At 39.1% G+C, this 144,179-nt stretch overlaps 2 protein-coding genes and 2 long non-coding RNA genes across 5 annotated transcripts; 2 read left to right on the top strand and 2 right to left on the bottom strand.

Annotated features, from left to right (window-relative positions):
* Window positions 1-46,555: 46,555 nt before the first annotated feature.
* On the bottom strand, window positions 46,556-87,403 carry LOC146505641 (uncharacterized). Its single transcript, XR_014877517.1, has 3 exons — window positions 87,031-87,403; window positions 76,544-76,715; window positions 46,556-49,821 (listed from the first exon to the last, which is right to left on the bottom strand). It is a non-coding gene; the product is annotated as an uncharacterized LOC146505641 (long non-coding RNA).
* Window positions 87,404-88,487: 1,084 nt separating this feature from the next.
* six2a (SIX homeobox 2a) lies at window positions 88,488-91,329 on the top strand. The gene is made up of 2 exons (XM_085182352.1): window positions 88,488-89,047; window positions 90,445-91,329. Exons 1-2 carry the CDS (start codon window positions 88,488-88,490, stop codon window positions 90,755-90,757), a joined length of 873 nt encoding a protein of 290 aa, XP_085038478.1. The 3' UTR covers window positions 90,758-91,329.
* An 18,596-nt stretch (window positions 91,330-109,925) lies between these two features.
* Window positions 109,926-113,511, bottom strand: six3a (SIX homeobox 3a). The gene is made up of 2 exons (XM_085182351.1): window positions 112,677-113,511; window positions 109,926-110,928 (listed from the first exon to the last, which is right to left on the bottom strand). The coding sequence occupies exons 1-2, from the start codon at window positions 113,366-113,368 to the stop codon at window positions 110,736-110,738; spliced, it is 885 nt and encodes a 294-aa protein (XP_085038477.1). The 5' UTR covers window positions 113,369-113,511; the 3' UTR covers window positions 109,926-110,735.
* Window positions 113,512-113,762: 251 nt separating this feature from the next.
* On the top strand, window positions 113,763-129,210 carry LOC146505638 (uncharacterized). 2 transcript variants are annotated; one of them, XR_014877516.1, is made up of 3 exons: window positions 113,763-115,652; window positions 116,288-116,581; window positions 116,808-129,210. It is a non-coding gene; the product is annotated as an uncharacterized LOC146505638 (long non-coding RNA). The 2 variants fall into 2 exon arrangements; XR_014877515.1 differs by having other exon boundaries at window positions 113,763-116,581.
* Window positions 129,211-144,179: the final 14,969 nt, after the last annotated feature.

The raw sequence follows: 144,179 nt of genomic DNA, 5'->3' as shown, positions 1-144,179 counted from the left end.
ACTCTCACCACACACAAACATACACTTTGGTGAATAGTTAGGCAAACACAGATACAGCTCCATATACATGGCTTCCTCCAGAGTAGCACAGTAAGGGATAACAAGGCCTCTTCCTGTTCCCGGGTCATGACCATGGTTAGTGCTTAAAGTGATTGACAGCTGAATGTTTGGGTTAGGCTGCCATCTCTGGGGATTTACTAAAGGCAAAGCCTCAAGTGTAGGACACAGGCAAGACATCACTCATATAGAGACCTATGGTGTCAAAGCATGTGCATTCACACAAACACATACAGACAGACTGTCTAGGCAATCCCTCCTCCACATATGACACACAAACACATCAAACACATATACTGAGAGTGTACAAGTATATCTCACTGACATATCTTATGTTCATCCCACTGGGAACTCAGTCTGAGACCACTGGGAGGAAGGAAGTGGGAACTTAGAGGGAATTCATTCACACTTAAGGTGCAGCATGTAGTGTTACTGACAACTTATGACGATTCTCCTCTTTTTTGTTTTTATCTGAAGTGAGGTGGATAAGTCATTGATTATTTTAATTAGCATCATGTACTGTTGTATCCACCAGTCTCTGTGATTATATGATTTTATACATTGGATTGCCTGCAGTCTCATCTGAAGCACAGCTTTTAAGAACAAAATAATGAGATGTAATGACACCATAGTTTTTTGGGGGTTTTTTCTTGGGGGGTGTGGGGTGTGGGGGGGGTTAAATAGGAACTTTCATGTCCAAGAAAATTAATGGTAAACTAATGGCTACTGATGTCTCATTTTGTTCTGGGCTGTGGGCAACTTTCACTGGAAAATCTGGAAAATCAACAGTTAGTCACAGAAAAAAATAATGTAGATTTTCTACTGGGGCTTTTAATAGTTTGTGAAATTTTACAAAGGTGTTATGGGACTTAATTTATGGAAATCAATCTGTAACACTAAAATTAATCCTTGAAACTGTCTTAAACAAAGAAAGAACAAAACAAAAAAGAACAAAAGCAATGTGGTTGTGTCGTAATCATTATCACTTCCAACCACGCTCCGCTACAGCGCAGCTGCTACTGTATTAAGAACCATCTCCTGTCCTGTGTGAGCCCCTTAAGGCACACACAGGGTTAGCTAGATTTGGCAGTTGTTTGTTTAGCTGTGTGTTACAGCAAGCCATTAATACTGAGACCTAATAGTGCTGTCAGTAGCATTAACACACATGGGAGCAATTTCCTTGACACAGATTACACAAGGACATTGGCTCCCAAACTAGTGCTTCCTGGACATGGATTTAACCTGGAGTTATAATCTTAGGGGTGTGGTGTTTATCCATGTTTCAAAGAACATGGATAAACCTTGCAAAATATTTTAAATTAATTTCTAAAAATGAATTATTTTGCAAATTCACTGAAAGGAGATTTTCACCCTCTCTGTCGTAAATTCTGTAGTTTTATTAAAATCATGTTCCAGTTACATTTGATTCTACAGAAAATCAGCTGCAGCTTACAACTGCAAAAAAGGAAGTAAATAATCACAATAAGCATATTGCAATCAAAGATGACAGTGCTGTCCATATTTCTTTCCATACCAAAGAAACTGAAAGTGGACTTTACTTATTTCACAACTTTCTACTAAATTTGGTCACTGAAAGTGGAAAGTCTCAATACTGTCCCTATACCAAAGCACTTTTATGTAATATTCACACGTACACTTACACTCTGTTGGATGCATCAAGGGCAACTCGGGGTTCTGTATCTTGCCCAAGGATACTTGACATATAGACAGGAGGAGCTGGGCATCAATCCACCGTCCTTCTGATTGGTAGGTAACCTGCTCTAGCACCTGAGCCCACAAAGTGAGATCATGAAGAATGAAAGAAACCAAGTCCTTTCACAGATCTAGTAGTGCAGCAAAATATATTTGTAAGCTCAGTAAGTTACAGGTAGCCTAGCAATTAATCTTCTCTTCATTTTTTTTATTAGCAAATTGTATATCTTGGCACAGTTCTGGATTAAAGGGTCACTCTGCTGTAGCCATGTGTAACTCAAACAGTTTTTCTTTTAGTATGATTATTTTTTGGTTTGATTATTTCATCGTTGATTTCTCTTTTTATCCTTATCTGCACAGGCACTGTGAAATGAGCCCCTTTCGAGAAGTTTACTGCTTAACAGCTGCAGAATCATCCCCTCTGCATCGTTGCACGGTGCAAATCGCTCTTATTTGTGAGGCTTAAAGTACACCAACAGGAGATGTATTGATTTGTATCTGGTGAACAATGGCTGTGCTCACAGCAGCTAGACTTTGAAGCGCATTCTGTGAACCCCCCAGAAATGTGTAGAAAAAAGGAATTCAAAACAGTGGGTGGCACTTTTTAAACTCCAAAAAGCTAATTTTTCACAGATGTGCTGTAAAAGGTAAATAATGGGTTCTTACAGTGCATGTATTGTTGCAACCTGTAGTCGTGTCTCATATACTGTATATGAGACCTTATTTGCATCCATATTTGAGGATATGCAGATATAGTTTTAGTCATTAGCCAGTGACACCATTTCAGCTGTCCACTCATTCAGATACATTCATAAATCCCAACAACTGAGTAATGAAATGAATTGTTTTTAATTTGATCTTCTGCTTTGCATTCATTAAAAACCTTGACATTGTTTCAAAAGTTTTCATTTCAATTAATTTACATATTCATGGTATATCAACATTTAAAAAAAATTGAATTATTTTTTCCCGCCATTTTGTCAGAAAGTGATCCGGCATCCTCTCAGACAGAAAAAAGCACTATCAGCAAAAGCGTGTTCCATGAAAAGTTTTTCTTTTTTTCCAATGTTTGCTTCTGAGGATATTTCCAGTTGTTTTCGTTTATTTTGCCCCATTTTGGTCCGTGTGTAATGGTGGAACAACGCTGAACAATTTATTTTTTCTCAGGGGAAAAAATTGCATTGTTGGATAAACTCAGAGAGAAGGCCTACAAAGATGGATTTTTAAAACAAGTTTTTTTGTCAAATAAAGAATGAAATGTATACCTTTTCAATCACCAAAGAAGAATGACAGAAGATTGTTTTCATCTCAGATTGCTTCTGGCAAACAAAATCAGTTGCCTGTCATTTTATTGAGAAATTACTTGATTTCTAAAACATGATGCGGTTGTAAACAAGGGAAACTTTTTCGGTCTAGCTGCTGCTTGTGATTGACTCAAAATCTATCGCCTCTACAAAAAAACCCACTTCACATAGATATATAACATATGTCTATAGCTATAAAGAGAGAGATGTAGATATAAATTATATATCTATATCTATAGAGATATAGATATAAGCAGACCTAAACATTATTTAAGTTGTTTTTTAAATAAAAGTGAGAGTAGAAATGACTTCGTGAAAAAGGAAGCTTGCACAGAACTCTATGCAGTCGTATGAAAAACTAAGTACATCCTGTGTTTGTGTAGATTGATAACTTGGTTTTCCCCATGACTTTACCAGTCACTCACATTTCTATGGAGGAACTTTGGCCCACTCCTCCTTACAACATCGCTTCAGTTTACTGACGTTTGCAGACAGTCGTTTTTGCGCAGCTCTCTTACGGTTATGCCACAGCATTTCAATAGGTTTGAGGTCTGGATTTTGGCTGAGCCATTGAAACACTTGTACTCTTTTCTTGTTTTAGCCATTCTATTATAGATTTGCTGCTGTATTTGGCATCATTGTCTTGTTTCATGAACCAGTTTCAGTTAAGCTTTAACTTGGCTAGCCTCACACTGAACTCTAGAATACTCTGGTAATCAGAGGAGTTTATGGTCAACTCAACTGCAAGGTGCCCAAGTCCTGTGGCTGCAAAATGACTTATTGATCATCACCCCTCCACCAAAGTGTTTACCAAGTGGTATTAGGTATTTGTACTGATTGACTGATTAGTTTTCACCAAACATCATGCTGTGCGTGAAAATCTCCACTGGACTTTGTTCCAAAAATTGTGTCATAGTTATTTTGGAAACTTTTATAGAGATAGTCACACTTGCTTGTGAAATAAGAGCATCTGGCTGCCTCCTAATTCCTATGTGAGCAGTAACAGTGTGCCTATTTCCACAAGACTGCATGGAGTCCTGTAAAAACTTTCTTTTTTGCATAACGTATTAATAAAAAGCAAACTATTAGTAGATTAACTCCAGTTTAATTAAATGTTTTCACTTTGTTGTTGTTTGCTTGTTGTGGGATTAGACACAATTTGAAAAGAAAAAATGTTCTAGTGCCAACATAGCAGGGTACATAGCTGCAAGAGACACTTCCACACTAGCATCATCTTATTTGACTTTTGTATAAAAATGTTAACTCAATCAGCAATTACCAATCTGCTCATCATGTTAAAAAGGTAATGCAGACAAACAAAAAAAGAAAAACCCCAAACAAATAAACCAGTGCCAGTTTAATGATATGAAAAATCCCCTTTGACTATGGATGTTAAAGTTTCCACTGGCTACTATAAAGTTATATAGATTTATGCTAAGAGATTTTTTCTTTCTTCTTCTTTTTTTTTAAAGTAATTCCTTGTTGGCTGATTTTCAACAATATCACCTGTGTTTGATGTTTTCCATGTTCAGCCAGTAACAACATGAATCGTGTCAGGACACAGTAGATTTGCAGACTGATTTTTCAGTTTTGCTCCAGTATAAATCTTGCCATGGAAAAGTATGTCAATTCAGCTTTTTGTCTTTTGTTAATTTTTTGTACCTTTTGGACAGATTAAAAAAAAAAAGCTTCAGAATTTGGAAAGGAAAAGAAATCTCGCCTCCCAACTCACTCACATGTGGATTCATTCCAGTGAAACATGAGAAGGTAATTAAACATAATGAAGATATATGCAGAACCAAATAGCCTGTGAGGGCTAGAAAGAGAGAGACAGGAAGAGAGAGAACAAGAAAGAGCGGTGCAGGTTTAGAAATTGTCTTGTTATATAGTGTGTGTGTGTGTGTGTGTGTGTGTGTGTATACATATCCTCACCTGCCTGTGGAAAAACCCAGTGGTTTGGTGTGGTTTCCTGGGAATACACTTCCTCTCTGTTCCATCTGTTCCACCACACATCACCCAATCAATCGCTAACCTGATACCCATGCTGTTCATCCTGCCAGCCAATTGGAGGAGCCATTGGTGGTCATGTGATACTCTAGAGACAGTTGGCAGCCCATTTGTAATGTACAGTTAACGGTATAATGGTATTTCTGCTCCACTGGAAACCACTAGAGTTTCTTTGTGTTTCGTGTGTGTGTTTTGTGTGTGTGTGTGTGTGTCTAATGATAAGTCCACTTTTAGACTCTTCAGGATGGCTTTTATATTCTTTGACAGTTAACAGTATGTGTTGCAAATGTCTGTGTGTTTGCACACAGGCTATATCACGTTGCATTTCTGTCTGCATACTGACTATGCATCATAAGTCAGTTGCCTTTTTTACTGATTCTATAGTTGCAGTATACAGTATTACAGTATTTGACACACTTTTGGGGGGAATCAGGTTTACGTATGTGCAAATGCCTCAAAGGTTTACCTGCCAAAGAATCACGCACTGAACGCCTTTGTTGATACTCTGAGACTGGCAACTACAAGATATTTCTCTTTTTCCCTTAATGTCTTTTTTTAATCCCCCCTATTTTTCTATTTAGTGTGCACATGTGCACCTTGGTAGTTCCCTGTTTATTTACATAAACAGTGCCTGAATTTCACATCTGAGTCTTTTTAATCAGAACTTGGGCAGTGTTGCGCTGCTGTAACTGACTGTTGTTTCACCCACCATTTCCAAAGCAAACAGGCTGTGATTACAGTTGAGGAGCGTGATCCGTTGTTAATGGTTTTCTAACGGCCTCGGTGACAGTTCTCAGGCTGCCACTGTGGACGGCTGTGATGTTCTTTAAAGAGCAGTGAAACTGGCGTTGAAGACAGCTTTGGAAGATGTAACGTAGTTAAGAGATATAATACGATTTGTGAGGAAATGGAACTCTCCTCGCTTTCCTCCGCTTATTCTGAAGAGAGACAGCATGCAGGTAATTGTGCTATTTTTAACTGTAAGCAAACTTTAAGGCGCTTTTTAAAAACTGTAGACAGAACAAGGCTTCAGATTCAAAACATATTCTTCACTAATAACTCAACCTATTTGACTTCAAAGACAATCCTGAACATTAACGTCGCTTTGTTCGGCAAAACTGCTTTGCAGTCAAAAAAAAAACAAAACAACATTGCTACTCATAAATGTTTCCACATTTATGCATTTTTTCAGTAAATATTTACATTTTCCCACCTTGACTTATTACCTCACTGTATTTGTAATATACAAATAAATGTAAAATGTTTTAAGAACTGAATAATTCTGCTTCTTTTTATTTGTTTTGTCAAATTAACTTACTGTTAATTTGTCAAACTTCAAAAGCTTCAAATGTAAGTGTGGTCAAAACTCTGGTCAGTAAACACAGCTTTGCACTTGACATGGCGAGTTGTGGTTTCAAAACTTTACAGATATTTTAGTAGCAAAAGGATATCACCATTGTGCCTCAAACCAACCTTCTTCTGCCAGTTAAAAAAAGACTTTCAGTGCAGGCACTTAAGCTCAGAGGCCACTGGCATGCACTGGGCACACTCAGTACATTTAATCTGAAAATGAATTAATTCTTCATAGATGGAAAAAAATTTTAGGTGGCTATTCAAATGAGTATTTTAGTGTACATATGTGAGGACATGTGGGAAGGTTTTCTCACAGTGGTACTTATGATGGGTTAGAGCGATGGCTGAAGAGAATGGAGAATGAGAAGCAGTTATAGTCATCATGCTATATCTGCTCAGCTTCTCTTTGAGTTGCGGTCAGTTCATCAAGAGCCAAGTGGGGATAAGGACAGAGTGTGTGTCCTTGTGCATTTCATGCGTGGTAGTCTTTCTGGTGCTTCTGGTAATATGCTTCTTTCTATATGTGTCTGCATGTGTTTGTGTGGTATTGCTGACGGAGAACAGCTTAGAGGGGGCAATCCAGACATGTAAAAGCTGCCAGAATCCTCCACACACACATTTCAACAGGAGCCATCATTAATACTTTAGTCAGAGGCCATCCTGATGTGGGGCCAATTTAGACCCACCACTACACATAAATCTATCCCAGAAGTCTCTGCTTCTGTCTGGCCAGCTGGCAAGTAGCATTGGAGGCACTGGAAAGAGGAGAGAAATCTATCCAATTACCTCTCCTCGTTTTCCTGCGAAGAGAAAGATCCCAATTTTTCTCCTTGGTTTCATTTTTGCAGCTTTACAGCCTGGTTGCTCAGGGAGGCAGCCTTAGCCTAGAGAAGCGACTTGTGATCACTTCAGTGGACGGGGATGGAAAAATGTGGGCGGTAATGATGAGCAGTTCAGCTCGATTCAACATACAGTATATCCACAGATAATGTGCCTTTTAGCAAGGCATCTAACCCCCCACTCAACTTCTCCCTAGGGAAAGCAGTTGGCTGTATAGTGCCTATGAAGCATGTGTTTACTGCTTGTAGTGTGTGCGCTTATTTGTTCTTCTAGCAGCAAGGCCTCCAACTAAGCGATCGTATCAGTCGTTTGTTTCTTCTGAGTTAAACAAACCGTGTAAGCGTTTCTGAAATTACCCACATTAACGTTTCACAAACTATAAAGACAGAACACGCCTGTGTTCGGACGCAGAAAAGATTGAAGAGATAAAGACACACCCTAACCAGGAGAATGGAGTTTGACTCTTGTCATGGTTTGGGTTAAAACACACCCTTTTATAATGTTAAACACATGTGAGCGAACTCATTTCCCAAGGTGCCAAGCTCACCGTATCTCGAGGTGACAGCACCACCGCACAAGCACAGGAAAACTGCATGTGTGACGATAGCAAATGTGGATACATGAGAACCAAGAAGCCTGTAAACTGGTTAAGAAGAAAACTGTGTAATCAACTCACTTCTTTTGCCACATTCTCCTTTCGCATTATTTGACTTCACCACGTTGTAGATTTATCAACTGGTTCATACTACAAGTATAATTTGTAACAAAATTGCAATGTCATTGAATTGGAGGGGGGTACAGGAAAACTCAAGCTTCCACCAGTGCCTTTCTAGGTTTGTTTTGATTGGTTGAAATATAGAGTTCAGGAAATAAGTAGTCTTACATATACTGTATATGCTGTAGGTACAGCGGAATAGATTTAACAAAATAAACATACGTTTGGTGTAAAAGAGTTCAGAACAAGTTGAAATGTGTTCCTAGTCAGTGGCTCTTTATCATGATTGTAGAGCGTACGACAAAACTGAAGCAAATGTTACTGTGTTGCATGCTTTGGCATTGCAGCACTTGGCGAATAACATCTTGGCAAAACTCAATTTAAAAAAATATTTAAATAATTACAAGTACAAAGCCAAGTTTTTGACTGTTATAGATTTAAGTGATGTAGTAGACCAGAAGAATTTGAGGCTGAGCACTTTACATTGTTATATTGCTGATCAGCTGATGGTAGTTTACATAGTACTGTAATAGAATAAGAAAGCAAAGAGGGCAAAAAAGTTATTTTAAGTAATTTACATGTCACATGGACAGTATCAGTGTTAAGGGTTATAGGTTATGCACAGGACTTCTACAGTCTTGTTGATGCCTGGGCACATATACCTGCAGGTGCAACAGTAGAAAATATGATAATGTTGTTTTATGACCAAATCGCCTCTGCAAAGACAAACTAGGAAAGAGGATAGAGAAATAATTGCATTAATCTGTCAATCTGAAAATGTCATTCACCACCTGCCTTGCACGCGTTTATGCATTCATGTCCATATACATGTACTGCGTATTCATGTATGCATGTATTGTATGTTTCATTCTGGATTTTCAGCCCTGGCTTTTTGCCATCTTGATGTAGATTCAGGAACCCTGTATCCTGGAATGAGGCAATGTGTTTGTCTTCCTTAGAAGTTTGCCAGGGCATGGCTATATCAAACACAAACACACACATGCACACGCAATTGTTGAGACTGTAATTCTCTAACTAATTATGTTGGTAGTAGAGTAAATGTGAGCTCAAACTTGGCTTGTGTGACTTGTGATGGATAGTCTGCTCTGAATTCTGGAGTAGAGTTCATAATATTTACCCGGATACCGCAGGAAATGAATGGCTTGAAGCTGGCCGTTTCGATTTACACATTTTTCAGACCTCATTTTTTGGCACTTTCATATAAATGGCTGAGAACATTATGCCTGTCTCCCTTTGTTTTATTTTCTCATTGCTCATACTATGTGACTCTGGGGCCTCCACTTTATATGCTTTTACCAGAGTACAGTAACTAAGTGATTGACTTCCACACACTCAACACTCACTCCATCTACTGTACAAAAGCATTTGCATTTATTGTATTCAATACAGCAAATACTATCTCTCTGTCAAACATATGCAGCTAGCTGGACTGATCTAAATTCCCACATTAAGGTATTTCATTGAAGAACTCAAAGGGTTACGTCATAGTTTTACAAAATTAATAGTTTTGACAATCTCCTTTTTCACTTAAAGTTTAACTCTTCCAAAAGCCATACCACTCATTTGCTGTGGTGAAAATAGTGTATTTCTATTGAAACTGAAAAATCACTTTTCCAAGAAATCTCTACATTTTTATAATCACAAGGAAAGACCCATGTTGGGTTGAGCCACAAAGATGATGAAGTTGTATGATCTGAACAAGGTTGTGAAGCCCGGTCCAGTCAGGTTTGGTCAATGTTAGAATTTTTACAGCAAGTATTTATAATTTATTCCCTTAAATTTCTCTTCGTTCATGTGTCATTATTTCCCAAGCTGAGGTTAGCATCTGTTTGGTGTCACATTTTGCATCTTTCTTACAGCTGCAATTACTGACTTCTGTTCTCCTCATCCTCGTCTTCCTCCTTTGTCTCTGAGTGAAATTTGGAAATTTTCTAAATGTTATTTGTATCACCCTAGTCAAGCACGATATTGACTAGTGACTGTGTGCATTTTAACCATAGACTTTATGAAGATGGGTGAAGCTACCATAAATTTACCAACTGGTTTGCAGAGTACTATATTTGAAGCTTTAAAACTAGATGTAAAAAGTGCACGAAGTTTTGGACTATCAAATAGAGGAACACTCAGTAAATTTAGTCTTGAAGCTAGCAATTAAGGCCATCAACCCATCAGAAAAGTGTTTTTACAAGGTCACAATTTAAGTGAGCCTTTACAAATAACCTTCTTTTGCAATCACAGGAGCACAGATGGTAAAGAAAACATGTAGCTTTTTTTGGGTTGGAAAAATTAAGACTGTGCCAAAGTACCTCAAACCTGTCATCTAAGAGCTATAGAAGTCCATGGAAAAATATCTTGCTAACTTGACCTCTGTATGTACTTTCTTGCTGGGTTTATTGGCTAAATCATTTCCCTGGGTTCCTGCATTTTAAAAATAAATCTCAGTGATAGCATGTTTTTATGGAAGCATCCATAACTCAAAATTTCGACTTATTAACTCGAAATTTTGACTTATTAACTCGAAATTTGGAGAAACATAACTCGAAATTTCGAGTTACTTTTCTAAAAATCTTGAGTTAATAACTCAAAATTTTGAGTTAGCTCTGCCAATCAGTAATCTGCGTGAATGAGGTCACTTTCTTGTTACCCGGAAGCATATGGCACAGAGTAACGCGCACTCAAGTACGTTTTGCTGATAGTAACGCCATGTGATTCAGCTAATAACACAAGGATTTTATCATTTTTGAAGCCACGCTGAAAATACTCAGCAATCTGTCCATTCATGACTGGATGTAATACCGGTAGCTTAGCGGTAGCATTTGTACCTGAGGGCCTCAGCTTCCGGGTAACAATGAAATTACGTCATTCACTTAGATTACTGATTGGCAGCGCTAACTCGAAATTTCGAGATATTTTTCTCAAAATTTTGAGTTAATAAGTCGAAATTCTGAGTTAATAAATCGAAATTTTGAGAAAATAACTCGAAATTTTGAGAAAATAATTCGAAATGTCAAGTTCTGGATCCTTTTTTTTTCTTCAGTGGCGGAAACAGGCTTCCATATGTTTTAAAATGGATGCATGCTCACTGGCTAATTATTTGTCAGTCACAGTAGCCAATGAATGTGCTGTTTCACTGATAAATCTACCCCTCATTGCCAGAACTCCTTTTTTTCATTCAAGATGGTGAAAGTGAGAGTGGAAATCTTTAGGCTACAAAACGGGACTTTAAAAACCAGAGCTGATGCCCACAGGATTCACCCCCTGCTGGCCTCTACTAGAAGTTCAGTGTAAAGATCTCACAGGCTTAGGCTTAACTATGTTTGTATTGGACATACAGTCTATGATTCTGATCTCTGTGATTGATCTGTTTAGGAATTTCAGCCAGGCGTCTGCTGTGAGGGCAAAAGCCAGCAATACTTTCAACTGTGCATGACCATGTTTTGATTCAGTGTGCACATACATGAGGGGATATACAGAACAGGGTCCATCATCCACGTCTTTGTGTGTGTGAATGAAAGAGAGGCAGTGGGTGACGCGCATGCAGCTCACCCGGCACTACATGTGGCTCTCAATTAACAGTTGACGTGGTTGTCTGGTTGTGTATAGCTGCAGCAGAATATGTGAACCAGTGAGTTGGTTATGGAGACAAGTTCCTCTTTATTTTTTTCTTTGATGTTACAGGATGAACATGCTGTGTAGGAAATATGAATCATGCAATTAAGCTTTAATTGAACTTCGCTTGGTCACGTTTTAATCTTATTACAAGTAACATAACTGGGTTAATGTGTCTACGTGTCAGTAATTTCAGTAGTAACTTACAGTGATTTTGATCAAATTATCAGAGTGAATATAAATGGATTTACCGACAGGTGCGAAAGTACTAGTGGCGGCGTGGCAATGTACGAGTTGTGCTGAAGTCACCTGAGGCTGTGAGATTTTAAGCTGCCTCTCTCTGCTCTGCTTTTCACCTGGGAAAGGAAGCTTACCTGTAATTGAAACCCCATTACCTCGGGCTCTGTACACACACATTAAAATAAAGATGCACATAAAGACATACTCTGACCCCTTCACCTTTGTGACTTGGTGGGGGGAGATGTCTTTGTTTGTGTGTGTGTGTGTGTGTATGTGGGGGTATTTTAGCATATACAGTGGGGCAAAAAAGTATTTAGTCAGCCACCGATTGTGCAAGTTCCCCCAATTAAAATGATGACAGAGGTCAGTAATTTGCACCAGAGGTACACTTCAACTGTGAGAGACAGAATGTGAAAAAAAAATCCATGAATTCACATGGTAGGATTTGTAAAGAATTTATTCGTAAATCAGGGTGGAAAATAAGTATTTGGTCAATAACAAAAATACAACTCAATACTTTGTAACATAACCTTTGTTGGCAAACAGAGGTCAAACATTTACTATAGGTCTTTACCAGGTTTGCACACACAGTAGCTGGTATTTTGGCCCATTCCTCCATGCAGATCTTCTCAAGAGCAGTGATGTTTTGGGGCTGTCGCCGAGCAACACGGACTTTCAACTCCCGCCACAGATTTTCTATGGGGTTGAGGTCTGGAGACTGGCTAGGCCACTCCAGGACTTTCAAATGCTTCTTACGGAGCCACTCCTTTGTTGCCCGGGCGGTGTGTTTTGGATCATTGTCATGTTGGAAGACCCAGCCTCGTTTCATCTTCAAAGTTCTCACTGATGGAAGGAGATTTTGGCTCAAAATCTCACGATACTTGGCCCCATTCATTCTGTCCTTAACACGGATCAGTCGTCCTGTCCCCTTGGCAGAAAAACAGCCCCATAGCATGATGTTTCCACCCCCATGCTTCACAGTAGGTATGGTGTTCTTGGGATGCAACTCAGTATTCTTCTTCCTCCAAACACGACGAGTTGAGTTTATACCAAAAAGTTCTACTTTGGTTTCATCTGACCACATGACATTCTCCCAATCCTCTGCTGTATCATCCATGTGCTCTCTGGCAAACTTCAGACGGGCCTGGACATGCACTGGCTTCAGCAGCGGAACACGTCTGGCACTGCGGGATTTGATTCCCTGCCGTTATAGTGTGTTACTGATGGTGACCTTTGTTACTTTGGTCCCAGCTCTCTGCAGGTCATTCACCAGGTCCCCCCGTGTGGTTCTGGGATCTTTGCTCACCGTTCTTCTTGCGTGGAGCCCCAGATCGAGGGAGATTATCAGTGGTCTTGTATGTCTTCCATTTTCTGATGATTTCTCCCACAGTTGATTTTTTCACACCAAGCTGCTTGCCTATTGTAGATTCACTCTTCCCAGTCTGGTGCAGGTCTACAATTCTTTTCCTGGTGTCCTTCGAAAGCTCTTTGGTCTTGGCCATGGCGGAGTTTGGAGTCTGACTGGTTGAGGCTGTGGACAGGTGTCTTTTATACAGATGATGAGGTCAAACAGGTGCCATTCATACAGGTAACGAGTGGGGGACAGAAAAGCTTCTTACAGAAGACGTTACAGGTCTGTGAGAGCCAGGGATTTTCCTTGTTTGAGGTGACCAAATACTTATTTTCCACCCTGATTTACGACTAAATTCTTTACAAATCCTACCATGTGAATTCATGGATTTTTTTTTCACATTCTGTCTCTCACAGTTGAAGTGTACCTCTGGTGCAAATTACTGACCTCTGTCATCATTTTAAGTGGGGGAACTTGCACAATCGGTGGCTGACTAAATACTTTTTTGCCCCACTGTATGAATACATTAAATATGTGCATTTCTCTCATTTGTCATTCTGTTTTTTAAAAAAAGTTTTATGTCTGTGAGAAATTGAGAGAGAAGAGGCAAAGACAGGAGACGAATGAGGGGGGTTAGGAAGGAAACTTGAGACGGTCGGACCTCACCTGGAGGCGGAGCTGGTTGCCTTGGGGCTATGAGCTGTCACTCACAGCTGTAGTAAGGATGTTGTTCCCAGGCCCTTCTGCTCAGGTGAGACAGAAGACAAGTGTGAGAGGGGAGCATTAAGAAACAGAGTAATGCTTTTTCTTACGTACTTCGCTGATATCCGGTATCACATCCGCTATCGTGTTACAATTTGTGTCACATTTTCACTTTCCGTCTCAGCTGTCTGTATTTCCTTTCATGAAGGAGTGTTCCAGGACATTTTATTTGAACCCAGTGGTAAATGTGGTATGTCAGTGGAAAAGCTGGTGGTCAGTTCAACATGGCCATTTCAGATACTACTTAATGTACTACCATTGCTTGAACTGTATATGGTGCGGTATGTGGTGGATGACAATGCATTCGCCACACACATGTTCTAGGAAGTCTGGAAAGCAATTTTAATGTGGAAATAATCTGGTATACTCATGCATAGATGTGTATTTGCATCAGCATCGGCTTGTTATGTGAGGGGATTCCCAGAACTGTGTTGAGAGCGTCATTTTCCACTCATGTTGGTGGCGATCCAGAGGTTGGGTGTGATCAACTTACTGTGTTGATTTTGTATACATTTGCATGTACTGTTTGTTCACACAGCCTATTCCTTTTCCATGTTACATTATATTTCCATTTCACTCCTTCCATGTTTCATAGAGAAATATTGCATTTTCTCCCCACTAAAATGATCTTGTAACTTTAATCACAAGTTACACTGCAGACCTAGACTAGTGTAAAGCACTTATGCACAACTAATCTTTTTTTTCTTCATTCTAGTTTTTCTACACTGTTGTTAATTTGACTTTAGGGGAACATTTTAATAGTGTTTCCTCCATCTACTTTTGATTTCACTGTTGTTTAAATCTAATTACTGCATTTGAGACATTTTGGAAAATGTCTTTGACAAAGTGTGCGTATTTCAATAGACATCCCCTTACAGTATTTAGGGTTTGATTACGATGACCTCTTGCCCAGTGTCATCACAGCAGCGAAACCTAAACCCCAAGCACTGAGTGCTTGTTTCACATGTTTATTTTCACAGGAGACACGCATCCTCCCCTCTATCCTTCCACCTTCTTCCGTCTTTTATTGTCTGCAGCATCGAGCTGTAAAGACAGGTGGGGACAGCGGGGGATCAAAATATAAATATGAAAATGAAATACATGCACGTGTTCTAGTCTGTTGTGACGACGTTCAAGCTTAAAAAGTGACTTAACTTAAGGGATGAACTGTCTACACATAACAGACATCTTAGCAAAGAAATGTGTACATGAACAGTATCTGATAATCAAGGAAATTCATGAAGGATAGGAAACAAAACAGCAAACCTGACACATGGCATGAGAGCCCTTCAGTAGATCTAGCTACTGTTTGCTGAAGCATCATCAGAAATGGTCTTAGTGGAAGAATCACTGTCAAGAAACCCTTTATAATGAAAGGAAACAGGAAGAAAAAGCTGAGGTATGCCATATTACACAGGAAATTGACTGAAACTCAGTGGGAACTTATGGAGTGATGAACCCAAGTTTGTAATGTTTTGTTTAAAATATTGTCAGTACATATAGATGCGGTCAGGAGAGAAGTACAACAATGAGTATCTACAGCCAAATGTTGAACAATGGTGGAGGCTCTGGTTGCATTACAGCCAGTGGTGTTGGGGATCTTGTGAAAAATTTATGGTATTACGAATGCAAAAAAGTACCATCTGATTATGATCAATCATTCAGTACCATATAAACAGCCTCTGATTGGCAATGTGTTAATTTTTCAACATGATAATCCCATATACACTGTCAATGCACTAAAAGCATACCTGAATAGAAAAACGTGATTAAAGAGACTTTTAAGCTCATTCGAATTGTTTTTGACTTATATACTGTATTTTCATGTATGTTTTCTAGGTTCAAACAGATGCTATTCATGTTTGCTTTTTCCCATTTGCCTAGTGAAATATAAAAAAAAAACAAGCTCAAGACTTATGCACAGTTCTGTACATGGAAAGAGAAAACACACATTTAAAATTTAAATTAAAAGCCAGTGCAATAAATTGAACATTATTTAAACTCTATAGGTAAATGAAAATAGTACAGAGACAATAGTATATCTAATGAAACAGACTGTTTATTGTACTGAAAAAACAAACAAACTTAAGTTTGTTATTGCAAAATATTGTAACAAAATATTGTTATTGTACAGTTTTAGTTAGTTTTTTACTAAAATGATGTCTTAATTATAAGTTTAATAGAAGCAATGCCTTTCAAAATGTTGAGATAACTTTGATTTTCTCAGACTCAGCTCTTTTCTTATTAGCATACAGGTAGATTTCCAGCTTTAAACACTTGTAACACACCTCACATTTGCCAACACCTCCATAAACTGTCCTACAGCACTGCACTGATATTGACTTACACATGTCACTCTTGTTACTATTAAGTCTAATAAATATTTGTTAATTCTTCTCAAGTTGACATTGTGATTCCATTCTTTGTTGTGGCAAGCTGATGGTAACACACCTCATGATGGCTGCTTCTTCATAGTAGCTCCTTTCTTAGAAGTGCCTTTCCTTCAGGAGATGTTTGCCAAATTAGGATAAAGAACAACCGAGATTCCAAGTTCTTGTTATGAGCTTTGAAATCTTATAAAAAATGCAGAAGAATCGATACAGCTTTGCTGCAGAATATTGTAGTTTTCTGTGGCCTTGCTGTTTGTTTTTCTAATATTGGTTAGGCCCGTATCCTGTGTTCAAATTATACGGTGTAACTAGTCCAGAAAAGAAAAAACATTAAACTGCTCAAATTCAAAACTCCAACATACATACATGTTGTGATATGATAATGCTTTTATTGTTTAAAATAAAAATCAAACTCATTTATTTAGACTCTCATGTCATATAGTTTTTATATATGCCATATTTCCATCAGCATCTATATATAGACTTTGTTTTTCCTTCTTAAAGTGTGTGTTTGGTTAGCCAAAGTTAGAAGTGTTTTGAGTGAATACAGTTGTAGTTCGGGTTGTCCCTGTGGGAATTAATCCTGTCACCCGGGCTGTCTGTATCAGTGACACGCTTCATTTATTTCATGTGTTTCTGCTATGTGTTTCTGCTATGTGTGCATGGATCATACAGAGGTGACTGCTTATCTGTGTGTGAGTACACAGATGACAGCTGACTGCTCAGAATAATAAATGAAGTGCTGAATGTATTTCTCTCCAGAGTTTCCCTAATGGGTGCACTGTAGGGAAATACAGTCCACACACACACCCACTCAGCGCCCCCTACAAATAATATACACGCATCCACACATATCTCTTATATTTAGCCCCTTTTTCCTCTCCTTTCTCGCACAAGAAATTCCTCTTCTCCCCAGCGAGAGAACCACTAGTCAGGCAGGCCTGTCTACTCATATCCCGGGCTATCGCTGGGCCCCTGCTTACTTAGCGCCACCCCACTCCAGGCTCTTTACTTCAAGCCACCATAGGGTTTGGTCTTGGGAGGCCCAGAAATTGGACTCTTTTACCCCCAAACAGAAGGCCTTTGATGGGGATGGGCCAAGGGAATGAAGCCCTGACCATAGCAAGAGACCCAGCTGTTCTCAGCTTTCACAGGGGGACTTCCAGAAAGCTCCAAGGACATGAGGAAGAAGTGGGAAATAAGTTCATGTGATAAATATTTAACCTTGTACCTCAATTTTAAGCTCATTTATACACCTTTTTGTAGCCGATACAGGAAGTTGGCAGAATAGTGTTTGGAATAGCATGAGGGCTGTAACATGTGGTTTCTAGACATATTTAAACTTACTCAGAGGTGTTATTTTTTATTACTCAATGGCAAATCTTATTTACTTTCCTGATCCCAACTTCCAACTCCATTTTTAAAATATTATAAATGTCTCTGTTGACATCTAGAGAGAACTTTGTTTCTTGTGTGTTTATGCGAGCTTCGTGTGCGTGAGTGCATGTGCGTGCGTGTGTATGTGTACGTGTGTGCATGCGTGCATGTGCGTCTCAGTTTTCCTCTAAAGTTGTTGGGACATGACAGTCCTGGCACATCCTCCTGATCTTGTTGGATGAACTCTCTTTGACTTTTTGTCGAGTATATCACTACTCAAATAGCAGACACACACCCAGACACACATATACACATTCACACACACAAACACAAGCCCTGCCTGAATAAAAACAGGTAACGATCTCAAAGTAGATCACTGCAGTGACAGAAAACCACACGATTAGGGACATGAGACAATGTGTCTGTGTGGGAAATGTGTGCAAGACTGCTTTGTCAGTGTTTGTGTGTGTCTGTGTGTGTGTAGCTGCAGGTTTTTCCACACATTTAGACATCTTACGCTGTAAGCAACTGAAAGTGACAATTGTTGCCATACCAGTTAGTCTATTTAATTAACTTGCATGAATTAAACTATTGTTACAGTGTGTCAGGTAAAGTAGAAGTTGGTTGTACTAATGTGATTGTGTAAAATGCACAATCATCCATACAGGCACTTACAGGTCACACATACAGTATCCACAGTCTTTCATGGCTGCAATTAGATTCACATAGTAGGTTCCCTGTATAAGAAAGCCATCTTAAAGTGGTTATTAGACAATGAAAATGTGAGAATAGTGATGGTTGATTCAGTGCTTCAGTAACCAACAGCCTTCGTCAAGTTCCAACTGTTTACTTTATAATATGTATTTACAAATCAATCAACTGGAATATTACAGAAAATTGTGTTCACTTGCTATGACTGCTATGACTTCACGCTGATCTTTTTAGTGTTTTTTGCTTTAAAGAGCTGAGAATGACTCTCAAGTATTACAGAGCTAGACACATAGACCTAACAAATCTTAACTGCGTCTTTGATACATCTCAAGATTTAGATAAATATTTGGACCAAGACTGTATTAGACTTGCTAATCTTGCAAGGTGTGCCATGCAATCGGCTTGTCACATTGTTTTTTGTAGTATAAGTGTTTTCCTTATAACTATAAGTGCACAATTCAGCCAGTGAGGCTCTTACGCTCAGCTGTTCATGCATATAATCTCTACTGGCTTAAACCACTTCATCATGCTAAACCCACCTCTTTAACACATATTAGCATAGTTGTGATGGGTTTATTAACCTTAAAGGTTGATCAACACACACACACACACATCTGCAGAAAGGGAGATTAAAATACCCTGCAGTGTTAGGGAGTTGCTTATTATGAAAGTGCATTTTCTACATTCCAAACGTGTCACCTGAAACCCGGTGTTTACCATTTAGTGCTGTGGGAGCTGTCCACCCAGCAACTCACTGTGTGTAAGAGTGTGTGTTAACTGTCGATAGACCCATCTAATCTCACACTTAAGACTTTGAGTGAACTTGTCAAGACCTTGGTTGCATATGTGTGTATATTTCTATTTTGTGCGATTTAGACACAGTGTTACTCTGTCATGCTATCCAGGTGCTTCTGCTAAGCTCATGTTGACATAATCTGGGAACCCTTCGACTAGTCTTCTGACATAGCCTCTGGGGCCAAAGGACCATTCCCAGGGTTTTTGCTACATCCAGGAGATATCTGGGTCAAGTCTTCCTGTTCACCTCCAGGTTTTGCAAATTCAGATACATTTTTTAAAAGGCCTGCTCAAACACAACTGGCTAATAGAACTCAAACTACAAGTGAACCACAAATGGAACAAGAATCACTCAGAGCATGTAAACTTCTGCCAAAGCAGCTCATTCTCTGGGCAGTATTTACTCATAAGGGAGTATTAATGTACTTTGTATATATTCATTTTGGGGTTTTTTGGTCTTTTTAATCACGTTATTTATAGTGCAGTAAAAACAAGTGCAAAGTGCAGGCTTTGTTATTTGCCCTGCTGAAACCCATTTTAATATACTTGCCATAATTTTGAATATAATTATTTTTTTGTATTTTATTCATTCATGTGTATTCATTCTCTTTCTTTTGACAATACATTTTTTGATAAATATATAATTTATTATGGGGTAGACCTGAGAGAAATGCAGACTGAAATTTTACATGATTTTTGGATGCAAACTGTAATATGCTGTCTAAAATCTCCATATAACAGTATAATTGGAGATAAAGTATCTGGTCAGGTATGGGACCACGCCTCCAAACACGCTCCTTCCAGTTCTCATCTATATATGTTCCCCCAGTTCTACAAGCTATTCGTTCTCGTTTACGTGCCCCACCCTCCCTTCCCTTTTAATTCTTTAACTTCTATTTAGTACTTTGGGATCTGCCAGCCACCACCAGTCCCCAGACCACATCTTATTCATGTCCAAGCCATTCACCTTTATCTACTGAAATGCTGTCAAACCTCAAATAAAGATGTGGGCCCAGCGAGTGAATTTCCAATACAAACAAAGTATAATTTTAAAGACAGTTTTACAGATAAATAACAAACTTTGACCCAATGGAAGTTTGACCTTATTTGACCTTGAAGAAGAGGTCAGAGGTCCAAAGTAATGTGATATTTAGAATTCCCATATATCATTCCTTGAATGCATAAATGTTGTCAGTACAAACAATGGCAGTAAGAAACATAGTTTAAATAGCTCTGTATAGCATTATTATCAGTCTCCTTCAGATCAATCTATTGACCTTGAAGGAAAGTTCAAAGGTCAAATGTGACATTATATTTTAATATGTCTTTAAATGGTCCTTTGACAACACACACCACGCTGAATCATAGTTTCTAAGTTATAAGATATTTTAAATTCTAGATATTTTATACAGTGGACAAATACTTAGAGACTGATTAATGGCCAATTAACATTGATCTGACTGGCTATGAAATGTAATCAAGTAACCCACAGCATTGTGTTGCAGAACATTTTCTTGATTCAGTTTTAACTAGAGCTACCTCTGTATGTTAACAGTTGTGTTTATGCTCATGTTTACATATGAATTCTCTTAAACCACAAAGGATGGATATCTTTGGAAGTGTGCTTCTGTTTATTGTGAAAGCAGAGCAGTGTGAGCCTAAAACTGAAGTGATGGTAAAAAAGATGCAGATGGGCAAACTGTATTTTGCAGACGTAAGGGAATCTAAGGTTTCAGAGTCAAATTCGCATGTTCGATGACACTGCATTTCTGGTCATGACCTTTGAACCTGGCCTTAAGGAAGTGAGCCGCACCTGTTTCAGTGCAGGGGGGGAGGGTTGAATCTCCTTACATTTCTGACCTAAAATGCACTCAAACTTCACTTGTTATCACAGAATTAAGTATACCACAAAATAAAACACAGTTTATTTTGTTTGTTTTCTTTAAACCAAGCACTTTACTTTAGCGATTCACTGGAGTTGAAATTCTTAAATGCAACCTTTAAGAAAAGTTCTACGTATAATATTTGTTCCTAACTTTCCCTGCAAAACAGCGACACCATTAAAATGTGTTTTTAAAATTTGCTGTATATATTTTTTCTATATTCCATAATATTTGGGAATTGTCCACTCTTGTCTCCAGCTACTGTTTAAACCAGTGTTTGTCTGGCATCTTGACTATAACATGCATCAGCAAATCAGGATACATTACCCAGCTTAGCAGCATGTTAACACTTCAGAAAAACCACAGTTTACTGCATCACTCCACAGATTATCTTGTTCCAGCTGGTGCACTCTACATGCTTGTTCTTTTCAGGAAGGCTGTTTTGTGTTGCCATTAACAATGTATTTTTCTAAGTGTATGCATCGTTTGATCATTCAAAATGTATTACACACGATACAGTGTATATACCATTTTATGAGGAAGTCTCACACCCGTTTGTGTGTGTCTGCTTTCAGTTGTGAGGTGTGAAAAGGTCACGGTGTGAGCTAGAAGGTGATAGAGAGGTGAAACGCTGCAAAAGGGTGAGAAATTGAGGAACAGTGGAAGCTGACGTCCTTGTGCCCTGGAGCACTGTGCTTGTGTGGGTGTACGTTTGTAGGTGTGCATGCCCAGGGCAGAGTATTAGTAACAGGATATGGCTGCAGTAGAAAGCTGGAAACTTGTACCTCCTTATCTAGAGGGCAAGTGAGTCTGTGTGTGTCGTTTTTCTCATACATACCTGATCACAATGATAACATCCACCCTGTGTTCCTGTGTGTATATGTGAGAAGTCTCAGCTCTGTAAATTCCCCTGATACAGCTTATGGCTCACAGGCAGGGCGAGACAGGAATTGAACTCTTATTTTGGCACTTTTTTACCCCAAAACATAAAAAATTTATCTGTCTGTCTGTCTATCATAACACTACTGCATAAAATGACTGTCGTCCTTGCACTACTGCTAAAGAGTGATGTAATTCAACAAATATTTATTGGCTGCTTAGGTAATTGGAAAATGTTCAATATTTGTGGTGTTACATGTATTTAGTTTTCCACTATGACTAACAGGAAGGATGTAATCTGAGAAGTTATTAATAGTTTACAGGTTGACCTGCAATGTTGATGTCTGTAATAATGATGAATTATGCTGTTGTCATGAAACACAGAATAAGGGCAACATGCCAAAAAATGTCACGCAGATAGATTTGTAATTATTAAAATAGGTCTGAGCTGCTTTCCCAACAGGAAACGATTACTCTCTGCATCACCTTATACCAATGGAAAAAATAAGTGTCATTTGACCATGCACTATGTGGCACTCACATGGAAGATAAATAAAGATCTCCCATTTGCTTTTGTCTATTGACAACTCCAATAAAACAGACAATGACAAAAACAAAAAATGGCACTTTGTGCAGTTTTTAAGGTTTAAATGTCTTGGAAACTTGATTTAGGTTTATTAGATGTTTCATAATGGACAAACGCCAGTGCTGATTTTGGGATTCATCACGACATCCAGAGAGAAGAATATCATTTTGTTATTATGATGATTTCTCAGTTTGTTGAGGATGTCAAGTTTTTCTACTGCTCACCTCTGTCAAACTGAAACAAGGCAACACCAGGGAGGAATATTTTTGGTGTAACTAGGTGGCGCTCGAAAGTGGGCAGTTGGTATCATTCAAACCACTTTTGTTGGCGTTATCTGCTTACGTGCTTTTATTTGCTAGCTCCTCCTTTTTGATGACTTTGCTCACATTGTGATAAACAGCAAACATGACAACGTGACGTCTGCGTAGTATCGAATGTCTGCCAGTCACTTGAGGACAAGATGTTATGACTGTATAACTGTCTAATCTAACAGAGTGACCATTGTAAAGGACAAAAGCAGCATGCAGTCTGAGCCCAGCATTGATGGTTGCCGTAGGAATTGTGGCTAGTTTGGTATTTGAATACGGTATCTTTGTCAAACAGAACCAAGGTTCATACCGAACACATTAGCTGCTTGACTTGAAAACTGTGTCTAAAATCAAAGATCATCCTTCTACACTTCTTCTTTACACTACACTTATCAAAACCTCCCCCCCCCCTCCCACTATCCCATCTCCCTGCTCCCTTTGCCACCATCACTTCCCCCTTTTCTCCCCTGTGTTTTTTAGGGAGTTTTATGTTCTGCCTGTTTTTTTCTGTCTTCCTGAAAAGGTAAGACAATCCATCCTCTGTTTGTCTGAGAACAATGCTGGGGGATGTTCGGTTGTCATACTAGCGAAGGGAAAAAGACTTTGAAACAGTGAAAGACAAAGACAGAGAGAAATATGGGGGAAAATCTTGAAGCGCCGCATGGTGTTGTGTGTCATGTTTCTTGCCAAGCCATGTTGACTCATGGGTCGAAGCTTCCTCGCTGATTTCTCCCATCTAATTTTCCACCATTTTGTTTAAAATCTTCTTGATTTTTATTTCTTCTTGCTTTAAGTAGTATCTTACAGTTCTCATTGTTTCTTTTTACTGTGCAATGCATATTTTAATTATTACTTATTTTGCAATCAGCCTTTATCCCAAATATGCTTTACATCTTAACACCAAACATTTTCTTGCTATCTAATCATACCTAAAATGCATAAATGGAATGGATAATATTCATTATCCACATGTCTTGTGTGTTCTTACTTAAGCATCTCAGGGTCTTGTTCAACAGTGATGGTGGAAGAATGAGAGACAGATTAGAACGACATCTGCAATCATGCAGACGCTGTACTACTTCTGTTGTGAGAGCTGTGTATTAAAGCAAAGCCATTGATTTACTGGTTGATCTACACTTGTACCCTCACCTATGGTCATGAGCTCTGGGCAGTGACCGAAAAAATTAGATTATAGGCACAAATGGAAATGTGCTTCCTCCGAAGAGCGCCTAGGATCTCCCTTAGAAATAATGTAAGGAGGTTGATCAGTTTGGGAGAGACTCAGAGTAGAGCTTCTACTCCTCCACATTGAAAGGAGACAGTTGAGGTGGTTCAGGCATCTGACTAGGATGCTGCCTGGATACCCACTAGTTGAGGTACCTTGGACTCTGGGGCTGTTGTCTCTTGACTTGCTTAGGAACACTTCAGTGTCCCCATGGATAAGCTGGAGGAGGTTGCTTGGGAGAGGAAGATCAGGGCATCTCTGGTTAGACTGCCACTACCGTGACCCAGACACAAATAAGCTGCAGAAGATAAATGTGTGGATGTTATTTGCACATTGAAATAAAAAATTCACTCTCTTTTTGAATCCTATCCTAATCCTTTCTGCTTGGTCTTCAGTCTTTGAGTAGGATTTAGCCCTATACTCACTAAATGGTCTATGTATATCTTTACTAGTAGGTCACTAACTCTGTCTGTGGTAGACAGGTGGTGTACCATAAAGCACCAGTAAAGTGAAGAGATAAACCAAAGCAAGAAGCTGCTGTTAAAAACTGTTCAGTACATTCAAGGAGCCAGGTAACAAAGTAAAAGACCTGTGAAAAATAAATGTATGGTATTGTTCTGGAAGATCAATGTATTAAAACCTGTCAATGTAATATATTTTAAAAACATTATTGTTGTGCTATATATTATAGAATATGCTACACAAACAGTATATGAATAGATAGCTCATTACATATTCAGCTTTGTTCAGCATTTTGTCTCAGTCACTGTTTGAGCTGTCAAATAAGCCCTTTTAATCCCCCAGTCTCCAGCATACAGCATTTTACAGGTAGGCTAAACTAGATCATTTCATGTGGCAAAATGTAATATACGGAAAAGAAGGGCCCCAAGACAGAGAAGTGACTCAACTAGTACTAAAAAGGAGACAGAAAGTTTCTCCCTCTGTGGAAATCATCTGGTCTGAGCTTAAATTTTTCACTCAGTGAGCCAGCTTGAGTATCAATCTTATGTGAACAATGCTTTGTCTGAAGTTTGTCTATGTTACTGACAATTGTACTAATGCATTCTCCTACTGATAGTTAATAGTTTAAATGTGTGTTCTTTAAAGTCATTCATAGTCAGATATAGAAGATCTCCACTTTTTCTCCATTAAAGTGTAAAATAACTTACAGTTTTAAGATTGGAAACACGGTAGTTTTCCTCCTTTTCTCATTTTTTTCTTCTCTGTTTCCTTCTTTTTACTTCCTTTTTTTTTGCATTTCTTTCTTCCATTCAAAACACTTTTCCTCCTCTCCTCAGATTAAAATGTCAGCCTGTCTTGATGGTCTATCGATCATCACAATTCGTCTTATTCCCCCTCTCCTGCTCCCTCCCCCCTCCCTCCCCTGCTTTGGGTGCTACTTGATATGGGTGTCAGGTCATCGACGGCTGTGTCAGACAGAGTCATGAGTCATGCTTCTATTCTGAAGGCTTGCCTTATAAACCGACTGCCATATTGGATTACTGAACAAACAAACTTTGGGCCAGCAGAAAATCCATTAGCTATATCGACAAACAGACGCACGCACAAATGCCTTCACACACACACACACACACACACACACACACACACACACACACACACACACACACACTTACACAGACAATGAAATGCAGATGGGGGACAAGCATGTCCTTAAATACCAGCATGCACAACGTGAGGAGCAGATACAGAGAAAGAAAACAGGGACACATATCAATCAGGCACACAATGCGTCTTTGTCTCTCTACATAGTAAACCAACAAGATAAGCTCAAACATGCAAACTCACCCTCCCTTGTTGGAAATGACAATGTCTGACATCTATGAAAGAAATCCACAGTATTTAAAACACAAGTATTTAAGAGTGAGCAAATATAAGAACAAAGAGTGTGGTTATGATGAAGGTTTGCCTTTTCCACAACGTGAAGAAATTACTAATTTCTGTTTTCTTTTATTCCACTTCCTCTGTGTTTTATTTTCTCTAGAGCTCAGACACTCCTGCCTGGAAATAGTGAGCTTAAACATTAAAAGGAAATGACTGCTCAATATGAGAACTTTTACATAAATTCCACTCTTAATAGACACATTACTGTAAAGTTTCCTAAAGTCATGATGTTGTGCATCAGGGACGCATGTTTTCTGAATATACTTGGTTACTTAACTGGTTATATACAGAATGCTAGAGTGTACTGTTTGACCTGACTTGTGCCTATGCGATCGATATTTGTTCATTTTGTATTCAGGCAACTTTCGTCTTGGTCTTTTTTTTTTAAAAATGTGGAGACTTCTTCTTGACCTACTAGATGTAGAGGTATCTGGATACAGAGCTAAAGCTCCTGACCTTCACTAAAACAAACAGACGACAGTTCAATTTTAATGCCTAGACTATTACCTGATGAGGTTGCTTGTATTGAAGCCTAGATGCTTGTCTTAAATGAGCACTAGGAAGTGTGAAATGTGCAAGTGTGCAACACCAGTGCATTCCCACCCTGAGATATCACAGATGCCACTTTGCCAGGTGCACAAAGAGTAAAAATGTATCTTTTGGCATTGGTGCCATGACACGCTGGCATATTAGCACATCGGGGGGCTGGAGATGGTTTAGTTACACTTCAATGTTTTCCACGAACTAGTTTCATTTTTACACCCTTTTTTAGTTTTGCTTAATAAAAACTACTTGGCTAGGGTTTTTACAAGATCATGGTTTGAGTTAAAACACACCCCTTTACAAGAATAAACCCTGCAACATGAAAAATGCTGAGGTGGGAGTGATGGACCCATATGCTTGGAGCTCTGGCAAAATTTTTTATTTTGAGTAATACTTATAATTACTTTTAAAGCTGTGCATTTATTTAAAATACCACTAAGAGGACCTATCTTTCCTTGTCCTAAACACTTATTTAAATGGAGCTGGAGCTTATCTAAGTGGACTGACAAGAGATGGGATCCACCCCAGACAGAAATACAAACAACCATTAATGCACATACCTGTCTCTCTTGCTGAGACAATGCTAACCACTGCATCACTGTGCTGCTATGAGAAAAGGATGTGGAATGGAAAGAGCTGGTGTTTATATTGCACTTTTCTGTCCAGACCTCTCAAAAGGCTTTACATGTTTGTGTTTGGACTGTGAGAGGAAGCCAGAGTACCCAGAGAAAAGAACATGCATGCAGAGAGAATGTTCAAGCTCCACATTAAAAGGTTTGAACCAACAGCCTTGTTGTTGCGAAATGGCTAGCGTTAACTGCTGCACCACTGTGCTGTGTCAAATGATATGAACTAAATTAAATGTATTCATGTTTATCTTTCCTGTACATGATGAATATTAAATGATAACCATCATACGGCTTAAACTTTATAATGATATCTTCATGAGCTGTAAAACCAGCCCATTATTATAATGAAGAGTGGTGGAAAGAAGCGTGGCTCAACCCCTGATTAAGTAAAATGAAAGAAACATTAGCATCTTTCACACATAGGACCCACCTGGCTAATGCCTAATGACACATCAATACAAACTTACACGTTCTCAGAAGTCATTTTTTCCAATAAGAAATGAATGTATACGTGACTCTTTTCCATGTGACAGAGGAGCAGTTGCATCATTCCTCTTTGACAAATGTGCTGTCAACATGATGCATGATGGGAGCTTTCCACAGCCACCCAAATAAAACTGCAGTGTTCTCTCTGCCTGCCACCAGCAGTTGCAATCACTTCGAGTTAGCACCTCGTCACAAGCATTCTTTAGGACATATTAGCACAGGCTTCTCTCACCTATCTAGTTTCAAACCGCACACACATATGCATGCACACGTGTATGCGTGCACATGCATATACTGCAACCCAATATGATCCCTTTCCCACCCTAATGCAATTTTTACAGAAGGTCTCTCAACAACAAGTACATGGTGTAAAAATATCCGTTGTATCATTAAGGAAACGGAATCGGATTGGTTGAAAGCGAGAACATGTGACAGGTGTCAGCCAATTGACAGAATGGAGGACAATGAGGATTGAGTTACCTGCATCACTGCTACTGCTGTGTGAGCTGCATATGTGTGCATGTGGTATTTGTATCAGCAGCGAAAGTGTCAGTGTAAGAAGGTCAGGACTTTGGGTAAACACTTGTCCCTGCAGGATCAAGGGAACATCTTGTTAAACGTGCGGTCAGTAGTGCATAGGTGTGAATACAGTCTGACACACACACACACACACACACACACACACACAGTCACGATTCAAAGGCTTGAACAGAATTAAATTTCTCCTCTGTGCCCCCCTCCCCTCTTCTTCAGCCAGCTGCCTGTCCGCCTGGGGCAGAAATCAAGAATACCATTTTGCACAATTTATGTCAATCCAAATGGAGCAGAAAGGAAAATCAAAGACTTGAGTAGGCGATAAAGTGCATATTTGCCCAGTGCTGTAATACGGTCTGTTACACTGTTAAATGCCTGCTGACTAATGTGAAATCATGCAGGTTGTCCAGTTCAGCTTCAGTTTTTTTCCTGATGAATTTCTGATGGAACAAAAACAGAATGACCACATGTCATCTATTGTCACCTTGATGTATTTAATAACCACATGTGTCGTTGACGTCCCTCTTTTACAAAATCTTTATTGCACCATACACTTCTTCAAGTGCTCATTAGAGCACTTTTCTAATCAGCCAGTTACGTGGCAGTAACTCCGTGCATTTAAGCAGGTAGATGTGATCAAAACAACATGCTGAAGTTTAAACAAGCATCAGAATGCGGAAGAAAAGTGATTTAAATGACCGATTGTAGTTGCTTTCAGAAAATGATGGTTTACTGGGATTTTTCCACACAATCATCTCTAGGATTTAAAGAGAATGGTCTGAAAAAGAGAAAATATCCAGTGAGCATCAGTTCTCTGATTGGTACTAAGGGATTTTCAGAGGTCGCAGGAGAATGATAAGATTGCCTGAACAGTAAATAAGTAACCACCTACTATAAGCAACCTATGCACAACAACGTCTCTGAACGCACAGCACATTGGACCTTCAAGCAGATGGGGTACAGCAGTCGACCACAAGCCCACAACTGGTGCCACTGCTGTCAGAACAGAAGAATTTGGCGTAAACGTCATAAAAATGTGGATCCATCCTACGTTTTATCAAGGGTTCAGGCTGCTGGTAATGATTTAATGGTGCGGCGGATATCTTACTGGCACATTTTAGGCCTCCTAGTATCAATATGATGTTGTTTAAACACTTCAGCCTACCTGAGCACTGTTGCTGTACATGTCTGTCCTTCTATCACCACAGTACCCATCACCTAGTGGCTACTTTCAGCATCTCTTTGGGATGTGGTGGAATGAGAGATTTGGATCCTATCATATTAATGTAGATCAAAATCCAGTTTTTTGTGGTTGTCACAATGAATTATTATGCAACTTCTATTACTCATTATTCAGCATTAAAACTTTTTATTTATAGACCTCAGCAGCTACATAACTTGCGTGACCTGGTTAACAGGACTGATGAATTATGAACACTTCAAAGCAAAGGGATGAGGCATTTGGCTTGTAGAAAAACATCAGACGTTATTTACAGGCATTCGGATTAACACTCAAGTGTTGACAGACTGTCTCCACTACACTTCCCTCTGTCAAACCAGTCCAGCCTGAACAAATCCAAGAGCCACATGTTGGTATGGGATCGTTTTTGTGGCAGGAATTGAGAAATGCTCTAAAGTGTCCAGTGCTGTGGTGCCAAAATGGGGGAATTTAATTCTAAGCTGAGATATGTAAAACTAGAATGAGCACTGAATTGATATTTTCCTGACAATTTTGATTTAAAGTGCCACAGTTAATGTAACACTACACAATAGTGGAGCTGTGTTGGCCTGAGCAGATGCAGTAGTTGAGAAAAGAGAAAGAGAGCCATTATTTCATAATTTGTATTTTTTTATACATATATTGTATGACTCACTAGTCTTTAAAATAGCTGAAAAAGCTGTTCTGATAACTGTGACAAAATGGAGTTTTAAACAGGAGTTAAAAATTATGGCCAAGGGCAGAGAGAGTGAAAGGACAAGAGAGAGAGAGAGAGAAAGTAAAAACAGACACAATGGGTGGGAGGATTTAACATGAGGACCGGGGAGACAGACAGCTAGACTGAGAGACAGAGTGGGTGGATGATAGGCTTTCCCTTAGGAGACTAGCCATCCAGAACTCAGATGGAGCTCCTTAACTCAGCGTGACCAAATACAAACTCTCAGACGATCCCCGAAGACACGCACAAACACTGACCCCAGGGCTCCAAGTTCAGAGGTTCTTCTTATGGATTCCCCTCTGCGTCTTTTAAAATCTGCAGATGACAATTATGGCAAATTTGATTAACAGAGTGAGCACCATGGCTATCGGGCTTTTTTTCTTTTCTTTTTTTAAATGGTGGGCTAGTGTATCAAGTTTCACTAGCTGTCATTTATATTGCCAAGGGAAGGATGGGGGAGTTCCTTTACTGCCTTAAAGCAGACTTCAAACAAAGCCTAGAAGAGAAAAAGACACGAGCTAAAGACAGAAGGAAGAAAAGAAAGAAAAAAACAACAACCATACAAATGAATGACCAGACAGAGACAATTTAACAAGAGATGTGGGAACATTCTCCCAGTCATCTAGAGTTGGGTTTCATTTTGGCACCTCAATGTGAATAGCCATTACCATTCCAAGGCCATCAGATTGTACAATTGCTACTATGTCAGAAAGATAAAACCCCAATCCGCCCGCGCTTGCATATGGATACTGTCATGAAATCACTGCGACCATGAAGCAGCCAGACAAATAGTCTGGAAATCAGGCTCAAGTTTTTGAACAGGGGACAGAAAAAAGTGTAGCTCTGGGCTGCAGCGCTGAATGGAGAAACACTCCAGTGAATTTTTCATTCCAGGATGAAAGACACATGTACGAAAGTGCCTATACACTTGTATGAACCCACACATACACACCAGAAGAGTTAGTCGGAGACTTTTCCAGAAAGAGCTGCCCTGTTAGCCCCCTCTCTCTCTCCTGGTCGTTTTGATTGCGCCCACTTGATTTTACAAGAGCGCTGAGCAAATCCAACTGCTTTATTGAGACCAGTTCCCCACTTGTCTTTCTTTCTTTCTTATGGCTTACACATAGCATAAACAGTCCTCTTCATTAGATATCTTGTTCCCCTAATAGAAGTCAAATAAAGTATGACTTTACGTTACAGCCAGCTGGTTAACACCCAGACAAGGGCCCTTCTATGGGTCCTAAGAAAGAAAGCAAGCAAGCGAGTGAGGAAGACAGAATGAAGGCCTAGTTATTTTTCCAGTCACATCAGCATTTGAGAGTGTTATCAGCCTAAACAAATCTCCAAACCACAGTCCTAATGCAGTCCAAGGGAATGTTGGATTTATTTTTCTTTCAGGGATACAAATGGTTTCGTAATAAAAAATTCAGTACAGGCTTTTGGGTTTAATGGCTACGTCTTGACAAGTGTAAATGGCCAGCAAGGGGGCATGAAGGATGGTGAGACAAGGAAAAGGAAAAAGTAGTAGTAGTGAGAAACAAGGTTTGAGATGAAACATGCTGTTCTCACCTCTGAGACACATGCACGCAAAACAGTCTGCAAGTAATTCCACAGTCCAAGGTATTCCCTTCCTTGTTCGGTGAGACGTTTTCATTAATCTACACAGCTAATGCACTCAGCTCTGTGTGTGTGTGTGTGTGTGTGTGTGTGTGTGTGTGTGTGTGTGTGTGTGTGTGTGTGTGTGTGTGTGTGTGTGTTAAAAGCAAGCTGTTTCTTGAGTGTGTTGTGGTCTGGCAGAGGTGGTTGATGGAAATGTGCTGAGTAGGAGCCATGAGGAAGTGCAGCTGTTGAACAAAATCTCAACAGTGACTGCACAATTTCTTTCCTTCTTTCCTTCTTTCTTTGGTTTTTCCAGCTCTCTGTGGTAAATAAACAGTAAAATAAACAAATAAACAGTAATACTGAAAATGCTCCAATTTAGCATTAAGAATGACAGTGTTTTAATAAGAGGTGTATTCCCTTTGATTTATATAGATGTGCCACAGTGGGGCAGTGTATGTACTTGACTTTCAGTCCCTGCAGCCAGAGGGACAGATGTGTAAAAGTCTTTCTTTCCCTGTCCTGTGCTCTTTGAATATTTGAGTCGCATGCCATAATATATACAAATTATGTAGATTATGTAGATTATCTCACCAAATAATTCTTATGTTAAGATACCACACAAACTAGAAGAGAAAAACAATTAGTAGGCCATCCTGTTGAAGTTGCACAAAAGATTCAAAGATTATCAGATTAGTGAATGTCATAAATTGTATATATCGAATGCCCATATTGTCAAACGTGTGATTTGTTTTGTGACAAGAAAGCTTTTTTAGCTATCAGAGTCTGATGAAGCAGTTTATTAAAAACAGTGATTATTTTATGATATGCCTAACCTAACAACGTGGCAAACGTCTCTATATGTAAATGTACAAGTAACATAACTTTACCATGAGTTAGCTAATCAACACAAGTAATCAAAAATTATCAGTGTATACTAATGTATTTTTGGAAATGGCAGCAATGGCATATTCATCAATTTGTAGATTTTTGTAATTTTAGTGGTATAAAGTCAGAAAACTGTATACCATGTGATAGCACTGTGATCCTGAACTACTTCCATCCATCCATCCCTCCATTTTCTGCAAAGGGGACACCAAGATCTTCTCTTCAGCATGTCTTAGGTCATTGTGCTGGGGTAGTGGCCCTACTCTGAACCCCTCCTAATATTCTTCCCCTATTGCTAAGGCCGTGTCCAGACACCCTTCAGAAGAGACTCATTTATGGCACTTGGATCTGAAGTTTTATTCCTTTGGTCACTAGTCAGAGGCCACAGGTGAGGTTAAAAACTTAGATCGACAACTTTGGTTTCAGCATCAGAATATGCCTTGTAAATCTGTTTGTCAGTCTTCCACTCCATTCTCTCCTGACTTGTGAACAAGACCATTAGATGTTTAAACTCCTCCACTTGGGTTGGGAACTCATCCCTGAACCAGAGTGGGGACTCTACCCTTCTCTGGCCGAGAACCACTCTCAGCTTCAAACCACCCTGTTGCAAACAGGAGGTCACCAGATGATGATCGTCTGCAAAAAACAGTGAGGTGAGGTCCGGATGCCACCACAGTGGAGAACTTCAGACAATTAGCTATCCACGGAAATTCTGTGTATAGAAAATTATGAATAGAATTGGTGAATTCCCCACCATGAATGAGTGTCTCTTATTGGCAGAAATGTGATCCAAGTACTCACAGTTGCATTGGCATGAAATAACCTGTAACAGCGGGCCAGATACCCCGAACTCCTGAATCACCCCCCAGGGATGGATTCGAATACCTACTTCAAGTCCAATCCACCCTTAAGTATCTTTGATAGGATAAAGAGCTTGTCCAGTTTTCCGCAACCAAAATGAATACTGCATTGTTCTCCATGAATCTGAGGTTTGAGTAATGGACCGACTCTCTTTTCAAGCACGCGGATATACGCCTTCCTTGGGAGGCTGAAGAGCGTGATCCCAGCCTGTTCATTCTTTGAGAGAGAAAACAACTTTGTGATAGATTAATGCTGATCAAACAGGCTGGCTTGAATGCATATGTTCAAACCTTTTCATCTTGCAGTCAAGATATGTACAGACTAATTATCAAGGAGTTTTCCAGGAGTACGTTTCATCATTTTAATGGGACATTTAGGGCCACCCATACGCCAGAGGCATATGGAGGAATAATGGGAGACTGTGTGCACACTGCTACTTGTTCCATAAAAGAAGGGCAGGTTATCCCTCTCTGCCAGTGCTACGAATACGTAGCTCTCATGTTTTTGTGTACACATACATGTACACTTCAACATGATTATGTTTACCATGTTGTGGTCATTTGGTCTCTGTCATGCAGAAACCTGAAAATACGTATGCATGTATGTCTACACAAAATTAGATTTCAAGTTAAATCATATTTCGGGTGATTGTGTGTATGTGGGAGGTTTTTGAAGATGATAACGATTGTCCCTGCTGCTTTCATTCTAGTTCCCCCACTTCTCTCTGGAAGTAATTTCTCTCTCTCTAGCCAGAATGGTTTACTGACTGCTGAGACATTCACAAGCTAAAGCTGCCTTATAAACACCCCCGGGTCACAACCATTTTAAAATTAATCTTGTAAACACAACTCTAAGAAGTGGACAGTGGAGGCTTACATTTTACTTGTTCAGAAATTTCATTTTATTTGTTAAGCAATAGCTGGTTTTAAAATATGGACATGTTTCCCAGAAAAATCAATTGACTGTGGCTAATTTAATTCAGTGCTGCACCTCAATTATTTCTCATTAGAGAGATTTGTAAATATGGAGGGAAACACACAGACACATCCACCATCCACACATATTTGTAGATAGACAAACAAATTCATGTCGGCTGCAGCAAATTGAGCATCGCCTGTGATTTTGGAGGAACACAAATACACAGAGGTCTAAATGGCTAATGTCAATGTCAGCATGAAGTGTAACGAAAAATCTGTCAGGAACATGCACACACTCACAAACATACATGGAAACACACACACACACACACACACACACACACACACACACACACACATAGGAAAAATAGACTCCTTGCTGCCTTGCTGTCATTTCTTCTAAGGTCCAGCCAAAAGCCACAGAGCAAAGACTGAGCCTGACATTTCCAGTATGGAGAAAGAACAAAATAAACATAATAAATAGTGGTATTGACATCATGTGTCTGCTCTGGAGCACCAAAGTATATTAAAAAAAGCCTATGGATTTATTCAGGAAGAGCTGAGAGAAAAAGAAAGGCAAATGGTTTATTTTTATGGTTGTATTTTTAACTGGATTTATAACCAACATTCGTAAACCAGAATTAATGGGTGTTTAATTCATGTGTTTCAGGTTTGTGCTTTTTGTTCACACAAAGTGGACTCACTGACTTTTATGGATATTGTAGGTGCATCAGACACTGCACAGCTTTGGTAACATAACATTGTTATCAAGAGTTTAATGAAAGTCAGTGACAGTTCAATGTAAGGGCCGTTTAACTAAAGGGAGGGAGAAGAGAGACTTTGTTGCACTTTATGGCAATAAAGAAGGAGGCGGAGAAGTCACACTCAAACTTTAGTTTGATGGAAAGGTTTTCAGTGTTCAGTGATTTGTATGAATGTACACTATGAGCCAAAGTCTACTACGACATTGGTTTGCTTTTTGAGCCAGCCTCAAGTGGTCACAGGTGGAACTGCAGTCTTGCTGCCAATGCACCACACAACTTAGAGGTGCATTTTCTGCAAAATTCAAATCTTCCTGAAAGAGATGTGAAAGTGTGAAATGTTGAAGGGGGGGGGGGGGGGGGTTGTATTCAGGGAGCCACTAGTGCTCTGCGATATTGCAAATTTTGGTATCGATCCAATAACAAGTTAATACAGTACCAGTATTGCTGATTATTATGAGTATTATCTGTATTACAAATACAGGTGCTGATACTTAAATACAAAAAGGTTTTCATAGTACATGTTTGACGTATATTTTATTTATTTCCAAAAAAAACACAGTTCAGTGGCTACATGCTAAACTTAGAGGATAGAAGAAAAGTATTAATCTTATTGCCCTAGTATTGATCTGAAACCAATGCCAGAATTGGTATTGACACTAGCAACTACTGCACATGCATAACCCAACACATACACAACAAAATTCAACTGAAGGTGCAGGAAAGTACCCCAAAGTGCCACCGTGTGTGTGTGTGAAAGCGGCTTTAAAACTTCTTTTATTTTCTCTGCCTCAAACATCTAATTGATGTCTCTTTTAGATCTTTATAGAAACTCTGTCTTCACACGTTTACAGACACCCTTTAAAAATCAAAGTGTGTGTGTTTCTGTCTGTGTGCGTCTAGATGTGTTACAGGTTGAATATGTGTGTTACAGGCACAACTTCTCACATTGCCTTTTGGTGTGTTTGCATGTCAGCATGTCTGATAGACAAAACAAGAGAAACAAAAGGAGAGGGGAGGGAGTCGAAAAAGAAGAAAAAAACAGGAAGGTGATGAAAGAGTCATAACAGCCAACTACAGCACTGAATGTTTATTTTGCCTAATTATGCATATGATGTAACATGATATTCCGTGCTGTGGGAATGCCACAAAACTAATTATGGTGTAACTGCAATCCTAATTAGCCCGTAAACACACACTCTCAAACATAGCCAGACACTTTTGTACACGTGTGTACACACGTGCAGTATAAACTGTGTCTGTTGCAAACTGCTAAAAAGCGATTAGTATCATTCCTACTATTACACGCATACACTGAGCTGCCTCATTTCCAGTTTACAGGTTAAACACCGGCTCTGGTATTTGCTGTGGCCCTTAATGTTAGACTGTAAAGCTAACGGCTGCTGTGTAGGTAGGTTAAGAAGGCTGGGAGCTCCTATAAGCCACATTATGTGGACATGTGATACGTAAATGTCTAGACGAACTTGTGCTGATGTGTTTTGTTTTGGGTTTTTTTTGTAATTTTGAAAAATGTAGAAGTAAAAAAAAAAAAGCACATTCATTTTTTAATTTCCTTGTTGTCTTAAGTTGAACTGGCTATTGTTTAATTTAAGTTATACTGTATATCAACCCTCAGTGCAGCTAAATAGTTTATGTAACTGTCTTCCAGCTCGTATTTCCCCATGTAATTATTTTTTTCTCATCACGTAAAGTATAGGGAAAAAAATGTATACCTAGAGTTCCTAAATTTTATTTGAAAAATTTTCAAACTAGAAAGCAACCAGACATCTGAGCTGTGTCAGATAAATTCAGTCGTGTTTTTAAATTTATTTATTCTTTTTATTTTCCCTCACCACAGTGTGAGACATGAGCCACTTGAGAGTTTCAGTCCCTGGTATGTCACAGTATCCTCACCGCTCCTGTTCCAGACATGGGTCCAGTGTAAACCAGGCATGACAGACACTCTATACTCTAGTGCAGGATTGCTTACTTGGCCTGAGCTACACTGTAATGTTCAAATCACTGGTGAACCACAAGTAGAGTGGTGCATGCCTTGATTTCCAATTACAACACCATTAAAAGCATTTCTGTTGTTACGTTTTTGTGAATGTTTAACACACTTTTACCTGTGCTGTCTGCAGAAATTGAACGTGTTTTTAGTTAAGGTGCAATAAATGCAGAGGCAGTACACAGTGGTGTATGTTTGACAGCATATTGTCTGTAGTCATCTTTAGATATTTTAATTTAAAAACACGAAATATCTTAGAAACTCTAACAGGTTGTCCTGAACGTTTCATCGGCTGTTGAATTCTATGATTCTCTATTTGCATTTGCGCAGCAATTTTAATTTGATGTAATTACCTCGTTGCAGATGCTTATTACAGCAAATTTCCTGTGTTATCTGTGCACATTTGTTTGTGCTTTTAAATCAAGATAGTCTTAAGTTTCATGGCATTATCCACTGTAAACTTTAATTAAATGTTTACAAGAGGCAGTGGATTCACTTAAGCTAAAAGCATTTTTTTTTTACAAATCTAATTCATTTTAGTGGATTATCTTCATCAGTTGTTATCCTATCTTAAGACCCAACACATGTAAAGAAATATAGCACCATAAGGTTTGTAGAAAGCCAGATTGGGTTAGATTAGAGGCAAGTCATTCAGAAAGGGGCACAAGGTGTGTAATTCTATCCAAACCCCGGCTCTCAGCTTCAATTTAACGAAAAACGCTGCGAGCAAAAGACCCTTCGTGCATAACCCGAGCTCTGTAAGAGAATAACTCAACCAAAACACCTTAAGCTTCTTTCAAACAAATTTGCCCGAATCAAAGTGGCACTTATGAATAATTACACCGAGTGTTTTTAAGTTGGAATAAGAAGGAAAACAACAATTAACAGTGAAAGTTTTCTCCTTTTTTTCACTCTCCAACCTTGTCCTTGTAAGCAGTTTTGTCAGTGTGTGTGCCCTGATAGTTTGGGGAAGTATCTATTTACTTAGTGATTAGGACAATTTGACTGTCGTGAGCTCGTAAATTCAAACCATTCACTCTGCTAGATTGGCCCAGACAACATCATCAAGTCACAATGTGAAATACAGACACACATACATGGATAAGTACACACACTCGCAGAGGCTTAACCCACTCTGCTCAAGAGGCATACAAGACTCTCATTTGGATTTCTGTCTGCCTGTCTTTTTTCTTCACGCTACCCTCAAACTTAAATAAACCTTCACATATAATTACAGCCAATTCTGTATATTTTCATGTCCATTTCCTTGAAACACTCAAAACGATTGGCCTCTAAGAGCAAAGCAAGTGGGTGCGTCTTGATGAGCGAACAGCACACACGTGCTTCTCAACTCAGGAAAAGGTGAAAGAGTGTCTTTTATTGATTCAGGGGTAAAAAGGTAAAAGCAACACAAATCGTTCTGTCCTTCAATCATGCAGGAGCTGTCGTGTATTTGGTCTGCGCAGAGTGCAGTTCATCTGATCTGGTGTTGCCATGCAGTGATGAAAACATTATCAGAGTCAATATTATGAGTGGGAAAAAGGTCCACTTACGCAGAATGTGGTATTGTGGTCACATCTTGATGTCTCCTTTGCACTTAGTGCCAGAACTGTTAAAAGCGAGAGTGGAAATTCAAGTTAAACACTCAATCCGGAGGCGAGTTTGGCGCCACCTGTGACCTCCTTACCCAAAACACAAACACTTACAGATAAGCACATGCACACACACGCATATTTAACTTCGGTCTTGGGGTGTCTGTAGTTCAGGAGGTAGAGCTGGTTGTTTACTAATCAGAATGTTGGTGGTTTGAGCCCCACCTCTTGTTTAGGTGCCCACAAGCAAAATATTAAACCGCATATGGCTGCAACAGCAATACCTTAAGCAATTCATATTGCTTATGTTTACGTTTTTGCATACATTTCATCATAAGTAACAGATACTTTTTTCTGTTTGCTAATATTTGCAAATTCCTTTAATACTTCTTTTCTGAATTTGTTATTTGATTAATAGAGTCATCATAAAATAATAAAACTGTGACAGTGTTTATTTATTTCAACATATGATAGTAGTCATACACAGTGATGCTTTTCTTTCAGTAAATACAAGAAATGTTGCACACCGTTTTCAGTACAGTGGTGCAAAACAGCTATAGAGTCAACTAAAGACTTGAAAACATAAATGTTCATAACTGCAAACCCATGCAGGGAAATTAACAGATTAGAGGCATTATTCACTTGCATGTGCAAGTTTTGCACAGACTTGTTAGCAGCTAGCTCTTCAGCTACGTTTGCACTTGTCCTGCAACTGACTATGTCACTGAGCTTTGATGCTTTTCTGGTGCAACCAACTTGCAGTAGACGACTCTCTGTATAGCTAATAGCTATAGCTAATGAAACTACGTGTCTGGGTTTGCAGACAAATATTACCTCGTTTTGTTTTATGCGGTCATGATTATATTGCTGTATATGGATTATGTGAATGTGGGTGCCTAAATACTCTAAACCTTATGCAAATATTTAGGTAAAGAACCATTTTAAACCTTGTTGATAAAGAATCATTTTTTGTTGTTTCCATATAAATTACTGTAGTAGTTTTTGGTGGGAGGAGTTTCAGGTTTTGTCCTGTAGAGGGCAATAGGAATGTCTTGGGTGATTTGACCTTTCAGAGAAGGCCAACCAGGAAGAGTTAAAGAAATCTAACTAACTAACTAACTTACATGACATATTGTGACTGCTACTGAAGTACTGTTATGCTGGTTATGTCTGATAAGCATTGTAACCATTGACAATTGAACTGACTAGGTGTTTGTGTAGCAAGTGTCTAACTACATTTCATCATAGCTTGCACATGTTTTGTGTATGTGTGGATCGATGTGGCAGAAGGTGATCTGGACAGTGTCCCAATGGTCAGAGAGGGATGTAAGTAATTACCAATTCTCCAAACACTACTTTGCTCTATTTAAACACATTACATGCCTCTCATGGTCACTGCAGACTGCTCTATTTTCACTACAACCTGTGAACAACTAACGCACACGAAAGGTGTAAAAGTTGAAATGTAGGTCTGGTTTATATATATGTATGTATATATATATATATATATATATATATATATATATATATATATATATATATATATATATACACACATATATATATAAGATTGCCAAATATATGTATATATGTATATGTATATATATATATGTATGTGTGTGTATATATATATATACACACATATATATATAAGATTGCCAAATATATGTATATATGTATATGTATGTGTGTGTATATATATATGTATGTGTGTGTGTGTGTGTAGAGAGAGAGAGAGAGAGAGAGAACTGAAATGTTTCAGATAACTACTGTGTAATAAAGTAGAGTGTCCAAATAAGGAGGATAAGTGTCCTCTCCCCGTGCAGAGGGGAGTGATTCAATACTTTAACTGAGTGATTTCCTATATGGGTCCTTATTACAATAGATTTGAAGGAGCCTGCTGCTGAAAACCCTCTGCTGAGCAGTATGTCATGACGAGGAATGCAAGGTGTTGTCTATTTTGGTCAACAGTGTGGCCAACACCCTTTACTCATTAAATAACTCTAAAGGCTCCAGGATAGTCCTCACACAACCTTCTTTCCGCTTTTCTGTCTTTCTGGTCTAATTTTCATATAGCTGAACCATATTAGAAATATTGATGCTCACTTGCATTTGATATCATTATGATACCATACACATCCTTCTGTTTGTTTTATGTTATAGTTTAAATTATCTAGCACTACAATGACCTAGGAGAATTTGAGCTTTACACTAGAGTGTATCTTTTAAGTGTTGTGATTAATGAATATTAATTATTTCACTACTCGATCTTATTTAGGAATGATTATTTTTTTCTAAATACAGTTCTGTAAAGATACATACTCCCTTCAAAGATCCATGTAGTACAAAATGGCAGAACTATGAGTGTTTGTATCACCACCAGACAGTAAAAAAGATCTCCTTTGTTAAGCACATCTGAAATGTAATTTCACTTTTATAGCTTAGTTCATTCTTTAAAAAATAGCTTCTAATTTTTTTTATATTGTACAATATGAGAATAATGACTGTCATATGTCATACTTTTTAAAGGGTGAACAATTACTAAGCAAAAATCAACTGGAAATTTTAAATTTGATTAATTTCAATATCTAGAATGCAATAACTGAATGTTTATGAATTTTTATAACTAGGCAGGTTTACTGATTTTGAACAGGGAATGATCTTACTACATTTGACAATTTGTGATTTATGTCATACTGAAAGCACTAAAACCTCTAGAATTAAAAATGTTTCCATTTGATTTATAGAAATTAATGTCAAAAAGAAATTTCAGTTTCATATATACTAAAATATGTGAAACAATAAAAAAATGCACCTAAACACCTTATTTAAAATCACAAAATATATAAAAATTTACATAATAAACAGTTTTAAAGGACAGATTAATGTAATGTAAATACTGTAAGAAAACAGATAATTCATGAGACTTGACCTAAAAATAAATTATCTAAAATTTGGTAAATTTACATTTAGATTAAAATCATATTACACACAATAGTCCCAAAAATAAACAATTATTTTGGAATTAAACAACAACAAACCAAGCTTTCTGACCTCCATACTATTGCAGCTCTAAGCCTGCTGGTTCTTCCTGAAGACATACTTGGTATATCTTTATAACAAATTGTTGTTTACGCCCTATCTAGCATGTAGCCGAAGTCCCGATCAGGAATGCGGCAGATAGAATTTTTCCAAGGTTCACCAATCTTCAGAGAGCGAAGGATCAAATCTTAGACTCTGAGATGTACATGTCAGGAACTGTCATCCGTGGGGTAGACATGTGGCAGCACAGCGTGAAAGCCTTGAGTCATCTGCAGCCTTCTATCTTCAGAGATGAGAACAAATGGATAAATGTGTATAATAAGTTGCAGAAAAATGAGATGAAATCAGCATCGGCTTAAGAATGCTTAACTGGCTGGAGGAATTAATCCATGACCACTTCACGAAAAAAGATTTAAGATAAAAACAATTTACAGCCGAGAACAGGTGAGTCACCCGAGTAAGATTATTATCGTTCTTCTTTTGTGCTGTTTTAACATGATAATGTTTTACTCTGTTCTCTTCTTTACAACTTTTGCTTTTTTCATGCAGTGACTTGAGCTGAAACTGCGGATATGGCTCACTCCTGACAAACACAGAGAGAGCATTAAAACATGCTTGGATTCCTTTCAGGAGGGTTATAACTAAGTGTTCAAACTAATGAAAAAAAGTTTTCTAGAGACAGTCATTATTACCAGAAGATAAACTGCAATACTTTTAGCAGTACCCTCAGGTCAACATTTGATTTATGACTAAACACCTGCAAAACTAATGACTCTTCAACCTCAGCTGTGGGGCTATGGTGTTTAGTAGTTGATTCAAAAATACTGAATCGACTATCAAATAAGCTAACACACTGAACTAAGAGTGTACGGGTTCATCTTCAACATGGGTGCTAAAATGTTTGCTTTTACCTCCAAAATAGTGTCTAAAAAATTGTAATTTAATTATAAAGGGAAGTTTTAAACCTTCAGCCAACAACAGCAGGCTCATGTTTAATGAAATAAATATTTATTTTTCTAATAAATGTAAGAAAATATTGTAAACGGTCATCAAAGGCGTCAAAGTTTAATCTGGTTAAATTTTGTAAAAAAAAAAAAAAAAAAAAAAAAACTTCTGAAAAAAAACAGAGTTTGTGAACAAAAGCACTACACATGACATCTACAATAACTGCTCTACCATGGAAACCCATGTCACGAAGTCCCACACTGTAACATTACATGGTCTGTCACTTTGTGAGTTCCTGTGGTTCCTAAATGCTTCCACTTTCCAATAATACCACTTACAGTTCATCATGAAATATCTAGAAGGGAAAAGATTATACAAACTTACCAGTGGTATCCTTTTTGAGTATCATCCATTCTTTTACAAATGTTTGTAAAAGCAGACTGTGTGGCTTTTACTTTAGTACTTTATGCAAATGTGGCAATGGAAGTGAACTGAAAACACCTGGATAATTCAAAGGTGTGACCAAGTAATTTTGTCCATATGGTGATCCATATGGTTGCAGCTGTAATTAGACTAAAAAAAAAAACCCCGGTCCATTTCCAATAAAATTCATTTATTTTGAGCTGAATGTTGGTATAGCATATGTACCAATGAACAAAGTTTAAATTAGAGTATTTTACTGTAAATACTACTATCTACTAACCCCAGCCTATATATGATCTTCAGTGCTAATGCACACATCTTTTCTGAGTCTGGATCATTCAACTCAAAACATTTCCTTTCACCGGTGCCCATATTGCCATTACCATTGTCTCGGTTTGGTCAACATTTTGTTGTTTAAAGTGTTACATGACCAGGCTTGTATTCAGGAAGCAGACAAAATGTATAAAATATTGAGACATTTATTATGACACATCAGCTTGATATCAAGGACAAGTGGTGAACCCTTATTACTGCTGGCAAGGTCATATAATTTTAAAGTTCTAAATTCACACAAAATTAAACAATAACTCTGCAGAAAAGGATATATATTTCTGCACAGTAATAAGCTAGACAGAAAACCTCACTCAACAGAATCAGAAAAAAGACAACCACTGCAATATTTCCCTTAGTTGATGTCAAATCAGTGCTAAATTATGATATTTCACAATTAATTAATCAATAACAATAATATAAAAGCAGTGTCAGTATTGAGCGCTACTGTAGCCAGCATGGCAGCAGAACATTAGCTCAGGATTAGTGTTCACTGATTGGTTAGGCTTTGTTCTGTTCAATTGAGTTAACATCCATTCATCCAGTTGATCACGGTGGTAGTCCTTTTGCCAGTCCATGAAGATCAAATGTTAAAATTTTTCCATCATAATGCATCAACACACACATAAACTGAAGACACAAGTGCATTATCCACCTGTTCCTGTGAACATGCTGTTTAATAGAAGTCTCATGACTGTATTTTAGCTGTTGCTTGAAGATAAAAGTGATTTTTTTTTCTAGCAAGCTTTTCTTCTCTTTTTCTCTTTTCTCCTATTTGTAAAATATATTTCAAAGACTCATTGGTTTATGCAAATGTGAATTTTAAGCTAGCTACATCATAAACTAGTGATGAGGCTTTAACATTTTTTAAATGGTGTAACTGATTGAAGAGCAATATTAAGTAGCCTCCATTCAAACAATGTGGATGTGTGAAAATGTGTTTTTGAGTTGGTCCGTGATCCAACCCATAGAAGCACTGCTGAGTAATATATTCAACGCTCACGTGTGCTGATACTTCTCTTGTAGATTCAAATGAACAAGATTGTTTCAGCACACCATTGTTGGTGAATGTGTACCAACCCCATTGTCCACTGTTGGATAGTAATACAGGTATACACATATGTGCACATATGCTGGAGTGAGTCATCATCACCTTGATAATGTGCATGATCACCAGACAAATGAGTACTACACACTATCCAAGCTACACTGCATGCTTCAGACCTAGATCCTCTCAGAGAGTTAATTTACACTAGTGTTGTTTTTGTTTTGGTTTCCCTTCATTCTCAGGAGAGTCATCTGTTTTGTAAGTAAGGCATTGTGTAAATCCATATATCTCTAAACTGTTCTCAGCAGGTGTCATTTTAACACAACATTAAGGCATTTCAGGAAGCCAGACTTCATGTTCATTCTAGTATATTATTTACATATGTACATTTATATACTCTGATTGCATTAAACATGTAAAAGGTCTTTTAAGAGTTTTATTGACTCTTATTGTCGTTGTGTTGTCACAGTTTCATTTTTGTTTGTCTGTTCAAGATCAGGCACGTAGTCTGTGGCAGACATATAAAACTGAATGTCTCCATTATATTCTATAAAAAACTGTTGCATGCAAACAAATGCAGAAGCAAAAACAAACTAAGTATGTAAAATTTGCAAGGGATGCCTCCAGCATCCTGGACAAGCAGTCATTTCCTGAAAATAACAAAAGGTTAGTTTGTGCATAGATATGAACAACAGCGTATAACTTATAACCTATAACGAGACCCTGATAAGGATAAGCGGAAGAGAATGGGTGGATGGACGTTTTTCATGGAATTTTCTTTTTTTTAATGGAAAAAAAAGGAAAATTCCATTTGTTTTGTATACTCTGGTACTGATAAGAAGAAAGAAAAAAAGATCAAAATGTCCTTCAAACAAATATATAATGTGAAACTCAATTTTTAATTTTATTGTCAATATTTAATAATTTGTGTTCAGCTTTTTAACCCATTTTCTGGCTTTTTTTTCTGTCACAACATGAAAAACCAAAGCTGTTTGTTTGAATTAAAAAATAAATAATCATTTATTGCTTTGATTCATAATTGTTTTGGTTTTTCTTTACACCAAAATGCCACACAGGGGTGTATATAAAAAAAAAGTGTTAACTAGAGTTTACTCAAACCGACATGCACATCATTTTTTAAAATCCCTTCAGATATCATCGGTATAACTGTTGGCAGCAAAGTTGAGCTGCATTGCCCTAAAATGTTGCGCATGTATCATCACCTCCAGCGCGACAAGAAACAGCAGCTGGAGGTTGGAATGAAGGAGCTGACTGACTGATTGATAAGCAGACTGCATGCTGATGTGTTAGGCAAGAATGGCAGGGAATGTGTGTCACGCAAGCCGAAGGCCAAAAGGCAGACGCTGTGCTTCACCGCGCTGTCCTGCCCACGGCCTTGACAACTGATCTATCTGCAAAGAGAGAGAGAGGGGCTGATTAGCTTAAGAGGGCCTGAGGGTTTCATTACAATATCACAACAAACAATTATCATGTCTCTAAAGGGATAGAAACACATGTGCATACACACTAGTGGCCGCGCACACCAATGTTTTATGGCGAATATTGTAACTCAAACCTGACTACGGTGTGGGAAAATTAAAAGGCATACTATCAGTATTTCAATTCTTTCAGTGTCAGTGCGTCACCCCATTTATATTTATTGATTTCATAACTTTGTTATTGTTTTGCTCTCAAGCAACAGGTGGTTTAAAAATCGTTGTAAATGTCAGAGCAGAAACCAAAACAGGTGAGAGGTTTCCTGGTCTTAACCTTTATATCCTGTTATTTTCACGGACTGTGTATAGCTCATTAAACCTGTGAATTTTATTGTTAGTGATAAAATATATTTAGCACCTTAAGCTCTGCTTTGCATTAACATTGAATTGACTTTGAGCGAGATATGTTGTAATTGAATCGGAAAAGAATTATTATTAACTCATCGGATAAATAAATATATAAACATTTAAATTAAATGATCAAATTAGATTTTATTTAATTATCCACCATAAAGAAGCAAATGAAGCTCATGTAATTTTACCAGGCTATGGCCATTTACAACTTACATTGTATACACTATTAAAGAGCTGAATGTGGAAAAAAGTGAGGCACTCCGGTTAGCAGCCTGTGGGGCTCAGACAAAGAGATGGTGTTAGGTTGCATTGCAGTGGCCTTTGCTCAATACTCACTGTGCACATAAATACACACACACGCACTGCAGTAACCTTCTGCACGGTCCCCAAGCAAAGGTTATGTCCCACACGCCACTTAAGTCTCATTTGTGGGAGCCAGACCAGAACAGTTCATTCATAAATTTATGTAGCTGATACAAACCTTCATAAATAACGTACTGAGTAATAAAACAATGTTGAGTGAGAATGTATTCTCACGTTACTATTTTTTCCCAAAGTATTTTAAAAGTAAAATGTTGCAGTGAGTGTTTTCTTTAAACAAGAAATGTTTAAATTTAACAGGAAATTAATGGGGGGAAAGTAGCTGCTGGTACAAAGTCTGCTCAGAAGACGTGGAAGCCAACAAATGTCTACACTGTAAAACTGAAACAAAACTCCTGCCTTTTATTCCACCCCTCAATTCAGTAATGACACATAATCACCAGAATTGATGGCACACAGAATACATTTGTACCATCGTCAGTGTGTACTAATTATCCAGCTGACTAACAGCAGCCCAAATGTATTAAAGGTTACTAACACACTCATTACTCGTCAACAATGTCCAGAGCTCTTGTCAGCCTGATGATTAATGACCATCTCACTTAGACAATATTGCTTTAGCATGATTTCTAATAGAGCAACTTGAACTGCCAACAACACACAGAACAAATTGGAGCATAATCTTTGGATAAAACACAGAGCATCGGCACTTTTGTTACATAAACTAAACTGCAGTGGACAAAACACAGACGCAGACAGACGAGCTTTGAGTGGGGGTGGTGGTGAATTATTGCCTGATATGTATGCCGTTTCATTTTTGGGGTATTCTTTTACTTATTGCATATTAGGAATTGGTTTTAGTTGCCTGTGAGATGAGCTGTAATTAAAACAAAATGCACCCCGACTTTGATTTGACACTAATACTTTGATTTTCTCCTGAATACATATATAAAATCATTGGAATATATTGATGATAATATGGCAGTAAAATTTGTATTTTAGATATATGGTAAGGTTTCATACCAAAATATGTCAATTGAAAAAAAAATAAGATCAAGACTATTCAATAATTTTATTTTATTTCTATATTTTGGGAGGGGGGAGAGTCCCGGTCAATTTAACTAACCACTTAAAAAGGGCACTGAAAATCCTGAGACTGTAGCTGACAAGAACCATCGGCATGATTATGAACACTGAAATAAAGTCTTTACAGTCACCGAGTTTCGAGGCTTATCTGGCCTCAACATATAGCACTCAAAAATCATTCGTTATTACTAATTCAAATATATGTATACATTTAATATTGGTGTTAGTGTCAATGCCTATGTATACATTCACGTAAAAGGTCTGAATCAATATGTGTGTGTGTTCTGCAGAAGTGTATGGTGTTAAAAGCGCCGGTTGGGGGGATCATAGCAGGGACTGCAGCATGCGGTCTTAATTCAATTTAAAGCTCTATGTTTTGACAGGAGTTAAGAGTTAGATGTAGTGGCAAGAAAGCTCAGCAGTCTGCACTAAAAAGATCAAAAACACATTCATTTACTCACATATGCATACAGGAATTCACTCAATGCATCCCAGTTGAACTTGTATCTCACATTAAATCTGTTAAAATGTAATTTCATTAAATCCTTGCCATAAGAAGCCGTGAGATGTGTAGCGCAGTGTTGCAATATACGTACATAATAAAAGTCTCCATTATTCTCATTGTATTATCAGTGTTGGTTTCATAACTCTGTAAGGATCTAATACTGCATAATTAAATAACTGTCAAATACTTATTCAGCTAATGAGTGCCTCGAGGAGTGAGCAGCGGTGTTGTCCACCATAAAAATGATGGCAATAAACGGTAATAAAAATACCACAAATTAATAAAGTCGAACCAGACAGCCACTCCGTCTCTCTGTCCTGATTACACATATCTTCACTGAGGTTTGTGTGTGTGTTTGTGTGCCTCTCACATGCCCGTGTGTGGGAATTTATGGGCCCCTGGAGAAAGTAAGCAATATGTTTGAGATTTGCATACGGCTGGAAGTAAAATATATTCAAATTGCGTATATTATTAGTAATGTTCCCATAAGGCACAGGTAAATATAAGCCGTTCACCCTGTTGTGTGTGTGTGTGTGTATGTATGTTGGCATATCAGTCTAAAGCTACGTGCTGCTGTGTGTTTCTTTTTTTTTTGCAGCATGTTTGTGGTCAGATGCGTGTTTGTATGTGTAGTGTCTTGACTGTTTTTCCACAGGGCTACGTGGGTGTGCGTTTTTGTGTATTACAGATAGGAACACAGAAGGGAGCAAATAAAAGATGGAGGGAGAGATGTGATTGCGGTATTCTGGTAGGTAGGTAGGTTATGGGGCCTATCTGTTTCACGTCTTCCCTTCCCATCGTCTGGTTTCCTGCCATTGATCAGAACAGCCCACCTCCTCCCCTTTTTTCTCCTCTCCCTATGCACTGATGGACGGAGAGAAACCTGATCGCCAAGCAAGGAACTGGAGGTGGGGGTGGGGGGGCGGGTGGGGGGACAACAGCGAGGGAGCAAGGAGAAGAAAAGGGTGAAGGCATCAGTGCCGTCTGCAACCTCCTCTGTCAACCATGCAGAGAACCCTGCAAAGAGCCACATCATAAATGGAGTATCTTATTCTGCCCTAATCTAATTTCTCCATTCCTCTCGGCTTTACTGTAAAATGAAAAGATCATCTAACTCTGTATGTGTGTGTGTCTGTGTGTGTGTGTGTAGACGAGACACAGTGAAACAACAGAGACCGAGCCAAGGAGATCGTTAGCAGAGAACTGAGAGTGAGGAAGAGAGCGTGTGTTTTCCATGGAACAGATGTTAGAGGAGTGTCACTCACTCGTACGGGGACCCCTCTTGCTGTAGCACCCTCAGAGCCATAACACAACCTCCCATCGTCCTCTGACACACAAATCTCCACTCACACATGTCCACATGCTGGGATTTTGAGTGGCAGTTTCGCTGTTGCTCTCGCATGCCGGGGGGGGTCATCACCTTTTCCATCTGTTCCTGATTGGCCCCCCGATGTGGAAAGTAGTCGCCTTACAAAGTCCTGTCCCCTGAACACAAAAAAGGAAGAAAAAAAAGTGAGGTAGAAATCATTTTTTTAATTTTTTAACCTTTTGAGGCAATTTAAAGTCTCCGAACGAAAATGTAAAACATTATAATGCAGAAACTCTACTTTGACATGAGCCAGAAGAGCTTACCCAGTGCAGGGGGAAAGCCTGCCCGAGTGGACATCAGAAACAGTCTGAATTTGAAGAAATGGAATGAGCAAGTAGAGATAATCTGTCACCTGTCCCTTGCACGAGTGTAGTTCGAATCTCACAAATGATAGCAAGTGTCTACAGAAGAACAGAGCGAGTCCATCATCACTTTGACAAAACCAGAATTCTGTCATGCTAGATATTTTGCACATAGGTTAGAAGTTATGTGTACATGTTTCATTGTATGTGATTACCTATTTTGCACCACATTCTTGCAGCAGTTATAAAAAATCTAAAGGACATCAGGCTACAGTGCTATAAATCTATCAGACATACACCAACTCTTCTGAAACTAAATGTGAAGTTGTGGAAACAAGTTCTGTTTTCAGCTAAATAATAAAACCTATTTGATGGCATTACACTAAGAATATATATCACCCTAAAAATATCAAAAGGAATTTTTTGCAATTGGAATAACAGTTGGATATGGAGGATGTCTACATTTTGTATTTACTTCCGAAGAAGTATCCCTTCAGGACAATGATGAACTTTTAATCTGATTCAGTGGCTTTTCATTTGGCTGATAAATATTAATGCCCAACTGTCTTGTTTATTGCCAGCTTCCCTTTGTAAGAAGAGCATTTAAAACTGTTAGAAGTGGTCTCGATTTCATATAATGCAGAAGTATTTATGATAGAATAATTGCTAGTACCAAAAAACTGTAATCTGAGAATTGTTAGGTGTTTGTTTTTCTTCAACAGACTCATGTTGCACACAGATTTAGAAATAACAAATTATTGCTTCTTATTAATTGATTAGGTAACATGTTGTTGTTTTGTATTCACTCAAATATAGCTGATGGTTTTTATATATTGATTCATGTTTTTAGATTTCTGCCCTCACACAGAGACTGCTTTTCCTTCATTTTATGGATTCCGTTCTCGTTCTGATCTCACAAGTCAGACTTCGGGTCAATACTGCAACCCGATAGGACCACACAGTCTGGTCCCTAAACCCCAGTAGGCTCCTACCTCCACTGTCACAGCATTACTGACAAATTATTCACCTTCGCAGTACAGTCACAGGGAATGATGGGGGGGTGGGAGAAAAAAATGAGCAGACACGTTGATGAGGTTAAATTAAGCATGGTAATGCCTCTTTCCCATATCAGATTTGCAGCTGGCGTATGTTTTAGAGATAAGAATTGTAGACTGCTGTCAGTGTTATATGGCTGGGTAACCTTTAGTAGTTCCAAGAGCCATAACAAAACAATCTCAATGCAACAAGTGTTTTGTTAAAGGTCTAGCTTTTAGTTTGTTGGCATCTACCTGGAACTGTTGTTGAAGTGCAGTGTACTCTGAGTTTCAGTTCCTAGATCCGTGTTATTAGAAGCCACTGATTCTGGTTACTGTTAGTGCCTTTAACACAGTTTCCTAGAAGACTGAAACAAGACTGTGGCCTGTCTATGTGTTTCTCTCTTAATATTTTGGAGGTTTAGTATTTCTCAAACAACCCCGATTCCCAACACCATCAAAAAAATGACTCGGTTCAGATACATATTTAACACACAGCGGCAGGAAATGTGGAAGAAAAGAAAAAACAGCTTAAAACAGTAAGAGTTCATTTTATCTACAGTGAAAATCTCCCGCAGATGTGTCCGCATTTATCAAACTGACTGATCTCCTCTGCTCGCCTGTACATCCTGCTGCGCTGCCATTGTGTTTCTGCTCTAAGACTTGGGAAACAGACACAGAGAGGCTTTTGGGAGGATTATTATGGGTTGAAGGAAAAACAGGCTGGTGAATGGAGAGAACTCACTAAAGTGGTGGGAGGTGAGTGGTTGGACGGAAGCTGAAATGGGCTTTGTGCTAATCCAAGCAGGATGGGAGGATGGAGAAGATGAGCCGAGGTCTGTCTGCTTCCCTCAATTTAAATGACTGTATATGTATGTGTGTATAATAAAGGATCATCGAAGGTCGCACCGTTATAACAGCGTTAAGATTCACACATGTACGGAAATTTGGTGACGCCTTCCTTTTACTAAGCTTTCTTTTAAAACCTCCCGTATTAGGATTCGAATTTGGTTTAAATAAATAAAAATGAAAAAGAAAATATTGCAGAAAAAGAAGGGAGCAAAACAAAAGCTATCTGGTTTCACATTGCAGTGAAAGGAGAGCCACTGCTGAGGAAAATGACACCAGTCAATCTGAGAAGACTTATTTGTGAGCTATGATAAAAAGCAAGACTCGCATGCACAAATACATTTTCCTGAGGCATTTTGTGGCTCCTCCTTAGTAGTTTATTCCCAATCTGCTGTGCTAATAGAGTCAGAAAATGAATCTACTCCCAGTCACCAAAGCAGTTTTTAATAAAAGGCAAATTCCCTCTCTGCGAGAGTTATTGCCAGCAGTGTCCTTACCACCTCAGAGACCAGCAATTATACCCTAATGGCATTACGCTGTCTCGCTAACAGTTATTAGCATTAAAACTTCCCATACAATATATGCAAAGTTATTATTTGCAATTCTTGAAATAAACAAATACATTGATGTAATTTATGTATGTGTTATAGAGAAAATTCATATTATGCACAAGTTCTCCAAAGAAATAAAAGTTAAATATGAGGAAAGTGAGAACTCTACATGGTTAGAAACATGAAGCTGATTTATTTTAACCAATCTAATTTGCTTTAAATTAAACCCTTAACCCCTTGCCCATGTATTAACTGACTGTATAAATGGATTACAGTGTGTTAAAGCACCTACGCTGTGTTGGTCACTGCTGGAAACGGGCATTTTACTGTGTAAATAAATTATTTAATGCATTGAAACTTTTCCCTTAATTCACCCTGAGAAACTTCACAAAAAACTAAGGTTATGCAAAGGAAATTAGATGATTTCATTTTCCGTGCCTTGAGAGAAAAAAGCACCAGCTGTCGTATTTGTAGGAGTTAATAAATGTCATGGCCAGAAACTGAAGTTTATGCCCATGACCGGTGTACACACCCTGAGTGAAGCTGCTCTACGGCTGCAGAGAATATACTGTGCTTACTGTACTCTCAGGCCTTCCTGATGAACGTTATGCTCACTCTGAAAACTCTGCTGACTACTAAACAAGCTAGTTGCATTTTCACCTCTGTATTTTACATAGAAAGATTTTGTGACTATTTAAAATACCTCATGCATTTGTATAATATATATTTACTACACCTCTTATTACATGATGATCTAAAGCACCTCGATCCTAATGGTTTTATGTCTGAAAAAAATATTTTTCAAGCTTCAGTAACCATGTTGTGGGATATAAATGACATTTTTAAAAGTGATAAATATTTAATTTGGCAAGTTCTTTATTGTACTAGATACACATTACATTTTTCCAACTATTAATGAGCCATTTGAGAATTGCTTAAATAAATAAATTAATCTTGCGTGTATTAAATTCACCTACAGTGCATGATGTCATCCTTCCAATATTTAAATACAAAGTAAAAATGTATATGTCAGAACTACACACGCCTCACATATTTCAAACAAGGAAACACTCCAATCACTAATCTAATAAATACAACCTGCAATAAATCACTAATTATTTACAGAAGAGCCCTTTAACAGCTTTGGACTGTGCATCTCTCGGACCCACAGGTCCCCATTCTCCATACCCTCCGCGCTAATGCAGCACTAATGCAGTGAATGGGGGGCTTGTTTTTATTAGCCAGTGTCCCACTGTTTGGATAATCTCTCGATTTACCAAAGCCCCTCGTTGACAGCCCTCCTCGTTGAGTCCCGAGCCCCTGCAGGTGTCCAAACACCAGCTAATGGAGCCAGCACGCTCTTTAGGCAGAGAGATATATGGACTCCATTTTGTCAATGTAAGATTTTTCTCTGCTGGGCAGCATATGTGTCAAAGTCCCAGATTTATCATGGAGATAGCTTTGGCAACTCTCGTTCTGGCACAGACTCGGAAAGACACCATGTTAAATAAAATAATGTGCAAAAATAGGACACTCAAATGCTTCCGGCGAGTTCTTCTCCCACGCTAGCTGTCCAGCAATCAACACATGTCAAACATAATAGGCATCAGTTGTACTGTGTTTATAAATGCCATGTGACTACATATCTCAGCCAAAGAAGAAAACAAGAGCATCACTGCCACGTTACCTTTGATTCCACAGGAAATACACAACCTAAACCGCTGATGGTATTAAAGTGGGATTTGAACATTTGTTTATGGCGATTTCATCATGTCAGAAAAGCCCAAATAGAAATATTTAGCTGTAAATGTCTTTTTTTTTTTTTGGTACTTTTTCCAATGACAGAAGAGTTGAAAGAGGTTTAAAGTCTTATAAACAGAAGGAAAAATGTTGCTTCAGGGAGTCTAAAAGATATGCAAGAGCTTTGTAGAATAATAACTTTTTTTTTTAGTTCATCTTTTTAGGAATGCGCACTAGGCTTCTATAATTTTTTGCCACAGGTTGAACCTCCATCTATTAAATTCCACGAAGGCATTGAAAACTATCATTTTGATCTCGATTAATATTTCCTACTCTCATATTTGCAGAGCAGCAGAAACAGGGAATGCAATAAGACAGTTGTGTATATGATGGTTTTTCATGTCAACCCATCAGAATGGATGATGACTTCACACCAAGCCGGGTAGTGTGATGACGGGATAGACCTTAATGTAGACAGCCATAAACACAGCAAGCCATCTCTAATCCTGAGAGGCTCCTTTGTGTACCTCACACTGCACAAACTGTTTTGATGAATCTCCCGACCCCTGACCCTGCGATGACGGATGACGCTCTGAGGGGAAATGTAACCAGAAGGCAGCAGATCACCCCGGCCATCCTGTTTGGGAAATGAAATGCACTGTTGCTTCATCATCCAGAGTTTTTACTCTACACACTGTGGAGAGAGACATGAATAGATTACTATATATAGATCTATATATAGAGACTATAGATTTAGTCTCGCTTGCATTAACGTGAATTACAATTGTTGTAATTTACAGGATAACTCACTTTTTTCCATTCTGTTTACATTTATATAAACTGTATCTTGAATATTTTACTCAAATTATTTACTTGACGTAACCGAACGGGCTGAAAAATGCACTTCAGAATAAAAACCGATCCGGTTCGGTATTGAAGTGGTTTAACATCTGGGGCCCAGACACAATCACTTGTCATGAAGTCTAAACTACATTTCTACCACATCATACAAAGGCTCCCACAGGATTAAACTGTGCATCAGTCATAGCTTTTTAAACTCAGTATTATCGATGACATGTTGACAATAGCTAATAACAGCTTAATAAATGTCATTACATTGAAAGAGTATATGTTGAAATAGGTAACCTGTGTAATTTGTCCTGTTTGTGATTTGTCTTTCCAAATCAAATTATTATTAGTTTTAAATTACAAAATAATGCTTTGATGATTATTTGCGAGAGTAATATTTACGCGTTTTAGATGCAGATTAAACAGAATGAACTGTACTGTTCTTCACGGACGTGAAAAGCAACACAAGGGCACACTTAACACACACACAGTGCACAAATCCACAAACACACACACAGGTCATGTCTCCTTGCACAGAGCCTGTTTGTAAGAGCAGCGCATTTGTGAACCTGACAGTGGAAAATCTGAGCTGCTCCTTCAGCCTCCGTTTGGTCTTGGCGTTTTGATTTGTTTGACAGGGAAGAAAATTATAACAGCAGGGGGAAAGAAATATGAAAATATGACTGGTAATACTTTCAAAACACAGATATTTTCCCTGCTGTCTTCACAGAATCCATAGTGGGAGTCTGCATGTGTCTGTGTGCTTGGACCGTTTGGGCTTGTACTCTGCTCTTGTGTTTGTATGCTTGTTTACATATACTGTGCATGTGCGCACACATGTGCGCACTTCAGGATGCAACGCTACAACAATGAATCATCTTTACTGATGACATGGTACGCTAATCGTTTGTCTATATATTGCAGGTTTGTTTCCATATCTCAAGGGTTTCTTGCGGTCTCCTCAACATTTCTCTGACTCGATTCCATGATCTTCATTTCATTCATGTATTTATTTATCCAGTTTGCTTTATTGCTTTGATTCTCTGAGCCCGGGGTTATTTTGTTTTAATGAACGCGTTATACTTCTCCTTTGTTAGACTCAGTAACTGAACTTTTCAGAGTAAACTTTTCTCATTGTAGCTGATGGTTCAGTTGAGGAGAGCAAACAGACTGTTCTTTGATTATTCATAAATATGGCATATTCACCAAGAAAATGACCCAGGGAGTAAACTCTGAGAAAATTATACCACAAAGAGAAAAAAAGTCGACTTTGTCAGCGTAACATCTTTGCATCCTGATTTCAGACCATGTTCCTCCACTGTTTATATTGCTAAACATTATTACTTTTCACTTTGGGAAAACACCTCATGCTGCCAAAACAACACTTTACGCTACTGTTGACCTCTTGACCCTTCAGCCTTATCCTATCCACAGCCACATTCCCACTCTCTAATAAACTCAGCAGCCACTTAAATACAGCCATGCCTGAAAAACTGCATAATAATATTTTCTATTGATTATTAATGTAACTCTACAACTTAGTGTGCCACAGTTGAAGCTGTTGATAAGACAGAAAGCTGAATATTGTTTTAGGGTAAAATGAGAAAAGCTACGGTTTAGCTGTGTTTGTGTTTAAATCCAGACTAATCACTCATCAGCTCCTGTGTATGTGCTACAGCTACTGTGCACATAACAACTCACCTCCCCAGAGAATGCAAGATACCGCCATCATCAAAAATCTGTCTAATTGGCTTTCACCATTAATACAATGGCCACTGTCACCAACCAGTAGCAGACTAAATGTAATTTTTCTATTTGCTGAGGTAAAACCGCTGCCCTGTTTCAAAGTAAATCTTTTTTTGATACAAAACTGTTCAGTATATATATTTTTTTTCAAGTCGACCTGTTGTTTTTGCCCTTACGCTGTATTTCACACACTTACTGAGTGGACCTAATCCTTATTGGATGAGGCATGCAGCATAGCTAATATATCAGACAAGCTTGTGGTGCAGCAAGTCGCACAGATTAAATGACTTCAGTGTTTGGGTTGCGAGGGCTGAGTGTTGGTCATCGGTCCATGCCAGAAATGAACCTAAATCATTCAGAGGCAAAAAACAGACACAGAAAACACTGATGCTATTGTGCGGTGTGTGCAAACCTAGTAAAGCTGTTAGTGAAGTGGAGAAAGGCAGTAAGGAAAGAAGAGGAAGACAGATGAAGCAACTGAAATAGCAGAGACTAAAAAGTGAAGAAGGAAAAAAGTGATAATTAAATGAAAACAAAGGAGGTGTGAACTTAATCCAAGAAAGACAAAGAAGGACATAAATGATAGAAGAAGAACAGGATAAAAAGAGAAACAGGGGGAAAGTGAGGGAGTTTTAGGAGAATCAATGCAGCGTCTCTCCACTGGGACCGAGCTAACAGCACAGCAGACCGTGGATCTCAGGTGTCCAGTCGATGGCTGATGCATTAGGCTGCTGATACCCGCCGCTTTGGGTTCAAACACACATTTTCTTAATACAACATGAGCCCATTTCCCCCCCTCATTAATCATGTAACCTGATTAGGGCTAGAGGTCTGGCCCGTACTGAACCCTTCTCCACTCGCCGCCTTTCATTTTGTCAGGCACACACGTGAGAATATACATGTGTGTTTATGCAGAGATATTAACCCATGGTTTCCCATATGTTTAAAGGAGGACGTGTCAGTGCAATCAAACTAAAGCTTATGCATATGTCTTTATAGACTCACACAGTTCTATACATAAGGTTTAGTAAACTGGGACTGTTGCCTTTGTTGCTGTATTTACCGAAATGATCCTTTCAAATAGACATTTATTTAGCAATGATCCATCTGTATCAAAAATCAGTATTAAAAGTATAATAATTTCTTCTTAAAACAGCTGGAGAATATCATTTTTAGTAAAGTTTTATCAAACTTGAGCAAACTATTGGTTACATCAGTGAGGAGCAATTTTCAGAAAAGTTAATTATACTTTTCCTAATTCTTTTGTGCTATTGTGTAAATTAGGACAAAGTATCATCACATAGATACACTAAACATTGAACTGGGGTGAGACAGCACTGGGAGGCTATAGGAGAGTGGGGAAAAATGTTCCATACCTTTATAAAAACATGTAGACCTAAGAGTGTTATGATTATGACTAATTTAAACCGCGCATCAGGGTGAAGAGTGTGAAAGATAGGCTGACAGATAGAGTTAAACCTAATACCAATGAACTGAATGCCTCTCTGGTATTCATCAACATATGACCGGTCTAATCATTGATTGGCTCAGGTTCATTGCCATGCAGTAGAAGTGAACTGTGACAGATAACCCAACGCACTTTAATTCTAGAGAAGGTTCACATAATGGTGTTCTGTCATTTGGCCCGCATAACCTAAAACCAAAGCTAATTTTTTCCTCTCTTTTTCATTTTCTTATAAAGATCCGTAAGACATGTATTTAGCGACAGTAAATATTCGCACGATTCTTATTCTTTTGCCTTGCTCACCTAATGTTTGTTGTGTCGTGTTCTTACCAAGTCGGATGCCCGCAAATACAGAGACTGTTTGGGGAAAAGCTACCAGACCTTCATTTTAATTTGATTCAAGTATGCACACAAGCAACAGTCACTGGGCTGTTCGTGTAGATTCTTTTTTCCCCACCTTGACTATTTCAGATGAAAAGACATGTCAGATGTTCCATAACTGCTTTTGATTGCTGTACAGTTTGTCCACTTAAACTTTCTTTGACTTCAGCTTGTTTATAGACACATCAAATTAACACACATACACACACACTTACACATATATTTACCACTGTATATCGGGCAGGGCTCAGTGTAGAGTTCATTTTCTTCTGCCTACTTACACTTTTTCTGCCAGAAGCTCCTGTTTGTATAAATTCTGATTAAACTGTGTATTTAAATATTTAAAGACAAAAACATTTTGATTTCCATCCATCCATCCATTCGCTTCCGCTTATCCTTTTCAGGGTCGCGGGGGGCGCTGGAGCCTATCCCAGCTGTCATAGGGCGAGAGGCGGGGTACACCCTGGACAGGTCGCCAGTCTGTCGCAGGGCCAACACACAGGGACAGACAACCATTCGCACTCACATTCACTCGCACATTCACACCTAGTGGCAATTTGGATTATCCAATTAACCTATTCCCACAAACTGCATGTCTTTGGACGGTGGGAGGAAGCCGGAGTACCCGGAGGGAACCCACGCAAACACGGGGAGAACATGCAAACTCCACACAGAAAGACCCCGGCCTGATGGTGGAATTGAACTCAGGACCTTCTTGCTGTGCGGCAACAGTGCTAACCACCGTGCCATTTTGATTTCATTTTTCTTCATTTATCCTATCACAAAGTATTATCAAAGTATAGTGTTTTATTATGTGTGTGTACTTTCAAAAGTCCTTCACTCAGTTACCATTAACATTTAAAGGTTTGTTTTACAACTCATGATTTTACATATATTATACATATGATTTGCATATATATCAGAAGCGTCAGAAGCTAAACAGTTTGGATAAGTGGATTAAGATTGCCTGTTCACCGCACCTAAATGAATGGCATTGCAAATCATGTGTGCACATGTAGGTCTGTATAACCTCCTAGATTAATGGCTTACGTCGCTAAGTTTAAGGTAAATAGACCGATACTTATCTAGTTCCTTTCAGGATTACTTGAGGACTCAAAGCACTTTCTTACTATAATCCTCATTCACCTATTCACACACACATTCATTTTTTTCTGTGTCTAAGCACTTTTAACTCGCTTGTGAGCCACAGCCACATTATGGAGGCACTGAATGTATTAGCTGTCTCCAACACTGCTACTGTGTTTTTGGACTGTGTAAAGTTAATGTATTAACATCCACTCAGTTTATAGACAAAAAAGACTTTATCTATGAAACCTAAAATAGTTTATTAATTTATTAATATTTCATGTTCAAAATTACATTTTACAGCTTGAATATGAAAACCTGAGAATTATGATTTTTTTTTTAAAGGTATAAATAATTTAAGAGTAGAAAGAAGGTATAACTGTAATATAATTATTGCAAATATGTTTACCAACAAATAAGTACAGTTACATTTATTCTAACACTCTCAAAAATCAAACAAGTATATTTTTTAGCACTCAATAATAAACATCACTTTTATGTAAGTACATGTGACTAAATTAACTTTCACGACAGTCGTTTTTGGATTTCTGGCTGTTACCAGATTCTCTATTGAAGGTACAAATTTTGTATTTGATGGTACTGTGATTAGTTTCTCACTTTAGATTAAAAAAAAAATATATATATATATATATCTTAATAATAATAACAATAATCAGAAGCTGGGATTTAAATTGCAGCTTCTCTTTAGTGTCTGATTCCATTCAGAAAAACACTTTCAGGAAAGGGCTGTTTGAGTCCTGGAAGGACTTTCTTAAGTTTGAGTTTCTTAAGGAAAGTAAGGATAACATCAAGTTTGTTCTAAGAGAGGAAACACCATAGACTCATTTGATGTTTTTACTTTGGTACCAGGGTGACATAGTTGCATCGATGACTACAGGAGTATCCATCTAACTAAAACACTCCAAATCAGAGATCACAAGATCTAGATCATAAGGTATTGTAATCTACCCACAAGTACTCAAAATTTGTCTAATAGGACCAATGACATCGTGCAGTAAGCAAATATTTTTAGTTTTAATACAAGAAAATGCTAACAATTTTTTAGTAACCCTTACAATCCACTGTACACTTAAAGACTGTGAATTAATTATACTTCTACAGCTAAATGTCTGTTTTTCTATTCCTGCATTCAGAGGTGCTTGAAAATGCCAATAAAATATAAATCTTTCTGATAATACTTCCCTGGTTAAAACCCTGATAAACGATCCGTGTCCGCTGCTTTTTTATCTTAATTATAATCACACCAGCATCATCTTGGTGAAGTAGCAGCGATCTACCAGTCTTAGTGTGAGTGCACAGGAAGCTTCATCAGTAACAGAAAAATAAAAGCATAACATGCTTTTATTTTTATGCTTTTTAACATGTCTCTCTGCAGGTGTATGTTTGTGTGCTGACAGAGCTGGAGGGTAATAGAAGACCAGGTCAGTCTGGGTTTACATCCCTGACACACTGCCACAGATACCCCCACTGCGTCTGTCACTCAGCTTATGCACACATAAACCTGGACAGTAACATACAAACACACATGTGTACATGAAAACGTGAAGAATTTTAAGTGTGCAATGAGTATAGTCGGTAAAAACAAAATATTTATCAGAAAATTGTTTTGGACTATAAATTACTTTAAAAAACTTTAAATGAATTCAACCTTTTCTAACTTAACAGCATTACTGAGTTTGCTGATTTTTATTAATAACTTGTGGTCTCTTTGAGAAGTAGATACACTTTGAAATCCCATGAAATTCATATCCATAGATATATGATCTGTGTAAAATAAACAATGTAGACGATGTTTATTTTAGCAGACGTATTATCATGTAAATTACCTGACTTATTTGTTATTGTGAAATATGTCTTTTTCTTAGCCAAAAAAATTATTTCACCAAAAATTGCTCGCACAACCTGTTTTATTGCAAGAAATTGCAGTCCACATTTTCATTCAAAAGAAGATAAAATTTTTAAAAAAAAGTTTATTAACATGTTATTCTCAGATATATTCATGAAATCTTTTCAACAATGTTACAACTATAAAACTAAAAGAGTAACCTAGAATACCACAGTTTTGTTACTTAAGATTACCAACCTACAATTCTACAGTGCTATTATGAAGTTCTCTCTCTCCTTCATTCCTGGAGAAACTCTATCGCCATAACCACACCTCATGTCAAGTAGATCTTCCATTTTACTCTATAAGAGATTGATCAAACATTTAGCATTTTTGGTATTTTAACATATTCTCTTTAAGACAGATAAACAGAAGATGGATGGATGATGGATGGATGATGGATGGGATAAGTTTAGATCTTCAAAGATCACATCCCAATTCTCAAAGATTACATATGAATGATACACAGACAAGGCCACATTACACAGTATTTTTGGACAGTCTCTAAGTTATAGCTTTGGGACTGTTTTAGTGAGACTGACCAATGATTATTGCTAAGCATTATATTTTGCATGCAATGCAAGAGGTTCAATTCTTATCTCTCAAACAAATATATGCAGGTAGCATTCCTAAAATTTACTGTCTCAGTGAAATAAAAAGTAATGCTCTGTTTTAAATTGCTTTTTTTCTGTATCTGCATGTTTTCACTGTGACCTTCGTAAACGCTTTCCTGCTGTGTTTGAGTGGCAACAGGCTAAGCAGGTTATTCTAGTTATTCTACTGCTCAGAAACACATTTAAGGTACTCCTGGGGGATCATGAAATGTTCCCAGGCCAGACAAGGTATATAATCTCTCCAGCAGGTTCTGGATCTACTTTCAGGTAAAGGGAAGAAACCAGGATGCATCCAAACCAGATGCACAACCTTTCCTTTAAACACAGAAGAGCAGCAGCTCTACTTCTAGCTCCTCACTCGATCTCTAAGGCTGAGCCCAGCCACCCTAGAGAAGAAACTCAGGCACTTGTGTGAATTTTTTGGTTATTGCCCATATCTCATGAACATATGTGAGGGTTGGAAAATAGGTGAACCAGTAAAATGAAAGTTTGTTGCTGACACTATATAAATTTGCCAGTCAATGCAACATTCACTCCATATAGAGAATTATATTGTGGTTGTTTGCCGATGAGTGTGCAGTTTCACGCTTAGGTCCACCCCTCGCTCATCACATCCATTTTCAAAATACCAAAATGGCGCTGGGCTTGTTATGGAGCTTCACAAAAATGTCTCGGTGGCTAAGTCCATCTTTTATACTGTCTATAGTTACAAACGTTGGTGGGGTCTCATATATCATATGTTGACATAAAGTAACTTCCTCATGAAACAAGAACTGCTTTCATTGCTATGCTGATGACACACAACTAAATCCACCAGCAGTCTGATATGCTTAGAGCTATGTAACAGACACCAAATGTTGATTGCCTTGAAACTCATAAAGCTCACAGATGCATCACTAGATTTGTCAGAATTTAATCCTGAATTTGATAACCTGGTTCCTCCATTAAGTCTAATGGAGTAAAGACAGGGCAGAAAATTTAAATCTGCGATATGTGTATGCTGGAGAGTTATCATTCAGCTAACACAATGCCAGAGATTCAAGACACCCATCTGAACAAATGCATTGGATGCACTTATGGTAAACTCTTTATTATGTTCTACTTGTATGTGCAAACATACATGTAGCACTCTAGCACAGAAAAGGATACATTTGGCTCCTTCCTTACTTTCCTAAATGGTTGTCACACCAGATGGATTTGCATGTTTTATTTGTCCTTCTGGACACAACCCTCCTATTAATTGACCTTAGGACTGGCACTAGTAGTACACCAGCATGAGAGAAAATCAGGTGATAAAGAAAGCCATCAGCCATCAACCGTCCTGACCACATTTTGTCATGTGAGTTCAGGTTGCTGCTACCTTGCACCACAGTGTAGAACCAATAGATACTGAAAACCTTTCAGACAGGGGTTATTTAGATTATTTTTCTATGATTACTGGTTTTAAAACACTTGATCTTGAATTTGATCTTGTTATTCTATTTATTTATTTAATTTTAATTTATTTATTTTTACCTCATTGTTTATTGATCTGTGCCTCAACACACAACAATGTTTGTGATTAGTGTTTGAAGTTGTGCGAGTTTGTGAGGGGAACTGGCTTTGTGGCTTCTCCTGAACCAGGGATCTTTCATTGGAAGGTAAATGAATACGCTAAAGATACTGATTCTATAGTTTAAAATAAACAACAACAATTTACCACAGTACAATGTAAGATGACAAAAAAGTGTTTCCTTGTTGCTGAAACTGGTTATTTCCTCACCAAAAAGAAATGCATATATATATATATATATAGATGTATATCATTAGTCCATCAGTAATGAAAGCACCACTACACACTGCATGCATACTGCGCTAACCCAGAGCCTTCATCTAATGAGGCCCCATGGTCTCCAGATCAATAAAGTGTTAAGAGGCCCTTTGAAAATAACACTGTAGTGTTAAGTTGGTCTGTCAAGCATACAATCCACAAGCTGGGCAGCAGCACTTCAACTTAAGAGCTGCCATCTTGTTAACATGGATTTACTCATCACTAGTTTCAAATGGACTATGGGCATTGCCCAACCTTCTACTCACATAGCATAGTAAATAGTAATGTACACACGCAAATGGAGATAATTATGCACGAATCTTAATTACTGTCACGAACCTTTAGTTGTATAAATAACTATTAGGCAGAAACTACAGATCACTGAAAGTGAATAATGGTGCTTGTGATTTAAACCACATACCGACACAGAGGTGGCCCATAACAATGGTGTAATTTTACATACTATGGTATCTCTGGCCTAAAATAATACTTGCTTTGGACACAAATGTTTAAGAGTGAACGGTTGACAGTACATTAAAATGTGTAATATAAATTTAAGAAAACAATAACACGCTGAAAAATGCAGAATGGAAATCACCCTCTTTTATTGACTGAACTGGACCTCCTTTCCCACCTTCACCATAGCCAACTCCATCTTTCCAAAGAGTCACTGTTAGCCTCACTGTGTCTCCCACCCACAGCCTAGCAACACACATACACACACAACGTAAGTTTGAGGGCGAGCTAGCGAATTCCTGAGGGCTATCCGGTTTCGGGTTGCCTTGGCAACCAAGCACGGAGGCAGATCCATTAATCATTGAGAGCAGTTCACTCCAGAGTGGAGGTCAGACTGATTGCTGTGGATTGGGTATCATCCCAAAACACACATACACGCATACACACACACTTACACACATACACATGGACCTTGATTTAAATTAGAAAAGATTGGTCTTCCAACTTTACCTATTTTCTGCCATAAAGTATGCAATCCCTAAACCACACACATGAAAAAGACACACCTATATACAGTATTAGAATGCAAACACAAACCTAATATACAGCTAAAACCGTCAGGGAAGCAATTCCATACTGTATCCTTGAATTTTTTTCTTCCTTGGCCCTCTTTCCTAAAAGACTCGACATACAAACTCACACGTACACGCACAAAACAATCACTCCCTCCAGTGTTGTCTAGGCATCAAGACGGTGGCGTCCATCGTGGTGTCATGTGACGTGGTTACATGGAGCCGAGTGGATTAAGAGATTGGAGCGCCGCATTTATTTTTCAGGGACTCGGCTGAAACATTAGACCTGCACAGGTGTCTAGGAAAACTGAGAGAGCAAAGACAGAGAGAGAGAAAGAGAGAGAGAGAGAGAAGCATAGAGAGGAGTGGAAAGACACAAAAAGGAGCAGAGGAGAAAAAGCAACATAAAGACACTTCTTACCACTAAATATCATATTTATGTGTCCACATCTTCTATTCTGTTTTCATAAACCTATGTTTTCTAGTAGTATCTTGTAGTAAACTGGTTTTTATACATAATTATGAATCCACTGTATTGGGGATGCAACAAACAACGGGAGGGATACCACACATCAGTACTTCAGTATATTGCAAAAGCTCAGCTGTTTTTTTCATTAGCATTAAATAGTAGTTGAAACACTGGACAAAGGTATTGGTCCACCTACACATCACAATTACAGGAGCTGGTCAGTGATAGAAATTCATGCCATGAAGCTGCTAGCAAGGAGGTTTTGTGCTGACGTTAATGCCAGAGGAGGTTTGGAGTTCTGCAGTTATTGAGTCTTCAAAATGTTGGCAACTTTAACGCACTATGCGCTTCAGCACTCGGTGACCCCGCTCTGTAACTTTACATGATCTGCTCCTCGTGGCTGTGGTTCCCAAACACTTCAACTTTGCAATAATATCCCTTACAACCGATCATGGGATATGCAGGAGAGAAGACATTTGAATGGTTGCATTCCATGCTTAAATTCAGTGAGCTTTGTACAACAACCTATTCTTTCACTTTTATATACTTGTCCACATATGTCCTGTGAACACTTTAGTATGTAGGTAATGTCACAAAAATGTGGAGAATGCAAAATATATGTTTAAATAGTTTGCCTTTCCTTGCACTGTTGTTTTAACTCACTTTCTTGTAAAACAGAGATGCAAATGCCAAAGTAAAGAAATAAGAAGGTAGACAGAGAAATGCATTTTCCCCGTTTGTTCAGTCTAGGTTTCATTTATTCTCTTCACCAATTGAATGCATCTGCTACCAATCAATTTTACTGAGTAACCTCTATTAAAGGCCAACTATCACTATATTGCAAATACTACAGGCACAGATGGTCAGCGGTGTGCCCATGATCACACAATACATAGACCTCATGCTATTTTATTCACTCACTCACACACACTATCTCCAGTGCAGTTTGTCCAGTGAGATTTATGGTGTCCTGGGAAACGTGATGTAGACGGCTACAAATCAGCATGACTATGAAATAGAGAGCCACGTGAACACATACACACACACACATATTCAAGTGCACACACCAAATCTAAGCACATTTGTGTCACACACAGAAACGCAGGCACAGCCGTGACTCATGTGAGCACGCATACACTTTCAAACATACACATAGACACACACACACACACACATAGGCACGAGCACATGAACACATGAAATATAGGTACAGCCACTGCACCACTGAACCGACTCCCAAAGGTGCCCACTAAATTTACTGGCTCCTCTAGCCACTTCAAAAGCTCTCCATAACTTAGAGGCCAGACGATTTTATTGTTTCATGGAAGAAAGGACGGTGAAAAAAAAGAAGCAAAGGAGAGCGAAGGAGTGAAAGATAGATGTACTGGGAAAAAATTAAATCCTCCTTTGTTTCAGACAATTAAAATTCCTGTGGTTCTAAGTCACGTGGACCCACAAATACAAAGCATACATGTTGCCACACCCTTACACATTTACGCCAAAGCAAAAATTTGTTAATTCCATCCTTAATGTCTTTAACTCTTCATCAGTAATGCACATTTGCACACATGGAATGGCTGTAGCTCAGGCGGTAGTGCAGGTCACCTACTAATCAGACAGTTAGTGGTTCATTCCCTGTCTGCTCCAGTGCATGCCAAATATCCTTGAACAAGATGCTAACCCCAAATTGCTCTCTGATGGACGAATGTGTGTGAATGTTAGTTAGAAAGAGCTTAGAAGGAAAGTAAATGAGGCAAGTTGACTATGAGAACCAGTCCATTTAGCAATACAAGACTGAGCATTTTTACATTTTAATTCTCCCCTTTTCCATCTGTACCTGTCTCCATCTTTTTTCTGCACGTGAACCTCCCTGTGAGTTACGATCAGTGAAGCCAGTTAGACCTAATGATGTAGACACTCCAGGTTATGGGGCAAGGAGCTGGTAGCAGAACTTGTTAATGGCCATTTTAGTAGTAACACTTGCCTTGCGGCACTGCACTAATGATAAGCAAAGGTGATAAGTGGTTGAGTGATCCTGCCATAGGCCTCATTTAAGAATTCAAATCAGTTAATAACGTGGTCGCTATAAGGTGATTTAAGTTTGTTTTTTTTAATAGTTGAAGTTACAGTAACAATTAGGGTTTATAGCAGTATGGAAAAACATCTTACTGAAGTGATGACAGGGCTTGTGCATGGAAATTGCATGGTTTTGTGTCTGGTTTTGATTTGTGCTCAAATGTCAGCTCTACTGCTAAAAAGTCACAGCATGTGTCATTTGCACTTCATCTTCTTTACATAGTTCTTGTTCCATAACATTTATCAGTAATCAAACACTTTTGCTATTCAGCCATGTCAACTGTAAACCCTCGATGCACACACTCACAGTATTGGGTAAGATGAGACTTTGTATTTAGCAAACTGAGCTTCCTGGCAGGTGGTCCACCAAATGTTATCTTTTTAACCTGTGTGCTCGTACATGCACATGCAACACACAAGAGCCTATTTGCTAAATGAGCACAGGTGATCACGAAAGGATAAGGAGGCCTCTGACAGAAGGATAAGGATTTACTCACTAAATCAGCCCAAACAGAACAAAGACACGAAACAGGGAGATCATATTGAAGTTGCACTGAAATATACTAGAGCTCTTCGTGCATGCTCTTCCAATACTTGCTAATTGCATTGCTTCTAAGCAACTTTATATGCACGTGTTTATCTTTCCGTGTGTGCAACCCATGTCGAATAATAGACTAGTACCATCTGCTGCATGATGGCTCAGGCAAAATTCTCAGCATGCAGTTGGTGGTCCCAGCTTTAGCCACCCCACAGATTATCTATCAGTGTTTGCATCTCCAGGTATATACGTGTGTATCTCTGTGTGTGTTTAGCTGCTTCATGTATGCATGTGTTCTTCTGTGCACACTGCAGCCCACCAAGTCAGAACACCCAGATGGAATGAGGGATCAAATTCTTGATTAAAAATGGCAGAGGGAGTTCTGAATTTTTCTGTGTGTGTCTGTGTGCCTTGTGTGCCGTGTGCATATGCTGTGTGACACATATACCCTCTCCCACATGTTTTGTACCTGCTCACACACTGAGTTAGGTAAAGTTGATAAATTCCAGATATCCTTGCCGCCCTCTCACAAACTTAGCTTTGCGTCGATGGAAATAGAAATGCGGACTTATTCTATGCAATTAACCTTTAATTAAGCAGGAAAGGCAGCAAAGAGCCACAGAGGAACAATACACTGTCTGTTCATTTATTGGAGTGTTACGGCCCCAGAGTCTCACCCAATACTCAATAGAGCATGTTCAAATTAGGAAATAATTCCTGCTTATGAGCTTTATGGAGGCTTGCCAAAAAAAATGATCAGCATTCGTCATGAAAGCTGTTAAATACAGTAAACATGACTTTGCTTAAAATATCTTTTTCATATGGCTTGATGAAACACATAGTAAATAAAACAGTTAGCCTTTTAAAAATAATACTTTTGTCCTTCTAGTATAGCTAATGGTGATATTATATCCAATAACTGACCGGCTGCCACATCAAAGACAAATTAAAAAAAGAGAGATACAGAAGAAATCCTAAATTGAAATTGATGTAAAATTCCACAGCAGCAAAGGTGGAAAGTAGTACAGCTTTCAGAGTATGTAATGTAATGATGAACTTGCCTGTGTAAACGCTCTGCCCATGTGTGATCTATTTTTGAGACAGAGCCTTACAAATCAAATTAAGTATGCCAGAGACACCTCATGCTTTCCCTTTTTCTGGATTTCTTCAAAATCAACTGGTCTCTGATCTGAAAGCTGATCTGAAGCATTGAAACTGGACTTTTTACAGCAGGTAGCAAGGAGAGATGATTTGCTCTTTTCCTGTCAGATATATCTTTGCCCTGTACTGCCCCGCAGATCACTGCACACACTCCTTTGACTATTTATGGCAGCAGTTAACTCTCAGTGCTCTGGTAAAGAGCTTCAGCAGCAGGTGAAGTCAAAGATATTGCAGAGAACCATATCCCGGGCCTGACACGATACTACAACGCATAAACTCACGCAGATGAAAAATTGCAGCGAGCAAACTCACCAGGGTTAAAGATTAAAATGTGTGTTTTTGTGTGTGTTTTAGAGCTATTAGTGTGATACCAGATTGATTCCAGACTGGTGTTTCTGTGGTTTTTGGAAAGGTAATACCCTCTGCCCTCTTTTTGCTGTAGCGCTGCTGTTGCACAGCCTCTATCCATTCAGCTGATGGATGTCGCCCAAGAGACTCGCAAACGAAGTGCAACCTGCAACATCAGGAGAGAAGATGCCACAAAAGAAGAGGGAAGAAGGTAAAAGAGGACAAAGGAAGAACAGAAACGAGATCTCAAGTCAACAAAACATAGTGTTATTAAGACGGTGCAATCATCCACTTCTGTAGCGCTCTATTCTACTTTATTCTATTCTGTTCTTTTTGTGAGACACAGCTTAGTGTCCATTTTCTCTTCCTCATTCCAACAGAAGGATTGATCCCTCAGGCCATAGACCGTTTCAAAATGGGCTTTATTATAGCACACTGTTTCTTTTGACTACAGGAAGGTCTCACTTTACCCCACCACTCCATAGCTGTGTGTATTGTATTACCCACTGTTCTGCCCGTGCATGTGTGTCAATATACATGTGTATGCAGATATGTAGTGCTTTTTATTTGGGCTCCAGATTAAGGCCTCTTATTGCCTGGGTTCTGCTGCATGAGTCATTTATTTCAACGTAATATTTAGAGCAGTTTTTGCCTCGCATGGTTAAAAAACGTCCTGTTTGATGTGAAGCTTGCCCTTGTATTGATTTATTTCCAATTATTTCCAAGTAGTCACACCTTTGCTCTGTTTTGACTCTCTGACCACGTGCTGGATTTGTGCTGGGCTTAAAAAAGCATTTCAGGCTGATTAATGATAAATACAGTATTTAAAAAATATCCTTTATTTTTAAATACACGACCACGCTGGTTTATCTAAAAAAGCAGTAAGCAAAGCACGTAAAGTAAAGTAAGAGGTCCAAAAGTGGTCATAAAAGACGCTGAACATCTTTCATATCCATTTCCAAATGGATATCACAACCACATTTGGAAAGAATAACTAAGAAGTTTCGAATAGAGTTGCATAGTGTTTAATAAATTGAATCTGACTGGCCAATAAAATCCTGCCGTCTGCTCAGAAGGGGTCATTAAAAGGTCAAGGGCCTAGCCCCTGATCCAGACAGACAGCCTCGATTCCGTGTTTTCCGCAAAACACAAATGGGTGAAATTCATACTTCAGCAATGTCAACTTCCCTCTGCAGCGCTGTCACCTACAGCACAGGCCTTGGAGAGCACAGAGAGCGAGTGAGAGAGAGAAGATATATCCTGTATCATTTCCTGTTCTGCCAAGCTATGTCTTTCTGACCTTGTTCATGATATGCCTCCACGCTTCTCAGTATACTCCTTCCTGGCGCTTTTATATGTGAATCTGTCTCTCTGTCTGTCTGTCTGTCTTTCTTGCTGATCCGCTTTTTTATCTGTCTGTCTGCGTCTTGCTCTTGACTCTACCTGTTTCTCCCTCTACCTTCCTGTCTCTCTTCATCTACACACGGCTTGCAGCTGGCAATATAAGGTGCACACTGCAGGACGAGGAGGGTATATTTGCTTCTTTTCATTCCAGGCATCACGCCAGATGCCGCCTCTCCCTCTACACCCATTTTTGACCACATGGTCAAGAGGGAGTGTTTTCTGTTGCTTTTGGACTGCACTTTCAAAAAGCCTTTCCCTCGCCCTGTCTGTCTTCCCTACACGTCTGACGAAAACTCAGACTCCTTTTTTCCAACCAGAAGTGCTAGTTCTGGCATCGTGAGCAGCTCTCTGCAACCCCAACCCCAACGTGCTTGCACACACACACACACACACACGTGCGTACGCTAACCACACCTCAAGCCCTTCACTAAAACACCAAATATCTAATTTTTCGAGCAGGAGCATGGAGGAGAGAGATGGAAAAAAAGAGATACAGCATATTTATGAAAACAAACTGGACTGATGCTTTGACAAGTGCAGTTTAGATTGTGGGTATATACCAACAGGAAAGGTGAGAAGCAGGTAAATGTAAACGTTCATTACATTACCATCGAGTGCTGGGCCTCTGATGTACGATCCCAGCTTTCTTAAAAGCTCTCCTCTGACCGAAGTCTAGCTTCTTCTAATTCCACCCAGAGCTCTGGGAATTTATTAAATTACCTAAAATGATCACATAAGAAAAAGAGCTTTAGAATTTGCTGAGGTGCACAGGATAAGCTTTCAGACCTATCTACAGAATCTCTTTAATTCACCAAAAGTGTGTGTGTTTTAAAATGTCAAAGTGCCTCAGTGCAGCTTCTTTTTTGCTGAGTCCATTAAAATTTCCCACATCCTTCTTTTACAAAACACAAAAATTGTTCGATATTGATGGAGTTAGCCAGTGTACACAGAGGTACTCACTCTGGGAATAATTTATTCATTTTTATGTCTTTCAAATTCCTTCTTTTTGTAACACTTATAGGCAGATTTATTATAGTCATTACAGAATTATTATATGTGTATTTCTTTGACTTTGCTACAATATAACAAAATTTATTAAATAACAATAAACCGGTGCAATAATTTGTAAACAATTTCAAGCCTTTACACAATTAAATGTAGTGTAAAGACAATATAAAAAAGTTTAAAAATGTTAATGTTGAATTTGACATCTGCATGTTTTGCACTGTTTTCTCCCATTGCTTCTTTAAATAACACTGTAAGAGCTGTTAAAATGTTTGTGATTTTTTTTTAAATTGCAAACAGCCTGATGCAACATTTCAGTCACCCAACAGTTTATCATCTCCTCCTTTGTCATCTGTTTTCATAATGCACAAAGTCATTTTCAATGGGGTACAATTCTGGACCAGTTTAGGCAGGCCAGTTTAGCATTTGGACCTTTTCCTACTGGGCCATGCTGCTGTAATATATTTAGAATCAGCATTGTCTTGTTAAAATAAACCAGATCTTCTCTCAGTGATATATTGCTACAGAACCTGTTTATATTCCTCAACATTAACGGCGCCTTCTTAGATGTGCAGGTTACCTATGCCATGAGCATTAATGCACCCTCATACCATCACAGATTCTGGCTTTTTAAATTGTGTGCTAATAACAAGCCAGATGGTTCATCCCTCCATGTTAGTCTGGAGGATGAGGTGTCTAGAAAAGAATTTTGATTCATAAGACCACAGGACAGTTTCCACTCTGCCTCAGTCCATGCAAAATAAGTTTGGGCCCAATGTTTCTGGATCTTGTTTGTACCAGTTTAGTTTCGTCTTTGTATGATAGAGTTTTGGCTTACATTTGTGGATGCAGAAATAAACTGTATTCACTGACAGTGGTTTTTAAAACAGGTCCTGAGCCTATGCAATAATTTCCACTGTAGTCTGTTTCAAATACAATGGTGCCTTGCAGGGCCATGCAGCCATTCTGTATTAGTTTTCAGCTTGTATAGAGTCTTCTCTGGGATAACAATACTTTAATGATAATATTTACTGATAATGATAAAATCACAAAAATCTGAATGTTGACTTTGTGAATTCTTACAGTCTCCCAAAAAGTGGTAATCCTTCCACATCTTTGGTTTTAAGAGACTCCACTTCTCTAATATTTTCTGTTGTTGTCCGGCCCAACTATTTGAAAGATTGTTCATTAAATTAATGATTATATCCTTGCCCTTTAAAGAAAAACATTTCTTAGTTTCAGCATTTAATATTTTGTATTTCTACTGTTTAAAATTGAAATATAGGACTTAAATAATTGTATAGCTTTTTCCCATCTATTTTTCCAAACAACTTTGTAAATAATTATCGATATATATATTTAAGAATTGAGACAAATCCTTTGAATAATTGATTTTGTGTTTGCTTGTTGCTTTAATGAAATCTGACTTTGATAATTTAGCTTAATGAGTATCTTTCACCATTATAAGACCTGTTATAAGCATGGAGACATCAGCCAGACAGCTGCAGATGCACGCTCAAACTCACACACATGCACACACACACACAGAGGACTGTGTTAATGAGAGTGTACTCTCCTTCTGTTTCACTCTTTCTCACCCCATCAGGGAATATAAAGTTTAACAAGCGTTTTGCTATCAGTGACCCTGAGGAGGAAATGCACTCACCACCGAGAAATACTACTAATTACCCCAAACTCCGTGGGTGTCTCTGCTGCTGTGAGTTTTGCATGTGTGTGCAAGAAGAAAGCTTCAAGAAAGTTTCAAACAGGGTTTGTGTAGTAGGAGGTGGTGTTTTAGTTGTGTGTGTGTGTCTGTGTGTGTGTGTGTGTGTGTGGGGGGGGGGGAGGGTTAGGTAGTAGTTAGGTTTTAGATGGGTAGGAGGAGGCTAATTTATGTCAGCACTATAGCGAGCTCCAAGATTTATTGATGGTAAGGCAATACAGGGAGATCTGCTTCTTCAAAAATGCTCTGCAGCTCCCTCCTGCTCTACACACATAACTTAATGCCCTCCACCTTCCACCTCCCACCTCCTATTATACAACATGTCTGTCTTTCACACCGAAGCCGACTGTAATTGTAGAGGCCGTACTGTTGCTGTGCTGACGCAAAGGACATATGGTCCTGAAAGAAACCATTAGAAGTATTGGGGGGTGGTGCTTGAATTCTGTCTCAGTCTTACACTCACTCACGCACACACAGAGATGCACACAATTCCAGTGTGCATGACCCATTCCATGTTTTCCCCATCCATATAAAATGACAGAATTCTTTAAATTTGTGGTGAGATTAGAGCAAAAAAAGTTGTCCTTTGGAGGTAAAGGGAATTTACCAGCTGAGACTGGACAATAATTTGCAAATGGGAGAGGTGGGAGTATTAACACAAGGAAGGAAATGCCCTGTAAATTTTTGGGAGTGATGTCTGTTTCTCAGTATCAAAACTCCATGGGTGTATTTTTTGTACTTCTCTATAACATTTATACTGTTATTTATGTGCAGACTTTAGTAGGGTAGATATGTGTTGGTATGCCATTTACAATCGTCTGTTTCATGACTTTTAGTAAGATGTTCGAGTTTCTGAATTCTTAAAGACTTTAACATTTTGTTGTTCGTTATCACTTCCAGCCTGAATGGAGACACTTTGAAATGACCTTAATTCCTAAATTGGTAAATTCATAATTAAACGTTATTTAATAGTTGTTACTGTTAACAAATAATGAAGTGATAATAATTTTATCAACTAGTTATTAGAGTGTTACAAAGTTGTTACTTGTGTTTACATCTGTAAAAAGAAGTTTGGGGTGAATCGCATGTAGATTGTTGTTTATTTTTTTATTTCCCTCATTTTTGTTTACTTTCACTCGAGGTTCCGTGAGGTTTTGAGACCACGTTTGGTTAGGCGTAGGAAAAGATTGTGATTTGGATAAAAATACTGTCAACGGGAAATAACACTAGTCTGGCTATTGCCATGTTGCAGAACCAACGCTAAATTACAGGCAGTACTGGCAGTATTTGAAGCTCTAGGTATGAGAACTGGCTCACTGATCAGTAATGAAATATCTGCTATTAAATGGTAATAACATGTGGTGATCATTAAAAACGCATAACTGAGAATATAAAATGTTGATACTAGTAAAGTGTATTTGTTATAGCTGTGGTAATAAAACATTATAATTCATAAATTATTATTGTATTACACAAACTGATGATATAGATAAACATGCATTATAAACTAATGATATAAATATTAATATTTATACCTTCATTGTTTTAAAAACAAAGAAGCAAAATAAAAATTTATTAAAGTACAATTAACTATTATTTGGACTTTATAAGCAGAGGTTATCATCAAGTGTTACCTCAAAAGGTATTCCTGTTAGCTATAATAGCTTGGACACATGTGTCCATGGGTATCTCTTCTGTTGATGTCAAGCAGAAGGAACTTCAAAGTCATGTTCTAGTATGTTCAGTATTTTTATATGCAGGCCTGGGTTCTCTCCCAGTCGAGGTTGTTTCAAAAGAGCTGAAGGCTTATAAAAGCCATGTTAGGGTTATTATGTACATCCTATCTGCCTCAGCCTTCGCTGACCCACGCACACACACACACAAACTGTGTGTACGTGTTTTTGTGTGTGTGTGGTCATTAGGCAGAGCTACAGTGGAATCCGTTTACTCTCATAATTTTGCTGTTCGTTTTTGTGAGCCTGAGAGGAGGAACGAACATCCTGAGTTTATTGGCCATTAGAGAGCTCTAGATGTGTGTGTGCATGTAAGATTGTGTTGGTGTGTTGAAGTGTGTGTGTGTGTGTGTGTGTGTGTGTGTGTGTGTGTGTGTGTGTGTGTGTGTGTGTGTGTGTGTGTGTGTGTGTGTGTGTGTGTCAGGAGAGCCAGTTTGTTTGGCTAAGTGAGGCAATTTTGGTCTTTAAGTATCTCATGTCACTTCCCCTGAAACAGGGGCAAGTGATACAAGTGCTCCATTCTTAGCATCACAACACACACAACCACTTGCATGGACACTTACACACATTTCACTCACACTATTCGGGCTCCATTTTGACTGGAATATTTGATCTTGGACATTATTTTCAGACTGTAAATTTGTATTTCAATAATGCTCTTGAAACTACTCTAAGTAGTAAAACAAAAAGCAATTTGTGATTTTACAATATGAGGCTTTAGCCCTCTAGAGTTATTTACTTTATGTATGAGCTTCTAATTATTTTTCTTCTGCTACAGTTGGGTCACATACTCTTCTTTTGTGTGCATGCCCTTGTCTTTCAAAGCCTAATGTAAGCAAATTAAAAGGACTTATGACTGATGTAATTGAAAACAAAGCACTTGATCCCCAAAACAGATTCACTGACATGCTTAGAAAAAAACCTATAAACCTCAAACATGTGCTCCAGTACATCACTGAAGGAAATGTACGTATGCCTGTCAAATGCAGCATAATTCCTTAAAGTCCAGTAAGATGTTACCTGATTGGCTCTTCAGGGTGGTCCTCTGATTAACCCGACTAGCTGGGAAGCAGACGGCTTTGATCTATGATTGGAGAGGTCACTCGCTGAGGTCAGCCAGCGTCCGCAGTGAATCTTAGGAGGCCAGTGATGAAGTTTTTGAGGAGCAGCTTTCCAAAATGAGACGTGACACCTAATTTCACATAAAAAAGAAAGAAAAAAAGTTAGCAGCATGCATGAGAGTGAACTCATACTGACTTGCATTGAAGTTAACAGCTCACCGCGGTCCTTGACTTAAAAAATCAGTTTCTTCATGCAATCAGATGTTTTTTGACAAGCTTTAAAATGAACACCCTTTTAAATTAGATGGATGATTGGGTGATATAGCGTGTGTGAAATCCTTACATATTGTTATGTTTATGGCAAATACGATATGTGATCAAACTAATGTTTAGTGGAATCACCTGTGCTCCAAACTGCATGATGTATGTTTGCTACAGTATTCTCACAGCAATGTGTGAAATTACTTGGACAAGTGACTTGTGCTGAGCAACAATATGGCATAATAATGTGGCCATGAACTACATCCCCAGAGATTGAAACCAAAAACGGAAAAAGTTGATTGCAAGGTTAGTCTGCACTTAGACTGACAATCAGTCGATCACCTTCAACAGATCAGTTTATAGCTCTGATTTCCTCTTGTTTATTTTTGTCTGTTTTATTGGTTTTTAAATCAGTGTTTAGCAAAAACAAGGCATTTGTAGGCCTTTCATTTTTTCTGAACTAATAACAGTACACACAAATCAATTAGTTATTATTATTTTCCAACTTGGTAAAATAGCTTTAGGTTGGATATCAGTCTGTAAATTAGTATCACACACTCTCTTAATCTATCCTTTCTGTGTCGTTGCTTTTTCCTTCCCCACTGCTTCTTTGTCACTGCTGTAACTTTTCATCCCCTCTGTTGAGTCAGAGGAAGATGAACTCTGAGCAGCTGTGTTGCTCCCTGCCTAAGTGAGTTATGGCAAGCTGCTGTCCTCTTGGCTTTTATTGATAATATTACACTGGCTGATGTAAATATGACTCCGCCTTCACCCTCTGTCATCCTAATGCAAACCTGGAGCTCGCATCTGTGCTTGTGTGTGCGTGTGGAGGTGAATGAATTTAACGTCTGCTCGTCTATAACGCGCGAACGAGTAAGGAAGTCAGGCCCCAGTTCACTGTGTATCAGTGTTTGTGTACAAGTGTTTGTGTGAGTGTGTGTGTCGCAATCGCTTCCTGACCCCAGGACACTCCTTCCCCAGGTAGAAGCACAACGTCAGGCTTCATGCAGTTCGCCGGAAATATCGAGCTGAGACTCGACATGATAAACAGCACAGTGCATTGAGCTGGCTAAAAGAATATCCTGCCTTCATGCGTGTATATATTTTTTATCTGTCCATGCTGGGCTGCTGTGACTTCCCGCAGTGCTGTAAATAATATGTCTTTTCACAGGTGGATGTCTCCATGCGATGCACACTCGGGAACAGGACTGGATTTTACTGCCGCATGTGATTTTATAGCTGTCATTTCTCTTTATTCCTTTTTTTTTTTTTTTTTGCTTGAATTAGACATTCATCATTGTTGCTCTAGAAAAACAAATGTGAAAATGATCAAAGTGCACTAAAACACAACTGCAAGAAAAGACACGCACGTTTGAGACACCAGCTGCATGGCATGCACTCATTAGGTTTTTGCTGCCCTGACCTCAAGGTGTAAATTCTACATTAATGCCTCGTCTATTAGTTAAACCAAACTCTGAAGGACACTCACAACACAGGCAGACACACACATCCTTTACATCCACGCACACACACCAGTACATATCACATATACACGTGCATATTCAGAAAAGCACACGGAGAGCCGTGCAGCAGCTGTCCACCACCCACACACTCCAACCATGCCACCGCCTCTACACACACACACCAACACAATCAAGCCCACTGTACCACATTCACTGCATTCTACCATTCCTCTTACACAGACAGGCAGGAAGCAAATGTGTCATTTATTAGAGCCTGTTTCCAATCTGTGCTGATGATGAATATCTCCGATCTCCCCATGCTGCTCCTGAATATTCTGAGACAAAGGCCTCTTATGAAATTATACTGTCATTAGGATGACTGCTCTGATTAGATATTGAGACTGGATTAGCCATCTGCTTGGCTCTTTGGCAGAGGAATGATTTGATCTGAAATAATTACCATTTATTCCTTCATGAGAACACACAGAAGGTTTTAGTTTCAAAACACGATAGGCCATCTTTATCTTGAGCGGCAAAGAATTTCCTCGTGTGGAGGAATTCTTTAAAATGGGGTCCTGTGCTGTTTATATATCCTGTTTAAACTTTAACTGGATTTTTAAGGTGAATGTAAAAGGCGCACTTTCAACTACTTCTCAGATCTTAATTATTCAGAGATATTTTTATGATTTTCACAAAAATATTGAGCCTTCCATGCTTATTAAGGAAACGAGACAGCACACTGTTTTGAACCCGCATAACCAAGTTTAAATTTTAGATTTTTAATACCTCTTACAGTAAAAACTTGTTTCCGTACGACAGGCAGCATTGAGGAATGGAGATTGTTGAGGGCAGTGTGCGAGTATCAGTAGTTGCCACTGTGGAATGGACATATGTAGCAATTTATCACTTGTCTCTCAGCACATGCGTGGGTGGCCCCGCAGCGGGTATTATTGCAATTTAGGAGCAATTGACAGTAATCCCCCTCTTGCTTATGTGAAAGCTCATCATCCCTTCACCGTCCAGCAGCCGCATCTTCACTAGAACGGACCTCCAGAGCTGATATACGTCGTAGCTCGTGTTCTGTATCATTATCTGCTCGTCTCGCGCTTTATCGGGGTGGTCTGTAGAGGCATGTCAGAGAATAATACACTCAATGAAAAAAACGTGCAGATCCACTAATGGCAGCTTAGTCGTACGTGTACTTAAGTCATGAGCTCTACTGTATTAACTAATATATGGAAATCATTAATAATAAGAATAAGCAACCTGATCATGAAATCCTAAATAGCTTCACAGTAGGTTGGTGTATAGCAAACTCAAATACAGTAATGGCCTCTTTTCTCCTCTGAGCTATGGAAGAATTTACCTAAAGTTTGATTTTGGGGCAAATCTAAAAATTCTGCAGTGGCTTATGATGGCGAAAAGAGTTGACCCACAAAATAAACTCTCAGTTCAGCGGGCAGTTCCCTCACCTCCGAGAAATCACTAAAGAACAAGATACTTAAATAAGTTTTGTGTGAGTGGCAGTTGGAGTCAGATTCAGTTAGCGAGTAGTGAGCGTCTGAGTGAACTCAGCCTGCTGCTCGGCCGCGCTGTATTTACTGCTTTGTTGTTTTTTCATCCAGGAAGTATGAGGTGTGGCTACTATATAGAAATCAGGGTGAGAAGGTCACAGTGACGTTGGCCTCAAAACACAGAACAGGAAGAACAGGAAGATCTTCATCTAGCCGTAATTTCGGTAAGGCTGCAGATAATACACGGAATGTAAAACTGTATGTTTAGAAATATATATTTGCAAATGAACATTTAAGTCGAAAGATTATGTAAAGAAATGGCTTAAATCTGATCTAGTCCCACACAGCTATAGCCCCTAAACACAGTACAATATATAAGACTGTGATTTTTGCAGAATTGCAAATGCCATCAAAAAACATCTTTAGCAGATTGTAGACTTAAAGGAGCTGAAAAGTTTATGGTCCAGGGAGAAAATACATATGAAGATCATTCAGAATATAAGTCTTTGCTTTTAGTACCTATATTGTATGCACCGATTCAAGAGACATTTTTGAACTGAGAAATATAATAATGTTACAGCTGTGCAAATCCAGATTTAATTTGAACTAAAGTTTTAGAAAGTAAGACGTTGAATTAGGGGCATAAACAGGAACACTATAAGCAATATTGTGTAATGATGTATGAGGCAGTTCCTCAGCTTAGGCCCCATCTTTTCTTTTCTTTTCTTTTCTTTTTTTTTTTGAATAGCTGCGGTTTCCATATGCTCCGATTGACTATAATTGTTAGTTTCCTGGACAAAGGTTTGCAGGCATTTAATGCACCCCGCGGGCAGAATTAAAAAGCTATCTCGAAATCTAATGCTTCCTTATAAAAACAAATGAGTGGCACACTGTGCACACTTCTATTTACAAAGTAAACACTTGCCTTCATCTCCACAATATCTCATGTTATCCTCAATAGCGAGCAGAATGCAACAAAAAGTTTGATGGATGGCTTGGATCATAGTCCGAGAAGTCATTTAGATGATGAAAGTAGACACATTTTAATGGGCTTTTTTGGAGGATTCAGATTTACTGAATGCATGAAAAAAAAAGATAATAAAATAAACTACACTGCAAAGGCAAGGCAACAGCACCACAATGTTATCCAAAGGATACGCTTCTCTTTCTGGGGTGATCTGACCAGTGATGACACCATGAATAAGTCCCCAAATGAGGTTTGTGTTTTGTGAAAACAACAACCAGATGTCTGAGAGAATTTATCTTTCTTTGTGCATGTTTGCATTCTTATTATCATTATCCATGGTTACAGCATTGCTCTTGGGAATGTTGTTATGGTTATTTAGCACATCACTTTGGTTCAAAATGAAATATCTCAGTCACTGAATTGCCAACTTTTTTGCATTTGTTACAGCTATCTATGGTGTCGAGAAGGTGAAACTGACTTGACTTTAGGTATTTCTCTGTCTGTCTCTTACAGATTTGGTATGTAGAGATAAAAAGTCTCAAGGTATACTGGATAGATTTCCATGAAACTTGGCAGATTTACTGTGCCTAGAGGATAAGTCCTATTGACTTTGCTTATCTTTCGAATCTTTAGAAGGAAATGAACAGGTGTGGCTAAGGACCTTAAAAATAGCCCCATTCATTTTAGGTAACCCAGCACTTGTGTTTTTTGTGACTTATTTGAAATCTCAATGACATTAAGTACTTTTTGAAATGAAATTGATTCTCAAGTTGTGCATTTCCTACAACAAATGTTAAAATACAAACTGTGAAAATTATGGACTATTGAGTGGCACCAGATTGTATAAGATTATTAGCATTAATCCTGCTAAACAAGACAATGATGGATTTGCTTCTTCGAGAATGTTGCAATGCTAGCATTAGCATTTAGTATCTAAGCGCACATACAACTGAGGTTTGTAGAAAAAATAAAATAAGTAAACTTTTCAAGCCAGTGTATCAGAGCACAGTTAAACAAAGCACCAATCAAATTAAAAAGTCATTGTCTGTCATCTCCATGCAATAAAATATACAATGTGGTGTGATATAACAAGACATTTCTCTCTGGTACAGTATCAGTACAACCACTGACTCTATCATGGAAGTATTTACTGCCCATATGGCCAGTGACATGGGGTCAGGCCTTGTGTTTCAACTAAAACCACGAAGTGCTGTAAAAAACCCTACATACAGGAATGGATACAAATTCAAGCATTAGCGCGTTGCTAATTACTCCAGTTGCTTTTAATAAATTCTTTCCTGACATACAAGTTCCAGCACTGTAAAAAAAGGAAGAATGTTGCATGAGGAAAAAACATTAAGGAAATTCTGCAGACTTTCGCCATAAGTAGAAAGCTTAAATACAATTGTAAGAACTCAAAGATTCACAGAGGAATCTTACAGTCTCCCAGGTTCAACCCAAAGAGAAAACTCAGTTTATGAATTCACATATTTTCTTGAACAAAAATAGAAACCTGGCCATCCAAGCTATTTTTACTGAAAGACTTAACAAGCAGACAGGACTGTAAAACCTGCAGAGAGCTATAGAGATTTCTGTGGGTAATTTGAAATGTTGTTTTGTGTGTTACTGCTTCCAGTTTCCAAAATAAGCTCTGACCTTATTCACACTGAAATAACATTTGTGGTATCACATTCAAGTCCCCTTTATATTTATTTTAGGGGTGGAGCAAAATCTTCCCTCCTATTTCTTGGCAAAAGAGGTATTTTGTGTTCTGCTGCAAATATTACATGATCAGAAGCATTTGGTTATCATGATCCAATTATACCGCCCAGCATTCTGTCTACTTTGATGCAGAGCAGACCAAAGTTTATCTGATCCTACATATTGGTCCCATGGTGGTTTCTTAGTTGCTTGGTGTAACAAAATACTGCAAAGGAGCGAGTTAATTTCTTGCTAGGTTTGCAATTTATTGTTAACAACCAGCATCACAAGATGCACCAACTATGCATGAAAGTTCATATCAACTGTAGGTTTTAAGATTAACCAAAAGTTTACTCTAAAAAGGTTTTTTTCATTAGTCTTCTCCAATGTAGGCAAAATAAAAATAAGAAAAGAAATAAAATCCTTACTTCATAGTAATGCCTTTAAAAGACGAGGCTGCATACTTTGCCCTATTTTCCAAATTATGTATGATGATAAGTATTAGTTCCACACAGGAGCAGTCATTTAAAACAAGCCCACAGCGCTGATATAAATCAGTGTATGTATGAAGCTGGTATACCTGCATGTCTGCCCACTGCCAGTTTGACAAGAACCAGATCTGAGGGGATTTCACCATAAAGGCAGGGAACCATGAAATATCTGAGAAGTGCTGGAACCGCTCTCCTCTCCAAATTATAGCCAAATACAGTCTTATTGGTTGAGGGGGAAAGCCTTGGCAGTGCATAAAGAGCTCAGTGTGTGGCTGAAGTGACCATGCAACTCCTGAAAATAAACAGGAATCAAATGGAGTGATTGATCGAATAAATTACTTTCAGCAGCAACCAACTCTCTCTCTCTCACACACACACACACACACATAGACACACACAAAACAGATGCACATATACAAACTCTGTTAACCAGCTTTGCAGAAAAACGCACACTTGTAGCGATTTGCTCCAGTATTCAGACCAGCTCCAGTTTTGGTATAGGTATGTTACAGAGCAGTGTGGTGGTGGTGAGGGGACAGTGGGGTGTTAGGTGATTAATATGGTACATTAAACTGTATGAGGCACAGAATGATTTTAATTGTAGGAATTTTTGTTTTGTTGTTTTGTTTTGTTTTGTTTTGTTTTGTTTTGTTTTGTTTTGTTTTGTTTTGTTTTGTTTTGTTTTGTTTTGTTTTGTTTTGTTTTGTTTTGTTTTGTTTTGTTTTGTTTTGTTTTGCCTATCTTGCCTGGTAGCTGGTCCATATACTTATCTGTTGAGTACGACCTCTTGATTATTTTATGTGAGATCCAGGAAAGTAATTAACTGACAATATGGCAGACTTGTTGAATACTCAAAGCATTTTTAGCCCATGGTTGATTACAATAATACCTTGATGTCTCAAACGCTTTTACAACCTAAACAAAGCAAAATAATTAAGACCGAATCTTTTACTTTTAGTTAACATGTATAGTTATTTATACTGCTGTCATACTAAATTCATAGAGGCCTACTATAGCTTGGGCTTCGAGTAAAAAAAGAAGGTGCTTGAGAAAATCTTTCCTATCTGATTTTGTTTATGCTGCTATGAGTGTATGCACTCTTTGATGAATATCAACTGAAGGTGATGCTTGACTCACCTTTTAACTGCCATTTAAATTGCCAGGCCCGTATAGAGTAGAGAGGGCCTGAAATGTAAACCGTCCAATCTGATGAACCTGCCAACCGGTCAGAGCCTTTCATGAGATGAACACAGGAACCCCACACAAGCAAATTCACCCACCCCTCTCCGCCCCGCCCCTCAATGACGACCCCCTCCTTGTTGCTTGCATGTGTGGTTTAGTGAAATCTCCTCCTTGTGCTATAGGATAGCCCTAGCCTCTAGGGTAACAAGATAGATGTAAACAACCAATTATTGGATAGGCCCTCATTCACATCCCCTTAACCAGTATAGACACAGAGGTTCTGGCTTTAATAATTTCTTTCCCTCTATCTAACATTTGGATGTCTTTCCCAAAAAACTGATACTTATCAAGCTTGTGTTGTGCTCGTCTCAGGTCAGTGTATTCAGCAGCAGTCTTACCCAATCCAAGCCACATCCTATTCCTGTATACGTTAACACAGTCTATACAACACACGCACACATACATCTTGCAATAATCAGCTCAATTAGAGGAGGTCGTGGTGGAGAGTGGCTGAGGTGAGCAGTGGGAGGCTGTGAAAATAGGGGGTTGGCTATTAGGAGAAATATGATCTCTATTCATCAGCAGCTGTAATAATTACCATTTCAGAAACAGATCCTTCTGATCAAACTGATCCCTGGAAACAAGTGGTTTACAAACACTGTCAAGAGCCAGACATCGGACCCCTGTCACTGCCGATATATAGACAAAGATCTGACCTGGCCAATCCCACTGCGATGAAGACACTTTGTATATGCAGTCATATTGTCAGTGCTTGTTTAACTCTACTCTGATTTGGCTATGGACATTTCTAATTGTTAACCTATCAAATGCACAGCGAATGAGATGTAATAGGCATTTTAAAAAATAACAAATATCAGTGTGAGCAGGAGCACGTCAAAAACACAAGTGGGACAGTTAGATTATCTGAAAGAATTTTATGTCAAAGATCTGGTACCATGTAAACTTATTTTGACAGAGATGTGAAATTAGACTGAATACCTGTAAGAAGGTATGATCACATGAGAGTAACACAAAGACTTATGATAAACTGAACTGAACAGGTGCTCACATGTAGCCTCAGACCTTATTCTCGTTAAATCTTCAGTGCTGAAGTTTAAGCTGAGACCAAGAGAGAAAGAGAAAATAAAAAGAGTTCAGTAGGGAGCATCATCAGTCTGTAAGGACAAACGAACAAATTATTTAGCCTCATCACAAATATTTGAGTGTACAGAGTAACTTCTTTGGATTGCTGCCGGTGTAATCGCAGCAGCACATTCGCCACTGGGAGAACCTCGATCATCAAACTCGATTACGGGGCATTTGGGTGTTTGCGTTAGATGAGTTGAGATTATAACGTCTATCTGAAATCGGTTTAAAATTTCATATCAGTCAAATTTTGTTTTACAGGCCTCACAATGATTTTTATTAATAGTCTGAATTAAAAGTGCAAGCGCAGGGTGAAGTTTAAAAAAATATATAAATATAATTATCATTTAAATATAATATATGTAAACTACTATTATTATTATTATTATTATTATTATTATTATTATTATTATTATTATTATTATTATTATTATTATTATAAGTTTAAATTGCCCTTTTAATTTTCTCACTATCCAGGCGAGCCAGGTCGGTGCCGGTCCCCTGACGATTACCGTCAGTCAGCCTAATGCCGTAATACTCTGAGAACTGGGCTTCAGGCGAAACCAAAGTCAATTTATTAAACTGAGGGAGGAAACAGGAATGAGGTTTCTCTTACAGGAGCCTTCGTCTGTGGTGATGAACCAATTTCACAATTACACTATTCATTTAATAATTTATTAATTTAATTTTAAAAAAAGAGAAAAAAACAGAAAAACAGCAGCGACTGCGATGCCTCACTGCCTTAGCGAGAAATATTGACAATGGATTGGATGGATGGTGGACTGTGGATTGGGTAACTTACTTAAATGATTTCGACCGACAATACCACTTTAATTTTACATGCCTGAGATTTGAGGTAGCTGCTGTAATTTATTTGCAACCTTTCCAAAATTCTAAAATTCAAGTAGGCCTATGACGAAACTGCTCCTATTAAATCATATTAACAACAACAACATATAATAATAATAATAATAATAATAATAATAATAATAATAATAATAATAATAATAATAATAATAATAATAATAATAATAATAATAATAATTCTGTACACTTCATACCATTATTTCACAGCCGTCAGCACCTCGTTTCTTTCTGGAATCTCTCCGAGCTTTTTAGTTCTGCACTGATAATATATGATGAGAACATGATGATGAGCGTGTGTGTGTGTGTGTGTGTGTGTGTGTGTGTGTGTGTGTGTGTGTGTGTGTGTGTGTGTGCGTGTGTGTGTGTGTGTGTGTGTGTGAAGTGATGTGACACCGAGTGTGGGTGTACCTGACAATCGTATCTCTAATGAAGCGGTCCCATGGTGAGGCGATAGAAATCTACCAACTGGTCAATCTTTGGTTCAGCAGTCAGTAACACGGACGCATGCCCTCGAGTACCTGAGTCCAACTAGAAACCTGAGTTTTTGCGCACAAGTTTGGCTGCTCCCGGTTTCTTTTAGGTCGTCCTATCATATATATAAGTACCTCACATCACTCACTTCTCCTCAGTTAACTATAAAACCTCCTCTCCTTTTACCCTTAAACACCTTTCACTTTCACATAAGCTCCCCTCCTTACAGCCATACTCTCAAAAAAATGTAATTGTCATATTAAAATGATTACTTAGGTCTTGTCTTCAGATCTCATATGTCAGTCCTTGAGATAATTTACTCGCTGATGCGCTAAACCTCGTGAGTCAGATGACAGAAATACGGACGAAAATATTTGTCTCACCGGTGTGCTGATTGAAGCCGTTTTTCTTCTTCGCTGTCGCCTGCCAGACTTTCCTTCTTCTCCGCTCTTTGTCCCGCACACTCCACTGCGCACACGACCACCTTATTTCCCCATGAAGCGGCTGCACACCTTGAGATTGTTTGCCTATCTGTGCGCTCCTGCAGCTGCTTCCTCGCCACTCATTTAGATATTCATAATCTTTGTCATCACATGCATAATCCAGTTCAGCTCAACACATACTTCGCAAAACAATTATAAGATTTCTTTAGTTGCTATTAATATGTCATGTTTATTTAGGTCTAAAATTGATACGACGTATTTGAGAGTATGACTAGACAAAGTCTGCTTGTAAAACAAATAACTTTTTAAACTTTATTCTAACTTATTTTTGTTATTTTAAATACCTCTCTATAGAATTCCGGTTTGTGAATATTATAATTAACAAATCGGGTGATGGTTCACTGCACTCCCACATCAGCACCTTAGAGTTTAAGTCTCGTTTCAATCCTCGGGAGCAGAAATAGTCTGACTCACTTTTGGTCATATTTATATTTTTTCGTTTACTAGAAGAAAAATATACTTTATAAAGAAGTGGCAGCATTTTTTTTTTCAAACCCGTGTAACAATCTGTCACTTGTTGACAGTTATTTCACGTCTTTGGAATAATGAAGACACTAACTTTAAAGTTCCAAGCATTAAGGAGATCTTGATTGATTTGTGAGAGCTGCCAGGGACATGAAGACAAACTGCAGCAGGCTCCGTGCACTCTGGCGCCATCCTTCCCCGGGCTGTGGGATCAACGCCGCTCTACTCATCCACGATCCTCACAGCTTTACGCTCTTTGGCTGTCTGAGGTGTCTGTCAACGTGAAGGGGAAGAAAAAAGTGTTTTAGAAGGAAAAATCTGAGCAATTCTTCTATTGGTAGGCGGGCTGGTCGTGAAGGGAACAATCAGGTTGATTTTGCTAGGGAGCCACCTCAAAGCATATCGGGTTACTTTGAGTGACAGCGTAACCATGGCAAATAATTTGACTAAGGCTATTGTCTTATCCTCACCATCCGTGGGTCAGATAACCGACCAATCAGAGTTCATATAATCGCTTGTCTTGCCAGCTTAGAATAATATTGTTAAAACGAGCCAGCGAGCCCGGTCTCCGGGAGTAGTTTATGTTGAAACGGCATAGAAAAGGTGGAGGACGGTGGAAGGAGTAGCAACTTTCTTTCTTAGCAACTTTATGGAGAATAGTCGCCTGGGGTTTCGCATGGCTGAACGGACTTGAGCTTATTCCATAATACGCAGTTGGACTTTGCCTAACCTTGGGCACGTTTACGTTTTAGGTAACTCTTTTGGGGACTTTTTGACGCTTATGGACTTAATGCGTTTTGATTTAATGAGACACTGAGAGGAGAGACGTGGAAGTAAGGTACAATATAATCTGTATTGGTTTACTTGTCGCCATGTCCATGCTTCCGACGTTTGGTTTTACGCAAGAACAAGTGGCTTGTGTCTGCGAAGTCCTCCAGCAAGGGGGGAACATCGAGCGTCTTGGGCGCTTTCTGTGGTCCCTCCCGGCGTGCGAGCACCTCCACAAAAATGAGAGTGTTCTCAAAGCGAAAGCCGTAGTTGCTTTTCATCGGGGGAACTTCCGAGAGCTCTACAAGATCCTGGAGAGCCACCAGTTTTCGCCGCACAACCACCCGAAGCTGCAACAGCTGTGGCTCAAAGCGCACTACATCGAGGCAGAGAAGCTGAGAGGCCGTCCGCTCGGCGCCGTAGGGAAGTACCGCGTCCGGAGAAAGTTCCCCCTGCCCCGCTCTATCTGGGACGGAGAGGAGACGAGCTATTGCTTTAAAGAGAAGAGCAGGAGTATCCTCCGAGAGTGGTACACCCACAACCCTTATCCATCCCCACGGGAGAAAAGAGAGCTGGCCGAGGCCACGGGACTCACGACCACGCAAGTCAGCAACTGGTTCAAAAACCGACGGCAGAGAGATCGAGCGGCTGAGGCAAAGGAAAGGTAGGAGTGTATTTACTTCTTAAAACAGACGCTAATCTCAGATTAGATTATTTTATTTTTTTTATCATTGTCACATCAAGCAAAACATAGGAGGTAGTTCCAAACTGTTGCTGAGTCACGGACTGCCACTGCTGACTCTGTATGCAAAAATAAATTTCTGACCTACATCTGGAAATGTATTTGACTTAGATAGCATGGACATATTCTCAGATCTTATTCAATCGCCACAAACTAAAGTCGCACTGTGTGTATTTCTGTGATAACTGTATAAGCCCCTATTAAAAGTTGAAACGCACGAAATGAAAGACGTGTTGTCAGGTAAATTACAAGGTTATAAAAGTTGCTTTTACCCCACTTTTATGTTTTAGTAACCACACTGATTATAACGTGAAACTTGACTTTCACGTTAAGATCAGAGAAGAAATATATGCAGACTACTGTGAATCACAGACACTGGATGAACACATAGTATATGCAAGGAAACATATCAGAACACGTATGAAAGATGTTTTGCGGTGTAATTGATGTGGCTTGTTGTCTGGCCTTCATATCAGCCAGGCTGACATTTCATTATGAGTTGTTTGCCCATTTCAGAGTTTGGAAATTATACAGTCAGGCGTGTAGAGAGGTGTGGGAGATGTGTTTTTGTCAGGTGTTCACTGGGTCGGTGTCTTCTTTCACCCCCTGGCCACTAATTCGGGCTTAAAGCTCCACGTAAATCATGTCTTCCCACTGAGAAAAGCCTCACAGCAAACCTATGAACTATGCCATACGCAGTACGCACGCGTTTCAGAATGATTAGGCCTGTCATTTATTTAGAGCTGTGGACAAGCTCTCCTCGAGTGGCCGAGGACTTCCTCAGTTTGAGCGTCTCCACAGGTCACTATGGTTAAATTAACTTGCTCTAAAAGTTTCATGCAAGTTCAGTAGTCAGATGGATTTATTATCTTCCAGTCACTCTCTACTACTATTTAACATAGCGCTTCTGTAGTGAATTGAGCCTCTAATTATTTTTGCTGGCTGAGTGATTGCATCTGGGCACACATGCCTCAACGTACTCTCGTGTGAACATTAATAAATAACCAGACTAAGAACTGATACATTAATGAGATTATCATGGCTGTTGTAAAAGTGTCACAACCCAATAAATATTCTAGTAAACACAACAGAATTGTTCGTGCCACTTTAATTCAAGTGTGTGTTCATGTTCATATTTTTAATGCACTCTTAAACATGTTAAGCTACAATTAGCTGGTGTCTTTGTTCCTGTAGATTTTACTCCGAGATATGAAAATTTCAGTTAACCTAAATCTGCCTGGTTATTATGCACTTTTTTTGCAGTGTTGTAATTCCGCATTTGTACCAAACTGATGTGTGACTTTGGTTTCTGTTCGCAGAGAAAACAACGAGAACTCCAACGGCAACAGTCACAACCCATTGACTTCTTCTATTAATGGAAATAAAACTATTTTGGGGAGCTCGGACGACGATAAAACACCTTCTGGGACTCCGGATCATACGTCTCCGAGTCCGGCTCAGCTCCTCGGCGCAAACCCCGGTTTACCGTCCCTGCATGGCCTTGCGCCCCCGCCGGGACCCAGCGCAATCCCGGTACCCAGCGGCCCAGACTCGATGCACCATCACCACTCATTGCATCATGACACCATACTGAACCCTATGTCTTCTAATCTAGTGGACCTCGGCTCTTAAAAGCCGTCACTGAAGGGAGACGGAGAGCGCCATTTTTTGGGGAAAATAATTTACGAGGTGGTGTGAGTTAAGCTTCAAGCACTTGCGGCACGGTGCAAGGCAGACAGACTGGAACACTGCGAAAACAGCCACCGTAACAAATCATTTAGTCTCATATTCAACCTTTAAAATCTTTTTCAACAAGTGGAGAGAGGAAAACCTGCCAGTGAGCGCAACACCTCCTCTTATCCCCAAACTGAACGAGCCCTTGTTTCGGGGATTTTCTAGAATCAAGAGTTCAGAGCAGAGCACTTAAGAACTTTCCAAATATACTTAAACAGGACCCTACCGAACTCCCCCCCCCCCCCCCCCCCCTGTTAATTCGCTTGAGGAAAATATAATTTGGAAAAAGTAAGTAAAAGTAGTAGTTTTTTGAGATGGCTTGTTTTGCTGCAGGGCTGGGGATAAAACATTGATAAAAAGAAAGAACAGAAGAAAAGAAGGAAGGAAGAAAGAAAACTTTACCGGAATGTAAAAACGTAATATGTTATATTGTTGAAAACAATAACAATAAAGTGTCTTAATTCTTGTTACTATTAGCCTACAGTTGTTATTTTAGGGGTTTAGATTAACCTTTATCACCAGACTCTATGGGCACAAAGTTAAGGGTACCCATCGCCTTTCTGTTTACATGGGGTTTTTAAAGAGAGCCATAAACGGTTATTTTTGTTTGTTTGTTTGTTTGTTTGGGGGAGGGTGGGCTGATGGAGTATGCCAGTTAAACGTGTCTCATAGGGGCCGTGATAAGATAAAATATTCTAACCCCTTGATATTATTGTTATAATTATTTGCATTTTAATTTGGGGAGAGACTGCATGTAAACTCTGCGATAAATGATGAAACATAAAACGATTCACCTATAGTTTCATATACCCTTTACAATAAAAAAGAGAAACACGTGGAATAAAGTCGAGAATTTCTTTGATTCTGAATGATTCTTGACATTTTCTTGGCATTTTTTTTGTCTCTTACGGGTCACCTCCTTATAATATTATAAAACCATATAAGCTGAAAGACAAAATATATAAAACTTTAAGAAACATTTTTAGAGAATCTGCAGGTAAACGTCGATATTTACAGTGTTACAGAAATATTGCTTGAACGATAGTATTTAGGATTTATGATAATTTGTAGTTTCAGTTGAGGATACTTAGACATTTTTCCCTCCAGCTCATTTATGTAATTTTAAATGCAGAACAACGCACAAACCATGTATCCAGCCTTATTTCCTCTGGCTTTTTAAATGTGCTCTGAGCCACCACTTCCCAACGTTAGGAAAATGATCAGATAGCATTACTGAAAATCAAAAGCTGTTAGCCTCTGACACATATATCTCCTGCAAGAAAGGGGATATTGTGTTCTATGTGTGGGCAGACTGTCGGGTCGATATCCCGGGATTATCTCTCTTCTAATCATAAACGCTGCGAGGGAACCTTAATGGGGGAAGATGCAAAGCGGCATCTGTTGCTTCCCACGGTTGCAGTTTTAAAAAACAGATAGATAGATAGATAGATAGATAGATAGATAGATAGATAGATAGATAGATAGATAGATAGATAGATAGATAGATTTTTCAATTTTAAGGACATGAGGTCAAAGTTCATCCAAGTGATTATTGCCGATTTTTTGTTTCTTTTTAAGAAAAGCTCCGCACGCAGTCCAATGTTTTGTAAAAACATCACTCGAAGCATGTGGCATGTGGCCATGGCAGGCAAAGCTGGGCGAAATTTAGACGTGCTTCTCCAACTGGGAACCCTGACGTTCGAGTGATGACACCTTATCTTTCCGCGCTCAGTCCGGGAGAACAAAAGTACCGTAGTGTTTGGAGTAGGAAAAAAACAGAACTGGAAACGACCGCTGAAAGAAGACACTTTGTTTGAACAGCTTCAGCCGCGCAACACCTCCAGCCTCCCTCCCGCCCCCTCCTCCCCTCTGCTGCCTGATCAGTTCGTGCAGAATAAACCTAAAAAAAACATCTTTTCTGCCTTTCATATTTCCATCATAAGGCTTTAGTACCTCCCCTATTTCAGGTTTCGACAGGCAGGCGCGTGCTGCTGGTGTCTTCTGTATTTTCATATCGGAATATAACAGTAGCTTATAGTTTCATAATTTTCTTACATGTTGCGTGTTTATATTGATAAATGTTACACATTATGCCTGATATACTATAATATTATTTTACAATATTACTCGCATTTTAAAAACAAAACACGATGCCAGCATATAGTTCACAGTTAAGTGGGTGTTTTGGTTCACATGTTAATGGGTTGCAAACATTTTTTTTTAATATATTTGAAACAAGGGCGAAACACTCTTTTATTCGTTAATAAGTTATCCTGTAGACCCAGGTGGCTCTAATGGGAGTGCAAATATGAGAAGTGCTCTCAGAGAGTGCGCGAACTGTCTGTAAATGTGAAATATCGGTCACAGCTTCCTGGGAACAGCTTCCTGCGCCTGAAGGTCAATTACATATTCAACACAAAGCCCACAGGTTGTAATTAGCAAGGATTTAAGTACACATGGGTCTATTCACAACAAGCCCAAAACAGCGGCTTTTGAGGAGACATAACACTGAATGTTTGGCCTTTCACCAAACCAACCCTACAACTCTACAAAGAGCTGTGATTTTCGTCTCCTCGTTCTTTCACTCTCTTGTTTCCCATAAGGCTTGAAATGTGAACTTGAACTGGTATTATGAGTGCGCCATGTGTGCCCGGGAAGTGGAGGCTATTAAACTTTTTTTTTTTGTTTGGATGGGGTTTTATTTTTAACAGAAGATGAAAAATCTGCCAGCATTGAAGAAAACGCCTATAACGAGGCGCACTGACGTGATTCTGCTAGGCTGGCTTATGGGGGTAAAGACCCACCAAAGCAACAGATGAGGGAGGAAAAACTGTTCGACAGATGTATCTTGTCCTGGTTTCTTCATCTGTAGGGTATTTAATCGCCTGCCAATTCACAATATAAACAACGCCGTAAAATAGAAGCGAATGCCACTTTGCCCCAAGACCAAAATTCTGAAACAATCAGGAGAGAATGCTGAGTCCTGGCCTCGTAAAGATCACATCCATGCAATTTCACAGCAAAAGGCATGTACTAAGCAGAGCTGTTCTGACCTGAGATCAGTTTTAGCTGTTATTATTGCATCTCCGCACTGTCATTAGCGCAAAAGGCATTATACACACGCGTTTTGCCCGATTTAGTGAATGGTGTGGTGATTTTTATTCATTCTGTTTGTTTTTCTTGATTAAAACAAGAAGCAAAAAACAGAAAAGCCAAAATACGGACTCTTTGGGGTTAAAAACCGCAGACTTTGTATTAAACATTAAATACTTAGTAGCGATTATTTATTTATTATAATCATTGTTTATATGTTTATATATTTTTGGACTCTTTTCCACAACTTTCACTAACTGTGCGATATAAAACAGCATTTTTTTTTTCAATTTTCGAATGAAACAGTCTGATTTGAAAGTTTCTCAGCTGTTAAACTAAAATTGAAAAAGTTATTTTCTCTTTTTAAAAATTGATTTATCAGCTCTGCATTCGAGCCGTCCTTTACTCATAATATCACAAAAACAAGTAACGGCGCAAAAAAAAACAACGCGTTACCCTATTAATCAATAAGCACTGATTGTTATTGATGCTGTCACACTCTTTAAAGTACCTAAGAGTTTCATTAAAAAATATATCATCTCCACGTGTAGATTTTTATGTTTATCTATTATTTTATAGCGCAGATTAGGAGGATACATTTCCATTACATTTTCAGCAATCTGAGAAGAAGCGCTGTCGTCATTTAGGACTTTGAGTGACGATTTCTTTCAAAATTCATCATCGACTGAGATTTTGTAATGAAATATCCTTCAGATAAACACGCGATAAAGATGTTCTGCTCGTGTATTAGCAAACTATTGAGAAGATAAAACCGCTGAATTATTATTGTATGAGTTATAATTAAATACTGCGAAAATGTATTTTGTTACTATAAAAAACAACAGAAGCTTTAAGATTTAGATTTTTGTTCTTCATTTCTGTCTCTTCTATGTGGATGAGTTAACAAAACCTATTTAATCCACATACTTCACCAAATCTGAATATAAAAGGTTTCTTTCAATACACATTTAATCCGGAACCTTTTGTTAAGTGATGTTAACACACTTAATAGAAATGTCAGCTACAGAAACGGTGGTTATAATGTGACACGTTATTGGCCCCATTGGGGAAATTCTCTTTTCACTTAGACCCCCTTCAGGGAGGTCAGAGGTCAAACTTTTATGGCAGCGGCCTCAGAGCTGGAAGGGATTCACTGTTGTTGCTCAAGGAAACTTCAGCAGAGCAGATAGGATTAGACTCAGGTCCTCTGAGTCATGAGCACTTTTAAAATGACTCTCAAAAAAATTCCGGACAAAATGTGCAGCAAATGACGACTCTTTGATTTTGTTGACAATTTGAAAGGTTTTGTGTGGCTATGAGGAAGACAAAATACAGAACTAATATATTGAAACAAAGGATCCCATTAATGTAACCAGTTAATAATTCACCCCACTTGTTGACTGCAACGGTTGGTAGCTGTCCTAACAAGTGTGTTAGACAGCTGGGTTTTACATTACTGATACACTGCCACTGTAATGTGGAGTCTAAATCAGACAGCAGAAAGAAATATCAATTGCATACACAATTACATCTTTCTTCTAATATGCACAGAAACAAGAAAAAAAAGTTAAATCTTTATTTAAGCATCCATATGTTTTGAATGAAGTCATAATCATTAAAAGTTATTATTACATTTTGCATACAGGTCTGAATTCTTTTCGGGGTCTAGTCTTTTTGATTGAGTTTAGTTTATATATATTTTAGTGGATACATCGTGTACACCATATGGTTCACATCTAACAAGTAAATGATCCCTTTATTGATCCTGAGGAGACACAAATCCCTCGGTGGTTACATCAGGAAGGACATCCTAAGTAAAAATCTGTCAAATAAAATATACTGCACTACCTGCTGAGGTGGCTCTTTCTGAATAGGACAAGAGCCGAAAGTAACTTTACTGGATCTAAACTGTCAGACTCAGTTAATAGTTAGAGAAGAGGACATACTCTTCCCTCTCTTCTTGTAGATGACGTCAGACTGTTCATCAGTGCACACAAAAGAGTCACGTGGAATGGGAAGAACATATTTCAGAATGAAATTCCTCTTTCATAATCTGAAAACCACCATTAAAAAATGAATGCAAACATGTGTCACTGTCAGGAAGAGGAGAAGCTGGAAAAAAATGAAAAATAGAAACATTATCCTTCACCTTTGATAAGTTTTACCAAATGATTTTGTGTTTTTAAGTATCAATATAATGCATGGCCTGAATATTATTTGTATGCATTTAAAAATGATATGGATGTCAACATAAATCATTCCCAAAGAAATCTTTGTTATTTTATGAAAATATTTTTAAATTGTGTAACTGGTATTATATTTAAAATAAATCTCCAATGTTTTATGAATGAGGGAAGTTTTGGCCTTCTTTTAACTATAACATTGATATTGATAGAATCTGAGATACTTACTGGCATAATTTTTTTTTTTTAGAATACTTGCCCAGGTCGAACACAGAGATTAAAGTTCATCGTCAGTGTGGTGGTGGTTTGTATAAAAACGTCCTCCTTCTTCATTCCTTACCCAAAATAAACACGGCTAGTTGCAACAAAATCAAAATGCAAAGATTCTAACTATTTCTGATGTTGGTAATGATTAATATGTAGGAGCATTTGCGGGGAAAAAAATGCAATACATATTTGGGATTATAATTAGTTTGGCTGAATACATTATTTTGTGTTGTGAAACTATCTATAACTTCTAACTGAAAAGTTAGAAAAGTTATACTGAAAAGCATATTTGGACTTTGGAATAAATGCTGAATACTGAATAAATACTAGTACAAAAAAACCCATCAACATTGATAGAGTGAGACCATTTGATATACTTTGTTTTAGAATGCATCTTTATGTTTTGTTTAGCTATTTGTCTCTTTTAGTTTACAGCACTTTGAGCGCAATCGCAGTGTTAACATTATTGATGAACCCATTGATTTCACCTTCTCCTCAGCCATTATGCATTTTTGGTGTATCAGGTGTGTCCCATAAAACAGGATAAAACTGTAGGGGGTCTGGGGAGTGAGGAGGAGGAGGGGGACGGCGGGGTGCGCGGTGTAGAGTTACGGTCAAAAACGAGAAAGAGAGAGACATGGCGAGGGGAGTACGAGCATTAATGCACTCCCTGTGTGCTGGACGCGTACTGTTACAAAACACACGCTCTCACACACACATAAGCACACTGCGGGTGCCTTTTGCTCAAGTAAAAGGTCACCTGGCAGACCGAGTCCTGACTTCCATCCTGAGACCTGAGACAAGGAGAGGCATATCAGGAAATAAAGTTTGGTTAGAGTAAACCACTACACTTTTTTACTTCAGTAACACACAATTAAACGGTACAAAGTGAAAACAGGAACACTATACCTTAAATCCCCTTTTCAGCACTTCCAAAAGATATACAGTACAATGGGTTTTAAAGCACTACAGGATTCCTGTTTTATGTAGATTTCTAAGAAAGCATAAGGGCAATATTTCACTATGTTGTTGATTATTTTGTTGATTATTGTGCAATTACACACGAGTCACCACTAATGCATTAAGTAATATGTCATAAACCAGTTATGCACAGAGGACATGATTTAAAGAGTTGGTTTGAAAACTAAAAGAACTTATTTTAGGAGGTTTCAGTCTCTTTGTTTCACTGAGACAGAGGAAACGGTTGTAGTACTAATGTATATGAGTGTGTACACTACAGGGTTAAAGAAGGCTCACCTGGGCTTTTTGCCCCTACTGTAAATTCCAAGATAGAGGACAGACACAGGCTATTCTGATCGCATTAGGTTCACTCCGATAGCTTTTCCAGCTATTGTCACTTGATACCATTCCATTAAATCTGTCCAGCTAAAAGATTAACAGCACCATTCTTTATGCTTTCACTGGGTGTTCACTCTGAACGCCAAAGGGCAGGTTAAATCATGCACAAGATTTTCATAGTGTGCTGTGTTTTACGTTCAGCCTATCTAGCCTTTTTACTTGATGTTATATCAGCTAGCAGTGCATAGTGACACAGATAAATTATAGTAAAACAAGATCATTAATCACAGCCCAGCTTTTCTGTTTTGTTAGTAGTAACCAGCTTGTATTATGATCAAACCTGTGTGTGTCTTTTTTAGTCCAGTAATAATTAAATGGTACTTTTATTCATTATTCCATTAAATTTAAAATACATTTACATTTGTGAGATGAGAACTTCTTTGGGTAGATGCAGGCTATACTGCCGAGTCTGTTTTAGATAGCCGTTCTTATCATTATGATGCACATGATCACTAAATTTTAATGGTACAAAGTTGAAGACTTTCTTATACATTGCTTTGTTTACTTTATGTAACTGTTATGAATGGCCAAGACATCAGTATAGGACAAATTCTGCATATTATTCTAGTGTATTCGATCTCATCTGACAGCTAACCGTAAGACAACTGCCATACTGAGAGAACTTTGTATCAACTTAAATAAATGATCTGACCTCGGTAGCTTTGAACTTTACCAGCATGAATGTGGGTTGCACATATCATAAGATAATCTGGCTGACAAGATAGTCTGGCACTCTCTCCAATTTTTAAAAGTAAAAATTATTGTTAGTTTTCTTTTTGTTGGTGTATTTTAACTGAATTTTGTACATTGCCCAATTTGCTGTAATTTGAATCATGTTTTCCTGAATATTGCACAGAAAAGGATGACAACTAACACAAAAATGAGTGAGTGAAAGAAGTGAAGGTGGGTCTTGACACGGGAACAATGTTATGCTCTGTTCAAAAAACTATTTGTTGCTTTAAGGGATTAAAGGTTGTGCAACTTATTCATATCCTGCTCAGAGTCTGTCTGTTCCAAGTCAGGAGCAGGAACTTCCTTCTAATTTCGATCAGTCAGTATTAGTGTTGATTGTGCACACTAGACCTGTATGTCTAAGTGTGTACAGTGCAGGTTTGTCTGTTTCCAATGAAACACAGTAACGGGTTCAACCTGCCAGACTGTTGACTCACCTTACAGTATGCATGAACATGCTTTGATGTTGGCACTGTGCAGAAATATGAAGGTACTTTTCAGAAACTGCTAAAAACAATTTGCATATGTGTAATGGTGCACAGTACATTATAGCATGTAATTTGCAGGTTATAGTTTTAATATTAGTTTAACGATTACACTTTGGCTACTTTCCGTGCTCTTACTTCATATCATTTCTGTAAATGTAACCACAAACTTAAGCATGGTTACAAACAAAAGAGAAACAAGAAAAAACAAAAGACAGCTTGTTGCTTCTGATATGCTTTCCATGCACCAGAGAAGGAGAGCTTCTCAAAGTTTCACTAAAACACTCATTGCCACGGATTCACTCCACTCAGTACTGTGCAGATTTGTAGGAAGAGTAACAAAACCTCAGAACAGAAGTGATGAAGGGTAACTATTTGGCTCTCTTCAAAATTTAGGGGAAACGACTGGAGCAAAAGGCCTGGAAATCATGACCGCCGCTGCCACCTAGCGATCAGTATGTGTAACCGCATACTGATCAACATAATAGACCATAAAACCAGTGCGCAACCTGGATACTCCAGCAGATGGGCTGAAGCGCAATAAGCAGGTAAAAGCATAACAGCAAAATGGGGAGTACTGGGTATTCCTAACAAAGTATAAAAATAAATAATAATAGATATTAATAATAACTAACAGTTAGGTGAAAACTGTGAAAACAATGACACGTCTTCATCAAGGTCGACAGGTGAAATCATTCATCCACCCAACTGTGTTTGCACAGAGTAGGAAAAGTAAGTATCGTTTGCCCTCTTTTGCATAACTGTCAAACACACAGGAAACCAAAAGTTGCATGAGCAAACATTAAGACAAACATGAGTAAGACAGCATGAATGACTAACAGTAGTTTTACAATGATACCTGTAGTTAACTACACATTTCAATAATATGTTTGTTTGTCTGTTTTACTAAGCCTATTTATTTGTGGCTATATTGAACTTTTTTAAAATATATTTTCAAGTATGCTATGCAGCTAATATGTAACTAGAGCCCAAGTATGACGTTTACTTTTAGGTTAAGTTAAACAGATTGAGCTCATAGGCGTGGTGTCTTACTGCTGCACAGAGATACACTGTTTTGTGATAACTTAGAGTTATTTTGAAACATGGGCAATGTAATAGTAAGGGGTGATGCTTCACAATGACAGGCACATTTTGACTAGTAGAAAAATGGTTTTCAAATCCACATGTCTGTACAAAAAACGGAGGAAGACATAGAACTACAGCTTTCTGATTCTCTATCTAGCCTTCCCCTTGTTTCTCATCTCTTCACTCTCTTCCCCATCTGCCCAGTTCTTCCTAATAACTTACACTAGACTGGTCCCCGAGCTGTGGACTCATCTTGTTGTGATTTTTTTCCCTCACCCACAGCAGTGGCAGCTGCTTGAAGTCGTTTTTGCTTTGTTGCCGTTAACTTGCTGCTTGATTAGCTCCTCCGCTGCACATCAAACGTCCCTGGGTTTCAGCCAAAGCAATTTTGTAGTGCGAAATGCAGAAAACATGCCACGGGTATAATTTCACTACACAATAAGAGGTAGACGTAGATGGGGGTATGTATCAGTGACCTTAAAGCTTCTGTATACATCATTTGTAATTTATTGCACACTTGACTTGACACACACACACGTGTAACTACTGGAATGGATCTGGAAGCCATGAATGCCATTAGCAGCTTGAATAGACCGCAAGAAATGCTGCATGTGCTTTAAAGTAAATGCATAAAGTTCGATGGTGGAAAGCTTTACATGTGATGCATTTTTAGTGAAAGTATGCTGGATCATTTAATACCTTTTGTTTCCATCCCATGGTTTATCTACAATTGTCATCTCATGAATAAAAGGAGCGAGCTCATGATGACACCTTGTGGTTAAAGTTGGCATCTCGTAGCAATTCATTTTCTGCATAATGACTCATATCCATACAACAGCTAGTCTGGAGCATCTCATTCCTATCTTATTCCCACAGGTCAATTTAAAGCCAAACCAGGAAAGGGAAACAGGACATCCTACTGTAGATATTACCATGTGATTACATGGTACATGGATGCCATTTAACAATTGCAGCAACGGCCATAAACTTTGGCTTTATGAGGTCACAAACTGACTCTAATATTGCTATTTGCAAAAATATATTGATTGAACCCATCCTGCCAATACATTAACGCCCATAATAAAATCTGGTTTCATGGCAATTTGATTTTAAGATAAAAAAAAATACACTCCCACTTCCTTACACGCAACCAAAGGAAAGAACAGTTTATGTGACAACATCAACATATAACACTTTAAATGTTTTCGGAAGTATTTTTCCTGTTTGTTCGTTTTTGTCAGGGGTATGATAGTCAGCTGAATGGAAATCTGACTGCTACAAGACATGCACCAGTGTGGCATGCTGAAGTAGGAAAGATCATGCAGCTGCCTTATAAAGCTATTCCCAGGCAAAGAATCCTTCTGGGCAACTTCATGAATGTTCCCAGTAATGCAAATGGAAGCAGTTTAGAGTTTTCACTCCACTTAACAAGAATGTTTTTTCTGGTGGATGAATCACTAGATGGCAGTATAACATAATGAGACAGCTAGCAAGTATATAAAGTTGCAAGACGCTGATGCACTCATAGAAGATGGTGTGCATTTTTTTTTTTTTCTCACTCATTCACATTTGAATGAATGAATGTGAGGAAGTGCTATCTTAATCCCAGAGCAAACACTATCAAACATCTCACTCATCTCTCCTCCCTGGGGGGTAACCAATATGCTAGAGAGGATTACATCAGGGAAATCAGAAGAGTGCATATTTGCGCATCGCCCACTGACACTGTCACACCAAGAACAGACACCACTGGGTTAAGCCAATTGACCATTTACATGGCTCTCAGCCTCTCCCTTTGGCCTCACTCGATTTTCTCCAACTGTTCACGTTCAGTTCTGATGCTGTTTGCAAATGTGTGTGTGTGTGTGTGTGTGTGTGTGTGTGTGTGTGTGTGTGTGTGTGTGTGTGTGTGTGTATGTGTGTGTGTGTGTGTGTGTGTGTGTGTGTGTGTGTGTGCGTGTGTGCATAAAAGCAGACAGAGAGAAGATACGGAAACTAAAGGTAAATATTTGATGATGGAGTAAAGAAGAGAGCATATTGCTATATCTGTTGACAGATCAATACCCAGTCAGTTTAAATAGTTTTTTGAATGAATGCTTTTGGTTCATTCTTTAGCTGAACCAAAATCACTGAACTTCCTTAAAGACGTGAACTTGTGAAGGGCTTTTGCTGTTTTGAACTGTAACTGCTCCTGCTTCATCCACCTCCACAGACATACATTAGGTCTCTGAGCTCTGAACACTTGGCCATGTTTTCTTTCTCCTCTCTGTCTCTTATGGGAGCTATGCAGCTGCTGTTGCTTGATGAACTGGACTGAGTGAAGGGAGTGCAGAGGACAAGGCCGGTGTATGCATCAATAATGCATGTGTTTTGGAGGCCACCTCAGGACAGAGGCCATTTTTTAAAAAGGGCGCTTTAAAGGTGCTCCACAACCGAGTCATGTACAGGAACTTATTAAAAATAGAAAAAGTGGTCGAACAAAACAGCCAGCTTCAGCTGAGGGCCTCTACCACATGAGCCAGTTATTAACAAGCAAGGTTCATGTTACACGAACATCTTAACTAAATGCTCTCTTAGATGATAAACTGTGAAGGATACATTTGAAACAGGAATTGAAATGAAATTTCTTTTCTTCTTTTTTGTTTTTGTTTGCAGATGCTTAATCTCTCTCTCTCCCCCCCTCCCCCCCAAGAGCATCTGTACCAAGTAAAACCTTTCAGCTGGAATCCTAATTTGTGTTACAGAAGGTGGAGAGTATACATGCAGTCATGCAGTATGTAGTTATATTATTTGAATACAGAATGTAGTTTTGTTTGTTTGCCTAAATTTATGTATGTTACATTTTTTTTATCCACATTTCAATTAATATTCTATGGACTCTCTGATATAGACAAAGTACATGCTCTTAAAAGGTAAATTTAAAGTCGACTGATCCAAAGTGCATTTTTTACCTCCAGGCTCCACGCTAATATGTCTATAAATGTTGGATGTATCTCCATCTAACTGGTTGAACTATAAATCAACTCTAGTGACCCCAGATAAAGGTTGCTTATACACTCACGTCAACTTGAAATCCAGCTGAAACCGCTTTAGGATATATGAGTGAGTGCAAAATGGGAAAGTGATCGCTTATGGCATGCAACATGGTGGGATGCGCTTCTCCTCTTGCAAGGATTTAATGGCAGATTCTGGCCTAGTTGCCCTAAGCATTTCACTGTCCATTTACAGTGAACCCTTCTCTGTTGCATACTTTCTGTCCCCCCTCCCTACCTCCTGCTCTCCACAATAGGGGAGTTAAACTCTAAAAGGCCTCGCTCCAGCGGACACCATTACTCTCCCCTCTCTGTGACCATCACTACCAGTTCCCCTATTTCTCACCAACACAGACTGGTCAGTCATTTGGCTCCTTGCCAGTCTCTGTAAAATTCTGGGTATCAGTTTTGAAAAATTAACTAGGGATTGGTGATTCCATTACAGTCCCTGGCATCCGAATCCTTGAGCATTAAATGCAGTGTTCCAACATTGTTTGACTTTCATGCTATTAAACTTTAAAGACTGCATCCTGTACAGTGCATATACACTATGTGTGGGGATGATGTGACTTCACTGGCCTGCAGGGATGTTCATGCCTACCATGACATCAACTAGAGCACAAGGAAGGTGCACTGATGGGGCAGTTTGCCTTTCTGATGTATACTGATAATAAAATTGTTGTAACAAGAGACATCTTGTTACAACAAGTCCTTGGAACTCTGGTTGCTGTAATACAAACATGGACAATCAAAGATTCCAACACAACATTTACATCAACAATTAAGACTCTATATAAAGCACTGCAGCAGTTGTGATAAACTTTGTTTAAATTCAAGAGAACCTTGAATTTTGGTGCCTTTTTTCTTCTTCTTTGGAGGTGCTTGACAAAAAGGTAACCAAAGCTTGGGGTTATTTTTTTTATTATTCCACACGATTCCTCTAGATGGCAGTCAAGGAACACGTTTGGCCCTCCGCTCAGCTCTTCCTGGCCACCGCTTTCCACTCACAGTATGGACTTTTCCTCTGGTCGGCTGTTTGAGAGGGGGTCGTTGGCATCCAGGGTAAACCTTTCCAAAGCTTTGTAAATGGAGGTTAAATTGATAAGGACACCCAGGCATCAGTCAATCCCCGACCTTTTGTTTGGTACATGGGCACAAAAAGGAGGCGTGTCACCGGGCAAGCTTTACTAAAGCTGATGCTTTTATCGTGTTTCACATATTAGTCACATATGCTAATCATTTATTGCTCAATATATATTTGCATAACTATAGCCTCTTGTGAGCTGATGTCTCCGTTTCAAAAACAGATATAGGTTATATAGGACACGGCATAGTCGGGTCAGCGTTACCATTTTATTATTTTAGCTTTATTTCGTCAGAAATACCCCCAAACACTTTGAGCTCATCAGAGTAGACCCAGCATTTTTAACTTAGATATCAGCTTTTAGATATACAGTGTCCCTTTGACTAAATTGCTTTCTCGTCATTGCTGGTTTTGGAGCACTAAAAACACATGCCAGAATTGTTTTTGTTTTGATTAGCTTTTGAGAGATGTGCGTCAAAAAGACAAACCGTTTAGTTTAGCCTATGATGTAAAGTGCCTTGTAGGCCGAAATAGAACCTCGTTTACGGTTAAAAGGGACAGATGTTTTTTTCATGCATTGCCATCCCAAAACCTTAGTGGTTAAAGAAAAGGTTGGGAGTGTCGGCCTATGAGGTGTCTAAGAACAGCGGAACCGGGTGTCTGTGTCCAGGTTCATTCAGTGCTTTCAGCGGCCGACCAGTGGGCAGGAGCTCCAGCTGACAGACAATAGCCTTCAGCATCAGACCAGGGAACAATCACCAATTCATGGAAGGAAAGGGGTGGGGGGGAGTAAAGAGGGATGTGTCACCGAAATGTACCAAGACAGAGAGTACATACGGGAGGGAGTGTGTTTCACAAGTTTCTTGCGAAAAACAAAAACTAAAAATCCAGTATTATCATTATTATGATTTTAACCAAGCACGAATGAGGGGCAATTTAACCCTGCGGTATGCTGAAAGACAAAATAAACCAACTCACCCCCTCTTTAATTTGTGGCACATGATGTGTATAATGTCTGTACGTTCACGGCGCATTTCCCATTGCACGCATCAGTGCCGTGTAGTACCGTGCCATGCTAAGAAGGCCTGAGAACGGCGGTAGAAAACACAGGTGCTGGGGCTCCATTTAAGCTGCTCAGCCCTCTGTCCACTCGGTGTGCACAAGCCGAGAGATCACAGCCTGCACCCAGCGCCCCCACCCCAACACGCACATACAAACAGCTCCATACGTGCCGGGCGTATGTACACGCGCGAGAGGAGTGGGGTGGGGGGCTCATATTCGCTTGAGTAAGCTAGATTTGGGTTGCTTTCATGTTATGCTTGTTTTAAAAAGATGAGGCTTGTGCTATAGAAGTCCACACTAATAAGCATTAGACTGGAGTATTTCTTGACACCCTCTCGCCTCACATGCAATCTCACTCCTCCCAACCTGACTGTGAAAGAGAGAGTATGAGCCCATCTGCCCCTCAGTAGCCTTCAAATTTAAAAAAAGAAAAGAAAAGAAAGAAAGGGGTGGGGGGGACCTTTTATCATTGCTTCTACCTTGTGTGACCTCCAATTTACAATTTAATGCTCAAAAACTTTTTTCCTTTTAATGTTGCTCTCAATTAAAAAGTGTGTGCGTGTAATAAATGACTTGCATGAAGGAAACTGTGTGTGTGTGTGTGTGTGTGTGTGTGTGTGTGTGTGTGTGTGTGTGTGTGTGTGTGTGTGTGTGTAATGAGGTTTGGGGGGTCGATCAGTTTGCAACAAGCAGCAGGTGCATGGCGCCGACATTAGTGAAATCAGCACAATTTACACACCTCGTGCACAGACGCATTTTACACCATACCAAAATGTCTCGTCAGACCTGCCTGCTTTTAACCACGCAAAATCATAAAACCATCGATCTCATTCACCTATAACCTAATATCAATACAACTGAATTAGCTGGGTTTTTTATTTTTATTTTTTAATTACTTCTTATCTATCATAACACATTTGTTGATGCTTACATGTATAGGTATTTCTTGTCATCTGTCTATTAAAATGTTTGGAAGGATAGTTGTGTTGAACTGTGATGGTAAGGTGAAAAAACAACGTGTAATCAATGCAGACTCAAAGCATTTGGCCTTTGCAGAGATGGCTAATTGCAGATAATATTTCACATAAAGCCCCGGAAAAACAGAGAACAGTAGTTCCCCGTCAAAAACACTGAATGGCAGGTCACGGTCATACAACTATAAATTACCACTCGGTCAAGAGGAATGCTGGGAGCCCTGCTTCTTACCTACTGAAGAAAGGAGGCACAGAAAGTTTAGTCCAAAGGCCCCGTTCATTCCTGCACTGACAGCCGTGCGGCTGAGGCTATAGGAAAACTGGTGCTCTTTGGCTGCTGCATGAATACACACCAATAGAAAAGTTGTGTTCAGTTAACCGGTGAAATCCGAGAAAAAACGGGGCAGGGCAAGTATTTCTCACCGCCAACTCCGGTCTAATAGCCCCCTCCTTCCTCTGGTCCCCTATAGTTGCGTTGACAGTGTCTGCGTTAACTTCTTTGTACACGATGTTATAGTTGAGAACGAAGGGAAAGTTCAACTCTGACCTCTAAGCGGATCATCGCGACGCAAACAACCATCAGTTCAAACACGAATCAATTGTATTTTGTTCAGAAGAGAACCCGCTTTGCTTTTCTCCCTGTAAAGGCACTTCAAATCTGGAAGCGATCAAAAAATAATCGTCTTTACGTTGTCGACGTTCATGCCAATCTTTTCTATTTCCTTTTTTTTTTGACAGACGCGGTATTTTTCCCCACATAAATGCAAATCGACTCCAGGAAGCGAAAAGAAAGGGTGAAAAAACACGTGAATCTCCATTGTTGCCGCACTTGTCTCACATTCTCGTTTACTCTCATGTAAGTATCACACACAGAGATTACTCCTCGCTAAGTTCTTTTGTCTTGTGATCCATATTTGAGTTGACAGATCACGAACAAGAGCTCCCCCACTGTTAATGACCCCAGTGAGCAACAGATAGACTCGCACTTCCAGATCTTTTTTTTTCTTTTTTTCCTGCCGCTCCTCTGGCCTACATATGTTTGCAGCTAGAACAATTCTGTATCTGTTTACATGGCTCTCATTTACATTGTTTAACATGCTCTAATGGAAAACTCACTGAGATTTAATTAATATTGACTTGTTTGTCTGTTGCTCCTATAACACTATACCGTTCAATTACGATGATAGGTCTCTAACACAAGATTTGCTGGAGTATTTACTGCAAAGCCTTATAAATATTCTCGTGGTGATTAAAACTGCAAATATAAGGGCTACGAAGGAGTGTAACTGGCGACTGTAAAGTTTGCATCCTTAGCTCACTTAAAAAAAAAGAAAAAGAAAGAAAGAAAAAAACACTACTTCAAAAAACGCTTGTATTTCTTTTTAAGTAAGTTAAGTTTATGTGCATAAAACAGCGTTTTCCAGGGCCGTGGGTTTAATGAACGTAATGTTGCGCAAATGAAGCCCATTCATCGCTTGTTTTATATTCATGTGTCCCTATCTGTGGCTCCATCTCTCAGATACAGCCCTAATCCTCGTGTCCTCTTTTGCCGATAAAAATGCTCTTCAGTTTACGATTAATTTAATCTCAATCATAGCCGGGACTTGTCGCAGCCAATAAAACTTGTGGAGTGCGTAAATGGAGAGGCGGGGGGTGCGTGATAAGGTCTGGTGGAGCGGCGGTGCCATGTCCCCACGGTGCTCTTGATAGGGCCTATCTGTCTCTTGCAGGCCGGTTTAAGAACCGGAATGGGTTTAAAATATGATACAGATTTACTTCATCTACGATCGACTGCCAGTGAGTGCGGCTGGAGATGCTTTGTTTTAGCCAAGCGGGGAGCTGAGCCTTGCGTTTGTCTGCGTCATGTCCTCGGTTACTTCAGGATCACAGACCTATTGAGTCGAATGGCGGAGGCTTTTGACACTACACTTGTTTTAGGTCCTGCTTGGTTTCTGTCTGGTGGGGGCTTTTGCATGTAGATAGCTTTATGTGGTGACTTCATCCAGTGGCCTGATTACATTTACTCAGTGTGTAAAAAAAAACCAAAACAAAAAAAAACATAAGATAGCCCATAACTTTTTTCAAGCCAAATTTCACATTTAGTGGAGGGAATTTCAACAACAAATATCTCAAAAAAAATGCTTTTATGTTTTTTACAATCCCCCTGTCATTGCTTTTCTAAATAAAGTCATTAGAAAAACACATTGAAGTAGTTCCATTGGGGGCGTTTTGTGGTGTCTTGGTCTGTATTCAAAATTTAAATACCTCCTCACATTTTCCGTGGGCACACTCATGATCATTTGTATATAGGCTTTCACTTTTTCTTTCTTTCTTTCTTTCTTTCTTTCTTTCTTTCTTTCTTCTTTTTTTTTTTTACAAAAAAAGTCATAAAAAAAGAAAGAAATAAAATATCCTGGTAGTGATCTGCAAATTATCTGTAACACCACAGGTAATAACGGGTGCTGGAAACAGGAAACTTTAGTTCTCTTATTAAAATCAGAGAGAAATCTGCCATGATTAAATAAATGGAAGTTTATACTGCTGGAGTCCTCTTCGCAGGTTTTATGCCAGTGCTCAGTTTCTGAAAGTCCTGCGGTTTCTCCTACCAAACAGTGGCTACTGTCCTACTTTCTGTTACTAAAGACACCACCGCAGCACTCACAGACTCGATTCGTATCACAGAGTTGCGTGTAGCACATTTACATGTGGAGAGCCCGAGCGCTGCTTCTAGGAAACAAATCTCTGAGAAAGTGTTTCCACCAAAACTGCAGTTCGTGCAACAGTGTCCTGTAGCAAATCTGCTCTAGTCTGCAGAATAATTGGTTGGGGATTTGGATGCAAAGGGACTGCAGGAGAGAAAGCCTTTTTTTGGAGGGGGAAATGGTTCTCGTCCGAGGAAGAAAAGCTCTTTTCAGGGGCCACAATGGGAGATTGGGACAGGGGAGGAGTCCCATCGTGATTAGCCCATTTAATGGCGCGTTTACTTAATTTCTGTATTCACTAGCAACGGTAAACAAAAGGGGAAATGGCACTCACATTTTTAAGTGCTGCATGACGTTGACATTTGCCAGAATTTGGAGAATGAGGCAGTCATATAGGCGATTTTGCCTGCATCATATACGTTTGAGCCAGGGGTGTAATCATAAAATAAAGCAGACGTCTTCTTTTGGAAAATAAAATTACAAACTTAAAACTGAATTACAGCGTTGTGCCGCTTTTATCGCTGCACAAGACCAAGCTGTCTACGCCAAGACGATACATATAATGAAATCCTGAGTTAACACTGTACTTGAAATGAAATCAAACTAATTTTAGGTGAGACCAGCCCCCTGACTGCATAACCTGCTCCGAGGCTGGATAAGCCACGATGAGCATTAATGCTTCCACAATCCAATAATGATCCAATATGAACATGTGTTTAGCCACTTATCACTGTCCTTATCCGTAATCGGATGGAAATACAGACATCAGCATGCAAAGAGGTATAGCAAAATGAATAGTGCGTTTGATCTTTAGAGTCGTAACTACAAGACACATAATAACTACGCGATGAAAGGGAAATGACATTGGCAAATGCAAATAAGCGCTCAGAGTGACCCCGGTGGACGGAAGAGTATATATATGTTTTTGGTTTTGTTTCTGTTTTTTTTGCCATTAACAACCCACCAAAAATCAAAGAAAACCAACAAAAACGCCTACAGCACTTCAGTTTTAAGTTTTGACAAATATTTTATGTAGGAACACCAAGTCAAGAAAAGTGAGGAAGGGATAGAAAAGAGGATGACACGGGGGAGAGCAATAATTATGTACAAGCATATTTCTACACGTATATTACAGACCGGGAGAATGATCGCATTATTTGAGATATACATAATTCAATATAAAATTTCGAAAATAAAATTCTGATACAGTCATAAACGGTTCTGTTCGACATTTTTTGACCATGTACCCCACAGGCAGTGACAGAAGTGTATTAAAAAAAGGTGCTTACGACTTAAAATGATTGTCTGATGAACACAAAGTAAAAACAGGATTGCATCTTGTCTGCATGGCGGCTGCTTCACCGTCATATCATCATCATCACTTGGACTAGAACCGGAGATGGGAAAAGGTGCGACGAAAACACCAAGACGATCTGTTTTATTCCCTCTGATCGATGTTCCTGATGGAAAATCTTGCATTCAGGATTATTTCCCTGATTACAAAATCAAAAATAAAATAAAATAAAATAAAAAAAAACCCATCATGCAAGTAGTCTAGTAGTATGGTGGTGGTGGTGGTGTGGGGGGATGAAGAGGAGGGGGAGGCGTGGGTCCTTTGAAAGCGCTTTTTAATAATAAAAAAACAAAAACAAAAACAAAAAAAAAACCGACGTGCTTTTAACTCTTTTTATTTTAATATTTATATCAATCGGTCCTTTTTCATCCGCGATATTTCATAGTCTTTTTTCTTCCTCTCAGGTCCATTTTCCCTGTAAATATTTCTCTTTTTGTTTGTTTTTGTGTTTTTTTTCTCCGTATCATACATCGCACTCCGAGTCACTGGATGTGACGGACAGGATGGACGTCCCAGTATCAACTCTCTCTGTCATACTGGAAACGCTGGTGGTGGGACTTGCCGCGGTTGAAGGCGACTCTGCCGAGCTGTGAGGGGTGAGACCGGCCTCTGAGAGGGACCTCATACCGGCTGGTCCTATTGCTTGGTGTTGGAGCCTGGAGAAGAAAAGAAACGAGGAGGGGGGAAAAGAGAAAAAATGAGAGAAATGGCAATTAGACCTGAGAATGTCCCCCTTCCCCTCCTCCTCCTGCAAAATAGGGGTTCAAACTCGCCTTTCTTTCCCCCTGCCGGCCCCAGGCATGCATGCGTGCTTTTATCAAATAGCCAGCTTTCAGGGGACAAAACACATCACTATTTAGACTACCAAATGTTGGATGAAATGTACTAGGGCTGTGTTGTTGTTGTTGTTGTTGTGCTTTTTTAACTTAATTAATTTTTCTTCGTCCTAGTCAACACTCTGGAATATAACTGATCCATGTTGCCAGTGCAGGAAAGCTTCAAATCCAACTTGCTGTCTTTGATATGGGCAGTTTGAAAACATTTTCCATTTGGAAATCTATGTTACTGCTCTGAGTTTGTTCAGCGTTTATTATTATTTCTTCATTCTGCACACGTGTATTTATGCTCATCAACAGGACTTTGCACGCCTAAAACCCCAAAAATAATTATATATCATTGTTTGAAATAAAATAAGGGTATTCTCACAACGACAAACTGCCGTGAGCCTTTGGCACAGATGTGTTTTAGTCTGATGGCAGGGGACGTGTATGAATGAGTGACGTCGAGATCCAGGTTACTCCAATCATCCTAAATGTTTATCTCCAATCCACTCATGATAATAACTCCATCGCGTGGGGATAATGTCAGCCTGGAAATATATCTATTCATTTAGCAAAAATATTAGAGTACTGTTCATATGGCTTAGTGCTCTCCAAAGTATTTTCTAATCAATTATGGCATTTCAGTGGAATGATACCACACTTAATGTTATGAATACAGCCCATGTCTTCAGATGTTTTTCTCTACGCATGCTCAGATATCAATAATATCGTTATTATCCTTTGAGATAATCGTTGTGTTCAACAACACTAAGCAACATTTGATGTTAAAACGCTTAACGCTTGCATTAAGAACTTCAATTGGTCAATACACATAAATAAATAAATAAATACATTTACTAAATTTAACAATTTAATATGTGTTTACATGTAAAGATAAGACGATTTAACTTTAGAATAATTATTTAAAAACAAAAAAAAACTAAACACTGTCCTGTTTTTATTTCAGCTGATTGAAATAATTCACTTGTTTACAATTTTACAAGCGAAATAGTTGTAAAATTAAACAAATCCTGCAGCGGATGGTTTTTCTAAATATAAATTCAATAATCTTCATGTGTTGCAAGAATACTTCCCCTCTTGTAAAAATATAAACAAGGTGTTTCTGTTTAAAAAGAACTCGGCTCAATTATCTATCAAGATTGACAACAAATGTAGTTTGTGTTTGTATTATTTTATTAGTCAGTTTTTTTTAAATTCCAAACTTTAGATTAATTGTATTTTTCATTCTTAAATACAATTTGCATTCAATTTAAAATACATTAAAAATGATCAATCTGCGAAAAAATTTTAAAAGCTAATTTTTAATAATAATAGTGAAGTTTTTATGCTTAGGAGAACTCTGGAGATCTACAAAAGGAATATTTTCGACGTTTATCCGGGTTTGATAACAAAATGTCGCCGCAGCGCAGTCCCTCCACCTGACAGCCAGACTTATCTTTTTCCTAGACAGTCTCCAATCGCAATATAAGGCTTTAAAAAGCTCGCATTTTCTTTTGAATGTGCATTAAAGACAAACTTGTATGCATACTCGTGTTTCGACGGCACACAGAAAAGTAACTAACCTGTTTTTGGCAGCCGCAGCTCTGTCTCTTTGCCTCCGGTTTTTAAACCAGTTTCCGACCTGTGTGGGAGTGAGTCCAGTGGCTTGAGCCAATTCCCTTTTCTTGCTGGGATTTGGATATGGGTCCTGAAGGTACCACTCCCTCAACAGGCTCCGTGTCCGCTCTTTGAAACAGTGCGTCTTCTGCTCGCCGTCCCAGATGGTCCGAGGCAGCGGAAACTTCTTCCGTACCCGGTACTTATCGACAGGTCCGAGGGGACGACCGCGGAGCTTCTCGGCCTCCTGGTAGTGAGCTTCCAGCCACATGGCCTGCAGTTTGCCATGAGAGTCCTTGGTGAACTTGTGGTTCTCCAGGATGTGGTAGAGGTCTCTGAAATTCCCGGTGTGGAACGCCACCACGGCCCGAGCGCGCAGGATGGACTCATGCTTGTTGATCGCCTCGCACGCTCCCGGAGCCACAGGCAAGGACCAGAGGAAGCGGCCCAGCCGTTCGATGTCCCCGGTCTCTTCCAGCGTCTCGCAGACGCTTGCCACCTGCTCCGGGGAAAAGTTGAGGGTCGGTAGTTGAAACATGGACAAGTCTTCTGGAGACCTGGTGGTGGGAGCGCTGTTCGCCAGGAGCAGAGGGCGATCAGCGAAGTTTGGCAGGAAGAAATGGGAGGGATAAAGCTCTAAAGGGGATCTGAAAACCATGGAAATGACCTGAGAGAGAAAGAAAATTATCGAGAAAAAGGGAAAAACCGAAAAATACGGCAAGTAAAAAAGATTGAATGATTCAATGGCTATCGCCTAATGACACCAGCCTCATAATATCTCCCCCCTAAATCCGCCGTTGAGTGTAGCATTGAAACATTTTGTTTCCCTTTTCTATTGGTCTTCTTGGTGTCGTTGTAGCGTTGTCATGGCAGCCCTGCCAATCACTGTCAAGCGTGCCAATCATTAGCCAGTACGTAGCGCGAGGCTTTCACCACTTGTGCAGCATGCACGGGGGGTTATCAGAGTCTCCAATCTCCACAGCAACCCTCCCACCGCATCGCGCGCATCAGGCACAAGCCAATGCTTGCCTATCTGCTGAATGGAATGAGCAATTAGAGGGTGGAATATTATTGCGATCTTAACGAGGCTCGTTAAAGCTAAAGAAGATATGTAGACTGGAGATGCTTAGCAGAGACGGGAAGGGAGGGAGGGAGGCAGAGGGAGCTTTAAATGGGTGACAAATGGACAACCAATGACTGCAACTCGGGAATACACGTTTTGAATAGAAGCGAGTCAATTTGCACATTGTTTTTGTATAGTTTTTCCTGTAGTAGCTACTTTTTAGAATCTTTTGATCACTCCATTCATTTTTGTGCGACGGAAATGAAAGCGTTAGTCTTCTGGGTTACATTTTCCTTTTCATAGATACAAGTAATCGCTTTACATTATTTTTTGTTTTGAAAAAACAAAAAAATATGGTGTAGTCCCTTAAGCCTTTGAGGGTTTTTGTCTTTTGTTTCTGTTTTTTGTTTGTTTTTTGCCTTGGATCCGTCGATGGTTTAAAAAACTGCATTTTTGCAATTTTATGACATAATCCGCGCATGACTTTACTCGGCCTAGCTGTTCTGTGTGGTCACTTTGTGATGGGTGGGTACTTGTCCGGGGGTATACTGCAGTGATGCCGCTCCCCCTCCTGCTGTCCCCGGCCCTGCCTCTGGGACGCTGGGTGCAGTCCTGGCCCCCTGCCCGTTGCCTTCTCTCCAACCAACAGAATTTATTGTTACAAATTAATATCGACGCGCAGCATTGTGTTGATTGAACAAAGATCAGGGCATTGTAGTGGGAAAACTAATTTGCCAGTGGCATCGCCCTTTTAACAGTTTATCGCGTTTTTTATGGCCCGGCCCTCTAATTAAAACTATTAGGCTAGTATTGGAATTACAATCAAATGGCAACATGAAAGCTTCTTGGGGACATAAAAGCTATTTCATTTATTTGATCTTGTGGCAAGGACATGATCAATGTCCACATTCAGTCATAGGACTCAGCTTATAGCGGTAGTAGTGGTAGCCACGGCGGTGTGATTTTCATGTTTATGGCTAAATCGGCTTCATATTTAGACAGAGCTTATAGGGTGTTAAAATAGTGTGAATTCAGTCTAACACGAACAGTGCTCACATTGTGAAAGAGCCGTATGCAGGGCATAGAATCTAGACTTCGCTTAATCCACCCTCAGCAAAGCTGACATAATGATCCTAAGCCGCCTTTCTACAAAATCATTCAGGAATTCAAAACGTTCCCTTTCCTCTCTCTGAGTTGCACATTCTCCCGGCTGACCAACGACTTCAAGCTTGGAGGGACAGTGAGTACCTCAGTGTGCATGTATAGTCAGTGCTGCCTGTTTATGTCCACCACAAACCTTACCTGACGCGCTTAAACAACGTGATTGCCGCCGAGCAATTAGCCAACACTGGCGCACTAAAACGCGTTTTAGGCAAAGCGGTGCTTTAACTCGTGCGAACATGTGCGTGCAGGAGTGGGCTGCGAGTGTCTGTGTCTGGAGGTGTATGTGATGCAGAGTGGGCGTTGTGATGATCTTGCAGCAGGGTCAGGCGTTTGGTTCGTGTGTTACTTCTGGAGTTTGCGCGCGTGTTTGTGCGTGTGGGGGCAGGGTAGAGTATGGGATCAAACCTGCCCACTGCTGTCCTATACGAACCTCAGGAGGACTAATTCCAAGTGGCACTTGAATTGGTCCCGTTGGAAAGCTCTGTGGACTGGAAGTAAAGGCTGGTATTTTCATGCTGGTGTTAAAACTAACCTCCTAGCCTATACCCCCTCCTCTTTCTCTTTCTCTCTCACACACATATACACACATGCATGACCCCAACATGAAGTTGAGAGTGCGGGCTTAGCAGCATTTCTCCAAATATGCAAAGCCTCCTACCTGACCGAGTTCCTGGTGTACCAATTTAGCTGATCACCATTCAACCCAAGGCTGCAGGTATTATGTAGCATTATGTTTTGGAGGAGCCTTGTTTGGGAGTAGCCCTCGCAGGCAATTCGGAAATCACTCTTAGAAAAGACTAGAGGTGAAATGTAAAACCTGAATGGGGATTGAGGGAGAAAAGCCACTGGTAATTCACATTCTTTTACATGGCTTTTGTTTACGTTAAGCATGTAATTAACACCTCCCAAACAAGTTTATTCACCTGCCGTAATTGTGTGTTTATCCGAGAGCTTGCTGAATGTTCCTAGCAGCGGGGGACAAGAGCTCTGAATGCACATTGAGCATTTAGCGTCTTCTCCGTTTACTTACAGCCTAAACCTCCAAACAAGACAACACAAACAGCATTTTGCATGCTAAAAACTGGAAATATGCTGGTCAAGCAGGAACAGGCGTCCGTGTCTGTTAAGCAGCCGGATCTCGCTTCCCATTCCTTTTGGCTGAGCGTTAAATGGAATGTCAAACTTTGTGTAGAAAAGTTTTGTATAAATAAAACAAGTTACTACTGTGTTTTTTAAGCTTTTAATATAATAGGGTAATACTGTTCATTGACCACGATATGTTAGTCTTATCGGAACACTCGTTAATCTCCATTAAGTAGTTCTTTTTCTTTTTCTGTCTGTTCCAATAAGGGGAGCAAATAAACAAAGCTGATGTTACGTCACGTTTGGGAGTGAGAGAGGGAGAAGGGGACCGGATGAGAGAAAGAAAGAAAAGGTGTTGACTGTAAAAGGTAAGGGGGAAAGAGAAGGCACGAAAGAAAGGGTCTTGTTTTATTTTTTGCTCCCTCGTTGACCCCGGTTTGGCAGAAGCTTCCCAGAAAAGGCAGCACACCCCTCCCTGGCAAACACAGGAGAGGCACATGTGCCTACTGCTCCATCCTGGATTCATCTCAACATTACACAGACACATTGGAGAAATGACTGGTACGTACAAAAAAAAGGTTTTCTCCTTTGCTTTTCTCTTAGAACAAGGCAGTCTAGTTTCTGCTGAATTTATTTTCGCACGCGTCAGAGGATGCATTTATTATTATCCTGCCAACAGAGAAATGCAATTTTATTTTAATCACGTGGAAACTCAACGCTTGTGTTTTTCTCTCAGAATATTTGGGATTACCTTTCCCCCCACCTTGCTCGTTCTTGTCTCCTGCAGGGCTGTAAGCTGGCTCCAGTCCACGAGCGGTCACCATTTGAGCTTGGAAGCTGACGTTGGAGATGGCACCGCTTCACGGTTATTTCACTGGTCAGTTTGTCCAAAAGTAGGATGGAAATCGAGCTGCAACGTCTGTAAGTTCCGTCTGCGACGTTGTCGACTCGTTATTTTTGCGGACAATTAATTTATTTAAACAAAAATATGGAATTAAACATAAAAAAACCTTAACAGACCTTGATATGAGGCTAATCTATCCTTTAGATCAGAAAAGTTACATTTGGTGTTATCTGACTTTTCTCTCACCGAGAATCGGGGAGATCTGTTTTTGCAGAGCAGATGTGTGATGCTGTCGGGACGGGCGCACAATCGCCTCCATCCCTTTGCTGACTAGTCCAGGGTACGGAGTCGCTGCTTTCTCCCCGCACTGTAAAAAGTGTCAGTCTAAAGGTGTCATTTAATGTAGCACTGAGTTTTAAAAATACGGGGTTATTTTGGGGAAAATGAATGGCTCCTATCATACATTTGGGAGAAGGATGTAGAAGGAGACATCTCGATCTGATATAACTTTGTCTGCCTCTGTTTAAAGTTTCTCGTGAAAATTTTGAGTCAGTACAAGAAATGCTGAACTCCGCTTTCTTTAGAAATATTATACCACTTTCTTTTAAAAAAAAATGCTATGAATAAAATTTGTGCCACGGGAATATATATATATATATATTTTTTTTTTTTACCGCATATGAGGAAATTTTTATGAAATGAAAACAAATTGGATATTTTTTGCAGTGCAAAAATACGATTAAAGCATATAGTCAGCAGCTTTAACAACTGCATTCTATTTTTTAAAACCATTAAAAAAAATAATATTAGACCTGCATATGTGACGCTGTTACGTTTTGGTTCATTCCATAGTGAACTCAAGCGCCAAAACAATTAAGTCGGTTGCAATATCTTAAAACAGCCACTCAATAACAACTTGTGATCACGTAAGCAATAGGCAAAACCTCTGTTTACGTTTGCAGATGCATGCACGACGCACAATAGTGTCTAAATTTAAACTTAAAGAAACAGAAAAACGCCATGATTGAATTTAAAACATTTTTCACCACAAATGTCACTGATCTGTAAACGTGGCTCCAACTTTAATAGTAAAGCTTTTACAAAAGTTTTAACATCTCTCTCTCTCTCCCTCTCTCTCTCTCTCCCTCCTTTCTTTTATTGTTTTTATTGTGTGGTCTCATTAGGGGGACTTCCTGGCAGGGCTGGGAGCTTGTATCGGAGCTGTCCAATCAGTGTATTTACACGGGTTGTTAGCGACAGTTAATGAGGGCTCCTCCCCGGGCCGGTAGAGAAAGGCGCCTCAACATTAAGATTTACCTTGTGTCAACTCGTTACTTCTAATGAACCTCCATGCAAAAGCCTCCTCGTTCTCAATGAAGCCGTGCGCCCGGATCTTGTGTGTGAGACCCTGGAAGAGTGGAGCTGCAAGCCGGCCTCCCTCTCCCCCACCTCCTTTTCTTCCGCTCACTCAGGGAGTGTTGCTTTTTCTCTGCAGGCCCGGTTCTATGATGCATGCATGCAGTGTGTATGTGCGTGTGTACATGTTTGTGTGTGGGTACATATAGCCTCCTCTTCATGGAATATAGCGTTAGGAATCCAAATGTTTTCATTATATATTTAAATTTGTGCAAAAAGGCTTTTCTCCATGTAGATTAACACATATTGGACTACAGCGTAAAATTATACATAGGCTATATATTTATTTAAAACGTGTTTAATCGATAAAGAAAAAAAAACAGTCATTAGAAGTGTGTTCTGAGACAAGACAGAGGCGTAAGAGGGTGTTTGTGTTTGCGTGCACGTATCACAAACCATATGTCTTCTATTGTTTGGTGAATGAGGCTTGACATGTCAGCTTATTGCCCCTGCAGAAGTAAGTTCATTTATAATCACCCTCCATCCTCACGAGAGCACCGAGGACAGATCGGACTCTGGCCCCTCTGTCCACCCCTCGTCTGGCCCCTAGTGAGGCTTGTTGAGCCGCATCAGCAACACATCACTGCCCCTCAATTCAGGTACAAACTAGAGGAGTTTGGCAGCTCCCTGAAGTGGACTCCCCTCTTGCTCTTCTAGACCACAGAGACACCACTTAAAAATCAATTAGACTCGTCTAGTCTCTCCCTCCTCGCCAGTCATTATTAAAAAGAGAGAGAGAGAAAGAAGAAGAAAAAACACCAGGTGGGAACACCAAATTTTAGGAAGGACTAAAACCAAATTCCAACTTTTGATTCTTCCTTTGCGAAAGAAAATTTGCATTTGTACCCTGTAGCTTTGAGAAGTGATTATCTGACAGACTGTAAGATAAAATAAACAGAAAAGTAAAGTAAAATATGTTTGCACACGATAATGTACACTTTGTTTTGCCAAATCCACATCCACCAGCAGCCAGCAGGTGATAAAGTGGCCCAAACTATATTCTCACGGTTGTTGGCACTTTGTCACCTGCTGGTAAAAGTGACAGGAAACAGTTTGATTTCCATATCTGTTATAAAGGGAAAAGAAGGTTTTTAAGTAATGTCATTACTTACACAATCCCTTTCTTCATACCGTCAACAACGTATTTAATGCGCATTTTCTCATGGCGCCCTTTCCAGCAGCGGTTTAACCGCTCAGGCGCCTGGTTCTCCGTGTTACAGATGTGCAGCAATATGACACAGCGCAGCAACGCTGGAGGAGGCCTCGTGTTCACTCTTCCAGGTGGATAGGCTGATTTGGATACAGAGACACAGAGAAATAAATATAATGGCTGCATATCGAATGCATTGCCCCAAGCGCTACATATGATGCTCACCTTGCCTTGTACGTTTTCCTATTTTTTTTAAACAGCTGAACATTTTTTTTTTAAAGCAAAGCAACCTCCTACTCTCACAGCACTCTTATCTCCCAGCACCGAACCCCTGAAGAATCTTCATTAATCTGCATGTGTAGATCTCAAATTGTATTCGGTCCTGTATAGAGCTAACAGTTTAACCAGATTGATACTTTAAAAAATATGTACAGAATTACATTTAAAAAAAAATCTGACTGTTTTGGATTTGCCTGTCTAGGCTGATTAAGCGCTCAGTCTCTGAGATGCAGATAGGAGTTGCGGAGATGGCCCTTTAGCCCGGTGTCACAGGAGCTGACAAGCTGTAATTACTGTGGCTGACAGGTCGCTCTCAAAGCTTACTAATGTGAGAGATGTGGATACCACAGACAGCATGCACACATTCGAGGCTACTCAACACTTTGGCCACGTAGTGCCTTTTTAACCCCTGTTCAGATGCTGCTGGGCTGGCCACATGCTCCGCAGATGACCTTTTCCATTTTAACATTTCAGTAATGAAATAGCCACTTATTTGCGAGCTAGTGATATGGCAGTAGAGATGTGAATGAGAAAAAAAATACACATAAGACGGGTGAAAAGTTCTTTAACTTTCATGCAGTTATTTTGTTTTCAATTAAGTTACATTGATTTGACAACTATAGCTATGTAGCACTCCTAAAGAAGAATATTTTACACCCAAATACATGATCATTTGAAGATATTATGTAATGATGCAGCGTTCACCTCCAGCCCCCAGTTAATTTTTCATTGACGTAATACAGGTAAACTCAATACATCCATAACAGAAAGTTTAAATACTCACATACTGAACACATGGTACTTTTGCTTTAATACTTTCATTTTGTGTTGTTTTTTTTTTTTAATTAATCCTTCATTTTAGAGGGAAATCATGCATGTTTTATGTTTATATATTTTACTTCCACATCAGTTATACAGCAATAAAATCCCTTGCATCAGTGATAAATGTAATCTAAATAACTGTAGTATTACTTTTGATAGTTAAAACATTGTGCTAAAACTTCTTTTCCACCACAAGATTTTTTTACTCAGTGAAGTACATTTACATTGTGGCTGCTTGAGAGCCTGGTTAGGGTTCTTTATCTATTTTATAAGACAAGCTTTATAAATACAGACAGGTGACATATTAAAGGAAAAACATAAACTCTTGACCCTTCAGTGAGGGGACTGGCAGCTCTGGTATGCTGTGGGGTGCGCTTTACTGGCACGATCTGGTTCCACTTGTCCCCTTAGAGGGAACATTTGCAGTATATTAATACAGAGTTGTTTTGAGTGAACACTTTTATCTTTATGACACAGTTCTGTCTTTTGATGCAAGTGGACCATTCCAGAATGATGATGCCCCCATCCAAAGTTCATGAGGGCTCCCTGGATGGCTTGAAGAGTATGAAAATCATACGAATCATATGCAGTTGCTTTCACAGGCATCAACTGACAAAACATCAAATGAGCAAAGAACTTTTGGAAGAACTGTGGCCCGTCCTTCCAGTGACTTTAGACTTTAGATGTCAAGAACCTGAAATTGTTCTGGCAGCACATCGTGGTTTAACAATCTAAATTTTGTATTCAACTTTAACCTGTCATCTACCTACATTGCATTCCACAATATAAGATGCTGGATTTTGCCATACGTTTAACCAGTATGCAGTGCTCCAGTACATGCAGTTGCTGCCTCTCTCACAATAGAATAGCCCTTCATCATCAACAAAACCTACAGAGCCTAATTTCCTCAGTGGATAAATACTCTAATTAATGCTCCAGTTTGTAATAGAGTAATGTAAGAAATCTATAGATGCAGACTGAGTAATCCACCCTCCCCTTTCGTGTGACTATGTGAAGGTCACAGTCACCGTTTAACCCATATTTCCGTGTCACATGCTGATTGTTTGGATGATTGTGTGATAGCGAAGCATGCACCTAGCATCTTTCTCGCTCACATTTTAATTTTAATTTATAACTTGTTAAACTAAATTTTCCATGAATTCTTTTACAGTTTAGGAGAACGATCATCTTCGTGTCAAGCTCACCTGTAGAACAATGAACACATATCCTGTTTCCCTTGGACTGTCATAGGTTTTTGTGTTTTGTGTGGAGTTTTTTTTGAATGTTTATTGTGACTGAGCTTGCACTTGGTTCGGTTTCTGAGGGGTTTTTTGTTGTTGTTTTTTAAATATCTAGATACATTTCCCGTTTATTCTTAATCTCTTGTTAGGATCAAATAACATGTTAATATCCTTTGCCTTTTTCCGTTGTTTCAAATTGGCTTCCTTAGCTTGCGGCATAATTTGGTTTACTCGCTCTCCCCCTCTCTCTCCCCTGTCCTCTCCTCTCCTTGACTGCAGCTTTTGACATTACTCCTCTCGATTGCCCGTTTACCCCCAAGTCAAGTTTGAGGTAGGCATGAAGTGTAAAAGAGGTGGGCCATGTCATATCCGCTCAGTGTGCATGGGATTGTCTGCTTCCACAGCTGTAATTATTGTTGGGGAGAACAATTCATGCACAGAGTGCCCGGGCAAGCAGGAAGGTAGCATATCAGAGAAAGAACAGTCTCAAAGTTGGCTCATGAAGGTTTTTTTCCTCGGCAGAAGTAGAAATATGGGTTGGTTTTATGTGAGGCACAATCGCATTTAGAAGTTTACCTACTTTGCTTGTATATTTGGATAGATTTGGCTTGCATTAAAATCATTTAGCCTACTATAGCGTTTACTTTGCTTGACTTTAAGGGATTTTGTGAAAGTAATCTAAGGGTACTCTCCCACTTGGACTCCACTTCAAGGATATTAATATTAATGTGAAATAACTACTTTAACAACACAGCTGCTTTGACAGCCCCAGGTGCATATTAAAGTTTATTTAAATGAATTAAACGAATAAAAAGTCTCAGAGAAACAAACTTGCCTTATATAAGTTAATGATAAGGCTACTAGACGACTCTTAAATATAATTATTTCACTTGGAGAACATAAATCGTCCAAAATATTTATCCCGAAGTAACTTATATTTATGCAAAGTCTAGTAAGTACAGTCTGCAATATTTATTTATTTTTTGGCCACTCAGCCTTTGAAGAAGTTTAATGGAATACCCAGTGGACAAAACTGCAGCTACATGGTGTTTTAAGTTACCTGCATTCATCCGAGTGTGCAGGAGGAAAGAAGAAGAAAAGAAGTTGCTGAACTATTTACCTAATTGTTCCCGAAACTTAGCTACATAAATCTATTGCTAGGCAACAGATTAGGCGTAGGTGTAGTAACTTTTGTTTTTACACAGTCTAAGGTGTGTGTTTATCGAATACGTCACCGTAGCAGCCAATCAGAAACGGGGCACGGAACTAACCGTCCTATAACTAGATATTAGTTTACAAGATAATAACGGAGGGATGCTGCGACCGATGAGCCGGTTACTCACGGGTGAACAGAGCCAGTCCAATCTGATTTGTGTAGGCTACCCATCTCCATTTGACTCCCAAGATCAATAGCTGATGTCTGAGAGCTAGGGGGGGAGGGGGGAGAAAGGAAAGGAAAGGTGCAACAGGTTAAATAGAAAATGACCATTATTAGACATACAACTTCTATCTTACGTTAATATATAATCTCATCAATATTTTATTTTCTCAATTTTTTATTTTTTACTTTTCAGCCTGTCATTAAAATTAGTTTAACTTATTAATGCTCAAATACATTATTATTATTATTATTATTATTATTATTATTATTATTATTATTATTATTATTATTATTATTATTATTATTATTATTCCTAAAATCGAATTCTTTCCTATCTGAGTGTGTGGGGGGTATATTTTGCCTCCACACAAGGCTGATTGGCTTTTGCAGTATCAGTAGTTTGTATCAGGTTAGTGGGCTGTGCACTCACCCAGTCCTTACAACTGAAACCATAATATTTTCATGCACTGGGCTCATACACACGCTGCTGAAATCAGTGGAGCCTGCATGTGACCTGCAATCTTTTCTGTACAGCTTACTTGCGCATATACAAAAACCCTGAAGTGATACCCAGGCCACAAAGCGACAGTCACCGCAAGTATTGTAATAGCACATACATACTAACCTAAACCGAACAAAACAAACGTGACCTATATCCGCCTTCCTATATGGCGCATTGAGATATTTCAGCGTTTTTGTTGTTGTTCATTCATTATTCAGGTTTAGATTATTATGGATGGCAGATGTCAGAGCGTGATGGAGATGTTTATGTTTGACTGATTTAAGAAGCCATTATCCCGCCCGCTTATCAAACATTCATGTGTGGCAGCTGTAGTTGTGGATCTGCACTCCGTCGTGTCTCCTGTGGCCGCTTCATTTCTCTTCTTAAGCAACCACGACCTTTCCACTCAGTTAACCTATTATCTTTTAACATTTAGAGGCAGCTTTACTCCATCAGAAGAAGAAATAATCTAAAAGCATTAGACACAGGCTGTATATCAGAGAAAAAGAAATATATGTGAAAAAATATACATCTAACAGAAAAGAACCTAACCCTTTATGGCACAGCCATGTAGAAGAAAACACTATAGATTGAAATTGCGAGCTCGACACAGTAGCGTATCAGCTGGCCTTTCAGCAGATAGGATAAAGCTGTCTAACGTCCAATAGACTGCAAGTGTCGCAAAACAACGTGTGATAAACTCGGAATAGCACAGGAACAGTAAGTAAAAATGCGCAACAGAACGTCTTAATATTATATAGTCCAAATTAGATGAATATTCAATTTACAATTGCTTAAAGTTATTGATACTTTACCCATAATTAGTCTTTGCAGCTAATGACAGATTTGTAAACATCCTAATGAAACAGTCTGGCAGTATGCAGAGCAATTAATTCTGACGGGAGTCATCAAAGGCGTCACTATTTTATTGCTTTAATGCGACTTTTAGTTGTTAAGCAAAATAAGATCCAAACGAGCTTTTTTCTTTGCAGGAAATTCACTCAGATAAGTTCACACTGGGGCACTAGTACAGCACGCTCATAACGAGCCTTAACTTAGATTGATTGGATTGGGAAATAGTGACGCTTTTCTTTTTGATAAATTTCTTGTTATGCAGCAATAATATCGAGATTATAATGAGGTTTGAGACAGGCTATTTGCGTTATCATACAATTTAAAATTAGACGTTAAGAAAAGAAAAGAAGAGAAAAAAGAAAAGAAAAGAAAAGAAAAGAAAAGAAAAGAAGAAAGGTTTTTCCAAATTTCAGAACGGGTTGTTCTTGTTTTGTTTGTTTTTTACTCAATGTTGATTTTACCCATTAAATCCACCATCAAATGAGATAAAAAGAGATTTAACTTTAAGTTTAATATTAGCCAAAAGAGAGAAAAAAATATTTTTAAGAAATCCTTTTGCTTCAGCCTAATATTTTCTCTCCCTGTCGGCTGAGGCTGCACAGACCATCCAGCGTCCGCACTTTGTAATTGCCCTGTGAACACGGTAGTTTTCATTCTTTTGACCCTTCCATGAACAGCACGCCGCCGCCCTCGCTTGCTCCCCTCCACCCCATCCAAACAGACCCACACAATGCTGCGTGTGCGTGCGCGCTCTGCGGTATGTGGGCTAAATGTCGTGCAGAGGTAATGGGAAGTAGTCGGACGGTAGGGTCGCGAGTTCACGGCGGGGTTAAAGAGACCCGTCCGTGGCTCCTGTTTGCTTTTTTTCCACAACTCCGCTTCCTTCCTACAGGAGGATGTGTCCAGTGTGCCACCGTCCTCACCTCGCAACAACCCCGTCACTGCACAGACCGTGTTTGTTTTTCTGCGTTTATTAAATCTTCCCCCGGCAGGAAAACGACCAGTATCACCACGTCACTGGGTGCTGGTGAGTTTAGCACTTTGCATCCCTCCTCTGCTCCCTGAGAACGCTTTTGTGTTTGGACTTGTGAAGTCTCGCGTCTATTTATATCCCCACATGCAGGCTGTCTGTTCAACCCTTTTTTCCCTTCAGTTTATCATATTTCTTCAAGATTTTTTCAAGGTTTTTTTTGTTCCAGAATCACAGCTGACACATTTTAAAATAAAATCAAAAACAAAAAAATAACTTTTATTGTACACCAAGAATCAGATTAATAATAACAAACAATAAAGGACAACTTCAGCTGTTTCACCCAATAAAGAGGTTCCCATGCACTCTTTGTACTTTATTTAAAAAACATTTGATCATTAATAAATTTTGTCATCAAAAAAAGACAGCGACCTCCCTCATAATGAACAAAACAGTCTCCCACCTATGCCCCTTATCAAGGTTTTTTCTTTTTCTTTTTGATGAATCCGGAGCATAAACCATATTTAAGCAGCATGACAATGATGTAAGTTGTTAAAAGAGAAAAAAAGAGCAGAGATTATTATTATCTCATTAAGGATAACTGCCTGCAGGTCCGCTGGGTTATCCGCCATTTTAATTGCCGCTGCATCATTATTCAGGCCTTTAACCATTTTATAGGGTTTTCCTCTAATGAAATGAGGATGTGTGCATTATGGAAATTGCATCTCTATATGATGTAGATTATTCTCTTGAGAAACCACGTAAAATATTAATCATTGAAGCCGTGTATGATAACATTTCCTCCTCTATTGTATTTGCCATTCTAGCTCTCTCTGTTCTTGTGTGTCTTTTGTCTCTGCAGGTGGCAGGTAGGTGCTATTTCAGCTTACTTTACAGCTTCTTTTTCTAGTTTGTGAAGTTTAACAAGGGGGATCTGAATTGAAAATAGTTTTTTATACAAGACAAAGAAAATATTTAATGTCCATATTGAAAAAGTTTTTTCTTTTGCAGTTAGTTTGCTATTACAGCTTTGTTAACAAAACAACAATAAAAACATGTTTTAAAACCAGTTTGGTGTCACATTTGCTTTAAATAATTGATTTATACATGGTTTGGGAAACTAGCAGGGTACAAAAAAGACATGTACACATGGAAAATACTATCACATGATCAACAATATTTTTACTATGTAAAGAAATGGAAACTAACCTTGTCCCTTTATAATAGAATACATTAGTTGAATGTAGAGTAAATCTAATTTACTGTAACACATTAAAATACATTAATACAACATTTATAATTACTCTTTACAAACCAAAATAAAGGTAGTTTAATCCTTGTGTTCATATACTATGAATTTTCAGCTGCACATATTGCTAAAAAAACAACATGTAGTCAATAATTTCACATAGAGGATAACCCGTGAGATTAAATATGTAAAAACATACATTAACAAAGAGAACAGCTACATATAGATGAATCTAAAAAGGAAAAATAAATAAACAAATGCATAAAACTGCTCATATACCCTTTTTTAGGGGAAGAAAAGATGGTGGGATAAAAAGATGGACAACAAAGGGGTTAATAGAGAAATGGGATAAAAGAGAAAATACTTAAGAAATAGAGAGACTGTAAGAAGAGAAAGAGCTGAGAAGTCATATATCCTCAAAGCAGGGGATTGAGATTCATCTGACAGAAACAAGACAAAAACAGAAGGAGAGACCAACAGAGGTACAGTGGGGTTTTGCATTGGCATGGAGAGGGTCTGTTTTGTTGTTACCTTCCCTCTGTTTTTCTCTTTCTCTGTGTCTCTCATCCTCTCTCTTTCGCTTTGTGTTCATATAGAGACATCTATACTGGAGACAGGAGAGTGAGAGAGAGAGAGAGAATTTGGTCGTCTGCCTATCTCCTCCTCACCATGGCGCCCCTGAGACCAAGCAAGCAAGGAGAGTACACATACACACACACACTTTTACCCGCCACTGAGGAGAACAGCTTGGCTCTGTGTTACACTGAAAACCCCACTTTCCCTCAGTCAGACAGACAGGTAGACAGCTGGGTGTTACACTAAATCCTCTCCCCCATGTGTTCCTCCTAACACTGGCTCTGCTCTTTCTGTCACTTCTCTGTGTCTGCTCCTTTCTTTATCTCATGGCTCGTGCTTTAAAGCAGAAGAAAAGAGTCAGCCCTGGAAAAAAAAATAAAACTATGACATGATTGTAAAATGTGGAGTAGTTTATGAATAGTTTAGAGGAGATGTCAGGGTTTAAAATGAAAGGATTAGTCAATGGAAACAGCCATTTATGAAGCACTGAAAATAAAACATAGTGTCTCCCACAGAAGTGTTATCTGTCCCTTCTCTTGTCTCTCTCTCTCTACCCTGACCCCAAGTTCGCTTCTTCTAAGCACCACTTCACCCTAAGCCTACATTTTGTGTGCGTGTGTGTGTGTGTGTGTGTGCTGAGAGCTTTTTGATTTCTTGTGTATGTGTGTGACAGAGAAAGGGAGACAAGATAGGATGATGGTCAGGCTTGGCCTACTGACTCATCCACAGAGAGAACTGTGTTAATACAGGAATGAAGCCATCACACACTTGCACACACACACACACACACACACACACACACACACACACACACACACACACACACACACACACACACACATAGACAGCCTCTTCCCATCAGTCTTTTGTTGCACTTGCCAGTGATGATGATCTCACCACATAGCAGGACTGAGCCTCAATAGTCATCCAGTTTGTCAGTATGGCAGACAGACAGGCAGCCAGTCAATATGGCCGTCAGTCATGCAGCCAGGCAGTCAGTCAGTAAGCAACAGCTAATTATCAAAATTGTAAGTTATTCAAGCACTTAGGTGGGGAGTTAGATATCAAATGAGATAATGTAATCTCAGCCAGCTGACTGTATTTGAGTGTCATTACGTCAGCCTTAAACTTTGTTTTCTCTTTAGAAGAAAACTGACATCATACACAACAGAAAGACAGAAGAAAGAGGCACAAACTCATCTCTGTCATCAAACTCTGTGTTTGAATTTCCTGCTCAAGGCTCAGATTGAAATCCTAATAAGCATGCCAGGTCAACAAAAAAGTCCTGAAAACTGGGAGAACTGGAGCATTCAAGTTCAGGCAAGATCTTTAAAAAATCTATCCCCACTTTCATTTCCATCAGGATCAACTGTAGGAGACCGTTTATAAAGTCTCCCCTCCAAACAGACTTTGAGGCTGCAGATGATTTGATTGTTCTAACAAAGAAGAAGAAAACAGAACTTGTAAAATTAACAATGGCACTGCATCTCTGAAAATCCCCACATGGTAATAGACCCAAAACGGTTTTTTTGGTGTAGCTCTTACTGTATTTGCACTCTTTAGCTCTCATGTCATGCAATAGCAGTGTGTTAACTGTTCCTACAAAACATGCAGATGCAGCATTTAGTTGCACTGCATACAACTAACATGCATTTCCAACCGACTGATGTTCATTCACCAAACAAACACTTTATAATTTGCTTCGTTGCACGCTTAATTTTCTATGTAAAATGTCTTAAAATGTATTGCATTGCAATTCGTATTTGGCTGTTTTATGGGTTATGCAACTTGCCTTTGTATAAGACATGTCCCATATGAATAATCATTTGTATTCTTTGCCTTCACTGTATTCAAATCTGAGCTTTGTTATGTTTCTTTAGTTAAAAATAAAAATATATTATAAAATTGTATCTACTCGTTTTGTTACTAGTTATGCCCCCCTGACACCTCTCAGGCACCATAAAGTATTCTCAGTATGTCAGCCATCAGCTAAAACCAGCATTTGTTATTTTCAACCAGGGAAATTCAGTTCCTGAAAAACATAAAAGTTCCTTCCTTTTTTTTTTAATCCAAAGCTTTAAAATGGTGTCTATTAAAGAAAAGAAACAGTCTCCATTGTTGGCATCTGTAAAAAGACACTCTGAACACACCATAGAAATTTGTAAAAGAGAATAATGTGGTCTAATCGATTGTTTACCCGATAAAAGCCTTGTTGTTACTTATCTAACAGTGCCTGGCTGATTGAGTTTCACTTCCCTCAGGCTTTCCCATAACTCTAGTCTGAGAAAAAGAAAGTGCAGACTAAAATAAAAAAGGGCTTATTTATTAATTTATTCCGTTATTTTAAATGAGAGTCAGAGTTGATATGCAAGTGGTGTACCTGATGAGCATGAACAAAACAGAGAGCTGGAGTTGGAATATTCTAAGAACAACTGTATCCGTTGTTGTGCTAATCCTAAATGAAATATGTATTCAGTAAAAGGATTAGGGCGTCCAGTGTCATAAAAGAAACCACTTACCAGCACCAAAGGTAATTTGTAACCTTAGCAACTGCTTGGTGGAAATGAATGGGGGATTAGGATTGGCTGCAGCCAGCGTTGTCCTCATGCAGTCAAAACAACCTACACACATTCGCGCACACACCGTATTTGTTCATACTAAAGTCAAGCATAAAGCGCTTGTGCATGCACAGAAAAGTTGTGCATGGAGACAAAATGAGGTTTCATACTTAATATAAAACTTCAAATGAGAGCAAGGAAAATAAGGATTGCACATGGAAGAGAAACAGGAAAAAGAAGCACAAATAAGAAAGCTAAACCTGTTGCTTCTAGTTTTTAATCACAGAAGAACTCGAAGCAACAGGTAAAAGGTTAGTCAGCAGCCTCACAATGATAAGCTGCCAACTGACAGCAATTAGTGTGCTTTACCTTTATTGATTTAACCGACACATTCAAGGTGGCTGAGTGTGTTTATCCCATCTTGTTGTGTGACAGTTCTCAGGAAGCAGAGGCCTCAACTGTACTTGCAGGTTCTCACATTACACTTAATGATGCCAGCTCTCGCTTGAACAGACAAGGGTGAGTGTGTGCCTGTGCTTGTATATGTATGTGCGTACACGCAGAGAAAGAGAAAAGCAGATAGAAATAAATACATTGCAAAATACGTCAATAAGAAGAAGGATGCGCAGGTGAAAAGACACGCAGATGAGGAGATAAGTCCAACGACGAGAGAGAAAAGATGGAACGAGAAAGCGAGAGGGATTAAGTTCTAAATAGCCACTTCTGTCTGGTTCCCCCACCTTGTTGGAGACATCTCAAATAGCTAATTGCTTAATCATGTGGAAGTGACAAAAGCCCAACCTTGTTCTCATCTGTTCTCTTTCTCCCTGCCTTAATCCCTCTATCGTTTTGTGCCGTGCCTTGCCGTGCATATGTGCATTTGTTTGTCCCCTGACTTTATCTGTCTCTCACTCAATGTGACTCATCATTTTCCTTTGCTCACCTCACCTTCTTACTTTCTGTCACTCCCTCGGTAAGTCTAGGGAAGCTATTAAAACGGTGGCAAATGGCTTCTTCGGTGACATTTGCTGACATTCAAGGAAGTGCATTTATCAGTGTACTATAGTTCACCTTGGTGAATGAAATCCATTTGTGCTGCTGAGATGGCCTGGTGGCCCCTCTCTCTCTCTCTCTCTCTCTCTGTCTCTCTCACTCTCTCTCTCTCTCCCTCTCCCTCTCTCTCCATCCCTGTCCCTAAATGGATGCCCAGTGTACAGGGAAATGGCAAGGTGGCGCGCGGCTTCACAGCTGCTCTCAAATGTCATGCTGGAGAAAAAATCTTTAATGGGCTAAGTGTAGCCTTTCCAGCCCTAACTTGTCAGGTAATCAGAAATCTCTCTCTCACTCTCCCCGTCTCTTTCTTCACCCACCTTTTCCTTGTTCCTAAGCTCCCCAGGGCCATGACACACCACTAATTACCTGTTATACCAATCGGAGAGTGGGATGGCATGAAAGAGGAAGACTGCTTTTAAGACGGGAGGATATCACATCTTCCTTCTCATTGCCTTCACTCAGACAGGCTGCATATTTTTAGCTTGGTTATGTTTTTTGTTTTTTTTACTTTTATCAAGCCAGGTCATAACTCTTTGGCACTAGAGTCATCTGAATCATGACACCTCCTTTTATAAGTGGCTGATTTTCATGTAAGTGAGAGGATTTCTTTCACTATAGCTGCAGGAACCTGCATCTTCCTCTTGCCAAATGTCAGTGTTTCTTTCGGGAGGGTTTACATTATGACATGGCAAGACAAAACACATAAATTTCCGTGTAAACAAATTTCCAGCTACCTTGTATCTGCTTGAACCATGACCAAATGCTTTCAGACCACTCAGTATAAGTAGATAAGCAGACACTGTGTGAAATGAAATAGAATCCTAAAAAACAAGTAAAATATATAAAATTTAATGCTTGCTTAAAACAGCGCTAATATTTTCATATCAACAATGGATCCAGCGGCTACATGTAAACCACACACTTGCAGTGAACGACAACTATTATTATTAGTTCTGACAAGCCTTTCAGCACCTTTCTGCTTTTTTTTTTTTTTTTAAACTGACTCGCATCACCTTCACTTACAGGCAAAATCATAAAAGCGCTACATAAGTCAACACATAACTTCTTAACACCTAAAAACAGACAAAGTTACTGGCTGGTGAACACAGAGGAGCATTTTTTTAGATAAAGATCCAGGCATTTGTTACAGGAAACAGTGAATGTTGAATTTACATTTGCCACAAACATACTTTAAGTCACCCTGAATGCTTGTGATGGTCATATTTGCCATTTAAGCATAATGCAAAAAGTTTGATCATGCATGATCATACCAACCAAGCTACAAGCTAGTATAGACATCTCAAGTTAGGATTTATTCAATTTATGTACAATTTGTCTCAGTGAGACAAATTTAACTTCTATAATTTACATGTTTAGTAATACCATTTACAGTTAAAATTACTGTTATAAAAGTAAAAGTTTTAACATTTGCTTTTAATATGTAAAAAACAAACAAACCAAACCGTGCCTAAAGTAAATAAATGGAAGTTTACATTCTGGTTCCAGATACATGACAAACATGGATGTGAAGCAGACATATATCTCTGCCAGAGATTTCCATTTCTCCCCGTGGGTGTCAGGTGATTGACAGTAAGCAGTCTCGTGTGGAGCCCACATAGAAACACACACACAGCAATACAACACAAGCACTACACATAAGAGAATTTAGGCTTTTTTGAATGGTTTCCTGTGCTATTGTTACTAACTCATCTTAAATGGCTTACTGAATTACTTGATATAAAAGAGTTAAAATAAAGTTATCTTAGGAAGAAAAACTATGGCATGGCCATAAGAATTAAGTGTTACTAGTTAGTGTGGATAAACCTTTTGTTGGAAAGCCTGTAGAGGAACTAGAAAGGTAGTCAAATTAATGTTAGAAAGATAAGGCAGGCGAGCTGAAGCAGGAAGTATAGTAAAATATAATGTTTATTAACTGAGAAGAACACTGTTATCATATTGTCCGGGTGGATGTTCTCTGGTTTTTGGTCTCCATTGTGATGGACTTTTTTTTTTTTTTTTTTTTTAGAAAAATAGCATCATTTTTTATGACACATTCTCTCTTTGTCGACAAGCTTCACACTCATGTCACACTGCATTGTTTACGTGCATATTGTGATTAAAATGCTAATGCCTGGTGAGGTGCTGCACTCCATAGTGGCTTGTAGCTGGACAATAGCTCAGGTCAGTGTGGTGAGACAGGAAGGGGAAGGTTGATTGAGGATGAGGTGCGGCCCCAATCAACCAAACTCCTCCACACCCGCACATATGCACAAGCACATACTCATAAACACGCACACACGAGCATGTTCACATAGACATGGAAAAGAACTGAGCATGAATGGAATTGGTTACCAGCACGCACAACCACATACCCAACCATCGCTTACCCGCTGGCATCTGAGCATATGCGTGCACGCTCACATGCAAAAAGTTCATTCAGTAGCACGGTGTAATGTTATTTTCCTCTAGGCAAACTGTTAAGAACAAGCAGCAGAAGGAAGAGCTGAGGGATATATGACACAAATGGAGACATGAAGAAATACAGAGTGACAGGAGGAGGGTGTTCTCCAAGAAAGGAGCAAGAGGCATTGATTTTTGGGCTTCACAATTTGAAATATTCAAGATTATTTCTATAGTATTTCTAGATAAATAAATTGAATGGTTGAGGTATACATTTTTCCGCCTGCATATTTCACAACATAAACCAAGAGATACTCAGTCTGAGTTAAATTTTGGCAGTCATAAAACATCCTTTTAAAGTGGAAACTCAGTAACTACAGAACCTTGTTTTCTAAAATGTAGTTTAAATCTAGTCTTTCTAGCAATTGATTGCTTTGCTTGAAATTTGTATCAAAGAAGTAGAGTGGAGTAGATTTTCTTGTGGTGCCCACAGGACTAAAAAAATTGAAAAATCAACCATAAAGGGTCTTTTCAGAATCAGTCTAGCTAAACAACAGAGTTTTGGAAAATGCTGGAACTCAAGGAATATTCCTTATGAATTCTCTGCATGGTTAAATGCCTTCAGTTAAGAGAGGAAGTATGCTGTTTTGTACTTTCAGTGACCTAAATTTCAAATGTTATTTCTATTTTAAAGAGGGAAGTAGTGACATATGTGATTTATAATTTATATCCCCGTTGTCATTACCTCATTGTCGAAGCTAAACTCCTGTAGACCACACATTGTACTCCATGTATTCCCACTTCACAAAGAACAAAACACAGGCCTTAAGAAAAATCTTGCATCATTTTTTTCACTGTTCAACTTTAACTCACATTAAATCAACATGGAAATCTATTTGCACAGAATGCATTCACCCTTTCAAAATCACACATTTCTGCACCAAGTCCATTCTCACGCAGATCTAAATTAAACACAAACACACAGCCTCCATAGTCTTCAGGCTGCTGGTACTTATTGTTGTTTTCAATTCTGCCGTTGAGCTGAATAAGTAAAGATTTCTGTCAGTTCTGGTCTGCCGCCTTTCCAGAGGACCGGACCTTTTAAAAGTCCGTCTCCACATTCTGGCCTTTCATAGTGCTTGGCCTCTTTATTGATAAGCAGGTTTTCTATTCAGGGAAACATGGACTGCCACACAAAGACTTGAGAACAGGGAATGACCTTTGGGGTCACACATCATTTGAGAAAAATAATTCAATTTTCGCTGCTTGGCTATATACAGATGCAGGTCTTGCACTGCTGATGTGTTGCACAACGGCAAGATGAGGCAAAACACAGGCACAACTTTATCTATCTTCCCGGCTTCACTCTCACTGGCTTCTGTCTCTCCTGCCTCCCTTTGGGTGGCAGAAATGGGGGTCTCTTACTGTGCGGCATGATGCTGTCAGGGATTCATCTCCTCGCCGCAGAGTGAGACCTGTCTCTCAAAGCCTTGTGTGCGTGTGTGTTTGTGTGCATGCAGAACTATTAGCCTAGCCCAGCAGCTCCAAGAAAGGGCACAAAATATCTTGTTCGCACCTTTCCCCAGACAGCCTGTCCACGAAGTGCTTTTCTGTGTTAGAATCTGGGATGCGTGCATGTGTGTGTGCATATGTGAGCATGCCCCCTGCAGACTTTGCTATGCTACCGACAGTGAGTTGACGTGAACATGACTGAGTGCGTGTCTCAGTTATGATAGGGGAGTCCTGTCTGCTAAAACCACCTCTCCGTCCACTCAGGAAAAACAATGATATTTATGTCAGTGGACCGTTGTTATGCTCTTATTGCACGGATTCTCTTTTCTGCAGTTTTGTTCATCAGATTAACCTATAAAAAAAAAAAGAAGAAGAAAAAAAAAAGATTTACCAAAAATCAACATTTTTAAAAACAAAAAGTAATCCTAAAACTACAATTAATTTATGAATAATGAATGTATCTTAGCTCAGTTTTAGAATATTTAATATGCCCTAGTTCTTACGTGCTTACCACCATTAACTTTAAATTTTTTAAAATGTTGGATTAATAAATTATATAGTATGCTGCCCTTTCTTTTGCAGATAATTAAGACATTAATAGCACCTTTTTCTAAGCAAAGCAGTGTTGCTGCTATAGTTTTTTTTAACAACATAAATGTTTATGATGAATATATTTGAAACCAGTTCACTGGAAGTGTATCTCATTTGGTGCTTTTCATCAACTTCTGCTTCTGAGGCCTACTTCAAAAATGTTTCTTTTTTGCACTGTTTACAGGCACATTACAGGAACTGCAGTTTTTAATTCTTATTCTAATGCACTGGTCACAAATATGGGTTTAGCTCAGAAAGATTAGCATGATTAGCATTTTCATGGTCATATTTAGTCAAACCAAATGCAGCAATTATAATTTCCCCATAATAGGCAAACTAGGAATAGTTGACTCACTTAATATTTTTAGAGGTTGCTCAGTTGCACAGTTACGGGCAGCAAACATACACCCAAGCCCGCACAAGACTCCACACACAGAGAGAAATGATCAAGTACCTCCTTCTTAATGAGAAAAAAGCCTATCTGCTGTGAGATTTAGTAATTATTAAATATTAGAGGGTACTTTGCCTCAGAGTTCTTCTGCAGTTGATGGGGCCATGGTGATAAGTTGCAGTGCCACACTAATAGTGCCATCCACCAGCACGACACTTCAAAGAGGCTGGGAGTGGCAGCCATGACACTTTGAGGCTCCGCAGAGGAGGCCGTGCTGTAATCATAATTGTTTCTAGATCAAGAAGTCCATAATTAATTTGCCTGTCTTGAAGTTCGGCAAAGAGGAATAATAGCTGCTGGTAAAGCGGAGTGAGTGTGCATGTGGGGGCATTGTGGGAATGAGTAATAGCAAAAACTGTGCAGAAGAAGCACTAAGGACATAAAAGTGAAATAAAAAAAATGTGCCGTGGCGTTTAGATGTTTAACTGTGCGCTGTCTGTCCATAACAGAGGCGGAGGTGGTGTGTGCGTGTTTGTATTGTATTTGTGTGTCTTAACGCCATCCCATTGTGATGGATTTGACATGCCATAACGACGACAGTTTGTCCAACAGCTTCACGCCACTTAATAGTTCTACTCCAGCGGTATTTAATGCAAGGGGCCCTGGCTTTTTAAAAACTATTTAAAAGAATGCACACAAATCACAGTGTGCAGAAAATGACCGTCTTAATGAAAACAGTGTTCCCTCAACACTGCCCCGCAGGAGGTCCAGGACCTGAGGGACTACTTGGGAATTCAGGGACCACAGGGTGCAGAATAATGGCCATGGAACCTTGACTGCAGAGTGTGCACTTGTTATGCAAAAAGGCAGGACTGGTACCCTAAGGGCTGAGATGGGAGGGCAGAAACATACATACATAAACATAGGAAGGAGACAGCTGTTCCTTAATAATCTCCGGTAAATAGTGCCTGAGGTAATTAAGGTGCCCAGTAGGAAGAGAAAACACAAACCCTTTTAGCAAGCTTTGGCTTTGGAAAGTTGCTTTAACAAACAAGTTTAGAGATCCAGAAGAAAATTTACATTGACTGTCAATTGTTATTTGTTAAAATACGATTTTTACATTTTCATACATTTGTCCCGCAAAAAAGACGTTGCAGTCGTGACATCTGTGAATGGGAAAGCACACATAACTTGATCTGTGACTTTGACATCTCTACCTAACAGCATTCAGTGCTCATGCAACCATTAAGGCCTCAAGCAGCTAATTTCACAGATACTTTGGTATAATTACTGTTCATATATAATTATAATTAATTTATATTTAGATAAAATATTTCTTTAATGTTTTTCCTGCTCATGGTGCTTGCTAAATATATAACCTCATCATGGAAATGAATATATTACGGAGGTTTATGACAATTCAACACGGTGACTTTCTATGTCTGTGTATGTGTGTGTGTGTGTGTGAGAGAGAGAGTTTGTGCACACAAATGGATTATGTTTTACAAGCACTTAAAAAATGATAAACAAAGATTGCTGCCAACAGCATGCAACGATGAAGGTGATGATGATAGTGATGATGGTGACAGATTTGATGATAAGACAACAGCTGTCACTGATGATGACTATGATGACAGTGATGCCTCCTTAGTGAGTGAGTGTGTCTGAGTCTGTGTGTATGAGTGTGTGAGTGTGTGAACCTGACTTATTCTCTTCATCCTCAGATTTGGATTCCAGAGCAAAGAGGTGTGTTGCTAATCTTTGCAAGAATGTCAGGTGTGTGCGTATGCGTGTTTGTGAGCGTTGATTACACCCTCCTCTCCAGCACAGAGAGCCGACATTTCTCAAGTGTGTGTAATTATAGTGAGCGCACAGCCTTCTAAGCATCCTGTCAATCCGAATCAGAAAGAACGCACACATGTACACATGCACACAAACACACAAAAACTATTGTGTTTTGAGACTGTGCTTTCGAGTGTGTGTAATTAGCCTGTATGTGTATGCATGTACGTTTATCTTCCTTAACACGCTTATCTGTGCATCTGATTTTAGCCCTGCTACGCTATGCCCAGTGCGAAAATTTAGCTCCAGAGATTGTCTACATGTCTGCGCAGATCCTGCTCCTGGCTTCTCCTGTCACTTGCTGGCAAGACTCTGGTTTCAGACACACACATGCAAACACACAGACTGACAGTTAGGTGCTAAACAAATGGTATACCGATTACCCTTTTAGCTTATAGCTCAATTATGGTCTCAATGAGTATCTAGGCCCCAAGGCCAAAACCGTCAAAATGCCCTGCTGCCTGTGAATTCAAGTGTTGGAAAGAAAGGTGTATTCACCAACCACCTGTCAACAGTGTCACACTGGAGTTTTCTGTTAACCCTGGATTAGGTTCAGTGACAAAGGTTGCTGAACTTCATTCTCAACATTTTTCTGTAACAAAAAAAAAGGAATTTGGCAGCAGAAAAAATACACACTTACCGGAAACATGCTACTATTTCCACACTGTCTTTGGAGCCCTGAATGGCACGGTCCACTACTGATTCATGCATATTGTCGCTGCAATTTTGTTAAATATGGAAGAAAGTGCTGAGCTGGTTGTAACACTAAAAATGGCCTGCATTTGTATAGCGCTTTTCTAGTCCTTAAGGACCCCAAAGCACTTTACACTACATTCAGTCATTCACTCACACACTGGGGATGGATGGCAAGCTACATTGTAGCCACAGCTGCCCTGGGGCGCACTGACAGAGGCGAGGCTGCCGGACACAGGCGCCACCGGGCCCTCTGACCACCACCAGTAGGCAAATATGGGGTTAGTATCTTGCCCAAGGATATTTGGCATGCAGCCAGGAGGCAGCCTGGGATCGAACCACCGACCTTCTGATTAGTGGCTGACCTGCTCTGCCACCTGAGCTACAGCCACCCAGCAGGAGCGAAAAAACTGATAACCTATCAGAGTTTAACTGAGAAAAATACGGAAAATTATGGAATACTTAGATCTGTCAAATTAAATGCATATACCTCTAAAATGTCTCATTTTGCAAAAATTAGCAGTCAAATAAAAAGTATGGCACTGTTGTGGTTAGTCACCTCATAGCAAGAAAGTCCTAGGTTTGAATCCAGTCTTGAGTCTTTCTGTGTTGAGTTTGCATGTTTTCCCCATGTCTGCGTGGGTTCTCAACAGGTTCTCTGGCTTCCTCCAACATGGGGCTATTTTTAGATATACTCTTTTAAAGATTTGGTGTAAGATGACAAGCATTGTTTGTTGGTTTTTGTCTGCTTTGCAGTCTCTACTCTATTCCTTTATGATGTTTCATGTGTTAAGCATATTCATGATGGAAACCCCAGCGGCTGCTTGAGTTTCCTCACCTCACTTTCTCCCTCTTCCTATGAATTTAACAGAGAGATAGCAAGAGGAGGGTGGCAGAGACAGATAGAGTGGGAGAGAGTTAGCAGAGGATAGCGAGAGAGACATGGTAAATTACATTGTCAATTCAAATCCTGCCACTAATGCATCTCATTGAGTCTGTGTCGCTGTCATCCCGGATGCTCAGTTATCTGTGTCACTGCAGCCAGCAATGGAAGGCTGCCATGTTAACAGCCCAGTGAAAAACCAGCGCAAAGTTTAGCTAGCCAACACGCCCTGAGCCAGGACGAGAGAGGAGAGACGGCAGAGATGAAGTAAACGTGCTAGCCATGAAAAATTCATCTTCCCTACACGAGTGTGTGTGTGTGTGCCTGCAGAGCTGTATCAGTTTAATTACAGCTAGTGCCCCGGCCTCCATTCCGACACGGCCTCTTTCCTGCGTGAATTAAAATATCCCTGTAACTTCTCTCTCACACACTACACACACGTAATTGACATGCACACACTCAGAAGTGCCAGTGCTACACATGCAGACTACCCTGTTGTAGCTATCCCCCCCCCCCCCCCCCACTAACCAGGCCCCCTCCCCAGTATCCCTCCCCCAGCCCCGGTCCCCATTCCTCGTCCTCAAAACTATTTGAAAATCAATTATCTCAACAAACCAGCTGTAAGGAGTGGGTGCCAGCCACTTACTCCTGAAGTGAATAACTTATTTGAAATTCATTATTGTGTTGAGCGGTGCGACGGGGCCCTCCAAGACTGTGTTTCCCCATTCCTATCTCACCCACTCCCTACTACTGTGCTGGACTGATCTTTTTTTTTTTCTTCTGTCACAGTCCCTCTTGCCTTCCTCCTGTCAAGCAATTTTAACCAGATGAGCGCTATGGACATAAGCAGACAGCGATTCACACACATACACATGCAGAGCTCCCTTGATTGGTTCATCTCATTTATTTATCACATGCAAATCATGGGATGCCTAGAAATTGACTTTTTTCTCCTGCCTGCATCTACAGGCATGAACACGGATGTTGGGACCAAAGCAAGGTTGAAAAGGGAGGGCGAGCATATTCTCTATTTAGTTTTCTTTATTCATTAACATTTGTGACCTTATTGATATTATTGTAGTAGCAATGTATTAGATTGTCTATATTGCCACTCCTACTGTTATGGAGTTGTTTTTCTTTTCTCATTTGGCCCTAATCATGCAATATTTTAGACAATACTACTCTTCTAATAGGAAGATTGATGATGACAACACCCAAGTTCACAAATCAACATCCACATTGAAACAATTTCCTGAATTTTGCATAGAATTTGATCTCAACCATACAACAAAAATTGGTGTTTGTGGTAAATAATTCTCTTTGCATTGTGTATAAAATCTACACAAGCTGTGCGTTATGGTTCAGCAGCTATAACTCTTTAATGCTGTATTCTGACCATCATTAGTATTGTGAGAAAACAAACAAACAAACAAACAATCCTGCTGCCTCTCATTTACTTCAATTAAGTTTATGTGTTGACGCAGTTGGGTTGACGCTGAGGTCTCAAAAACAAAAGTTATTGCTTGTCTGGTGAAATAATTGAACTTGGCTGAAAATCTGCCACAATGCAAACTCAAACCATGGCCATGCAAACAATCCTGGTAGAAAAGACCACTAATGGTTCAATTACTCAAACAAGCCTACTGAGATCATATCTTTGTGTCTCACTGCGCTATTATGTGCCGACGTATTATTTTACGTACTTCAGTTTTGGACTGAACACTCGGTAATGCTCTTGGGAGTGGGAACAAATCCCTGCAGCCAGTTTCCAAACTCTTGCAAAATACCATTTCAGTAGACAGGTAGAAGTAGAAGGTAATACCCACAGTTTAGAGTATTGACATACTTCTAGATGATACTACAACTGCTTCTGCCACTAAAAAAAAAAAAAAAGCAAAGAAAGAAAAATGCTATTTCCTACATTCTTTTTCATCCTGTGAGAACCTTGAAAACAACAACAACAACAACAACAGATATGTACTTGCCAAAAAGCACTGCAGAACACAATTAGAGTAAAATGAGCGTGTATGCAGGGCAGCTGCTCTTTTGGTAATTAAACCTTTTGTTGAAGGTTAAAAACTCATTTGACAGGGATGCTCATAAGTTACATTTTCTGAAAACAAGCTGTGTAAAAGTTTAAAGAAAAGAAATGATCTTTTCTTTTTGCTTTGTGAGAATAAGAATCACACACAGAGACAGACTACTGGTATGCCAAGGACATTAGTACTATAGCAGGCTGAGAGGAATCTGTGCAGAAGTGAGTAAATGTAGCACCAAAATTTCCTGTAACCTTTCTTTCTTTCTTTTTTCTTTCTTTCCTTTTCTGTGTCTTGTCTGTCCTTCTCTTGCCTACTGTGTATGACCCTCTTACGCACTCCATATACCTCGATGGAGGGAGCGAAAGTAAGTGAGTGTGACAAGGCTGTCATGTATGTTCCCGCAAAGGCCAGCAAAGGCCAGTGCAGAGACAGGAGGTGTCATATCCTTACATCTCTCTCTGTTTCTGCCACCAGCTGGACTCTCCTTCTCTCTCCTTTTCTGTCACACTCTATCTCTCTCCCATCCTTTTCTGTCCTCTCTGTCTCGCCTCACTTCCTGTGTTACATTCTCACTGTCACACTTCTCAACTTCTCAGCTCTTTACCACTACAGATCTCGGTTAATCCTTCTACTCTTTCTCAGAATGCCTATATAAGTCATGTAAAAGAAAAAAAAAACTTTCAGAGTTGTCATTTCTGTTTTCAGGTCATTTTTGTAAAAGTGTACCTACGTCTACACAGAATTATGTAAATATTTAATAAATATACATTTTAATATAAAGTATTTATATATGATCCTGCCTTTTCTTTTGAATAGCAAGCAACAAAGCAGCTAAACTCTACTGTTCCATAAGGACAGTTAGAATTAGTGATCATGGAGAAGTTTAGAAGTGACAGAAATTATTTGTTATGGCAGCAAGTTTTTATATTAGAGAAAAATGTCAGCTGATTGCAGCCAAAAACAATAAGAAAAGATATTAATTTTAGTAAATAGACATTTTCTAGTCTTACTGTATGCACCCACGCAGCACATTTATATGGTACATATAGTTCTTCGTCTATCACACAGTTTGAGCTTCAGTATCTCATCCAGATTCATGCTGTCCCACAGCTTAGTGTGGGTATACAGTCACTATATCTGTAAAGGGTTTGGGGTGAAATGAGGATGGCAGCAGTCCAGCTCCAATAGTGACTTTAGTTCTCTGTCAGTCTATAGAGTACATGATGTGATCAGCCACAGTACACATGAGTGGCCAATTATGTTTTTTTCTTTCAGAGACTAAAAGGATGCAGCTAGAAGCTGTTATGCAGGTTTGTACAGACAGCTGTATTTTTATAATAGAAAAGTGTCATTCTGTCAGGTGTTTGAGATTGACATCTAACAAACTTGCTGAAGTATATGCTCTCATACACATCCTTGACAAAGAAAAGGGTCTTTCTGTTACTTCTTCACAGTATTTCTGCCCCCCAAAAAGAACTTAAAAACACATGTAAGCAGAAAAATAACACTTTACTGGTAAAGGGTGGGCACTCGATCAGATTTTATGATCAACACCTAACACTATTGTAACTAGGGATGGGTACCGGTGTCCGGTGCCATGATGGCACCGGTTCTGACATAAACGGTAGTAACCAGACCGAAAAGCAGCGCACATTTCGGTGCTTCATTTCGGTGCTTTTTTTTCCTGAGCTGTGACACACTTTGAATTCTAGCCAATCATTTTACGTTTCCGAGGATAGTAGGCGGGCCCAGGTACGTACGTACTTTTAGAGCAGAGCTACAGATTAAAAATGCCCAAGGCGAAGCAGTCAAAAGTCTGGCTGTACTTCACAGCAAAATATGCAAACTCAGCAGCCTGCAACAAGTGCTTTAAGGTGATACTGTGATACTGTCAAAGGAGGTAACACCTCAAATCCGATGAAACACCTGGCGACGCATAGCGGGGTTTTTTTTAAAGCAGAAAAATGCGCTGTATTTGATAGCTTGCTGCGAGACCTCACACCGAGCGCATCTCCTGCGGGTGTGGTGGTGACGGATGATGATGGCAGCAGCAGCCGTTCTTTTCTGCGTGAGTAGCTTCATGATGTTCGTGTGTAATTTACGTTCAGTAGGCTAACCACGTTATTACATTAATGCATGTAAGGTGAACTAGCAAACATCATCATAGCTACATGCGGCTGTCTTCTTGTTTGATGGCAGATACTCCCTTCACCCTGGCCAAAAAGGCTAAAATGACTAAAGAAAAAGTGGAAAACAGTTAAACATGAGGTTTTTGGACAAAGTTTGTTTTTGTTTAAGCACTGCTTCCAGCCAAGAGTGATGCCATATATGCCCTATAGCTGCAGAAAAGGCTAACATTGTTATCTTTTTACAAAAAAAACAGCTGAACATGAGAGGTTTTTGGACCAATTTTGTGTTCTCCATTCTTTAAGCACCGGTTTGAGCACCGTTTAAGCACCGGCACCGTTTCAAAAGTACCAGTTTGGCACCGGTATCGGATAAAACCTAAACGATACCCATCCCTAATTGTAACTGTTTCTGACTCGCTCTGCTTCAGATGTTCAATTGTGTCTTTTCTTTCCTTTTTTTCAAATGTTTCTCAATGTTAAAGAAACTGTAACAACTCTAGCTGAAAAGCGTGAATATATATCCATGTGCACGTGCAAGCGTGTGCTCTCAGGTATATTTTTGTATACGCGTGCAAACACTGGTGCCGAACACACAAATGAGAACACCTACTGTAAATGCGTACGTGTGTGACACCTGCCTCGGGGCTGCAGCAAATCGGTCAGCTGAGCCATCAAAGTAGAAACGGGGTCAAATTGGCTTTTCAACCGCTCTTAATCTTCCAGTCATTTGTAAAAACCCGCATGCCCACGAGGCAACTCTATTCTGCAACTCACAGCAAATAG

Source organism: Neolamprologus multifasciatus, chromosome 13 (genome assembly GCF_963576455.1).
Source record: "Neolamprologus multifasciatus chromosome 13, fNeoMul1.2, whole genome shotgun sequence".
Lineage (NCBI taxonomy): Eukaryota > Metazoa > Chordata > Actinopteri > Cichliformes > Cichlidae > Neolamprologus > Neolamprologus multifasciatus.
This window is presented reverse-complemented; position numbering and strand designations above follow the sequence as displayed.

Coding starts and splice junctions, on each gene's coding strand:
- six3a (XM_085182351.1), bottom strand. CDS start 113,368: ATGGTTTTCAGATCCCCTTTAGAGCTTTATCCCTCCCATTTCTTCCTG. Junction 110,929..112,676: donor GCTGCGGCTGCCAAAAACAG/GTTAGTTACTTT, acceptor TTTCTTCTCCAG/GCTCCAACACCAAGCAATAG.
- six2a (XM_085182352.1), top strand. CDS start 88,488: ATGTCCATGCTTCCGACGTTTGGTTTTACGCAAGAACAAGTGGCTTGT. Junction 89,048..90,444: donor GCGGCTGAGGCAAAGGAAAG/GTAGGAGTGTAT, acceptor TTCTGTTCGCAG/AGAAAACAACGAGAACTCCA.